Source organism: Poecile atricapillus, chromosome W (assembly GCF_030490865.1).
Source record: "Poecile atricapillus isolate bPoeAtr1 chromosome W, bPoeAtr1.hap1, whole genome shotgun sequence".
Classification (NCBI taxonomy): domain Eukaryota; kingdom Metazoa; phylum Chordata; class Aves; order Passeriformes; family Paridae; genus Poecile; species Poecile atricapillus.
In genome coordinates this window covers 41,863,959-42,005,941 of record NC_081288.1, presented here as the reverse complement: position 1 = coordinate 42,005,941, position 141,983 = coordinate 41,863,959, and the positions used below count along the sequence as shown (strand labels likewise).

Sequence of the window (141,983 nt, the reverse complement as noted above, 5' to 3'; positions counted from 1 at the left end):
GGTGTTCATTTGGGAAAAAATTATAGTTTCAAAAATAAGTCTGAAATTTAATCTGATTGGCTTGGTAAAACAAAACATGACTGTATTTAAACCCAATGGGTAACTGTACAGGTCTCTGTAGAGAAAAAAAAATGTTCTTGAGAAAATTACCCTGAATTTCTTTGGGTAGTGCTCCAAACCTGCAGTAATGGAAAGAACATTCACTTCCTCTGAAGGGCTCAGACATTATTTGTCCAAATTGCAAGCAATAGGATAGCAAAACCAACTTGGCCACTGAGTTTGCTGTACTGTGTCAGAATTTACCATAACAGTGAGTTTTTAACAAGATTTGTGTGTTGTAGCCTGGTTTCATTTACCACATGAAAATTCAGACAGAGTTAGAAATGGTGTCGGGCTGTGGCTGGTGGGGTTCAGGGGACTCCAGGCTTCTTTCTGGGTTAAGAGCAGAGGGGGAAATCATTGCAAACTCTTGATTTTGAAAGTATCTTCCTGCAATTTTCCTCCAGGTTAGGGTGTTCAGCAGTTCCAATTGCTGAAATGTGTGAGACAAGTGTGTAAAGCATCCTGTCCCCCAAAACACGGGATGTATACTCTAAGATAAACACAGTGAAGATTCAGTAGTACATGGATGATTCGTTGTGGAGGTGTTCAAGCATAGGTCAACTAACCAGGACACAAGACCATCAAGGTATGCTTTGAAATGGTATTGGAGAATGGGGAAGGTAATATAACAAGTATGGGGTTTGTTTTCTTCCATGAGAGTTCCCTAGGGAAAATATTATCCTTTGAGTTGCAGACATGGAAATAATTTTATATTGCTTACTAGGAAAATGTTCTTGCTCAATTCTGCTTGTAAGAACCTTGCCTCCAACCTCTTTCAGGGTCGTCTTCATAACTGCTGCAGATTGAAAGACCCAGAGGCCTAGGTGAGCTGGAGGGAGAGATCCTAGTGGAATCCAGGCTTCAGATTTCTGTCCTTGCTTGTTTCTCACTGACTGGAGAGTCTCCAGTGCTTAGCAATATGGAAGCTGGTGCAGAAGCTTCCTGTCTGCCACCTCAGCAAAGAGACCTAACTCTTCCCATCTATCATGTCCTCTGATGTTTGGAAACAAGATTAAAATGCCAAAATCACACCAGGATAAACCTGTTCCTGAACATGGCTGTACTTGGCTGAGTAGCCTGACTGTGTGTGGCCCTTATTATTGACTTAGTTTTTTGGGAGGAGAGGGAGATGGAAGACATTTGTGAGGCTTGGCAGGGGAGCCAAAACTAGTCAGTTCTGTGAGCCTTCTGTTCTTACACTAACTACAATTGAAGGGAGATTACTGGACTGTAGGAAGTTTTTCTGTGAGGAAGCTCGAGTTCCTGTGCATATCTGCTGTGGGTTTTGCATGCCAGGCAATGGGATAGCTGAGTTCTCCAGATGTTTTTACAGGAGAAGAAGTCTTCCCTTTTGCTGCTGCACCTTTTCTCTACCAGCCTCACTGAATGCACTACTGCAGTTTCTTCTCTCACAAAGCTGGCATTTTGCTTTATTTGCTGTCAATACAGGAGGTACTGGTCAGAGAGAGGCTTTAGTTTTAAAAATTTGTCTCTGTGAAAGTGAGACATCTTGAGCACCTTGAAGGAAGCAGGCACTGAGTAAGGAGTTGGAAGTGTCTTTTTTAACCCTTGTTTGGGCTGGAAAGAGATGCTCAGGTTTGGATTGTTAGTTTTGTTCTCTGCCTTTTAATTTTCCCATGGTTCATTGTTCAGACAGTTTCATAGTACTTCAAGTTGTCCAGGAAAAATGGTAAGCTGCAAAAAAGAGGAGCAGAAGAAAGCAAATCAAACATCCAAATAAGAAGAGCAAAGTCTATGAAGCTACAAAAGTAAGTTTGTCCAATGCAGACAGTAAAGGAAGACAGAGGTATGTGTGTAGTTCATGATCACAAAGATGCATTTTTTACAAACATTATTACATGAAATTCAGGTGCAGGCACCTGAGTGTCTGCACCCTTAGATTTTGGACTATAACAAATCGTGACACACAGGGTGAGGAAAAACTGGTTTAATAATTTTGGGATCAGGACCTCTGTTTTGCATTGGGATTTAGCTGAGTCCTCTGGTAGGCCTGCAAGTATCATGCTTCTGGATATAAAGTAGTCAATTGAGAAAGGAATTTTGCCAAGTTAGCATTTTTCTAAAAATAACCTCCTGGTCAGCATAGCATATTTGTTAAAGGAATATAGTCTGCACACTCAGCACCTCTGACAATGGGTTTAGCATATCCTAAAGTACTTAAAGCATGGCACTACTTTCTGCATGTATCTTCACTAACAACAGGGTTTACTCCAGACATAGAATTTATGACTTGATGCTCATTCATGTTCTGAGTATAGGTAAGGCTGCAGCTACTCAGGAGATTTTGTTACACAATAGATGGACAGATGAACTGGAACTGTATAAGGAGGAAAACTTATCAATCATGTTGAATTTTTAGCTGTTTTATCTCTTGGAAGATAGAAAAGCAAGTGATGGCTTCTGTAAAATGTAAGTAAATGGCTGGGAATAGGGAGATGATAAGCCTACTCTGTGTCCAGGAAAAGTAACTTGCTGACAGGTGTATAAAATAGAGACCACATAGAGACCAAAGTGAGCGTGAAGTGGAAATATATTTCCTTTCTTAGCCTGGAGAAGAAAGGAGGACTTCGTGAAAGGTGCAGAAGCAGTGCTGTGGAGTGACAGCTGGGGAAAGCAGCACATTTGTCAAAGATGTTGCAAGCTTGAGAGATGCAGTGCTGTCCTTGGGATGAGGGAGAGAGAAGGGCTGGTGCTGTTAAGCTCTTCTGCTTGACAGATTTTTGAGGGTGAAGTGAATCAGAGAAGTGACATAGTGTGACATAATGTAATATTATAGAAAACAGATGTGGTTCAGCTCACACTTCTTATGCTGAAACATAAAGAATATGGTGTTCAAGGAACTGATCAAAAATTTGCTAGTTTTTTTCTCCTTTCTTTCTGTTCTTGGAGAGACGGTGAAAAACAAATGCAGCCCAGTAGAAAGAGCTTTTTGCTGTAGATAGAAGGTTGCTATTCCTTTCAATTAATTCTATCTGAATTTGCAGAAAATTTTTAGCACTTTGCTTCCCATCGGTCTGCTGGAAGTCTTGTAAATCCTGTACCCATGGTGTAAATTAAATTAAAAAGTAAAATTAATTTCTTCTCAAACAAGGCTTCTCAGCTTTACATAAAGGACCCAATGTAAACAGATGGTTTTAAAAATTATATATTGCTGAACATTTTTTCCAAAACTACATGAATCTAATTAGCACTGGCAGTCATTAAGTGGATTTTTTTCTTTTAACCTGCATCTTAGTGGTGAAGATAGGTCCCTAGCTGTCCTGTAAGGGTACATTCAAAATGGTGTAGATAGGATCAAGGAGTGTAAAAGGGCTCTTTCTGCCATCTAGTGTCATCAAAAAACTTTCTCTGCTCCTCTTCACTTAATCTCATTAATTGTGTCTGCATTGTCAGTAGAACTAGGTGTAATAATACTCAACTGTCCTAATTTTAAGAAGATAGCAGTCACTTCTTAATCCCCTTTTCCACAGAATAAACAAGCTTTATTTTCCTTGCCTAGCCACCTCATGAAAAAGTCTGTTTATTGTCTGAATGCCTTTTGAGTGCACTGCTCTTAAACTCCTGTGTCTGTTTCGGTATATGAGACAAGGGTACTGAAATACTTCAAGGCTTAGAAACCTTTCTTTCATGCTAAAGACATTGTAAAGAGATATGTCCACACAAGTAGATAAAATGTTGCCTGTATTGGAATGTATCTCTAAACCCCTCTGAAGATGGGTGGGTCCCCTTTAGAATAGGCAGCATTTGCCTCTGAAGGAGCAGTGACTATGGAGTTACTGCATTTCAGAATGCCGACTCTTTTACTTAAAATTGATTTCTGAGGCTTGCTGGTATCCCATTTCACTGTTAGGTGTTTACTTCTTTTGACAGGCAGCTACCCTTGCCGCCTTTTACAATCTGCAGACTGTGCTTCTTTTAAAAGATATATGGCTCTGCTTGGATGTGTTACAGCTCCACACTCGTGGGAGGGGATAGAAAGAGACCATTCATGCCAAACAGAATCCTTATTCATGGGTCAAGTTGTAAGGGACTTGGGCTCCCACCTCAAAAAGTTAATTGGAGCCTCTATGTAATTAAAACTGCAGTTCTCACTTTCCTGAAAGTGATTTAGCCTGGAATATTTGCAAGATGAAGGTTCACAGCCCCTGCTTTCTCAAAGACCTGTAGTGTAAGGGTATTGAAAATGGTGAATAGTGTAGAATGGCTAACAGAACCCTGCAGAAGAAATTGTTGAAAATAATGTCTAAATTGTTTTGTGGGTTCTTTTTTTAGAGTACTTTGAATAGAAAGAGAGAAGGACAATGTTTTATTAGCTGCTCTAAAAAGCTGTATTTTGAGCTTCTCTATGTAAGTATAAATTCTCCATAAGATTAAAGTTATCTGCTGGATGGCTTCCATCTCAGCTGGGAGTCCAGGAAGATTTTCCTGGTGTTGTTAATTTCACTGTGGTAACAGTATGATACTTCAGAAAAATAACTTATTTTGTCATGTAGGATTCCTACTGTGCCCTCTTAATTCCAAGTTATCCCCTACCTGTTCCATTTAGTTAAGTAATTTATCACATTTTAAAATTAGTTTTATGCCTTTTACTCAAAAAGAATTTAGAAATAAAACATAAACTTCTGTCATCTCCTATTTTTGAGTTATAATTACAGCAGTATCTAGTTCAGATTTTTAACTGTGACGTACTTGGGTACGTTACTGAAGAAGGAAGGTTTCTAAAAATGCAACTCTTTATTTAGGGGGAAAAGTAGCAACCTGCCAAAACCACATGAATCAAATTAAAATAGTAGTCTGTTAAAACAGTTAGGGTTAGTGAGCGAGATGGTGGTATACCAATCCTTGCTGGAGCCAGGTTTGTGCTGCTTCCAGCTGCACTTGATCCTTGGAGCAGGTGGCCTCCTCCCTCACTCAGTTTGTCCTTTCCAGGATTGGAAGAATTTGAGGAAAGTCTTACATGACACTTTTGCAAGGTCAGCTCCTGTGAGATTGTATGTTATCCCCTTACAAAGAATAAAAATGTAACCATCTCTTTTGAACTTGAAAAAAAAAAAAAAAAATAAGAAAACCCCCACAATTTTGGAATTAAATCTTGGGATGACCTAACCTGGGTGAAGATGCCGAGGAACCTGGTAATTTTGGCAAGAATCTGAAGTAGGAAGTTGTTCTTTATTTGTTGTGTAGGCCAGTATCCAGTGTTGTGTGTGCCGTCTGAGGACAGCTGGCAGGTGAAGGGCTCAGCTCTGAGGGGCAGCCAGCTCCCTGTAGGTGGCTCTTTCCTTTCACAACACTGGCATATGAAAAAACTTGACCTAAACTGCACACTTGGACAGAGGCTGGGCTCAACAGTTACAGCATGGTTGCAGATGATGTGCAGCAGCTCCCAAAAATAGGTTGGTAGAAGCAGATTTCAGCACTTAGGTTCAGGGTGCTCCCAGCCCTTTGCTACAGACAGGAACCTGCCTAACGTGGTCAAGTTCAGACAATTCCATCCATTTCCAGTCTCTCCTGTGTCATCTTGTTATGCAGATTGTTCTCTTTCCACGTGTTCCAAGAAAGATTTTCCCTCCATAGCCACAATCTGCCTCTGAAATTCAGTGACTGCCTTGAAGCATTCTCCATTTGAGATTATTTCCTTTATTTCTGTTGGCACAGAGCACATGTCCGGTGCCAGTTTCTCCAGTTCTGCCACTTCTTTTCTTAAATGTGTTTCTGTCTTGATAATAACATTCAAGCCTGTGAGTATTCAGATAATAAATCCATTAACTATTCTTTTGGTGAGCAAATCTTTGTATCAGGTTTAAAAAAGGAGTTAATTTCTTTTTCAATCAACCTGTATCTCTATGATTGGCCATACTTACACATAAAACAGGTTGGGAATGGTGTGGGCGTGTTTTAGCCTTCCATACTTCATTGCAAGGTCGCTCTAGAAAGCAAAATAGCAAGAAAGACTGGAAAATGCTGCACGGGATAGGAAACTCAGCCTTGTCCTGGGGCAGGCAAGTGCATCATTTAACTTCTATGATTTATCTTAAAACCTATGTCTGTCTGGGGTGTTGGCTCCTGCACTTCTTACAGGACATCTATCCTGTTCCTCCCATGCTCCAGGGGTTACAAAAGGAAATTGCTGCCCGAGTTTCTTCTTAGCTAGATTATATTCATCTCATTTTTGTGCTGATACTGCTCGCCATTTTGTTATTTCCCTTCCCATCTTACTTAGCCCCCTAAGGCATTTAGTTAATACTTTCTCTACCTTTATTTTGGCAAATTTGTTTAAGGAGGCACATGATGTTTACACCGATTTGCCCTGTTCATGCTATTTGCCTTTCAGTTATTATTTTTTCTTTCTATAACAGGAGATAATACACTAGATATTAAGAAAAATTTTTTTGCTATGAAAGTGGTGAGGTACTGGAATGGGTTGCCCAGAGAAATTCTGGATGCCCTGGCCCTGGAAGTGTTCAAGGCCAAGTTGCATGGGACTCTGAGCAGTCTGGTCCGGTGGAAGGTGACCCTGGTGACCCTGCCCACAGTGGGGGCGAGGGTGAGAACTAGATGGTCTTTAAGGTTCCTCTCAACCCATTTTATTATATACTCTTTTAACAGGAATGTGCACTTTTTTCCAGATGGGGTCTTAACAGGGTTTTGTATTATAGTTTCTGATGAAGTTTTTGTTATTTTTAAACCCTGTTCTCTTTCTGACAGATTAGCAAAGATTGGTTACACCTCTGTCTTTAAAAACCAAAATAGAAATGTTTGAGCCCACCCTTTCCAAAGGGGGATCTGTGGAATGGTCATGAACACATGAAAGGAAAAGGTTTCTTTAGATCAGGAACTGCACCATTCCCCTTCTTGTTCATCTTGTTACTGGAATAAGGAGTCTTTCACAGAAACCAATTATTAATTAGAGGTTAGATTAACCACATAAAATTTTTCTTTGAAGACAGAGCTTGACCACTTGTAAAAAACTGGCCCAGCTTCCAGTATTGCCAGCTTGCTTTGATAAAAATAGCTGTAACATTTCAGAGCTGAGCAGTGCTGTTCACACAATCTAGTTCATACAAGGAACAGGGTAGGAAATTTTTGGTTTCTGGGAGTGGGTTAGGCATGATGTTTGCTGACTTCTTCTCTGCCAGCAGTCAGCACAGGCATTGGAGGGCCACGGGAGGGGGACGCTGTGCGAAATGGTTTGCAGGCAGGATCTGGCTGCAGCTCCCCTGAGGAGTCCACCAAGTTCTCCCGTCCATCGCAGGGACAGACCGAGCTGGGCTGACCAGAGGGTGCACTGGGGCACGGAGCAACTCCACAAATCAACAACCCCCTCGGACTCGTCTCCGGCTGAGAGAGCTGGGGTCAGCCTGGAGAAGAGAAGGCTCCGGGGAGGCCTCAGAGCACACTTCCACTACCTAAGGGGGCCTCTAAGAGAGCTGGAGAGGAACTTTTTGCAAAGGCATGTAGCGACAGGCCGAGGGGGGATAGCTTTAAACTGAAAGAGGATAGTTTTAAAATTGATATTGGGAAGAAATTCTTCCCTGTGAGGGTGCTGAGGCACTGGAACAGGTTGCCAGAGCAGCTGCGGATGCCCCATCACTGGGAGGCCGGGCTGGCTGAGGCTTTGAGCAGCCTCCCGTAGTGGAAGGCGTCCCTGTGCTGGGGTCGGAACCGGGCGCCCTTTCCGCTCCGTTCCGCGGAGCCTTTCCCGGGGGCCGGCCCGTTCCGCCCGGCCCGGCGCGGCCCCGCCCCGGAAGCCGCGGGGGATGGCGGGCGCGGGGCGGCGGCGGCGGCGGGAGCGGCGGCGGGGCCGGGCGGGGCGGGCGCGGGCGGCGGCGGCGGCGGGCGGCGCCCCCGGGCAATATGTTCAAGAGAATGGCAGAGTTCGGGCCTGACTCCGGCGGCAGGGTGAAGGTGCGGCCTCGGCGGCCGCCGGCGGGGCTCGGGCCGCGGGGGGCGGCGCGGCGGCGCCTCTCTGAACGCGGCGCGTCCGCTTGTGTTCCTTTTCTCTAAGGGCGTTACCATCGTGAAGCCGATCGTGTACGGGAACGTCGCGCGGTATTTTGGGAAGAAGAGAGAGGAGGACGGTCACACTCACCAGTGGACGGTGTACGTGAAGCCGTACAGGAACGAGGTACGGCAGAGCCGCTTCCCTTGGTCCGGGTCTGGAACGGCCGTCTGGGAAAGCGGGGAATTGCCGTCGCTGGAAGTGTGCAAAATGCCTGTGGATGTGGCACTTGGCGTCCTGGCTCAGTGGTGGCCTTGGGTTAAGGGTTGGACTCCGTGGTGGTAGAGGTCTTTTCCAGCCGAGCAGCCCCGGGACTTGGGGGTTTGAAAAGCCGGGATTCGAGGAAAGGGCTGTAAGCAGAGAAAACAGGCTGGTGGGTTCCCAAAAAGGAAAACCATGGGAAAGGCATGCTTCCATTTATGTTTTTTGGAGTCCTCTTTCCAGCTTAGGGGAAGACTGGAGAACGTTCATGGGGACGAAATATGAACAGACCCATGTGCCAGAACTAATTTTTGGATTTACCATTTTGCTTTCCTTTTGTGCTTAAAGTCAGAAGAAATACTGTTTAAAATCAGAAGGAATGTAGACATGTAGGATAGATGATTGAATAGTAGCTTGATGTGCTGAATAATCAGAAATAACAATGTTTCTGTTTTAGGACATGTCTGCATATGTGAAAAAAATTCAGTTCAAGTTGCATGAAAGCTACGGTAATCCTTTAAGAGGTGGGTTTTGCGTTTGGGCAGTTGTTCCTAGAACTGGGCTTTTGTTCCAGCTTTATCATGGGATTAATGCTTCTGTGTTGCCTATTGCAGTTGTTACCAAACCACCGTATGAAATCACCGAAACAGGCTGGGGTGAATTTGAAATAATCATTAAGATATTTTTCATTGATCCAAATGAAAGACCTGTAAGTACATTGAACTTTTAACAAAGCTTAAATAATTAATTATGGTGGTGCACAGCTCTAGGAAGTTGCTGGTCAAAATAAGTCTCATTGGCCATGAAAGTAATGAAAGTGCATTCTTGTAGAAAAGTATTTTAAGGCTTGGTCACATATTATACCTTACCTGGGTTGGGCACATGCTGAGGATTTTTCTTCCACATAGCTTCTAAGTTCTAGGATATTTTGGTATTTTATTTTTTTTCTGTCAGATCAAAATCAGTCAAAAAGCAGCAGGGTTACTATGCTAGCATGAGTCTCTGTCTAAGAAGACCAGGTTAAAATAACTCTGTAGTTGAATAAAGTATTGGAATTAATTTCTTTGTTCCATTCCTGTGTTCCCCTGTGTACCTTGTATGTCTAAACCTTTATGCAGATTTAGGTAGGAAACTTGATTACTCTATTTTAGGGAAAAAGTATTTTTATTTCAGGAAGGACTGAATTCTTTCTGTTGTATTAACAATCTTTTTTTTTAATCCATTTTTTTGCTAAATGAGAGTGAAAATGAATTTTAATTTTTCTTGAATACATGGTAATTGGTAACAATGGCTCTTCTGGGCACAGTTGCATCTTGACTTATATTAATTCCATTCACAGCTTGACTAAGCTGTCCTAAGGTTGGTTGGGTGTTTTTTGTTGTTTGTTTGTTTTTTTTTTGCTGCTGTTCATGAAAGGCTGTTTGGGAGCCTGTACTTTCTTCCTTTCCAGGAATTAGCAAGGGGAGTCAGGTACTGCTCTGTTCCACCACTGCTCCTGGGCCTGTTTGTGGAAGGGAAGTAGTGTGGGCTGTGTGTGCCCTTCCCAGGATGGGCCAGGTGCTCAGTAGCTCCTCAGGGCTGCACAGAGGGCTTCCAGTCCTCTCCCCACCCTGCCATTTGCAGTGCAGGGATGGAAGAGTATAAAGAGACATTTCAGTGAAAGTGATTCACAGCCTCCCTGGTGCTTTGTTTTCAAGAGTAGAGGATAAGGTCACAGAAATAATTTTCTAATTGATTGAGAAAATCGGTTTGAATTAAATCACCCATTTGGAAATGTTTCATAGAAGGTGGTATTAGTATATTTTATATATCAGTCCTAAACCACTTTCCTAGACATTTTTCAAGTCTCAAGAGGTCTTTGGATAGTTGGCATGTTTTAACAGTCAGTTAAATTTAAAGTAATTCTAGTGAAGTTATATGACACTTATATTTGCATTCCTAAAACATTTTTAAATCCTGTACAGTTATTTTGTAGGAATGAATACTACTTGTTGATATCTAGAACAAAGTTCCTATTTCCCTACAAATTTCAAGCTAATAAAATTCTGTCTTTGCATAGGTAACTTTATATCACTTGCTGAAGCTTTTTCAGTCGGATACCAATGCCATCCTGGGGAAGAAAACCGTAGTTTCTGAATTCTATGATGAAATGGTATGAACATTCTTAATGTAATCCTCACTTTATTTTTAACAGTATTAGTGATACCATGTATTTTTCTCCTTCATTAGATATTTCAAGATCCTACTGCAATGATGCAGCAGCTGTTAACAACATCCCGTCAACTAACACTAGGTGCTTATAAACATGAAACAGAGTGTAAGTTGGACACTAAAATATTTTAATGTTAGAAATAACAATAGTTGGCTTTGCTTTTAGTGTGGTTTTTTATGAATTTGAAGCTCTTCAAAGTTAGGATTCCTATTTGCTGTATGTTTGCTTGGCTGTGTGGTTGTATGAGCTACTTGTATTTCTTGCCTTAGTTCGGCCAGTCTTGAGGTGGATTTTTGTTATTTTGTTGCATGTTACAGTTTTTGTTTAGAAAACATTTAATAATATGATTCATAAAAACATCCAAGTTCAAACTTTTTTCATTTAAAATTTTTGTCTATTTTTCCAGAGAGCAGGTAGAAACTTTCAGTGTGGTTTCTTTGTATAAATATTTTCTTAAAAAGTGCTAATGAAGTAGATATTATTTGGTACTGCTCACAGTTATGTAATATATGGGATATGTGTGATCTCTGCAGCCTTCATAGACTTGCTGGCTTTACCTTCTTTGTCCTAAAAGTTGTGCATAAAAAACCAGTAAAAAACAGGATACTTGATGTCAGATATTCATAAAAGCATAACTGGAGCTTTCAGATCCCTAGAATTTACCTCCATTGAGACATAGAAAATGCTTACAGTACATGGAGGAGGAGCCACAGAATGATGGAGGCCTGAAAGGACCTCTGGATGCATCTTGTCCTTGCCCTAGCAGGGTCACCTACAGCTGATTCTCCAGGACTGTGTCCAGATGGCTTCTCAATGTGTCCAAGGATAGGGATTCCATGACCTCCCTGGGCAGCCTGCGCCACCACTTGGTCACTTTATAGTCTCAGGGAACCTCCCGTGTTTCAGTTTGTGCCTGTGGCCTCATGTGCTGTCACTGGACATCACATATTCATAGTTCCCTGTAATTTCCCATGTATGTGCTGTCATCATGTCAGGTTTTATTTTCCTCACCAATCTTAAAAACAACCGGTAGAAAATTATTTTATTAATTGTATAACTATCTGCAAAACTGATGGGCTGAATGAGGCTGCAAAACAGGATGTTTTTGGGTTTTTTTAATCCAGATTCTTATGTGGATACCTTTTTGATTACAACCATTGAATCTCTAAGGTTAACAGTAACAGACTTTTTTTTTTTTTTTTTTTAGGACACAAGCTATCCAAATTACTGTTTAAATTTAAAAAAAAAAATCAAATTTCATGGTACTTAAAATGTATATTTTTCTTTATCACCACCACAGTTGCAGATCTTGAAGTGAAAACCAGGGAGAAGCTTGAAGCTGCCAAAAAGAAGACTAGTTTTGAAATTGCTGAGCTTAAAGAAAGACTAAAAGCAAGTCGTGAAACCATCAACTGTTTAAAGAATGAAATCAGAAAACTTGAGGAAGATGATCAGTCTAAAGATATGTGACAAGTGCTGGTTTGAGTGTGTACTGAAAATGGAAAGACTTCAGTCACGGAATTGTATGAGTTCTCTTCAGTTCTGTAACTGAGACTATGAGAATTTCACTGGCAAGTGATTGAAGTTTGTGGCAATCAACTCCATAAATGGAAGAAAAAAGAAAGAATGTATCCTTGTTTTATAGTTAAAATCTGTGGGTACTTAATGATTTATTTCAAGTGGAAGTGGTCTTGAAGACCAGACTACTATTTCTTTGAAAACTGCATTTGAGTCATGTATGAAAACTTTGTATTAAGTCTTGTATTAGTTCAATGTAATTTTACAAAATGCTGGTGTTTACTTTTTTTACTTTTTTTTTCTACTGATTGTTTAGAAATGCATCTTTAAAGCTAAAAATAAAATACGCAGTTTTTTATTTTAATGTTTTTTGTCTCTGTCCAGCTGTGGGCTTCAAGAACAACTGTAAGTAGCATACAGCAATTTAAGGCAGAGGTTGAAATATAAAGGGATGCAAGTTGTTTAAGCCTGGTGACAGTGATTTTTGGCGTGTTTCTCTTTTATCAGCACAGTGAAAACACTTTCTGAAAACAGAATTTTAAATAACTTGTATATCTACAGGTAAGACTTTCTAGCCCCAAAGCTGCTTTAACACATATAAATGCATCAATGCTACAAACTATGCTCAGAAGCAGCAAATTATTCCAGTACTGTTTTGTAGGATTTTGTTTCATATTTGTACTGTATTACAGTCACTTCATCAAAGGTTATCTCTGCCACTTGCTCCTCTCAGTCTTCACCTGCTCCAGCCTGGTGTCCCTCCCACAAGAAACAGTCTTCCATTAATTCCTCCAATGGGAGAGCATTTCATGGGCTACATTTCTTCACCAAGCGTGAAATCCCCCATGGGGTCACAAGTCCTGCCAGCAAACCTGTGCCGGTGTGGGCTCCTTTCCATGGGGACACAGGAGCCTGTCCAGTGCAGGCTTCCCACGGGATCACAGTCTCCTTTTGGCATCCCTTTGCTCTGGTGTGTGGTCCTCCACAGGCTGCAGGTGGATGTCTGCTCCAGCACCTGTAACATCTTCTCCTTCCTCACTGACCACGGTGTCTGCAGGGCTGTTCCTCACATATTCTCACTCCTATCTCCATTCCTGTTCCCCCTGCTCAAGCAGTTTTTTCTTTTTCCCCTTTTTAAACCAGCAACTTGGTGGGCTCAGCCTTGGCCAGTGGCAGGTCCATCCTGGTGCTATCTGGCATTGGCTCTGTTGGACACAAGGGGAGCTCCTGGCAGCTTCTCACAGAAGCCACCCCTTTAACCCCTCACTACCAAAACCTTGCCACATAATTCCTAAGTCACTAGCAAGTATTCTCCTGAAAAATCAGTACATGATTTTTGTAGAGAGAATGAAGCACTCCTTTCTTCATATTTGAAACAACTGATGATTGCTGGGCTTTTATATGGTTTGGGAAACTGAAGTGAAAGTTCCATCACTCAATTTGTAGACTTAGGGTTTTCATTAAGAACAGCAACTTGGCATACTTGGTTTATGGTATTATGAATACACATAGGTTGAGGGACAGCTTGTACCACAGTGTCCACACAGATCCTAGCAATGCAGAATATCCAAATTTGTCAATTTTTGGCTGCCTAAGTGCTTTGGTTTCTTTATTCAGTAGCCAATTTCCTTTTAAGCAGCAGCTGAGGAAGAACGCAGTTTTCAGAGCTGTGCGCTGAGAATAAGATTTGCGTGAGCCACAGTATACTGTGCATGCTGAAAGAAAAATGGGAATGGAAACCACAATTTTTGGTGTGTACAACATTATTATTTTCATGTTTGTCAGTTAAAATAGTAGTAATGATGACCAGCCTAAATGGAATATTAAAGAGGTTCTGCAGGAGCTTTGACTAACATGAACAGGTCTGCTGAAACAGACTTGGACAGACCAAAAATAATGGAGATGTTCCTTTTGAATCCAACTTTTTTTGTGGGAGCCTGAAATATTTTTTTTTGTTTACATCCAATAAACTGCCTAGTGTCCTAGGATATAGGAGCAATGATCTTGGCTCCACTGCTAGTAGCCACCAGCATGCTAGACCACTTTGGAGTCTGTAGTCTTTTTATCCTCAGTTTTTCTTTCAACTTTTTGTATTTTTTTTTCTTCTCCTTTGCACTCTCTGCAAAGATCCTAGAAGAGTCATTAAGCTCCTTTCTTGATAAGAAAATAGTCCAAATCTGCTAGTAACACAGCTGTCTGTGCTGAGTAGTCACTGTCAATAGACAACAGGAAGAGCACCTTCTGCTTTACAAAGTTGCATGTTAGGATCTGTGTTTTCATTAGAAAACACTCTTTTTGTGATGCTGGGAAAGCAACTGAGCCAGTGACTAAACTATTAGACAGTGACTAAATTCTGGGAGGAGTTAATGACAATTAATCATAGACTCTGTCACAGAGTATCCTGAGTTGGATGGGACCCACAAGGATGGAGTCCAGCTCCTGGCCCTGCACAGGCTGTTCCCAAGAGCTGCATGCATCTCAGCTGATAGAAAGGTGATGATTGTTCCCATGTGCTCTGCAGTTAGAAATTACTGATGCAAACACCTGAGAGCGTGTGTGTACACAGCAAATTTACAGTGAGTACCGATCTACTAGGGCGTATCATTTTTAAAGTTATTACAACTGAAATGGTGTGGGGCACCTAAGAGCACAGTTGCATTTGACCTCCATTGTCTTGAAGAAAAAGACAAACCCAAATGCTACCTTCTGCTTTATTTTTAGCAGCCCTACGAAGATGCAGTTCCAGAAAAAATGTTCCAAATGTTTGTGCTTGCCAGGGTGCAAACTTAAATGCTGTTTATATGGCTGAGACTGACCTTAGACTGGATTCATCCTGAGTTATCACTGGGAAACACAGTTGTATTTAAATCTTGCTTTGCAAATGAGGAGTAAAAAAATCTCACTCTGCTATAGGTACAGTTTGATACCACTGAATTGCACAGTGATTTGTTCAGTTGCCTACACTAAAGCTTTAGCCACTGCTTGAAGTAACCTCTTTCTAGGTAAAGGTAAACATGGTGTATCTCAGTTTACATGCTTACTGTTACAAGTTTTACCAGTGAGCAATCAATATCAAGTAACTAGCAGTTAATGTCATTTCCACTTCCACTATAAAGACTTCAGCATTTTAAATGTTTTAGCTAAGACAAATTAATATTCACCACAGTAATTTCAGATGAAGGCTCATTACTCAGTACTCAGTATTACACATTACTAGTCCTTTTCTTACCTAGCTCCATCTCATGTAACTCAGTTCTTTCCTTTGGGTTCGGCACACTGTCAGACTGTGAAGTACCATAATGCTGTTGCCCAGGATGTGCCATTATCTCACAGGACATGTGTAGATACAATTAAAGAATTTTTGTAGTCCATAGAGATGGAACTGGAAGCAACATTAAAGCTCCGTGTTCATTGTCTTTCTAGACAGAGGCTGGTAATAACACCAACCTTTTGCTGGTTATGCATTTCATCCATATAAAATACATCAACGTGTGTTTGTGTCTTAACGAGAATACACATTTAAGAGCATCTCAGGTTGTTTTCAGACATGATGCTTTCCAAACACCAGGTGGCAGGTATGTTCAAAATATTCTCCAGTGTGTACAGCACCTTAATTACTGAGATTTTGGCAGACCTGTGATATCTTTGGTTGATCTCATTTGCTTTGAGACTTGGTCATCTGATGACATGATGATATGAGAACACCTGTATTTGTTGCTGTAGAGGTGACCAAATTATCTCTTGCATGTTACAGAACTGTTCAGCGGCCTTGTCAACAAATCAAGTGTGCCATGGCAGGAAGCACAAAATAAAGCATGAATGTTTACAATTTTTCTTCATTTGGGAAGCGAAGGAGCTTTCAAAATACAAATCTAGGGGGTTGTTTTTTTCCCTTTTTCAGGCCAAGATTATGTGACAATACGAGTGCACAAAACAACTTAGGCACTCTACTGGACTGCGTACTTTGCTTGCACTCAGTTGCAAGTCCAAAATGCAGGATTTTACACCAGTAAAAGTAATTACTTTTTATAACCTAATGTTGATAAAATTAGTAAACTTCTTTGACTACTTACTGCTTAGTGAATACTACAAATGAACCTTTGGCTTCCAAGTGTGTTGGAACTTTTAATTTTCCTGCATACCACAGGGAAGAACAGTTTCACTTAAGAGGGGGAAGATCAGAGAATTAGGATGGTAGAAAAGAGTAGCAACAATGAGAAATTCATTACATATATATATATATATATATATATATATATATATATAGTTGGGATTTATTCACTTATGATACATTCATACTATTTCCATTTAAAAATGTTTTAAGGTAGCACATGAAGTTATGTAAGATTGTAGTGGAACAGCCTTGCCTATGCAAATAGCTAATGCTCATCCAAAATTAAAATATATGTTTGATTTTCATAGGAAAATTCTCTTGAACGTCAGTGATTAGGCCACAAAAAAACTTCATTAACATTGCAATATACAGTATTTGTCCTACTCTGCCCCTAATAATGACTGTATTTTTAAGGTCTTCATTCATTAAATGAGAAGCTGGCACTTCTTATTTGCACACTTGTGGGGAATTCTGTACTTTAGGACAGAAAACATGTTTCATCTGATCTACTGCTGGTTTCTGCTTTGCAAATACTTTCACCTGAAGTGACCAATAGCTTTTTTACATCTTAATTCTGCAATGTTGGGCAAATCTCACTTTTTTTTTTCAGTCTGCAAACCAGCTTTCTTCAAATTGCACATTCTATTTAACCTCTGATCTAGAATGTTAATAAAAAGCAGCTTTCTGTTTTTTAAAGTAAGAATTAATCCAGGTTTTGGTTTTTTTTTTAATGGCTGTCCTGAGTAGACTGACAACTGTGTCCCACCTAAAGATCCATTCAGGTCCCAAGTCACCTGAACCCTGGGTAGGTAAAAAGAAGAATGTTGAGAAGTTATGTTTGAGGAGCTTGCAGTTAACTTTGGTGTTATTTCCTGGTTTCTTTATGGAAGTTTATGTAGTAGGTAAAGCATTTATTTGGTAAGCTAAATATTCCTCAGTAAAACTGAATCCGCATCACACAGTTTTAGTTCTTCACCATGAGATCATGACCTGTGCTGCTGCCCACAGTGAGCTGTAGACAGTCAGCTCTGCAGCACTTCTCTAGGACTGGACAGGGAACAGGCAGGAAAAACTGTAATCTCATGTAGTGATTAGGGCATTAGAGAAAACAAATTGAGCACTTTTTTTCAAGCTGAAAAAAAGAACCATTGCAGGGAAGAGTTGCAGCCTTAGTAAATAAATATGTCTAAATTAGATGGAATTATTTTCCCATTACCTTTGGAAGTTATAAAACTTTTTTATGATTGTAGAATAAATATGTATATATATATATATATATGTAGGACAACTGGAACTGGTTTTTTTCCTTCTTGCTGCAGGTTAAGTATGTTTACATGGTGAAGAAAGACACAGGACTAAACTAGACAGACTGAACTCCAGCACCTACTACATAGTGTTTAAAATTACCAAAGCATCTGCTGCTTTGCAAAGCTTTGTGGTTCCTCTGAATCTTCTTTGTATAGTCCTTATCAGCAACAGCCATCAGGTGCAGTGTTGGATGCAGATGGGCATTGCCTTGGATCACGACAGAAAATCATGCGCCATGCCTGGCTGATTTGGTGTGGCTCAGCTGCCAGGCCTGCAAGTCACCAACCACAAGGCTGCTCCTCTTGGGCCTAATAGAGTACTGTGTACTCTTGGAGCATCTCATCACTGGTTGGTCTGCTAGTCCTGCATCCTGACAGACTCACTTGATGTTATTTAATAGTCAGGAGTCTACAGTTTCAAAAAGCCAGCACAGTCTAGCTGAATTTAAACTAAACTGTGTTGTGAGTTTTGCTCATTTTTTATTAGTAAATAAGAAATGAGTCCTAGTCCTTGTGCATTTGCTGAGAATAAAGAAATACATTTCTAGGTCTGTGAATTCTTTCTAGTACTCTTTTTCCCCTCAAGGATAAAAGACAGAAACAAAACCATTACTTTTTGGAACAGGCTGACACAGTATCTTTATTTTAAAATGGAAAAGCAGTAAAACTCTTCATGGATTCATTGTCTGAAAATACTTTATTCATAGTTTAATCTGACCCCATATGGTACTAAACATTTGCAATTGCTCTGCCTCTGTGTTTGGAGATGGAAATGCTCGGTACTTTACTAAATAAACCTGACCTCCCATCCTTGTGAAGTGAGTGAATTTCAATCAGGCCTCTGGTGAATGAAGGTAATAAATCAATAAATGAAGAAGCCACATTTTAATAGTAGAAGGGACACTTTAGTAATGTTTTATACTTCATGATGGTTAAGACTTTACAGCATTTCTTTACAAGTACTAAGCTAAGGCTTTTGGAAATCTGAAGATACCCTATGCATAAATTTAAACAAACCACTTGTCAGTTTGTCACCTAGCCATTGCTACTGCATGCCTTCTTGTTGACTTTGCAGTAAAATTATTTTTTGCACTGTATTTTGCATGTTTGCCAAAAGATTTACCCTTTAAAAGTTTCATCATTCTCCTCAGTTCTATGGTACAGCTACTTCACTACTCAATAAATACTAGATAAATGATCTGTAAGACAAAAAGCAGTGTAACTTGGTTTTGCTGCTGCTGTCACTTCCTGAGCTTTATCTGTAGAGTACTAGCTTAAATCTTACTTAAATCTAGAGACAGTTTGTGTGACAACTCTGGATACACAGTGATCATCAAATAGCTGTGCACACTCAAGCATGTTGAACTTGGTTAGCAGCCACTATATACTTGCATCACTTCTCTGTGGCCTTGTGCAAAAATACCCCTAAGAAACCAAAACACTGTGGCTGAACCTCTGTCCTAGTATCCCTGATACAAAAAATAAAGTTTGCTCCTCTGCTGTATTTTAATAGTAATAGTGTTTTGTAAATGCCATGTAATGCTAAATCATTGATGTTTCACTTGTTATCATTGCTGCTTTGGTTGGAATTTCTGTCTAAAAAACTCCCACCACCACATAAATTAACTCAGTTATTTGGGTTCATCCTGATCTCTTTACTGCTCCATAGTCATAGGAGCAGTAGTCCAGGTTTTTTGAGGACTGACTGTGGTTTACTCTACTGGGGTTAGAATTGCATCCAAACTAACTTCAGTGAAGACACTTGGTAATTGTGAAGCAGAACTGGATTTGAAATAACATTCTCATGATCAAAGATTCCAAGAAGCTTTTGTAGTAATTGGAGAATAACAACTGTATAAAATGTGTTTGCTTCTCATATTTAAATGAAGCATAAAGATAAAATGCATGAGAGGCATATTAAATGAACACACAGATACTTTATCAGATAAGACCAAAGCAATTGAGTGGGATTTTAATTTAGGCATTTGACTGACTTTGTGAAAAAAGAAATGTTTTTGAAGTAATGCTGGCCCTGTTCCACAATATCTGAAAGGTTCACTCAGTTGTGGATTGCTCCACTGGGCTATTCCCTTCACTGATGATATATTATTATTTATATTGTATCCTGAGAATACTGCGTATGTAAAATGCACAGGCAGAGTTCCAGGCCTGAAGGCCTTCAATCTGAATGGGCAATATAGGATGGGTGGTGTAATAAATTGCAACTCCAACTGTAAGCAATGTCTTTCAGCTCTAAAATCATACCCTTCATCCACTTTGATCTGAAGAAGCATTCAGTACAGTTCTCATCCTGTGGCAACACAACTCGGTCTGACTATAGTGGGTAAGAGAAGCAACTGCTGTCTAGGAATTCACCATCTTTAACAAATCAGACTTATTTTTAAAAAAGTAGTGTTCCAGGAAGTTACTTGCATGAAAAACGTTGTTATGGTTTTAAAAAAGGAGAGATGGAAAAGAGATGAGCAAAAATATCTGAAAATCTGCCATTTGTAGCAAACAGGCTGTTTGATGGTTGAAGTGGCTATGTTTGATACAGAATTAAGTAGCCTTGAGGTAAAAAACAAACTTAAGAACAAAAATTCTAAGCATTTTGCTTCATACTTTGGCAAAATAATCCTGTACCCATGAATTCTGAAAGGAGAACAAAAATCCCAAATACTTCAGGCTACTTCACAGAGGTCTACACTGACAAGTGCATCATTTAAAACCAGCATATGCAGTCTACCCTGAGCTCTGACACAAACAGCAACTAATTGAACATCTCAGGAAAGGCCAAGAGTTTGAGAGAGAGAAGAGAGAGAAGAAAAAGCCCATCAAAGATCATCTATGATCCACAGTTACCAATTTGGCTATCCTGATATAAAGAAGCTTTCTGCTTTCATGAGGGGCACAAGTTTTCTTGGCAGTGCAATGAACTTCTTCATGAGACAGGCTCATAAACTTCACCTTTTCTCACTTCACCTTGAAGGTCTGTTTCTTCGGGGTTCTTTAATGTAAACAAGCCTTTTTTCTTAAAAAATGCTTAATTAGAACAAAAACTATTCTTCCATCTTTCCCTCCTCCTGCAAACAATGAAGCAGTGGGGAATAACAAAGACAATTGGGCAAATCTCTATTAATAGTTAGTCCCACCTGAACCAAACTGCTTCAGGAAAAACCTTATGAGCAAAACTTCCTTGGTCTCCATCCGTTAGACTCTTCTCCATACTTGTTTCTGCATGAGGGAATAATGTTGGTATATATTTTGATTTTGTCCCTAAATTGCCTTAAAATGTAAGCTATTATATGCTACTGAAAGGGAAATCTAATTATTTCTGCTTCAAATAATTATTGCTTAAAATATCATTACGTTAACAACTCTGCTTTTATTTCCCTTGTTTCAGGCAATTATGTAGTTTGCTTCTACTGGCTTATGTGTGAACCTAGGCAGTCCCAAAAGTGAGAAATAATATGCTGGCTGCAAAATGAGGCAGTGTATAAACAGCTTTACATTCCATTACCAATAAGTCTGCTTTGCCACAAGTCACCTTTTCTTCTTCTATGCCTCTTCTGAGGGAACATGCCCGAAGTTGTTTCCACAGACTTTTACATTGGCTGTCTCAGCTCTAACTATAAAACTTATTTTTTTCAAGGGCTTTGAGTGGTTCATCACTTTGGATGGCCCATGACCTTCACTTGGTGGTTTCTGCCCACATGTTAATAAGGTTCTTTTTTCCCTAAAGGAGCCCAGTCCTTATATGATGGGGAGAAAGGAAAAAAACCCTGGCACTTATGCTTTTCTTCTCTTAAAACATCAGGGTATGATCAGTACTTCAGCAACAGCTTCATAAACCAAGCCTTTCCCTAAGCAGGGGTGAGAACCTTCCAGGGGAGGGGAGGTGATATCTTCCAGAGTATCCAATTTTCACCTGTCTGTATAAATCACAACACTTAGTTATCTACTTATGTCCAGATGTGATTTTGGAATCTGGGACAACGACACATGAATGAAGGAGAGTGAAGCCTGCTCTACCAGTGTTCAGAACAGCTGACCTTGCACTTCCTCTGACCACTGCTTTCACTAACAAATTATGATCAAGAGGCAGAAGCGTAATTCTGCCAGTGTGAGCTTGGGTTCCCTCTGCAGATTTGCTGCTGAGTAGGCAGAATTGTTTTGGAAGACAGAGAGTGTGTTTTATTGTTTCTCAACATGGTAATTTGACTTCTTCAGAGAAGCTGTTATGTTTTTCCTGAAGTACTATCCGTCCCAGAGAAACTGCTTATCACCGTGAGTCCAATTTATGTCTCTATTTATCTAAAAGTTAATTTCAAGTAATGTATTTTATTTTTTTTCCTGCTCCAGATAGGGAAAACACGGGATTAAACCAACCACCATTATATTGGATTTTGCTAAATCAGTTCTATCACTGCTAGGAGAAAAAAATTCAGGTTGCAACTTTGAATGTTCCTTTAAACTTCTTCCTGAGCATACCAAAGGGCAATTTTCTACGAAAAGCCATGGTATCACTCTCATTGCACAGGACACCTAATTGCTGTCTTGCAAATTGCTGGACTGCCTTGCTAATTTGTGTGTAAGGAAAAGGAGTTTCAGAAAGGCAGACACACAACTCTGGTATGTAATGTAGATTAGAAGTTAACATTGAAGACTTTTCCAAAGACACTTAAATTATTCTGCCAACCTTAATGTCCCTTAGCTACGCAAATGACCAAGTAGATCAGCGATTATCTGCCTGTGACAATGCAGGTCTTTCCACTACAGCTAAAGATATCTTTCTGAGAAGGTACTTGCTGCCCCTAAAGGCACCAGGTTGCCTGAGGTCCATTTCAACAACCTTTGAACATGAAAAAAGTTTATTTAAATGTAGTCCTGGAACCAGAAATGCTTCATTCACCCACCCATGAAAAGCTGTTTGTAAGCTGATGCAAAATACATACAGTAAAAGTTATCCTAGTAAAAGTTTCATCAGTTTGCCAGTTTTCTTCCCTCACTGTCTCAGATACCACATGTTGCCATGTTATCACCAGACTTTCTGCTACTGCCCTGCATTTACTGATTGGAAACCATAGCAGGACATATTCTTGTAACAAATCAGACCCAAGGAGAAAGTTCTGTTTTCTCTCTAGTAGTCACCATTCATAACTTAAACACTGTGAAAAGACTGAAAAAAACATTGATTGATTCAAATAATTAAAAATTAATGCCTTAATTTTTGACCAAAGGCAAAAACTTCACACACTGGTGCTTAATCATACTTTGCATCAAGTACAAGCATGCAGTTTTCCATACAAATTCCATAAGGTGTTTAATCTGCTATTGCAAAAATACTTATTTGCATACAATCACACCCTGCTGTGGTTTTAAATGTTTTCTGAGAATACATTTGGAGACTATTATCTTAACCTCACTGCCTTTCTACCCACATACAGACTAACAGACATGCAAACCCTTTAATTTCTATTCAGGCCTGACTAATTAAGTTGAAGCACATTTGTTCTTTAAAACTATAGGACTCAGCTTATTCTATAAGTGTTGCTGATGAATACACAGTTGTTAAGCTGCTGAGCTGTGGCAGGATCTTCAGCTTACAAATAAAAGTTCTTATTACAGGAGAAAAGAGTGATGGGCAGTTTTGGGTGTTGCTGTAGTCTGAATTGTTTGTTCATGCCATGCTTGCCAGCTGTTGAACAGAAGCAGTCAGCCACAAACAGCATTATCTTACCTTTCAAAGATCTTAACCCAAGTACTAAGAAGCACTGTCCCTAGTTAGACATATCAGGGTGAAGAACATCTTTTTACTGACTTTCGTGTTGGAGATAGGTTTGATCCAGATGCAGAGAATACATACCTATACAAACACATCATGTGACATGGCAGCACATGCTATGCCAGGTTAACTCTTGCCCATCATTCAGCATCTGACAAATGAATTGTGTCATTTGTTTAAAGAAGACATTGGAAGTAAAAAACCAAAATCCTTGAGAATAGACAACCGTACCCCTTACTGACTCCTGCTGTAGCTGCACTCTTGACAATCAACTCCTCTTCTTGACATTTTACAAAGTATTTTAATACTTTGTCAAGCCTCTAGATAGAAGTTCTAGTCAGCCACTAGCTGACTCTTGCTTTGTTTATGCCAAATCCAAAGGGTCTTAGCCCCACAATGTTCTTGAATTGAGTTTTAATATGTAGTTGTTAACCTGCAGAAAATATATTACACTTCCATCATGAATATGCCATCTAAAATAATGTATAATCAGGACACAAGCACGTGGTAAGAACTCACCCTAAGAAGCCAGAAGCCATAGGTTGCAATGGGCCTCTGGAGGCCACTTAGGACAGGCCACTGCTCAAAGTGGGGCCAGTCAGCCCAGATTGTTCAGGGACATGTCTAGTCAGGCTCTGGGTATCTCCCTGGAAGGAGGTCATGTGCCTCTCTTGGCAACTTCATATGTTATTTGACCACCTTCATGACAGAAAGAAAGACAGAAAGAGTGAGAGAGAGACTGAAAGACACAAAGAGAGCAATAAAGAAAAATAAATAGATCTGTGAATCTAAGCACAACTTAGCAGGACATATCCATTCCCTCCCAGCTTATCACTGTGCACCTCTAAGAAGAATCTGGCACATTTTTCCGTGTGGGCAGCAGCAGTAAGTTCTTCCTGTAGCTGCCTCCTTAAGGCAATACACCATTTTTCCAGCCCCCTGACCATCTCAGTGTCTCTGTCCTGTATTAGCTGCCAAATGGCCATACTGCATCAGACAGTATCCCTAACCTGCTTCTGGACTTAATGACCAGGACTAAACAGCCAAGAGTAGAAAGAACAGGTCATGTGAAGCACAATCTTTTTTAATATATATTCAGCTTTTTGTAAATCATTGGCCAGGGAAAACCAGAACCAAAGGCCACTGTATTCCATTCCATTTACTAGGCGCTAATGCAATGCTTTGCTTTTATTTCCTTTATTGGTTTTGCCTGCATTACTTTACAGTTAGAAACCAAATTTCCACTTCTTGTCTAACACCCATGCTGTTCAGCAGTAGGAGATCCTTTTGAAACTCCTCACTGTCAGCTTCATAGTGCACTAGTGCACTAGTGCACAGGATTTTGCATCAGCAGCAAACTGTGCTGCTGCTTTTACTCAAGTCTCTTTCAAAGACCATTTCTGAGTATGCTAACTAATGCAGGTCCCAGCATGAACCCCTGTGGGAGTCCAATCTACTCTCCCACATTGTAAAAAATGACTATTTATTGCTACCTTGTTAACTCTTCCCTTTCAGTAGTTACTAATTCACGAAGAGACTTCTTTCCTAGAATGTGTCAGCTAGTACTCTTCAGCAGCGCTGCTGAGAGACTGTGCCAGAGGCTCTTTTGAAATCACTACAATGAATGGATCACCCCGGTTTATCAGTTTGTTGATTTCGTCAAAGAACTTCATAATTATGACAAAGCTCCTCTATCTACAAAAACCCATGTTGATTTTTCCACAGTGTGACGTATTTGTCTGTATGCTAAAGCCTCACCCCACCTCTCTGTCACTGGTTAGCTTCTGTGACCTGACACAAGTCTTGCCAACTAATCCAACAAGAGGGCTCAGATGCTGAATACGTATGTTCCTTAAATCTGAAATTACTGTCTCAAAAACTCTCACTCAGCTGTTTTCCAGCTATTTCCTGTGCTTACATTCCATAAATTCTTTCTTCAGTGATGTTCCCAGAGCATGTCTGACCACTTTCACATGTACCTCCCAGCAAGCTAATTCTACTCCTGAAAGTCCAGCCCAGATGATCAATGAACAGTTTCAGTGGATTGATTTCAGAGCCTAAGGAAGCTGTAATAACTCTATGACGGCTGTAGCACACTCTCAGTATGTGCAAAATACTAATTTGTAAGTTCACAGATTGAGGATGAAATGAAACCCATGTCCCCTACAAGCAAATTTCAGCCTTTCTAATCACTGAACTACAGAAAAATGACAGGATGGCTTCTCCTAGCCTTGAATATGCAAATTCTTCATAAAAGGTGTCTAGCAAAAAAAAGTTCACTGACATGAACTCCAAGTGGAGCAAGCAGCTCCTCACAACTCTGTTATTTTGAGGATTTTGAGGGATGTACTTTTAAGTTTTGCATCTCTACTTGCCTGCCTGTTCTGCCTCTGCACTGAAACACTGAAACACTTGCTGTGTTGGCAAAACAGAGTATTTGTCAGTGTCCTGGTTATGAACTCGCAGTGTGGGCTTAATTGAACATTCCTAAATTAGCACTGTCATGGCTGAGTCAAAGGTGCACAGTCCACCCACAAGTTTTCCAGTAGCAGTTACAATATTGGCTCATGGGACACCACTGGCACAACTGACACAAGCCCAGCATCTGTTAAGATTATTTAGCACTATTCTCCAGTCACTGTGACTTCAGTCACATAAATGTCATTTCACAGTGAAAAGTTTAGCCAGCATCTTTTTCAGAGTGGATCCCAAGTGATCCTGTTTGTCTACTTGCTTCCATCACATACCACATAGGAAACCTGGACAGAGTTTGCTTCCCTGTAAGCAAAATTAAATTCTATTGCTTCCCTTGCAAAAGAAGCACAGACATAATTCCACTAACACTAATGAAGTATCAACTAACACAATGACAAATGCCCTAAAAATATCTAAGTATTTACTCACTAAATGAATAAGGCAAAGGGCACTTGCTGCATGCAGAGATTTAAAATAACCATTTCCCCCTGTGAGAGGTCTCCATTCTGTCCTCCAAAAGGCACAAAATTGAAAAATGCTGTATGATAGGCATACATTATTCTATCATACTTGATGCCCACAAGGAAGTAAAAACCACAGCTGTACAAGTTGCCTAATTTTTAAGTGTGCTTTTGTGATGGTGTTCTTTGGAAACAGTTTTGTACTTAGCACACAGTCAAGTGTACACAGTTCTGAGCCCTTAATTAGATTTATATCCTGCTTGTTTATTACAAGCACAATAACCTGGAAACAGAAGTGTGTACATTCAACAAACTGATGGTTCTCCAGGGAAACAATCACCAAGAAGTTACAGGAACTGAATATGACAGACAGCCTTTTCTAGGAAAATGAAACCAGTTCAGTTTGGTTACACAGAACACTAACTTGTGAGGAGAACTGAGTTAGTGTGTATACTTGTGAGGCCCAAAAAGCAGCTTCACTTGCAATGATGTTTTTCAGGCTTTCAATATTCAAATGATAAAGGACCAAACATCTAGCATCTCTAAGAACAAACTACATAATAGCTCAGACAGCAAGCTCAGACTAAAATGAGGTCAGAGGAGATATGTAAGTTTAAAATTACATTTTTGCGACTTGTAGTATCTTTAAAAGTCTACTGACCAGCTGTCACAACAACTACCCTGTCCTTCATAGAACTCATGGATCCTTTAACCTTGTCAGCAGTTTATTTGTACAAGGACAAGACAGTTTATAAAACTGAGGAAAACCAAATTATAATACAAATAACCACTAGAAGAATTCCTGAATGACCAGGTCTGCTCTACTTTTTCCTGTAAGAACAGAAAGTTTGTCATATTCTAGCAATCATTTCAGGAAAAAATTCACTATGTAAACTAAAATGTCCAGCTGCAAGACACCTTTATTTACTATTGGATTTATTCTTCCTTTTTCACTTTTATGTGAAATCACAACTGCCTTAGGTTGCAATGCAAGATGTAACCAAAAGTATGTGTTCTATTACCATCTGTCTAAACCAGATGTGGCAGTGTTCTTTATCTCTTCCATGACCCATCCCTCATAACTCCAGGGGGATATCTTCTGTTAATGGGCTAGCTGTTAAAACCAGGTGTGGCAGTGCTCTTTATCTCTTCCAGGACCCATCCTCTCTCCATGGGGGTATCTTCTGTTAATGGGCCATTCTCACAGCATGGCTGATAAAATTACATCATCCCATTGTGAGATGCTCCACCCAAGGGGAGGAGCCAAGCATTCCTACCTGGATATAATCTGAGACTTGGAACAGCACAGGCAGCCTTTTTCCACTGTATTCCCAGAGGAAAGTCAGACTGCTTTACATCACCACTGGACCTTCAGAGGAAAACTACACCCTTCTACAGGATCATTGCTTCAGCAGAACCACATCTGTCACTGCAGGAGGACTGCAGCCACCATTTAATTGGACTATTATCAACACCCTGACCAACAGGGTGTCAGGTGGTATTCTGACTCTGTCAGTGTTTTGGTACTACTGCATTTTATTTTAATTTTCCTATGAAGTTGTAGTTTGGGGTTTTTTTTATTTATTTTTATATTTATTTATATATACTAATAAAGAACTGTTATTCCCACTCACGTTTTTACCTGAGAGACCTTTTATTTCAAAATTATAATAATTCAGAAAGAGGTTTATATTTTCCATTTCAAATAAAACTCTTGCCTTCCTTAGCAGACATCTACCTTTTCAAACCAAAACAACAACTAAAGACAATACTCAATGAAGCAGTAAACTACTGGTTAAAACCAGCTCAACCTTGCACTTCCTTCTGAAAAAAACCCCCAACTATTAGCTGTGGAGGTGTGCATTCATAAGAAGGGCAGGATCTGGCCATAAGTAGGTGCTGTATGGCCCTTACTGTATGCAGGGGGTTTGTTTGGTTGTGAAAACAAAAACTTCTTGATGTGATGTACAAAGGGTTATTCTACTTAACATGCCACACATGAGGGGATGCAGAATATGATGTGACTGGAGTTATTCTGTTCAGCTAGCACACTAAGCCCAACTCTCTCTCTCTAAATTTGTTTTCCAGCTTCTGAAATGTTGTCATAGTCTGAATGGGTTTTTCTTTTCGGAAAAAAGAAAATTTTTGGAAAATATGAGTCAGAATACAATTACTGTAGGTAGCCTCCTATAGCAGAGAAAGCACACAAGCTTCTGCACTGCATTTCAACCAGAAAAATGCTTTCACTGCAGTCATAAACCAGGAAAGAGTGTTTATAGTACAGCCCTCACCTATAGCTGTGTTAGGTGGTGCCTACAGGAATATCAAAGGCCTTCTGTATTACAAAACAAAGTGACTGCAAAGTTCTGTGATTTGCCATGAGGTTGTTGCTATGATTTTAGGAGAAACTGTATACTCTCCTACGTTTACCACAAGAATAGAAGTTACAGTTGAAACATCAAGGATCTGAGTCCACATTCATCTCCAAAAATGCATCCAGGCTTTGTGCGGGTGTAGACATATCTCATCTCATATTTCATCAGAAAAGGCCTCCCTCATGAGAAGACAAACTTCACATGAAATGCGAAAGGTTCCAAAGTTCTTGAAAAGAAGAGATATAAGTCTCCACTTCATGGCCTTGAGAAGTTTGTTGCCATGCATCTCTGACCAGCATATGAAAGGAAGCTGCAGAAACACAATGCAGAATTTGGCATTTGATTCCCCACGAGTCCTCTCTTTGTCAGGTCCAGATATTAAGAAAGAATACAAAATAAATTAAAAAACCCACTGTTTTAATCAGATAAATCACAGACTCAATTAGGTTGGAAATGACCTCTAAGATCACTGTAAGCAATCACCACCTTGTCAATTAGACCATAGCAGAAAGTGCAGTTGCTTTTTGAACACCTTTAGCAATGGTGACTCCACCCTGGCCAGCTCATTCCAATGGTTAGCTACCCTTTCCATGAAGAAATTCTTCCTGATGTCCAACCTGAACCTCCCCTGGTGGAACTTGAGGCCTTTTCCTCTTGTCCTGTTGCCATTTGCATGGGAAAAGAGGATGACCCCCACCTTACTACAGCCTCTTTTCAGGTGGTTGTGGAGAACAATAAGGTCTCCCCTGAGCCTCCTTTTTCCAGGCTAAACAGCTCCCTCAGCTGCCCCTCACATGACTCACCCTCGAGACCATTCCCCAGCTCTGTTGCCCTCCTCTGGACACACTCCAGCACCTCAATGCCTTTCTTGAAGTGAGGGGCCCCGAACTGAGGACTCAAGGTGAGGCCTCACCAGTGCTCAGTACAGGGGAAAAAATCTGCTGTTAAAATGTATGTGACAGAACTGCGCTCCTGCTTACAGAACTGAATAATGCCTAAATCAACATAGGCCAAGGGCAAAAGCACTTGACTTGCAGAGTCCGAATTTTGTTATAAAAGCCACCAAAAGATGTCGGTATCATCTTGTAAGAATCCAGGGACTGGTACAAGAGTGGTCTGTGAATCAACACTGAAATACATTAGGACAGTGCAATAAGAACTTCTGGAAATATGATCTACTGTATATCTGATGCAGTTCAAATTTATTTCCTCTTAAAATACTAAGAAACTTTCCAAAATACTTATATGACCTAATTTTTAAATTCTGTTGCCTCAGAAAGACATGCATTTAGCACACCCTGTAGTGGTTGTATAATACCATATAAAAAATACTGAAGCAAACAATTTGGAAAGTCTAGGCACTAAAATGGAAAAGATTTAAAGAAAGTAGCAGCATCTAATTTTTTAAAAGAGAGAATGTGAGTTATAGTGAAACAACACAGAAGGCTTTGGACTTCAAAGTTGAGATAAAGAAAGTTTAGCGAGATCTAATAGAAATTGTAATAAATTATAGTTGTATTAAAAATTCGGAGTGTATAAGAAAGATATGTTTTGTAGAAACAAAACAAAATATAAAGCATGGAAAAGCCTCTCCCCCCCCAAGTGGGATGAGGCTTTCTGCCGAGGAGTTGCTGATTACCAGCAACGCCCAAGATAACTAACCAAAACCGGCCCATCAACCCAAACAAACACACAGGACACGGATCATCAGGAAAACAATGACACTAGCTCGGGAAATTATCTACCTCCGGATCCAAGCAACGCCCTGCGGATTCCAGTGAGTAGAGAAACTGATCAATCGAAAAAGACAAGTTCCAAAAGAAAAGCTTCGCCAGACTCAAACATCTCTGTGTCGAAAAAGCAATCAGGAGAAACAAAGGAGGAAACCCGGCCAAGATACTCATCGGCACCAACCCGGATTCCACCACCCTGTCATGAAAAACTTAACTTTGCAACACACAGAGTCTCCTTTGCATGAGAGGAGATTCTGGCCGGACACGAAAATAATGTCATCATTCTAGGTCAGGAAATCCATTCACTGGACAATCAAGGACACTTGGTGAATGGAACTTGCCTGGAATTTTGGCCTGAGGACTTAAAAAATCCTATAAAACCCCAATCCTGAAGATGCTCAGACGTGGATTTGGGAAACCTATACCTCCGGTGTAGACCCCTGTCCACCCAGCGCTGCGCTGTTCTTTTTATTGTGGGTTTTTATCGCTGTTTCTGTTTATTATTGTTTATTAATAAATTTCTCTTTGATTTTATCCCAAAATTGCCTTTGCATTTATAACAAAATGAAGATGCCATCAAAGGACTTAAAGCAATAAAAGTTAATAATTTACAGAAGTCTGTAAGCAGCTATGTAATCTTTGAAAGACCTGTAATTGATGCGGCATCTGGACAGAGCTGCAATAACTTCAGTTTGGGATGACAGAAATGATTGCAGATATGAGCAGCAACAAATATGTCATGGATCCAAAACATATATGTAGTAAGAACAAGAAGCAACAACAACAGAACAGAAATTCCCACCAGGAATGCAGCACAGCAAAGCCTCAAGAAGCAAGAAAATCCCTTGGAGAAAAACCTATAAAAGCTACAAAGTGCAGCTCCAGTATCTAAATACTGAATTGGTCTGTCAGTAAATTTGGGTGAGTTGGGTAAGGTAACACTCAGGTAAACAGTAAGAGTGACCAATTTCACACATGAACAAATACACCACTTCACCTTCGATGAAGATGTTCAACTTGACTGTCAAAGAGGCACTGTGATATCCTAATTTAATACAAATCCTGCCATAATTTAAGTGCACCCATTCAAATGAACTGGTAAAGGCAGAGTGAGAGTTAGAGGGAAGAGAAAATAAATAAATGACCCAGAAGAGACACACTGAAACTTTGTTCCTTGCTCATCCAGACACTGCTGAAAACACTAGGGAAAAATTTCAAGGCACAATACTTAGTTGAATGTGCACTCACAGATCAAGATTGACAGCTGCACCTCAATAGACTTTAAGGCCACTCCTGTGACCTGAAGGCCACAAGGAATCCTGCAGATGTTTAAGAATAGCCTATTGCTTTGAAGCCCATTGGTATATTATGATTATGGCATACGAGCACATACTGTATGTCAGATGACAGCGTTTGCTACATGACTTCACCTATTACATGACTCAGATATAGGAAAATCCCATTTACTCTGCTTAATCCATCTCATCCTCTGGGTCCTGACTCACATGCACAGCAGCCAACAGCTGTGGTGGTACAAACGCTAAACCACAGCAGTGCTCTCTCCACTCTTTTCCTTCTAGGTATTATCACCTTTCTAGCATGTCCATCTGAAGAAAACTGCTGCATAGACTTCAGCTTTTTCAACTCTCACACAACCTACAGATTAAATGAATATTAGGATTGTGGAGTACTATGATTGATTTATTTTCAACATTTCTGCTACAAAGCAGTAACTGTCCAGGGAAGGGAAGAAGGTGAGTAACTGTGAGAGCAAGATTTTCTATTCTCCTTATCATGAGGTAACTGAAAGAGTCAAAAGAGTAGTTGCACAAATCCTGAGAAAGTCAAGAGACATGGACAGACCTGTACTATGGAGCAACTTGGTGCAAGGCATTGTTTGGTGAGGAAGTGAGATTATGGCTAAAGCAGGTGGATAACAATAAGAGACAAAGCTGAATTTGATGCAGGCTGCTAGCTGCTCTGTGAACAGTGTGTTTCTGTGTACGCTGGGACAAAATCTACACGTTCAAGAGAAATCGTAGATCACAGTGTCTTCTGGTCCAAGACCTGTCACAAATATTGCTCTGTAAAGAGGGAACAGACACGGTGACACAGAGGTAGCGAGAGCAAGAACAAACCTGTGGGGTTTTTTGCACGGGCTAACAGGAGTGTTAAGCGTTTCCATAAACCTGCGCAGGTGTGGCACCACCTCTGGTTCTTGTTTCCCACATCAATTGTGCTGTATCTTTGTTTTCAATGCGCACAGCGCCTGCCTTTGCGTTCAGTCGCATACAGTGCAACCTTACTAACACAGCCCAACTCCGACGGCCGCAGGCGAGCAGCCACCGCGGCAGCGCCTCGAGTAACACCGCGACACCGAGTGCTACAAAAGTGACAGCAAAGCGAGCCAATCCTTCCTAGCCGTGCGCGCAATTACAGATTGATTTCAACTCCCCCTCCTCCCCCAAACCTGAGCAAGACCCGCTTCGCGGCGGCCTCCCTCCCCTCCGGCCCCCGGCGCAGCCCCGCGCCCGCCGCTCCGCCCGGGCGCTGCCGGTGCCGTGAGGCGCCGCCCCGCCCGCCCCGCGGGCTCTGCCCCGGAAGGCGATCGCGCCGCGCTCCGGAAGCGGAGCCGGGCAGGGTCCGGCCCAGAGCGCGGCCCTGTCGCTGCCGCGGTCGGAGGCGCAGCCGTGCCCCGGCCCGACGCGGGGCCGCCGTCTCGCCCGTCACAGGCGGCCCGGCCCGGCGGCCAGCGCGGGGCTCATTGCCCAGGTAGGTGCTGGTCCTCGCCCCCTCCCCGGGCTCCTTCCTGCGGGGTGCCCGGCTGGCTCCGCTGCCGCCCCCTCCCAGTGGAAGCCCCGGGCCCCGGAGCAGCCCCTTGGTTGGCCTCCTCCCGCGGGAGCCGGGCTGGGACGTGCCCCGCGGTAGGACCTGCTGCTCCTTCCCCGTGGGTCCGGGCGCGGGAGCTCGGGGGCGGCCGGGCCCCCACAGGCGCGGGGGGCTCCGGCCCGGGGCTGTTTCTGGGCGGGGAAGGCCGGGCACGGAGGGGGATCGCTGCCTTGCTCTGGGGCTGGGGCGGGAGCGGCGGTGGACGAGCAGAGTGCGAGTTTAGAAACAAAAGACGAGGCGATAAATTTGTCCCTGCTGTGGCTGTGTTGGAGGCAGGTCTGGCGCGGGGAGCGGTCCCGGCTGCCTGACCGGCCCCTCGTTGCGCGGCGTGTCCGATGGTCGTGTCTCATCTCGTGTCACCTGTCAAGCCCTCGCACCTTCCTCTGGCTCAGCTGCGTCCGTCACATGCCTGCCAAGACAAGTGCGTTTGCTATTCCACGTCGCTGAGCAAACCCGGGGGGCTTTCGAGGTGCGAGACTGATTGAGAGCTGTGTGGGGTCAGTGGGTTGGGACCCGCAGACAGAGCCTGCGAGGGGAAGGGGCTCCTCCAGGCTCTTGGAAGGGGTGCCGTGTGTATGAATGAAAGCGATACCGGGCTCACTTCCTCGTCATTTTAAACCGCCCATCCTGTGACATATCAATACAAGTAAATGTAGCAAGGACGGATCTGAAGACACACCGACGTCAAAAGGTGTCTCAGTGCTGATTTGGCTTGAGTGATCATCTAAACTTGAAATATTTGAAGAAGAATGCATGTTTTTGCATCTTCATGGTCACTGCATCTTGTTCAAAGTCATTGCATAAGATGTGATAATCATGATTAAAAATCACTAGGAATGTTGTTGGACTGTGAGTTGAAAGTAATGCTTTTATTGCATATAATGCTAACATTGCATACTATATTATTATAATGAAGAAATAGTGTAGAAATCAAGAAATTTTAGTAAGTGTTGAGAAAGTTGCTAGCTGTTGTTTGATCTTAATATTTTTAACAAGCATTTTATTTGTGACTATATATATATAAAGATACAGGAATATTTAATTTTTTTTTTTTATCTTTAAGGCCTAGTGACAAAGTGATGTTTAGTGTAATGAGCAAAAAGAGTTCTCTGAATAAATCTTTACTGGTGTTAACATTAACAGTAATTCCATATAATGAACCTGACATTTAATCTGTTCTACTAATTCTACAGTATATTTGTATTTGGTGAAACAGAAACCGAATTTTTAAAGATTTGTGTAAAGGAATTTTTAAAGCTGTGTTAAAAGTGGCTCGGTATTCTGATACATGGGTTCAGATCTAATAATTTATTTTTTTTTGTTGAAATCAGCAGAACTGCCAGGGAGATTCATTGTCTGTTTTCCTTGGTTAGCACACCTGTCTGTGCCTGCTTGAAAGGAAACCTGTATCAGTATAAATCACCAGTTCAGGTCCAAGTACTGTTAACTCCATACTTGATTGAGAGTCCCTGAGTTTATTTACTTCCATGTCGAGGATGCTTTGAAAATGCTTGTTGAAACTGTGTGCCAGCAGTTGTAGGAATATATGGTTAAATAGCTTTTCAGGGTTTTGCTCACTTTCCAGGTCAGTGTTTTGTGTCAAGTGTTGGTGGTCAAGTTAAAAAGATTGTTGCTAACAGACTATCCTCCTATTTATGATACTTTGTTGTTTAAAAGTTAGCTTGAAAGTAGCTGCATCCATGTTTATTAGGTGTCTTGATTATGACCTCATTGAAATGAATTTTGTTCATTTCTGTGATCACTGGGACTTCTAGTTTAAGCAAAACAACCTTTTGAATAATGGATGAAATTCACTCCTGAGGTTTGTTAGACAGCTTTAATCACCAGAATAATTTAAATTTCTTTTGACTACTAATCTATGGTTAAGATAATACTTAACATGGCTGTAATAATTTTATTCCATGTATGTTCTTCTTATGCAAATATCTGAGTTCATTTAATCAGTGATGTTTAAAACAATTATCTGGTAAATCTATCATTAAGTTAGAGAAACTAATGCTCTCTCTTTGTTTAATTGACTATGAAGGGTGAAAGTGGCAAATGTAGTGAACTGGCCTCACTTCTTGCTTCTTGTGCCTAAATAAACTATGGCGGCTTAGCCATAGTCCTGCATCTTCCTGCAAAGACTGGAATAAGGTTTAATTTTAGGAAAAAAATTGATTAAAATAGTCACATTCAGCTCTGCAGGCAAGTTGAAATTTAAAATGTGTTGATGTCTGAGTGTTTCCACAGCATCCCAAGCTGATAAAAATTGGACCTCCCACCTTTCCAGCATCCTTCCTTCTCTTCCTTCCTTGTGCTGGTAAGGATTGCACTGGGAACTGGTTCAGGAACCTGTACTGGCTGAAAATTAGCAACTTTGGTTTTTTTTTTTCCCTTGGTAGAATTAGTTTTCAGTTGACTCGACACCCTGAACCGACTCACTCTGCAGTTGCATAGCTGTCAGTGGCTGTGTGAGTGGAGGGCTGGGATCCCAGAGAGGAGGGGCAAGAGCAGCACACCGTAGGCCTGGATCTGTGAGCTTGGTGCTGCAGGACTCGACCTACTACTCCTTCTTTGGCCTACAGCTGGCACAGACCAGCTCCACCATGGAAAACATGGTCCTGTTTGCTTCCACCCTGCTCTGCTGCTTCCTCCTTTGTGCAGGCAAATACTTGTATGGTTATTTGGTGAGCTGGGCTGAGGATTGAGCTAACCCGGGGGAGGGGCAGGCAGGGAAGGGTTCGCTTTGAGCTGGATCAGTTTGCTGCACAAACATTTGTGCTGGCGCAGAGATGGGGGTGGAAGCAAGCGGTAAGGGGAGCAGGGTGTGTCTGTTTCTTTTGGTGACAGTGACACATTATGCCAGTTTAAAGGATATTTGATATTGGCCTTAATTCTGTGAAGTTAAGATGGTACAGCATTAAGGGTTTGAAGACATCATTTGGATATGGCTCATGGGAATATTTACATCTGAGACCCCTTAAACCAGGGTGGTGTGTGTACGATTTACTTCTGTGCTTTGAAGGGATTTCTGGAGGAAGAATCTGGCCTTTTTTATAGTATCTAATTTAAAAAAAAAATATTTGATAGCTATTGTTTCATACAACTGATATTCATCAAATTACTCCACAAATGAATTTATTTGGCATTTATATTGAGTTTTTAAATATAAAAGACATAAATAAGGAAAGTTAGTGATCAGTGTCCACTAAGAAAATGTCAGTGTATTTTGCAGCAACAAGTAGATAGAGACATAACAAATCTATGAAAATTATGTGGCTAGATCATCTGTCTGAGATAAGATACACATTCTAACTTCACATGGTTTCTGGGGAGGCAGTCTGTGACTTCTCTTCCTAAGTAACTATAATGGTTAGTGGTTTTCAAAATCTATCTTATTCAGCCTATCGTAGGTGTTGCAGTTAATGTTTCAGGATATGGATAGGCATTGATTTTTGTCTTATTTTTTTATCCCCTAATATCTGTAAAAATTGTAGATAGTGTCCTCCATCCATTTGTCTCTCCTTCTCTGCCATAGATTACCATGCATAATAATCCTTTCCACCAGAGAAGCCATATGCAGTGTTACATAATCAGCCATTAAATGGACAGTATTAGCTCAGCCTACCTTCACTGGTCAGTTACCTTGATTAATTTTTCCCAAAGTGGATTAGTGTCCTCTTACATGATTCACTGTTGCAAGTCTTTATGGGTGGTAGTCTCTCTTTGCTCAGTGGTGGTGAGTAACTGGGCAGTAGCTACTGCTGGAAGCTCTTAGGTAACGTTTTCTGTAAAAACATAATGGCTTTTATTTTATTTTTGTCTGCTACTGTTTTTTTGTCAAAATGATTTGAGGAACTTTTTGCTGAAAACTGCTTTCCAGAGATGTTTAATATCGTGTAGGGCATGCAGGTGGTATTTTGGTGGTGTATGAGTTGTAGAACAGCAGTTGTAATAGACGTTCAGTTTTCTGCTCTTGAACATCATCTTTTGGTGTTGGCCCTTCTGCATAATCGGTGCTAGATGTGACGATTCTTTTTAAATTTGAACTGGTGATAAACAGATATGTGGTGCTTTCTCATGGAAGTATGTGCGCATGCAAATGTCTGAGTATGTATGTCATGTATTCTCCAACTATAGTGTATTTTTCAAAGCTTCATCTTCACTGTATCTGGCAGGGTGGCAACAATCATGATGGAGAATTTAGTTCACTCTTTATTGAGTTTCCTCTTCCTACAACCATGGGATTCTCCACAATTTCAGTTTTCCCCTCAAGCTTTAAATGACAACAGAAATAATTACCTCTTGGCTTAAATAAAAAGAACTAATAACTTATTTCTGATGTTTATACAATAAAAATTCATGATTATTGCATGCTTGGGACTGACTATATGCATTCTTTTCTAATTAGTGGAAATGGCATTGTGATTACTGACTGTTTCCTTCTCATGTCTTAGAGTACTTTAATTTCATGTTTTATTTTGTTTTTCTAAAATGCTTTACATCCATATGTGGGGTAGTGAGATGAGAAGCTCTTTGTTACAGGAGTGATATGTAATCTGTCACTGACTTCTCAGGTGGTCCAGGGTAATCCCTGATCTTTTTGCTTGAATCTTAGTCAACAAAGTAATACTAGTATCAGTGTTAGGCAATAACACTAGTTACTAGTAACATTAGTATCTGTGCTCCTCTCAGATGCTGCAGGGGTAAAATCACTGTGTTGCATGTCATTGCAATCATACCCCTGACCATGCTGGATGGCCTTTATTTACTTCAGCTTCTAGAATCAGCCAGTTACTAGACCTGCTGTTCCTTCTCACAGAACTGGTTTGGTTTTGTTTGTTTAGTTTTTATTTTGTTGTTTGTTTTTGGTTTTGTTTTTCTTTTTAATAGATGTTTAGGTTCTATTTTGGCTGTAGATAGAAACACCTCTGTGTTGGTACATTTTTGGACCAGGATTTGAAAAATACCCCAAATGTATGTTTTGAGCTTATCCTTTTTTTCTTTCCTAAATTTATGATAAACGTGTATCTTATGGAAAAGATGTTCAGGTATATCTTGCTATTCAGATTTTTCTTGTATGTATGTTTGTTACTTTTCTATTGAGAAAAATCTAATTCACAAATAACATATTAATCATCTGTGCTCGTAGCAAATGTAAAATAATATTCTATTTAATTTCCTGCCTTTCCAAGGGTAAAATAAACTCTCCATCCCATATACCCAGACTCTTGCGTTTCTAATGCAAGATACAGATCTTTGATCTCTCATGAGAGGTGCAGTTTAAAATAGTGTGTTGATATTTTCACTGTTCTCCTGTCACTGCTGCCAAAGAAGTTAAACTGCACAGTAGTTCTTATCTGCCGGGATTGCACACCTTGACACAGATGAAGCATTTGTCTTTCAAGAAGATTTTCTTAAATGCTTTACACAGGGATATTACCTTCTTGTGTGATAGTATGACACCTGGCACAATATGCAGGTGGGGACATTTCATTATTACCATTTTTTATTGGGCAAATGTGATTGTAGTAATACTGCTTGCTGAGAATCATAAAATACCGTGATTTGGAAGAGACCCAATTATGTGGACATTGGAAAGATATTCATCAGCACAATACTAGATGAATTTCTGAGAGTAAATGTCTTTATTTCATTACTTGCAAGATGTTTGACAGTGGAGAGTTGACTGGTTTTGCCATGCTTTAAGACAGTGAGACATTTTTCCCTAATGGAGATGATGAAACACTTCCTTTAAAGAGGGAACTCTCACTATTTCCTCTTTTTCTCCTGCAGAAATGCAAACTTTAGTTTATATTTAAACTTGAAGTGAGAGATGAATGATCTAGTGTTGTGTTCAATCTTGGTAGCAATGTATCAATCTTATGCTGAGCTTATCTGAACTGACAGCAGTAGCTTTTTGCTCAGCAGCATGGCAGAGCAAAACTGAGTTGACTACGCAGCAGTTATCCTTCAGACATGGGTACATCTTTCAGTCTATTTATGAATATCAACAAACACTTTGTGCATACTTTTGCCATGCATTGAATGCTTCTATTTTCCTTTAATTTAGCTTAAAACTAGTAATGGAATTCCTGAGGTTTTGAAAGGAGTAGCTCTTGGCAAGCCTAGGGTTTTGAAACCAAAGGCAAATTAAGATACCAAGCAAACACAGGGGGGACTACTTCTTCAGGGAAGTATGTTAAGATTCTTCTGACATCTTAGCATTTGTCGTAGGGCTTGGCTTTTTTTGTTTTGTTTTTTTTTTTTTTTTTAAATCTCTTTGAATTACTCCTTTAAAGCTCAGTTGTTATTTTCTTTTAAGAAAATCTTACTGAAACACAAGGGGACTTTTTTCCCCTTGATGCCACTCAACATGTTTAGCCTTTTCAGGCAACCATTGCAAATAGAGGGTATTAGAGTACTTTTTTTCTAGCTGTCTGTATTTTTCAGTAACTCCACACTGATTGAAGCATGTAGTTAGAACACAAATTTTAGTTCAAATAAAATATGGTCTTGCTTTTAAATCACCACAAAAATTATAATTGAAAGTAGTTGCTGTTGTGCATCTGTCAGGTGGTGCTATAATACAATTTAAAAAATATTTACATTTTCAAAGTGTAGTTGGGCTTTTTATAAAATGTGTAACTAAGCTGCTTTAGGTCTGTGGGAATGAGAGGATGTATGATGTAGGGAAACCTGCCTGGCTGTCACAGCCTTGACTCTCTTCTGCCTTTGCAGTGCTGCTTGCTGCAAGCATCTTCCCAGTTCTGTACCTAAAGTATGCAACGTTCATAGAAATCTCTTCATCTCCTATATTTAGGTTGCTTTGTAAACTTTGTAGAGATTCATGGCTCTTTGTGTGTCTTCGTACTTTGTGTGTCCTGTATTTCCTTTAGGTGTTTTTTATCATCATAAACATTTTGAATGTTTCAGAGCTCTTTATCTTCTCTCTCAAACTTTACTCATTTGCCTGCCATTTGCAATGCTGCTGACAGTGTAATAATCCTCCCTCACCCAGGGAGGGCACTTGTTTTGGAATAACCCTTTCTTTTTCTTCTCCTTGAGAAAGTCATGTTTTATTCATGTACTCCTTCCTTGTCCAAATAACATTTTCAAGACCACATTTTCTTTTTCTGTCTTTGCAAATGAAGTTTCTGTATCTGCCATCTGGAGTACTTCAAGTACCTTCTCCCTCTGCTGATATTCCTATCTCTGCAATCTGTTCAAAATACAGCTGCTACGATTTTTTAGTAGTCTGACTGCTACTTTCCTCATCAAGCTGAATCTCGCTTATTGTCTTTGAATTCAAGGACCCATGTCTCCTATTTCTGCATGGTAGTCTTTTTCCTTCTGCCTTTTTTTCTTCTCCCACCATGTCTTTACTTATGTTTCATGTCATATACTTTGATTTACAAAACCTCTGGGATGTTCTATATGTTCATACTATTTCAAGAGAAAATGACTGCTCCTCTGACCTTTCTTCTTGGGTATTAGAGTATCCTGTTGTCTCTTTGCTTATACAGATAAACAATATTTTAATAGATAAGTAATATTTAATAGATAAATAATATTTTAAACTATGTAAGCAGGCAGGGATACATGTTAGCTTTGGATCTTTTCTTATAGGTGCTTGGGAAACGTATATTGTTGAATATATTTTAAATCTGATTTATTCGTCCAGTGATTTTGCTTTGAGTAAAGTGCACCGGTGGCATGCTTTAAAATGCGTTGTGTGAATACAGTGTCATATTTTGTGGATATTTAGTATCATATATGATTTCAGTTAGTAAATGTTGTTTTCTGCACTTCGAAGGTTCCTTTGGTGAAACAGATGTAATCTGCAGGTTTTATTGAAATAATATAAGAATTGAATTAAACTGGCAATCAAATTAGTATGAAGTGCTATGTCATATAATTGACTCATTGCAGAACTAATGCTAACATTAACAGAGGTAATACTTTTTTTATTCTTAAGGAAAGCCAAGTCACTCTTAAATATTTTTTCATGTTTCATGAAGCTTTGGTCCCAAGGTTTCTGTGGCTTATGTTTTTCATTTTGTTTGTGATTTTTTGGGGGGGTTTATTTTGGAGAAAGGTAACTGCTGTGGCTACTTGTACTTTGAGTTTTTTGAGCTGGTAATATAATGAAAAAGTAAACTAGTCATAATAGATAAAATAATAAATTTTAATGTATAGCTTGCTGTGTCTTAGAAATATTTTAGGATAGTGAAGTTAAATCACTGTGAATCTCTTCTGTGTCATGGCAGCTGCATTATGTTTTCTTCTCTTAAAATCTGCTGAGTAGACTTTCATGGCTTGAAATTGAGAATGCAGTGTATGTGGTACCAATTTGTAATGTAAAAGGACTAGGGCAATGATAGAATGTTAATTCTCTCAGGTGTACCGATGGTAATACTAAAGTAAGCTGGATTTTTCCTGTCAGACTATACAGTATTTGTGCAGCTAGACTGGACATAATCTTAAGTTCTTAAATAATAGCTCACTACTTTAGGACTGCAAAAAGCATTTAATTGGCAAATATTCAGATCTCAGTATGAATGTGAATTATTGCCTTCTTATCTCTCTTGATAGCTATCTCTTTCTCCATTTGCTGCACTAGTTTTAGGTGATGGTATTCAGTTCCTGAAAGAATTTCCTCTGCACTTGCAATTTTGCTAGGAAGGATGCCATTATGTTAATCTTCATAATTAAAAGGCATTTAGTTAAGACTTTTCAGACCTTAAAAAGTAATGAACAAGCTAATCTTAAATCCAGTCCAATAAGTTGTTCTCTAAGCATGAACTCTGTGGTATTTATTTAGTATTATATTAGCAATATTGTTGTCCCTATAGTTAGAGAAATTCTGAGTAATACGTGCCAATTGGTTAGTCCTGCTACTCCATTCCTAAAAATTGCTGGACAGGAAAAGAATGTATAGAGGAAATGAAAAAGGGAAGGTGCTTCATAGATCTCAGGCAAACTATTTTATTTTTTTATATTTTCTTCCCTCTTTTTTTCTTTCTTTCTTTTTTTTTTTTTTTTTTGTAGAGAGGTGACCCTTTCTTGTGCAGTACTTATATTCTCTCCCTCCCTAGGTTCCAGAACTTTTTCTGATAACAGAGATTGGGAGAGCATTTCCAGCTTGTCCTGTGGCTCTTTAGTTCTAGAGCAATGTGTGTTTTGTCTCAGAGGTACAACATATACCAGAAACTTAGATAAGCTTCTAGTTTCTGTAGGACTCTTTGGGTTTAAGTGTACATTATGACTCTTATATAAGTGTACATTATGACTCTTGACTTTTGGCCACTTAGGGTCTTGAAATATTTCTATTAGTAAATTGCAACAAAGTGCTCTTCAAAATCTAAAGTTCAGGTTATTTGTCTTGGATTTTCTTTGCCTACAGTGTTACGTTGATCATCTGACCTTCACAAATGTGTTTTCTTTCATGATTTTAGTCCCTAAGTGTCAGTACATTTGCTTAATAAATATTTCTTTCTGCTTTAGAGTTTGTTGTTCTGTTAAGTCACTATTCACTGGTCTCATAGAGCACAACTTCATGTATGTCTGCTAAATTTAAATTTACTTCTCTTGAAGAGTTTGTTTCTCATGTCAGCTGTAATATAGAATTCTATTTGTTAAATGGATGTAATGTACTAATTGTCAATGGTACGGTTTTAAAATAGTTTCATATCAAACTGAAAAGCAGTTTATCATTGTCAGTAGTATCAAATCAAAACTACTTCTCTGAAGGTTTGATTGTGCCATATCAGTTTAGTATTACTGGTTATAAGCTCTCCATAGGGAGGATGTTTTTTTCTAGTTGTAGTTGTTCAGTTGTCTGGAGAGAATGTGTTCAGCTGAGGCCTTGAGGAAAAGCTAAAGTACGTAATAAGTGGTGTACTCTGGGGAAAGCTCTAAATAAATGATTAAATGTTGACTACCAGGAGATACTTTATGCTGATAAGTAGAGCTAGAATCAGTTGATATGTGACATATCAGACTGCTCTTGCATTGATGACTGGCTGCAGTGGTACTGTTTCATTGGTGCTGACTTCTAAAATGAGCAGTGCACTTTAGGAGTGCACTGGATTCTTAGCAGTAGTGTCCTATCATACTGTATTAGTGAGTTTTTTAAAGTAGTTACACTTTAGGTTTATTCTTGGGTGTGCTGTACTAGGGAAATGTACCTTATATAATCTTGATTTCAAACAAGGAAGTTTCACATAAGAATACTTCTGATAATGGAATAATAAAGTCTAGCAGTGGTGAACAGTAGAAGTGGGTTTTTTACATAGTACTTTGAACAGTAAATATTGTGATCTGACAGTGATTTGTGAGAAATCTTGGTTTACATTCATTGCAAAGGCTTTCTATGAATTAATTCCAATAGCAGACTATTTCAATGAAATCACATGTTGATTACCTTTTAGTAATCAACTAAAAACTTTTAACTTTTTATCTTTTTTAACTTTTATACTTTTAGTGTGAATGAACTGTTTTGAAGCTGGTAGCTGTAGGAAATTTTGTAACTACATAGCTACATGTAAAAAGAATGTAAAACTAGAAAGAATAAGGGAGTGTTGACTTTGAAATACAAGTCTAGAGTTGTGAATAAAATGCAACTAAAATTGTTACCAAAAATTGCAACCAAAAACGTTTGATATTAAATTTCGTATGTTTGAAGCTATTTGCTGAGCTACTAATAGGCTAATCCTAATAACAGACTTTATTTATTTGGGCTTCAAATCTGTATTTGTGATTATATTGTTCTTATGTTAGTGGTGAAAGTAAAACCATTGTTAAATGTAAATTCGGCAAAAATCTCGGAAATGTAGAAGCTGGATTTCCTTTATTCCTTGTTAAATGTTGTATAATTTGGGACCAGGAAGGGACTTTTGCTTTTTTTTTTTAAAAAATATTTTAATAGCAACAATTTCCGAGGCTTGAAAGTTTTGTGCTGGTGCAGATGCACAGTGAGTAGATCATTCTTCCTTTCTCTACTTTTATTTTTTAAAGTTTGTTTGAATAGCACAGTTCTGCCTAGCAGCTGTACACTTGGGTGAAGTGTTAACAGTTAAACTGGGTATCAGTAGTTTTTTAAGTCAGAAATGGTGATGGCATATCTTGGGGCAGGTAGTGCACTTTTTTCTGTAGTTTGTTTTGCAATCCTCTTGCACATGCATGATTAAACTATTTGTAAATGAGTTTACAGTATGGCCTTATGGTATTTTTTTTGTTTGTTTGCTTTAAGATGCCATGGTGTAAACTGTGGCAATTTAGCAGCTGGTTTGTGAGTGGCTCAGTGTTTGTCTCCTGAATAAGGCGGGGATTTTGGTGGGGCCTGGCACTTAGTGAGTACTGTGAATTTCTCGGCTGGTTTCTTGGTGATGGTGGTTGCTACTTCCCAGAACTTCATTTTATTTCCAAGAAAACTGTAAATGCTTCTCTGTGAAGTGTGTGCATTCACAGGCGCACATTAGACCTGTGCCTAATGTAATGAATTGTACTAGTGGGTTTTGTGGTGCATTGCTTTTTATATGGATTTTAAGAATTATTTATAAAATCTGATTTAGTTTTTTTTTAACTAACAAAGTAGATGTGCTTCAACTAAGGTCATATTTCACAACTGATGGCATAAGTCTATAGTAGTGACTTGGCAGAGATTTTAAACACTTAAAAATATAATGAGACTTCTGAAAAGTGTCCACTTTAGAAGATTCCCTAGGGAAACTCTCAAATGAGTCATGTACATGTACCACACAACTAGCAGACTGAGTTCTTAGAATCCTATGATTGCTTCTTGTTCCCTAGGCTATCTGATGGCCATCAAGGAAGCCTAGATGTGCTACAGGTTAAAGAACTCAGCTCTTGCTTCAATACACAATAAGGTACAAAAATGGCTAAAATTAACATACCCATACAAATTTGTTCTATCCAGTTTGATCATCATTCAGTTAATATAACAGACAAAATGTATTGCCTCAGCAGTCAAGAATTAATGCAATTCAGGTTGAATAATAGAAAAATTACACCACTGGGGTTAATTGATTCATGCTGCTGCTGTGTGGGGCTGTTAGAAAGGGCAAAGTTAACATGCTCATCGTCCTGTTTGGAGGTGTAATAGGGCTGCTTGCAAAAGTCACTGCTGCAGTAAGAGAATTTATATCAGCCTGCAGCACTAGGCAGGTTTCAGAATTTGACAGCAGCTCTCCGTGCATCATACTACAGGCTTTCACTAGCTGGCACAGCAGAAGCAAGGTATGAATATAATCTTGTTGTAGTTCTATCATGTATTATTTAAAAGTTTTCTAACTGCTTCTTTTCCCTTCTGCACTACATTTGGCTTCCCTCTCACTTGAGATGTTACAGGTGTATATAGGATGACTGAAATAATGTAAACTAAAAGTCTTCCTTGTTAAACAGTGTGACTTCCAACTAAATCAAACAGTTTTCTCTTGCTGTGGTTTAGGGGGTAATGTGAAGAAATTGAGCTGCATATTCAGATAGTCAACATAAAATGGCTTTGAATTTATGCAGGAGTATAGGGATGTTAGTGTACTAATATGGAAAATGTTCAGAGTCAAGTAATTTACTTGGAGTTGTACAGAAGTATCAAAGCACATATGTTTACAAACACAGTAATAATTCGCTTCTTTTAATGATCAGCTATTAGAGAGAATACATCCAATTCAGATGTAGAACTGGACTTGTGAAAACTTGCAGAGTTTCACATAGGTGAGCAGCCTAAAGGTTGGTACAACAGAAGTTGCAGGAGCCAGGCAATATAAGGCAGTGAATCAGCCAAGGGAATTGTGTGGGAACTGATAAAGAAAGGGGACTTGAAATCAGTTAGGAAGAAGCTTGATTTTTGGGAATTTGAAGTGCTTGCTTTAATTTATCTTAATCTTGCCTATTACATACAGAATTTGAATTACCGTGTTTTAATGTATTAACATTAGCTGATTACCATGTTTCTGAGTTCTAAATTGCTTTCAAAATACCTGCAATATTTTTAGGCAGGGATAAGTGGCTTCTGTGCTTTTGGGTGTCTTCCAGTATATACAAAGGGGTTGCAGTAAGTGGATAGTATATCTGGGAGTAAAGTACAATGTAAGTAGCATAATGATTATTTCACACTGCTTCTGTAACTGCATCTAAACTTCCATCAGTTCCTTTCTATTTCTGTTCTAGTAAATAATTTAACTTTTGCAGATTTTATTGTTGGGTTGCAGGTTCTGTAACATACGCTTGTTGACTGATTTCATTATTTATTGATGATATGTTGCTCTGACAGAAACTTGTGTTTTGTTTGCTTGTACAGTGTTAGACACACCATTTTCATTTGCTTTTGGATTTTTATATTAACTGAAGAGTACAGAGAGAAGTAATAGGAGTCATGGTTTATCTTGGGTATCCAAACTTGCTTTGTGACATTACTGCCAAAGGCAATTACTCTCAGTGATTATTATGTTTACGAAGCTGTTGTATTTTCTGAAACCACAGTTCTTGTAAAAGGATAATTAAGTTAAAGCTTGGGCTGTTCTTTGCAGATTCTGTGCCAGTGCCAAAATATTTTCAGACAATATGTAGTTATCATTTGAAAGATACCCTTTTAACCTGAAAGTTAAAACCTAAGTAGTTTAGTAAGTTTTTAAACTTGTTTTCAGTAAACTAGGACAGTAGTAAGTGTAAGGTGAAAGCAAATAACTTATCTTGCAGTGTCATTAGAAATCAGATGTGAAATGTGAAAGCTTAAAGTTTATGTTATTAGTTTGAATTATTTTTTCTCCTATTTGTCTTTTGCAGTTGGGAGGACAAAAATCTTTCATTGTAGCTATGCTTGCTGAATACTTTAGTGACCAGGTTTAGCAAATGACAAACTTCCAAAGGTTTCATTCTGAGTGTTTATGTAAAGTATAATTTAAAACTTGATATCTGTAGTTGACTTACTGAGAAATGATGGGAATGACTTCCATCAGTCAGCTGAAACAGCTTAACTGTCAGGAGCTTAATCTTAACTTGTACTCTTAAATGAGGTTTTTTTGTTCTTATTTTAAACAAAAGAAAGCAAAATTAAATGCACTTATGTAAGAAAACAAAACCTGTACTGGAAAAATTGTCACTAATTCTGTTCTTAAATATTTAGGAATTTTTGAAGCTGTATTTGACACTGCAATGTGAATGGAAGTTAGAAATATTAAAGCTATGTGTGTAGGTTGAGATTTAATAAGTCTTATCAATACAATTTTTGATGTTGCAACTGAAATACTGTTCTTTGTATGTATAAATCACTTCCAACTTTTAAACAGATTTACACTTTGCACATAACTTTGCCTTTCTATGAACTTAGCTTTGTATAACGTATTTTAAAAGAAAGCAGTTTCAGAGCCTACAGATTGGTTTCTTTTCCCTTAGATTTTCTCTAGGGCTCTGAAGAAGTGATACACAGGTTAATTTATTTTAGCAAATTCATCTTAGAGTATAATGAAGCTTTATTTTCATGACGAGTTTAAGATGGTTGAAGTGAGACCTACTGAGAAAAAAGGAAGGGTCTGATTTCTCCTTAGGCATCATGGTCCAGCCTTCCTTTTGTTGGTGCTGGTCACAGTGTGGTCATTTGATCTGCAAGACCAGTGCAGTAGTTGGGATTGAAGCTTGTCTGGCTAATTGGAGTATGGCCAGAGTAGGAAAGACCATGTCTTTCAGCTGTTGTCACCTTTAGATCAGCTGAGGGGAACACAAAATAGCATTCTGAGAAAGAAAAGCAGTTAATTTAAAGTATCTCACCTCAGAATGACTCTTAAATTTACAAAAGGAAAGCTTCACACTACTTGATAAACATAGAGCTAATTTTTATACATGTGAGTACCCTTGTTATAAACTGACTTTTTATTACCTCAGAAATAGGCTTGGTTTTGAAGGAGATGGTTTTTTTATTACCTCTTACTTCTTATTATGTCAGTTCTAGTAGACATAATTGCAGTAGAGAAAATTAAAAATTTTAAAAATGATTACTTTTGGCATTTTTGGGCTTTATTGTCAACATATAAAGAAGAACAAGTGGAGCAGGACATAGGTATGTAAATATTAGTGTTGACTCATTTGGACTTCCCTGTGATTTCACAACAGTGGTAAGAAATTAGGTGGTTTGTTTTTTTCAGGCAAGCAAGTGGAGATTGGCAGTGTAAAAATTATGGTGCAGCCCAACTTAATCTTTAGTGAGTGTTACACAACTGTTTGATTATGAATATTCACTGTTTTGTTGGTTTTTTTTTAAACTTGTACAGTTAAGTTACTCCCTTTATGTAACTAAAATCAAACACTGTGGTTAAAGTACTTCTAATAATGAAAATTATATTGAGTAGAATGCAACTGAATTTCTTCTCTTTATGGATTTTTTTTACATCCTTCTTCCTACCTCCATTCATTCCTGCACATGTACTTAAATATGGCTTCTGGGACATATTTAATGTAATGTCGGTTTTTGGTTTGGTTTGGTTTTTTTTTTTTTTTTTTTTTTTTTAGGGTTTTTTTTGTAGGTTTGGGGTTTTTTTTATTATGAAAGAGAATATTTAAAAGAAATTCAAAACTTTTAAAAATTTAGCTTTAATCATGAGTATAAGGTCAAAAGAACTTTCACAGTTTTAACTGTTTGAAAGCTGTCTGGCTGTAATGTTCAAATCTTTGACATAAAACATGGCCCTTATGAGCTTGTAAGAGTAGAAAAGGCACACATTTTCTTTTAACCTTTGTATTTCCTTTTCAGGTTAAATATTTGTGCTATCTTCAATATAATTGAACTTTTGGGTACATTCTGTCTAGATTAGTGTTGACCTTGGATGTGCAGAATATATTAAAATGCAAAATTAATTGGGATTCCTCTTCACTTTTAAATTCAGAATGATTGAAAGATTACAAGAAACTTCAATTTTTAATGTTAACTTGTAGGTTTACTGACTGTGAGGGGTGTTATTAGACACAGCTGTTCACTTATTTTCTCTGTTCTTCCCAGAAAAATCCTATCTATCCTGGTTGCATGAAAACACCAGAAACCCAAGGTTTCTGGGGTTGCAGTGAATCAGTAGAAACCTTGTGGTGTTAATTAGATGTTATTAACAACATCTGTCTTTGCTATTAGTACTCCTGTCTTTTTCTGGGTAGACTAAATAAGCAAGACCAATTCAATATTTTGAATTTGGAAGCATCAGATTCTGGTAATTGAAGATGTGGCTTTTAAGGAATGACTTGGAAAATACTTTAAGGAATAACTTTAAGGGGTGACTTAGAAAATACATTTAAATTTTAATGGCATCCTTTAATGATTTACATTGTGTATATATGTAAATTTTTATGGGAAAATGCAGAGTGTGATATACATAGCTGCACTATTGTTAATTTGTCTGCTTTTAAGTGGTAGTTTGAGGGGACTATCAGTGTGAAATTATAATCTTTCTCTTAGTTCTCACAGATCTGGTACAACTTTTTGGGATCCATGTTGATTTTTACAGGTAGGAGGATTTATCTAGCTGGCACAGGCAGCAATGGCAGTTGTGAGATGGAGACACAGGCAGGTAGTTGGTGCCTTGAAGTTTATAGAAAGCTCAAAGAGGCTATTCCTTTTTACAAAGTGAAGACCAACAAGCTATTTCAGAGTTAGGAGAGCAAATACTGGATTTATGTAGAGTGAGACAACATGTAAAATCTTAAACCTTGCTTAAAATCAGACACTGAGTAACTGGAGGTTCTGGTGTGTAGTAAAGATTTGGAAAAGAGAAGCTACATGCTCAGGGACTCTGCATCTGTATCACCATGCTGATGTACAAATGATCATGTCCTTCTGCTAGTTTATTGTGTAGTTTGGGTAAAGATTGAACTTTTTGCTTTAGAGGCTGTTAACTGGAATAATTCTATGTATTTTGGGAGTAGGTAGTTAATGGGTATTTCAATACAAGTAATGACCAGAGTTTTTTCAACCAGTGAAGTATACTTGCCAGTGTGTTTCCAAAACATGCCTATATCCAAAGTTTGTTGGACCACTTGGGCAGATTTATGAGATAATTTTTGTGCATTTGGTAGAAATAAGTCATCTTAAAGACTCTATATTCATTAGAGGTCTCACTGGTTATTTACAGTGTAATCCACACTGTGCTCAGCTTCATTTGCCATGCAGTAAGTTTTTTGAAATGCTTGATAGGTACAAGTTCTCTTTATTCACCTTTTCTCTTTGCCATATAGGGTTTCTTTTATACAGCCTTCAGATTGCAAGGGAAAGGTGAGACTTTGTGTCGGGGTGCCTCTTTTATGTTAGTATGTATGAGCAAAACTCTAAAAACAGAAAATATTTTAAATACTTTATTAATATGTAATATTTAAAATATGTACTATTTAGAACATGATTGAATCTCCTAAATATGGATCTTTGGACTTGCTAGTCCATTATTTCTAAGAACACAGTTTCTGTAAGAAAAGTAAACTAATTGGCACAGCATGTCTAGAGAGTCTCTTTATTTCAAGGTCTTCCACCGTTATATTTTCTTCTCTTCTCTCTTGAACTATTGCAAGGAAAATTTTCAAACATAAAAATAAAGAAGGGGATTTTTCAGCACTGTGCTGACTGTAAATAAGGTGTAGCTGTAGTTTCTAAGGAAGCTTTGTTTAAGCCAAGTTTACTGACAAACTGTACACTTTCCCTTTTAAAAGCCAGTACCGATCAAACTGATGTGTTTGGTGTCTTTACAGTTTAGGGTTAGAAGGGTTATAACAGTACAATGTCAGGTAATACCTCTGTAAGTGTAGAATTGCACATGAAACCCCCTCATAACTTGTACACAAATTAAGGATGAGCTGCAAGGCACTTAAATTGTATTATAAGCATAACAGTGTTTTAACGTAATTGAAATTAATCTGCTCATTGCCAGTTCTTGGATGGAGAATGTTTTCATTGCACCGGAACAGACAAAAGCAAGATAGCTGTGCCATAAAATGGGGTTGCCAGTTTAGACTGGTAGAGGTGTTCCTGCCAAGGAACTGTGGCTGGACGTGAGAGTTTTTGTGTCTGTTACACTGTGTGTAATGGTCAGCTGAAATCACATCTCCTGTGAATAGCTGCAATATAGATATTAGGGCAGGTATTACCAAATGTAAGTAGTCTAAATGGGTGAGATAGGCATGCAAAACAAGAAAACTACATTATATAAGTGATTGTAGATTGACAGCAAGGGTGGTAGCAAATTCCTGGATGTGAGCTAGGAATGTGCTGAACAAAGAAAATGGAGAAAGAGACAGATAACTGAGATGAGGTATTGTGAGAGGAGAGGGTGCAAGGAATTGAGATGAGGACTGTAACAGAAAGAAAACCTCTCAACAGCATAGGAAAGACCATCAGTGAGCTGAACAGAGGTTCTTTCCAGTGTCCTGGAAACAAAAGGTCCTGGCCTTCGTTGCCTCTGGTCCTGCCACCTGGCCCCATCTGTTGCTGTCTCCACTGGACAGAATAACTGGCAGTGTGGTGATTATTACTGATCATCCTACTGATTTACTAAACCCTCCTAAGCTGGTACAGAAGGGTCAGTCGTTATTTTCAGGGTGTTTGCCAGAAGAGGTATATGTGGAGATGAAATGCTATAGAAAAGACAGGAAAATATAACTGAGTTAGACAGACAAGGAGCAAACACTATGTTGAGTGATCATGCTTTATGAATCAGTTGCCATATAAAATTGTTACCTGAACTATTTGCTGCTGGAAAATCTCCTCTTAGAGAGTCCAGTGACATTTTCTCCTTTAGTGAATAGGTGAAAGTCATTATAAAATATACCAAAGAAAGTAATTATGAAAGATCAAAAGTACCAGTTATATTAATGAAACCTTAAAGTTTACACTTGACTTTGTAGCTTTGGTACATAGCAAACATTACCATTTTTCTATCCAAACATCCACATACTGTTAAAGTATTGGTGTTTATTGGTTTTATTTCCGTGGTTTTGTTTTTTAAGATCCTCAGTAACTTCTGTAATTTATCTCAGTCTAGTATGTCACATGGTGTTATGCTAGAATTTAGTTCTTGCCAGGAATATATTTCAGCACAAAGTTCAAGTGTAGTTTTTATTCTGAAACTGCTTTTGAAAATTGCTAAATAATGCAAAAAAATATTTTTTTCTTGTTTGGTTGAATTTTTTAATGCCAGTGTTTATTCCTTATTTTAAGTTGCTTAAGAGTAGCATGCATGTACCTATCTTGAATCCTTTGTGTTCTGATAAGACACTACATCTCACCCATTTATTGCTACCTAATTATGTATTCCAGAAAGTTTTTTAACCTTGATCTTGGAGCTGTTCAAGACATCAAAGCTCCACCAGTTTTCTTGTCATCTTATTGCAGACATTAATTACCAGGTATTTATTCTGTGTTTAATTATTTGGTAGTTTTTATAATTAACGGGTTTAAAAGGTTTTTTCATTTTCAAACATTCTATCAAGTTATCTCATCTTGAAGTGTAGACTTTTTTTTTTTCCATGTAGCCAATAATTTCTGTGTGTATTTATTAACTGTAACTTCTAATCCTAGAACTTGTTTCTTGTTGTAGATAAAACAGCTCAGGAATCTGGTAATATCCCATGTCTCTTATACACAAGAGAGCACCTCAAAAATAACTGCATTTCTTCACACAATAAAAAATATGGGTCTCAGGTGACAGGGTGCTCAGCAGAAATTACTTTTAAATTACTATATTTTGTTATGGTAACTAGTTAAAGCCAGTCTTCTCTGTGGACAGTGGTAGTTCAGTTTAGCTGGTTTATACTTTTTGTGTATCATTCCTTGGACTTCCTTGAGCAGTTGAAATGTGCTATAGGAAGTGGGAAGATCCTGTAACTACTGTACAGGAGTTTGAATATTAACAGTGGTAAGAAGCAATTTCCCTTATCTCAAAAAAAGCTGGTAAAATATATAGTTCACTGCAGAAATGCTAATAAGCTGGAGTAGAGAAGTATAACAAGGGAAATCAGCACTTTGAATTTTTACCTCAAGAGTAAATCTAAGGGGCTTAGTAAATCTGTTGGATTTGATTTTTAACTTGCATTCCTCTGTACTTGAAGTCTAGTTTAAGATGTTGAGTCATGTATAAATATTACATTTAAAATACAAATCTAGTTCTTAGAATTGAGAGAATCAGAATAGATTTTGTTTTCTTTCCACTCTTTTCTAAGTAAGTGCCAGCAAGCTTTATGGGCTTGTTATTTAGATGGGATTTGTGCCAAGTCATATTACTTTTCATGTTTTTAAGCAAGTGGTGCTGGTTTGCTAGAGACTGTAGAGTTTTTACCCACAAAGGGCTGTACTTTCGGCATCTGTGAATGACTGGTTTTTGTGTCCTTTTTGGGTAGACTTCTAATACTCTGAAGCAGCAGATTGGCTGATTGAACTATGTAACTAAACTTACCTGGCCTCTTCTAGAAAATTTTTGTATGGGAGTGATATCCATTTTGCTTGTTGCAACTGCTTTAAAATTAAGCTCCAAGTCCTGTGGATTGGTCAGAACCAGAACTTTTAATTATTTTGTTAAAAAAAAACCTGCCTAAATCTGAATTTTTCTTTATTCTGTCCTTTCGTTCAGGTTTTCTGTGACTTTTCATTGACAGTAAGATGTGACTGATTACTTAACTGGAGCATGGCATAAGTAACTACCGTTAATACTGAGTTAATACAGATACATAAGATGTATCTGTAGGCTTGGTTTCAAAGAGCATTTCTCTTTGTGGTGCTGTCAGTGTAAACAGTGCCAGCCCCTGACTTGCGTTTCAGTGTTCATGTGGTGAACCTGATCAGGAAGCTGGTCCAGGTTAAAAAATAGCTAAGCAAGGAAAACAATGATTATTTTTAACCCAGAGCAATTATGAGTTATGAGTGACTTGCTGATGTTTGGATGGTGGGTAACTGAAAAGATATTTATAGAAAGAAAAACCTGAGATAGCTGGAATTCATGTGGGTATGGGGTTTTATTATTATTTTGTATTTTATTTCTTAGTAGCAATAAATGGTTTTTTACATACATTTAGATAGAGATGTATTCGCTGGAGGAGGAACATAAGTCAGTTTATCCCTTTGCAGTTCTCCATTGCCTCCTGCAAAGAGCTGCTTGAACTGCAGGGGGGAATAGGAGGAATGGGAAGATGGAATGAACCTTGAGATTGCGAGCTTCAGTTTGAGGATTGCTGGTTCAGGAGATGGTGGCTAACTTATGAGTAGGGACTCTTCATCAAGGAGACAACTTGTCTGCTTTAGCCAACACTCCCTCAGAAATGTCAGCTCACATGGAGGTCTGCAGGGTTTTTAGAGCATCAGTATTGCATTTGTTTTGGTTTCTTGTTTGCAAGGCCTTTTTGAAGTTTAATAATAAAAAAATTAACAGCAGAGCTACTGTTTGGACCGTATAAGCTAATGTGCTCTGCCAGGAGGTACTATTCACTATCCATTAAATAGCAGGCATACAGTAATGAGAGTGTGCTATTACTGTACAGTTTGAGTAGTGATTTGTGAAAAAGAGTATCATATAAATATGAAGAATTAATGTAGTGTACTCTACACATAGTGGCCCCCCTGACTTCAGATGTATATGTTTCCCACTGTGAAAGTTCATCAGAAAAAAGCACAAACTGTGTAGCTGTGAAGGATAAATTTTGGAGACTTCAGTCCCAAGTAATGACAAGACCCTGTTGTGTAATTGATAGCATTTTCAGAGTGCTGTGAGTGCTGCTTTGATGTAGTCATGGTTAGTAATAGCAGTAAAGTTTTGGCATCTTAAGCAGTTTCTAGAATCAATTCTTTTTGAGAGAGAATGGGCATTCAATAGAGCCATCAGATGCTAACAAAATGGATGGGCAAGGGAAAGCTTGTTCATGCTAGCTATAAATCAAACCAGTTTATTTTCTGTATGCAAAAGTGTTTGGAATTTTAGTGCGGTATTTTAAACTACGTCAGCCTCTTATTATCTTGAAGTTAAAGAAATTTACAGCACAAAAGATTGAGTCACAAAATAATACAGTAACATAATAGCCAGTGTGAGCTCCTATGTAGAGCACACCGCTAAATGCAGTCATAGAGAAACAAAACATCTGTTTGGAGGCTGTGAGGGCTACAGTGTTTCAGGTGATATTTGACACTCTGCAGTGCTTGGAATTCCCTGTGGCCAAGCAGAAGAGAAGGTGTTTGAGGTTTGTCTGAGGCTGAAACTTAAGGCTACTGTGCCTTCGCCGGGAAAGTTCAGGGCACTTCTTTAAGCCTTCTACTTGGGAGGGTTTTTTTTTTTTTTAAACTGAGTTGTGTCACTCTTGTTTATTCAGTCTTCATAGGTACTTAGGAATTCAAATCTTGGATATGACTGCTTTGTGAGAGCATGTAGTGCATACATTCAGGCATCATAGTTGTTGATTAGAAAACATGCATGTGTTATGAAAATGAAAATCCAAAAAGGTTGCTTTTTGTCCTTAAATATCTGCCACTTATGACAGTAGGAGATAATTTCTATACAAGACAGTGAATATAATTTTTCTGTGTAATTGAATGTACCAGTGCTTCTGAATGTCATGTGACACTCAAAGTTGACAGTTTAATCCTAAAATCCTCCCACAGAAATTTTCTAAATGATACTTATTCAGACTTGTTAATAGAAGGAATCTTATGGAAAGACTTGTTTAAATAGAAATGTATACATATATATACAAAACATATATAGATACAATTCTAATGTGTATATATTTATTATTTCTCTCAGGTGAGGAAAGCTGTGTTTTGTTTGAAATGTTATGTCTTCAAAATTGGCACCTTCACTGTACAAACAGTCTTTCAATCTAAATATATGGGACAGTAAAGTGCCTGAAGATGAAGCTGCAGCAATGTCTTGGGAAGAGTTAAATTTTAGAAAAAGAAGAAGAAAATCAGATTTATTTTTTTTTTTCTTCCTTTTTCCTCCATCTCAAAACCTGTCATCCCAGGCCATACTCTTCCAGGAAATAGAGTTGGTAATAGAAACTCAAATAGGTGACATAGGGGAAAAAAATTAATTATGTAAATAGTAGCAAATAATGAGGTTCACATCTGATGGAATTGAGGAATTCCAAATAGTGACTGGGTTTGCAAGCCATACGTGTGTTCTTATATTACAATTCATTACGTTGAAAAGTAAAAGAGAGCAAATGGTTACTCAGGCTAACTTTGTAATAAAACCAGTGGTTCTATGATGGTAATTTTACCATAGGAATCAGAGATTTAGTTTTGTTTTTATCTTTTTAGGAAGAGTGGCATAACAAAATTTAGTGCAAGATCCTGTGGTAGGGCAAGGTGATATTTGTTTCTCTGATCTTCAAATTATCTGAGATGCATTCTCTGTCACATTTAATTTGCTTGCACTCTTGTGTCCATTTGCTCACCATGCAGCCAGACTTGTGCCCAGGTGGTTTAGCCAAGGTCCCTTGTGAGTAACACAGGACAGGAAAAAAAGCTGTAAAATCTTAATGACATCTCTGGCATCTTTATTGACTGTTAATGTCAAAATGATTTTTGCATGGTCTTTTATGTGTTTTACTCATCATGAGATGTTGTGATACACTTTTCTTAACCTTCAACTTCCATGAGTTATAGGAGGGGCATCTGTTAGTTTTCTGTTTCATTTAGTTCATATGTCTTAAATGTGTATCAGTACTCTGTTTTGGGGATGTGGTAACAGGAAAAGGAACAATATACACTATGAGATGCAAACTTGTGTTAGGCTGCAGGCTCTTCCACTGGTGAGTGTTCTGATCAGGCCATGCTTCTGGGAGCACTCCTGTGGGAATGGTGTTTTTCCTTATCAGGGTGGACTAAGCTTTAATCTTTGTCCTGCTCCTTGTTCAGGTGTGTAGATATTGACATGCACATGCACACACTGACATCTACATTTCTGTTGATACATATTCCCCAAATATATTACTTTTATAGCTTTTTAAAATAGTAAAAGGACAGCTATACAAAGCAGACAATATGGATTCTATAAAAAGGTACGTTTATTCTTTGTTAGAACAAAATGGTGCCTGATCTGAACATTGAACAGCAGTTGTCAAATGTGATGCAAATCATCCACAACAGAATAAAGCTTTGTAGGGCTCTGTATTGAGAGAACTAGGCTAATAAAGTAGTTATTCCTAAAGATATTCCTGTAGTGTTTCAGCAGTGATCAAGAAGGACACATTTCATAAGAAATTACATGGAGCTTTTTAATGTAAGGAAGTGGACCTTTTAGGTGTGTTTATTTTAGAGGACTATGAATAAAGGTTTTGCTTAATGAAACTTTGCTCTCCATTGTACAGGTAGATCAAACTAGTTTTTAGTAGCTTCCATCTCAAATAGGAAAATAATTTTTAGGGCATGGATCAACTAGACTAATGGGGAAGGGTGTTAAATCACTACCAAAGGAGTACTCAAAGACATAGTTATTTAATTACATAAAATTGACTGTGAGAGATTCAACAATGAAAAGAAGAAAATAATTGCTTAGATGCAGAAATGCGATTATAACTGGGTTTTACTTAAATCTGCTGTGCGCATCCTAATAATCAGAATTTTAATGAGTTGGTGTAGCCCAAAGCACAGACATCTATGCAATCAAGTTACCATGATTTAGCAGATCAGTCACATTAACTAAATGTTTTTATGTGCTTCTTCACTTAGAATACAAAGAAAATAAGTTTAATTTAAACCTAATTTTGGCAGATGCAGTTCAGTAGTGACAAAAGATACCCTAAGACTGGATTTTACTTCAGTGACCAATCTGCATAATTTTAATTTAGAGGTGTAACTAGCTGTTGTTAAACTTTCCCTTTTATGTAACGATTTGGGGCCATGGGGTAGCTAAGTTTAAATGATTATTAGAGTGTCTCCTTAAAGTGGGAAGAAAAAAATGTACAAGAAGCACCTGAGGAAATATGTAAACAGAACTAAGAAAATTGTGAGCCTTTCAAAAGAGATGGGAAGAGTTCTGTGTGGAAAATGGAAAAACTGTAAATAAAGAAGGCAAGCTATTTTTTAATAGCTTTAATGAGATCTTGGGAGGATTCGGTTGTCAGTTTTCTGAGAAATAAAAACCATATATAAAAGCTTGATGTTCAGGTAAGGCCAGATTCCTTGTATCCGAGTCCTAAGAACTTGCTGATAGTGCAACAATGGACAGATGAAGAAGGGTACATATTGAGAATACATACTGAAATTATATACATATTCTATTTATTTATTTATTGTAATAAATACACAGTGGTATGGTCTCAGTTTTGATAACTGCTTACTGAATCTGCTTAACATTTCAGTAAGAAAGACCTTGTAGGCTTTCCAGAGTTGTTTCTATTAATGTATGAGAAAATTGTTTGTAAAACATGTCAAAAACATAAAAGCAGAACTTAACCCTCCCTGAAATGTTTGAACAAACAATATTTCAAAGATTAAAATATTACAAAATATAAACTCAATGCCATTTACCTAATTACAAGATTTGGCACTTTACTGACTTTGAAAACTTGGCAAGAGCTGCAGGCCTCAAGTTGTAGGAGGCATTTGTGGTTCAGTATTGGAGAACTGACTCACTATTTAAACAATTTCAAGTCAGGCTTTCTTTTCAAGAATTAAACTAGATTCTCTCTTCTTCCTCAGCCCCATTACTTAATTATTGTAGCCTTCCACTATATTTTCCCATCTCTTTGCCTTACTCCTTGATCCTGTATCCAAAAAGCATTTCCATAGCACAGCTTTTAAAACTTCAGTCCCATTTCTCTTGGTATATTGTTGTGTAAAAATGATGCTTTCAGTATATGCTATTCCCTAGAGAATGTTTTAAAAGAGAGTCACATTTTCCAAGAGTAAAATAATTTATAATGCTTGCTTTTTTAACCTAATGTCATGGTTTGGAGTTTGATGTTCTGCTATTTCTTTTAAAAGGATTCAGTTAATCTGGCAGACATTCACAGAAAACAATATGGTGGTGTGGATCTGGAGAAATTGTTTTTACTAAGAAATTGAAAAATATTTGTATGTGTGTAAGTTGTTTTAAAAATGATACCAAGTAAAACACAAGTCTTGTTTCTCTGGAAGTTTAGAGTAAGAGGCTCATTTTTTGGAGAGCGATTAAAGAGTAGAACAAGCAACAATGTCCCACATCCTCAGAGGGATTAATGGGGATGGTGAAGCAAACAGATTTGTGCTCCTGTTCAAGATTCGTGTTCATTAAAGACCTAGAGTTTTCAAAATGTTCTGAGATGAAAATTTGAAACTCCATTTATGGCTCTATGTGTATGTGTGTCTGTGTGCATTGTTGAATAGAACAGTTGTACCAACCTAGTACCTGATGGGTGATTACCCCTTATATTGCTTTGGGACGGGCCAAAGTATGGGGGTACCACACCTCAGGATAAGGGAATGCTGTTCTTAGAATGTCATTGCTAGAGCAAAGTGGAGAGGTGTAGGATTGGTGTTACATAAATTGTTCTTAAACGCCACAAAGTATTTAGTGTTGGCACAACATTGCTCTGACTGCTGCAGTTCTCTCTCTGCTCATCTTAGCTCAGCTATTTGACCTGGTCTTTAATCTTCACTTCTGTGGTAATTGTGGTGAATATAAGAGCTTTTCTGTCAGAACCAGCATGTTTTTTTAAGGAATTACTGTTGAACAGTGTTCTTTTGAATGTTTAACTATCTCACCTAAATTTGGGCATTTTGCTGAAATGATAACTTTTAATGAGAACTGTAGAGAATCAATTTCATAATAGCATACCATTTCAAATTTTTGCATAATGACTTTTTAAGCTTAGTTGCTAGTTCTGAATTTAAACAAACAACAAGGATCCAAGTTTGCTTTTCCTGATGTTTCATTTTATTTCATTTTAGTTTTATTAAATTATATTGGGTGTTTTTATATAGCACTAATAGATATGAAAAAAAGTTGCTGTTCATTTTGAATCTAAATATGTGGAAACATATATAGCAAAACAAGTCAAGCTGTGAAGTGATCTGAGTGTTAAGGCAAGAGTAAGGAAAAAAAGAAAGTCTCCTGTGAGTTTGAGGAGCAGGCAGTTGGCAGCAGCAGAAGGTGCCGGCAAAGGAATGCTGCTGAGAGGGCGAGTTCTGGTGTGATCTGCATCAGCCTCCTCAAGGCGTGTTCAAAGAGGGCTCTGAGGGCACTGCACTGAAATGGCAAGCTGGTCTGCTCGAGCTGGTGTGTGGTTGCAATAATTTTGTTTTCATTGGAGACAGAAAGCTTTTACAGTTTAGCTTGGGTTCTGTCAGTTTTGTTGTTTTGTTTTTGTTTTTTTCCTTTGTAAAGGGCTAAAGAGAGAAAAGGAGTGTACATTTATTGCTGTGTTTTAATCATAAGTCTGACAACATGCTCATTTAATAAAAATATTGAGGGAAAACTTCACCTGTTAGCATAAGCAAAGTTATAAACTAGATTCTGCAACTTCACCTCAACCCTTCATACTTTGTTTTCCCTAATTGCAGCCAGCGGCACCAAACTCTTTCTCAGCATGTTTAGTTTCTTCTTGGATCTCCTTCGTTGTAGTTTTTAACTCTGTTATGGTTTGTTAGTACTCTTTTTTCATCCTTCTAAGGTACGGAGGCATCTTCAAAATTAATTTTCTTAGTAATTGTTGCCAAGTGGATGAAGGGCAAGGACTATGTCTGACCTTAGTTCAGTTTGCTTTGCTATTAAAACGCCTTCTTCCCAAAACGCATTTGCTTCTTGGGTGTGAATTGTTGTTACATTGTTGTTTGTCAGACTGTGCAAGGCAAGAGCCTTCCAGAACACCTGAAAGAAGATGAGTAGGTTTGAATGATGGTGGCAGGCGTAGGCAGGCAAGGAGAACATTTTGTGCTTCTTTTGCTGTATTATTTCTCATGGGTTCTCCCTGTACTTCTGAACACTCATATGCCATTAAACCCTGTGTTTCCATGGGAGAACATTCCAGCTTTGGCACATCTTTTGTCTGTTGTGTCTCCAAACATTCAAGTCAGTTTTTGCTGATGTACAGATTTTTTTTTTTTTTTTTTTTTTCCTTTTGGGAATTATAAAGCGAATATATCACCTGAAGTTAATGTTTGATTCTGCAACCAGAGCACACAGAACTAAGTTAAAACCAGCTTTTAGATCAGCTTTGCAACCATGAGCTGACTTTAATGGGGTCACTATGAGCAAATGAGGAGTATGATAGCAGCATGTCCACATGTCCTTTTTGCGCAAAGGGAGCACACGCCTTGTTCGGATCAGTCCCAGCCTGGGGAGGCTGCAGAATTGCAAATGTTAGAGTACCTACAAACTTTTGACTGTGTTGTTCTTTTTAAAGTATCTGCTCTTGTTTACACTGATGCCTTGTGTTCCTCGACTTCTGAGAGATTAGCATAACTTGTTGGCCCTGCTTAGTCTGTTTTTAATTCACAAAGCCAAGTATACATCTTAGTGAAGTTACAGCAGGTTTAGATGAGTGCTGGTCCTGGTTTGTCTTGCCTGGGATTTTTCCCTTGCAATGCAGTAATGAATGTGCTGGGGAGAAACAGAAAATACTCTCCATCCCTTTCCTCCTCCTTGCATGACTGCACCCAACCACCACTGATAGTTTGTGAATGGGAAATTATAGCTACTAAATTTGACATTGTAGACATAACTTAGGGTTGTGACTGTGGAAATGTCTACTTCTTCTTGTGTGTTTAAGTTTGGGTAAATGTTTTGCAATCTGGGAAAATTTAAGAAAGTCCCGGACTGTAAATAGGCAATTTGTAATTGCAAGCAACTGTTTGGAGAATTTTGTTAATGCTTTACATTTAAAAGAAGTTAGGTGCTGCAAGTTTGTGTGCTTTCTTTAATTATAAAACTCTGTTTAGATTGTTTAATAATCATTCTTAGGCAACTGAAATAGGCTAGTCTACTTTAGGTAGCCTAACCATGTAAAAGGTTTAAAACTGTGCTAGAAAAAGACCAAGGTAAAGACCAGTGCAAGCATAACTGCATTAGGATAGCTTGCCTATGAACATTTTAATTTTAATTATTTTTCTCATGATTATCTCCTAAGATTTCACCAGGGTGGGTGGATCAGGTTTTCTGCTCCCTCTTTCCATTCTCCTGTTCTGAAAATTTTAGCAGGCAATATGGTAAACTTCAATCCCAGTTGTGAAGTGGCTAATTTTTCTGAAAACTGGGTAGATGTGACTAAGGCTGTGATTCTGTCCCCAGCGGGCTCTGGCACTTCCCAGACTCTCTGCTAGCTGGTTTGGTATGCCAAGCCATCAGAAATCTAACCTGACCAAAATCGCAGTTTAATCATACCAGCTAGATTGGATAGGGCCATCCTATAACCAAAGCTTGAGCTTGCAGAGGGATAGGTACACAACTGTATGCAAAAGTGCATCTCTGTCAAGCAGTTCAATAAGTTTACTTTTTGAAAAGTACCTTTGTAAAATCTAGGGTTTAGTTTCAAGTTAAGTTGTTATTTATTTCTTTTTTTTAATGTCTTATGGCAGAGCGTTCACAAATTTATGCTGAGTTGATGTAATCCATGTATGCTAATTGGAATGGCTATATTGGGTCCCACTTCAAGTATCAGTTTGTCCAGTATCTTGTTCTGACAGTAAGTAGTAAATTGATAGCCAGCAGTAAATATGTAGGGAAGGGAGCAATAAGAAGGAACATTTTATGATCATTCCTTAAGACCCTTCTAAGTATGCACCTTAGAGACTTTTAGAGCCAGATACAACAGCTTTGGGTTTTAAAAGTTCTTCATGGAGCTTGCATTTGTCCAATTACTTTCTGAATCTTTAAAATTTTGGAACTCATTCCCACAAGACATTGCAGGTCACAAAGTTTAGCTACAGACTATGTGCAAAAATGAATTTTTGTGTGTTTGAACCCTCCTTTAATAATGTCAACTGCTGTTTCCTAATGGTTGCATTTTGAAAATAATTGTGCTTTATTTATCTTCTCCTTGTCTCCTGTAATTTTGTACCCATATTTTCTGCTATGTGTGCTCTCTTTTTTCAGGCTGAGCCATCTAAGAAGCATATTTCTGCTTTTACTCTGTCGTTTTTTTGACAGAGTAAAAGCAGAGGCCTGATGGCATACATTACTACATCTGTGGATGTACTGCACTATGGATTCATACAATAGAATTGTATTTTTGGTTTGGCGCTTTAAAGTCTTTCCAAACAGTTATGTTTCGTTTGCTTTATGATAGCTGTCCAGCTAGAGTTTCCATTGGACTGCATGACTGTGTGACTGATCTTTCCTAACAGATACAGCTCCTTTGCTAGGAGTGTTATTTTTGCATTTGCTGGTGTTGAATTTCTGGTAATCTCTTGCTCAATCCCCTCACAATTAAGAGGGTTCTGCAACTGGTATAGTCATGCCTAGGACCTAGGATGAAATTGGATGTGATATTATGCAAAAAATGCAGAGTGCTTTGGTTTGCCAAGATGATTTTAATGCAGGGGCAACACAGGGGGCAGCTGATGAATACAAAGAATTGCAGCAAAAAATTTATAAGCAAAGCTGCAGTGGTCTCAAAGAAGTTTGCATAGACATTCTGAAAGACTGTTAAGGAAGACTAATAATGAAGTATTATTCTGAGAAATTAGCACTTTTATTGAGTTTAATAAACAGCATCAAAGGAAACATCAAGTGCTTGTTCGGCAATTTTGCAAACAGTGAACAGAGACTGCCAGCTGTTACTGTGATGGGAACAGCAATTAGCTTTTAGTGTTAAATGTGAGTGGATAGCTAGTGTGAGAATAATCCAGGAGGTGGGGGAGTAAAAGCAAGCAATTTATGGTTGATGTCATGGAGCAAGAATCATGAGGGAAGCAGAGAAAGGGTGATATGTTAGCCATACAGGTCAGCATTTGTGTATGTTCAGTAGGATAAGCAAGAGGGAGTTAAATAGAGTGATTTGTACATGTTCTTCTGTTTGTCCACTGTGGTTTGAGTTGGGTTGGGTTGGTATGCACTGAGGATAATGGGAGCTTCACATCTGTCATTTCCACACTGAATTGGGTATGCAGTGAGTGGAGAATGAATGGAGTCCCCAGTGTGACAGGCTATGCTGCAGAAACGAATGCTGGGTTTTCTTTCAAGGCTTTGGAATGCCAGGGCAACTCAGACATCAGTCATCTAAAACATCATGAAGACCTTGCTTGACATAATAGTCACAAAATAATTATAAACAAAAGCATGTATTTTTGTTAATTTACTAACTGGCATCTTAAAAGCAAGAAAAAAGTTTGACATTTTTATGTACCCTTCTAGTTCTAGGTCCAATGATTAGTTCTGTGACAAGACAGCATGACACTTTGAGTATGACAGAAGCCCTGATGCTGCAGCAGAGGCTGGGAGTATTAATGGCCAAATCTAGGTGAGTGGTTTTTAATTCTGACAGCTCCCTACCTGTTCAATTTCTTCCTCATAGCCTAGGTTCACATCTCCTTTTGAAGCAGCATTTCAGTTCTTGGTTTTCCAAAATATCAATCTTAGAACATACTTGAGACAAAATAAAAAGCCTGTATGATTCTTGATTACATACCGTTTCTTTGTTGTTCCTGTTGTACAGAGGCTGTCCTTCAAATATCTTCATATACTACAGCTTTCTTCTTGCAACTCCAGTGATTTTTTTTTTTTTTTCTCCAAAGTGCTTTGCATTTTAAGTTCTGGGTTTTTTAATAAGTTTTTTTTTAAAGAAGCAGGCTGTGTCTTCAACAGACTTGATCAGTATTTCATGCTGAATGCATAGAAAGTCTGATACTAACAGCATGCAACTAAGTAGTTCTGTTTGCACTGCAAAACATCAGAGGAGGTCTAAGTCTGGGCCTTAAATGCATGCATTTGTGCCTGAAGGCTGCTAGAGGCATATGCAACTATGTTGTATGGACCAGAGTGTTCACTGTTAATCTGCATTGAGGCTGTTGTCACCTGTTGCTCTTCATAGCAGGGGATTCTCAGGCTAAATAGCACAGTGGCAGTAGCCTGACAAGAACAACATCTGAACATTACTGTAGTGGTGCACTGAGGGGTGCCAGAGCAGGAAACCAGGAACAGGTGTTATTACCTGTATCTCCCTTTCTAAATAGAAGAGGAACAACTACTACTACTATGACTTCTGCTACTATAAAAATTTCAAAACTTCACAATGAAAAAAAAAAAAAAAATTGTTGTGTGTAGCATAGCTTCTCTCTGCAGCAGTAGAAGCAAACAAGTAACCCCCAGTTTCATTTTGAGTTGGGGAAAAAACCTTTGTCAATATAATGCATGTTTTTATGTTATGGCCAGAAATGACATTAAAGAATCTATGATTTTGGTTAGGTGACTGGTATTTTGGTTCTTTATGACTGGATTAATTGGAGCAGTGTTGTTACCTCTGCAGGGGGTTCTTGGTGGCTGATTGATACAATCTCTAGAGTAGGAGTATCTCTTTTGAGTGGCTTTTCTTATCAAGAAAAGTGGAAGAGTTAGCTGCTTTTCATTGTATTCTTTGCACCTTATCCCTTAGCAGACTGAAGTGCTACATGGATACTACTGCTGCATGCTGATACAAATGCCTATCTAGAAACCAAGTAATGGTTTTCTTGAGATGACACTGGATTTTTTTCCCTCTAGTCAGGAAAACTTATCAAGCCATTCAGTCTCCTTTCTTCTTGATTTCTAATGTTGTATCATTTGTTGACTTAATAGCTCTCTTCCAGGATTTTGCCCCATTTTTCATTTGTGTACTGGAAATTTTACTTCTTATCTAGTATAAATATGATGTAAATAGGTTAAGTTTTCTTTTGTCAGACTTTCTTGTATTTAAGAAATATGAGACTTAACCCCTTTTTCATGGTGATAGAGGGTCAAACAGCAAGTTGCTTGACTTCATTCTGTTAATATTTTATCATACTGGTTTGTGAAAGTTCTGTCATACACACAGAAATCTTTAAATGAAAATACCAAAAATATCAAGGTGTTTAGTTTTTGTTTCTTTACTTTAGCCATGCTGTTCAGTGTTACTTGAATATTTTACGATTTTTAAACAAATGTGTAACACAATTTAATCCAAATGGAACTTAATAGAAATAAAAAAAATACCCAAGTTTTAAAATATTTGTGTTGAATGTGGGTTTTTTCCCTTCCCTTATCTTTGATTACATAGTTTGATATACACTGCAATATGGGAAGTATTCAAAATTGGAAGCACAGAGCCTCACTGCGTGGCTGCCAGCACAGGGCTGCCTGCAGGCCTGAACGCCTCCACCCTGGAGCTGCCAAAGCCAGGGCAACCTTTCAGGATTGCCATATGGGCTCTTTGTGTTGCCTGTGCCTGGTAACCTGCTACAGCCCAGAGCTTCTAGGGGCATCTCTAGTGCGGTGCTCCTGAATCGGGGAGTGCTCATTTAGATGGAACTGGAATCCAGATAGCAGCCTTGTGTAAAAGCCTGAGGTGAAAATCTCACACTGTAAGTGGCTGGGTTTTGTTTTCCCCCAAGCTGCTACCATGGGAATTAAGGTGAGAAATCAAATGAGTCTGTTTGGTAGTAACCTCAAGTTGAGTTATTGGTAGGACTTCACCAGCTCAGTGTTGCCACTTCATACTATCAAATCTAAATTAACTATCATATTTGTAGTATCTATGTTGATTTTTTTATTACATGTGACTGGAAGATTCATCATGAAGAATTGTATGTCAGAGTAATTTGCATTGAGTTGTTTGTTGATGTTACTTCATTTTTACTTCAACTAAATGATCATTTTGTTGGTTGGGTTTTTTTTCTCCTTTAGAGATCAGATGGTCTTCTAAAGAAGTCATGGGTAGCTGTTGTAGCTGTCCAGATAAAGAAACTGTCCCAGATAACCAACGAAACAAGTTTAAGGTATGCAGCTGGTGTGATGTGCTGTGAACTATTTTGTTTTTTTTTTCTTACAGACTAGGTCTGTGATTAAAAAAAAAAAGTAATGAAAATTGAGTGTAAATTTCTACACAGCTGAAACATTGCAGAGTTGCAGGTGCCTGTAGCTACAGGTTTCTCTTGCACCTTTGAGAAACCCTCTCTTATCAGCGGTGACAGGAATTCTGTAGACAGGGTAGGCTTTTTAGGAGAGTTTTGATCTTTAGGAAAGGGAAGAAGTCTTGTGATTCTCATCCACCTCCATTTCAGTTGGTAGAGCCCAAGTAAATATTGTTGCCTTTGGAAGGTTAAGTTAGGAAAGGAGTCCTTAGCATAAGGGAATATAAATAGCTTTTGGGGAAGTGTGATTATGAACCTGAATGTGGGGTCATGAATAGAAAATTTCAAGACTGCTGATTTTACTTGAAGATCACTATTGATTATGCATTTTGAAAACTTTTGTCCTTTATGTGGAGAAATTTTATTTCTAAGTGCCCTTATGTCTCGTATATCTCTGGAATTTATAAGCTTGCAAACACTCGTTCGTGTGCTTGACGTGCTAAGCATGAAGCAGCTGAATTCAGTGACTGTAAGTCAACATACCTTTGCATAGGTCACATAAGTCAGATTTGCTTCTGTGCTCCAAACTGTCTCTGTGAGTTGACAAAGGAATGTAATGCTTCCATAATGAAAATTGATTCACATACTGCCTGAGGGCAGCAATGAAGTGAGCTTTACAGCCATGGGAATTTATTGAAATGTTTAATATTATCAGTTAAGAAAGCAGAAAAATAAAATATTTTTCTGTTTTCCTGCTCTTTATGCATCACTTTGTGTAACTAGTTCCTATTTTTCTCCTTGTAGATTTCTCTATTGTTTGTTTAGCAGCGGGGCTGGGGAGGTGGGGGAGGGAGAGACGAATGAATGTAATCTACAAAATGAGGAAAATGGGCATAAGCCTCACAGGCGGATGAAACAATTCTTAATTTTTTTCAATTGACTAGATTTCAAGTTGAAAATGTATTTCTAGGGAATAATTTTAGGGAGTAGCATTAATTCTGTGGGGAAATTTTTTTGGTAGCTTTTTTATTGATGAAGAAAGAATCGCACTAAAAGCAGCATTGTAAGGTAAAATAGAAGGGAAATATATACCGTCCAAATTCTATAAAGGATGCCTCAAAACTGGCTTAAAAGCAGAAAGAACAAGAGTTTAACTTTATATACATCTTTTCACACAAGATAACTATAAGGTATTTGAATTATTTGTTGACTTTTAAAAGGCAGCAAAATATCTAAAACTGTTGGGTGATTCAGCACAGTGTAAGGCTATACATGTATGCGAAGGAGCCAATCTTCACATCTTGGAGCCACTTACCCTTTTTCATTCCTTTTCCCAACTGTAAGTGGGGTTATATGACAAAGCAAATATTTTTTTTTTTTTTTTTAGAAATGGGGCTCTGAAAGATTCCATTATCTGAGGTATGCCATATCCATGTGGGAATACTAGAATATGTACATAAAGCCAGTTTAAAAAAAAAAATATTTAACTTCCAGATCTCTTCTGCTTTAAATTTTTCATCAGATTTTACAGTAATGTTAGGCAGCCTCATTTGTATTGTTTCTAAATAAGTATTTTATGAATTTTTAAAATTCTGGGTTAGGGTAGCACAGAAACTAGTTTGCTGAGTTATTTTTTTGTTTTTTTTAAATGTTCACTTCAAGGATTGTAACTAATACAGAAGGAGTTTACCAGTCAGGCATTAAGATTATTAAAAGTGGTGTTGTTTCTCAAAAGAGTAATTACCTAATGCTTTTAATTTCTTTTTTATAGGTTATTAATGTGGATGATGATGGTAATGAACTGGGTTCTGGCATAATGGAACTTACAGATACAGAACTAATTTTGTACACCCGTAAAAGGGACTCTGTAAAATGGCACTACCTCTGTCTCCGTCGCTATGGCTATGACTCAAATCTTTTCTCTTTTGAAAGCGGTCGAAGGTGTCAAACTGGACAAGGTATGTGGAAATGTTGCATATAAACATTTTTGGAAGTTTATTTGATGTTGGAAGATATTTGCCAGTGCTTTGGCAAGAGTTGTGAAGGCTATAGTGCTGTATGTGAATGTGGTTTCTGGAAAAAAATTACTTTATGAAGAATGGTCTTCTGGTAGAATGAGGATTTGGGTTGCATGTAGGTTTTGGCATTTATAGGTCTGGAGGACTTCAAGCTTCTATGTGAGTATTCTTTTGGTCATCTAAGGAGGTGGTTTTGACAAGGAAATTGTCCTACCTCAGAAGCTGACTTGACTTCCAGGGGGAGGCAGTAGAATCTGAAACTGTGGAGGAATCTCCTTAGAATTCAGACAATTCTCTGTTTTTAAGATTTTAAAAGCCTGGAGCACTGATATGAACAGGACGTCCCCACCTTATTATTGTCTTGAGAAACACACCTGTGTTTCATTCTCTTCCTAAAGCAAATATCACTTTCAATAATATCAATGACATAATTCTCAAATTTTGACGTTTTTGTATGAGGTGTATATACTTCAGCTATGCTCAGTTATTTTTTGAGTGGCTTTCATGGTTACCTTTCCAGTACCCAGACCATGCCTGCCTGGGCCAAGGTTGGCTTCCTCTGAGAACATCCAGGTGTTTCTCTCTTCCCTGCAGCAGTCCCCAAGGAAACAGCTGTTTCTGTTGAGCTCTCAGCCTCATTTTGCATCCTCCTACTGTGAAATAGCTGTGTGCAGTTGGAATTCATATGCATTCATATTTTGAAATTAAGTTCCAGCATTCTTTAGGATTTTTGTCATTTACCAGTGTTATTATCAATAATTTTAGTCATTGAGAAATTGCAGGTTTTGTTTTTTAATTTCACTGTTAAAAAGTCAGAACTGGATCATAAATAAACCTAGTCAATATTCATTGTCTAAGCAGAGGTAAAGGAAGACAGGTTTTTTTAATGGTAGTCTAAAAGGCACACTCAGCTCATCTCCTAATGAGAAGTGGAGATATTTTCAAACATTGAAGTATACTCCATACTAAACTAAATTTTCATAATTCTTAAAGTAATAAACTTTTTTTTAAAGTTTTGAAGATCATCACTTTAATGGGTTTTGCAGATTTAATTTACTGCTTCTGAATGTACTAATAATACTTAATTCAAAATACTAATTTGAAGGTAGTTCTCTACAGTCTATTAGCAAGTCTGCAAAATCTTACACCAAGTCTAATTAGCATCTCTGCTTTCCTTCTAATTTTTCTTTTTTGTTTTTTACAAACAAGATTAAGCAGGCTGTGTAAGCAGCAACCCTTTCCTCCCTCTTTTGCTTCTTGCCTTCCTTATGTAATATTAAAATACTGTAAATATTGAGGACAAAGAAATCTGTCAGAAAATGTTCTCTGCTGCCCTTTTGCAATGGAACATTGTTCCTGTGACCCACAGTGGGTTTTGTGGGCACAGTTGCAAAACTTCATCTTTACTTCATGGGATGACCAAGAAGTTTTTCATTTGAGAATTCTCTGAGTACTGCCTAGAAACTTCTTACATTAGTCAGTATTTTTCTTTCTGTTTTTCCTTTAATATCAAGTTATTTCTATTGATAAGTTGTGAGAAGCAATGATGGTGAATCATTGAGTTTGTACTAGGAATTAAAAACCTTGCAGACATGTCTTAGGGGCCCATCTAACAGATATTTCTGAATATAAATTGGAAAAGCTGGTATGTCACCATGTTGTGTGACAGATCACATTGTATTTAATACGAATATATTTAAAGGCAGCTGAATTTCTCAGAAACGTGCTGGGAGCTTTTTTAAAAATTTTTTTGTCCATTAAGATTTTAATATCCAGTGTAAGTATTCAGAAATATACAAAATATTAAACGTGGCTGGATTAAGGGTCAGGGACATGTAATAGTAGAATCTCTATAGCTGCAGTGTTGCAAACATGAAGCTTATTCTGAGCAGCAGCTGCTTATTAGTAGCTCATATTATTATTGTTCCTCATAGCCCATTTGGGGTATTCCCAGCTGGGGTTGTGTGCACTTCTGCCATGTGAAGCATTTCTGGTGGTTCTGATCTGTCACAGCTCTGCATCCCTAAATGAATATATGATGATAGTAATTGCCAGTGCATTCACATAACTGCACTTACAGAAGTGGTTCTATAGGTAGGTAGTTTTCAGTAAAGAGTGTTTTAAGATTGTAGTACTCAGTTTAAAAAATGAGCACCTTCACCCACGTTTAACAAGCGTGTCAACTTTAACTTCATGCTTTCAATGGAAGAATAATCCAAAGCTGCGACTTTGCTGGTGAGGGTAAGTTGGGAAACTCCCTGCTGTTCAAAGGCAAAGTGGCACAATACACACACAAAATACATGGTATTGCTGCTAACTTTGTGTTCTGTGTCTATCCTTTAGCCTAAATCAATTAGTTTGTTACTGTCTGTTCCACACAGTTTGTCTTACTAGCTTTTCATTTTAGTTTTCTTAAAAGAAACTAAATTTTTACCCAGTGTTTAAATCCTTTTCTGTTGTGCAGGTATCTTATTTTTATAGTAATTTAATAGAAATATGATTTAGGAAATACAACTCAGTCACACTGCTGTAATTTCATTTAATGTTTTTTAAGTATATATTTATTTAACAGGTATCCTTTTCATCAGCTTTAAAAAAAAAAAAGAAAAAGAAAATTCTTGGGTTTTTCCCCCTCATTTAGCACTCAAAACCTAGTTTTGCTCCTAGCTGAATCAGTTTTCTGTTCTAATTTAACTTTTGGTGCATGGGAACCTTATTCTTCTATTAGATAACCACTTCAAAGGTTGTCACAGTAATTTTGTGTGTTTTGGTGCAATAAAACTTTTGCTTCTTTAACAGGTATTCATTATGTGGATTCCAGTTCTATTTCTTTAAAGTTATATATATTTTAAGGCATGTTTCTGAGTAACAGGATTTTTTTTTTTTGGTGTGTTTATAGGAATCTTTGCCTTTAAGTGTGCCCGGGCAGAAGAGCTGTTTAACATGTTACAAGAGATAATGCAGAATAATAGCATAAATGTGGTAGAAGAACCAGTAGTAGAAAGGAATAATCATCAAACTGATTTGGAAGTACCAAGAACCCCTCGAACACCTACCAGTAAGGATGGTTCTACTGTCAGATGACATACCTGAATTTAATGTGGTTCTTAGCTGAAAACAGCATTTGATTTGAATTTAATCTTTAAGTAATTAAAAGGAAAGCTAATTTAAAGCTAAGAGGCTAATTACAAGTAGTGCATTCTCTTGAGGTAATTGCTGAGGATTATCTTCAAGAAAAAAGTTTTGGGAACTTAGTTGTTGCATAAGAACACTTACAAATATGCTTATTGAATTGCTTTATGATGTATTACCATGCTTTACCTGTAGCATTTCAGAGAAATGTTAATTTAGGGCAATGTTTCAAACTTTTTATTAGGGGAAAATAATACTGTTTAAATCACATGTGCAGTTAGTTTGGAATATGTTTCTTTTACTCTGAGTAGATGAATGGGTGAGTGAAGTATTTACCTAAGATTTTCTGGTATTTTTGAAATCTCAGGCAGATGACTTGGTATTTGAAACTAGGAATTCCAGTTTATTGATGATTTCAGAGAAATGGAAGCTTAGGTAGGGGGTCTCTGCTTGTCAGGGAGAGAGAGATGTTAATGGGGGAAAGAGAAGTTGGAGGGCGTTTACTGGGTGTGTAATACACCTAACTTTCAGTGGTTGTTTCAGAAATGTGTTCTAGTATATACTGGGATGCTGTTCTGTTTTCCATTTCCTTCCTGCAAGCAAATTTGAGCTTTGTGAATATTTAATATGGTTTTACATATTTTACTTTCTCTTTTGAAAATTAGGCTTTATATCTAAAGTATCTTATTCATATACAGTAAAATGTTCTATTTTAATATGGTTTTGGTTATTTTCTAATTGAATCAGCTCCTGGGTTCAATGCACAAAGTTTACCCAATGGCTATCCCAGATACCCGTCTTTTGGAGATGCTTCATCACACCCTTCCAGCAGACATCCTTCTGTCGGCAGCGCACGCCTCCCCTCTGTCGGTGAAGAATCAACACATCCTTTACTTGTAGCAGAGGAGCAAGTGGGTGTTTTTTTCCCTTTGTTCAACTTAGCTTCTACATCACTTAAGATTTTTCTAATGATTATTCTGTAGGCTTTCACTTGCATTTCTCAGTATCAGGTGTAATGTATTCCTACAGTATTTTAACTACCTCAGAAAAGTGTTTGACTAGCCTCTTTAAAATGATACTTCATAGAATGGCTTGCTGAGGAATTAATATTTAATAAAAAAGTAAAGATACAGACAGTATGTGTTTGCGTTACACTCTTTTCAAAAATTTCAGTAATTATTTTTAAACATGAGTAATTGTACATTATAATGAGAGATCCTGGTCAAAAAGCTTCTTTATATGTAAGTCTTCTATTTGTCAAATAGAATTCATGGAATAATTTAGGTTAGAAGGGATCTCCATTTGTCTAGGTCAGAGTTTTAAGTTGGAGACAGCTGCACAGAGCCTTGTCCTGGTCATGTTTTGAATACTACAAAGGAATTCCACAGAATCTCAGCCATGTGTTCCAGTGTTTAATCACTTTTGCTGTGAAATCATTTCTCTTTAATATGTTATGAGATTTTTACCTGTTACATCTGGTGTTGGCTGTCCCTTGGCCTTTTGCTGAACATCCCCAAAAAGGGTCTGGCTCTGTCTTTGCTTTATCTGTTAGGTAGTTGAAAACAGCTATTAGGTGGTTCCCTGCCTTGTCTTAAAATGGGACTAAGATGATGTCCTCATTTTCTCCTTGCGTGTCATGTGCTCCAGCTCCTCTCTAGTCATGGCCCCCCACTGGACTTACCTCAGTATGGTTCTGTCTGTCTTGTATTCTGGAGCTCAGGTTTAGTCTCGTGAGAGCTGAACTGATGGTAATAGTAACTTTGCTTTACTTACTGGCTGTTCTATTGCTAACACAAACCAGTGCATGTTTGGTTTTCATTGCTGCAAGAGCAGACTGCTGACTCAAATTCAACTTACCATCCACTTGGACCTCTGAAGTTTTGCTGCAAGGCTGTTTTCAAGCAGTTGGTATCTAGCCTGTATTGTTGGTGTTATTTCATACTAAGCACTGGATTTTGTATTTGCTGTTGCTGAACTTCATAAGGTTTCTATGAAGTCAGTTCTCCGGACTGCTGAGATCCCTTTCTCTGGAAACCCTACCAGTCCGGATAGACTGGAAACTGTCAGGGTATGTTCTTGCTCATCATTCAGGTTGCTGATGAAAATGACAGTCAAGTTTAAGAATGTCATGTGGTTTAGGAAGACTTTCATGTGTGACAAGAAACAGTGCTGGAAACCAGAGAAGGTAGCCAGAGCAGAGTGCTGTGAGCTATCTTGTGGGAAAGGATTTTTTAGGAGCCCTCACAGAAGAGCTCAGGTGTTACCGTTGGAGTTACTGACTAGTAAGTGAGTTTGAAAAATCAGTGGAGGAGTCAAGTGAGCTGGTAAATGACACTTCAGCTTGCAGAGCTTGACAGAGAGGTTGGCAAACTACATGACTGTGCTGTAAAATCCTACTTTTGCTGTTTGGGTATCCAGACATAGAATTAAAATTTAGAGAAGGAATCCAGTCTTTCCCATTCAGCCTTGTATTGATCCATTGTGGAAATTGAAGGAATATAACCTAGAAGTGTATTTCTGCCTTTCTTAGTAACATATGGTGCCAATTCCTGCTTCTTTTTAATTCTGAGCGCCACACTTCATATGGAATTGTGTACTTTTTTACTTGAGTTCGTGTTCTTAGGAAGCTGTTGGTTCTCGAAAAAAGAATGGATAGCTCTTCCTGTAGGCACAACCTCTCTTTTTGTTCCTGGAGTAGTGCACAAGGCAAGAGAACAAGGGTCTTCTTAGGCCTCTCTGTGGTTTACTTTTTGGTTGGGGTTTTCTTTATTCCTTGTATGGACAGTAGATTTCCTTGCAGTGTGGAAGTTATGAACATAAACTTAGCCAAAGTAATTGCTGGTCACTGGTAAGGGACAACAAAGTAGAGCTCTCAGTGATCTGCCCAGGTAAAGTAACAAGCTAAGTTAGAGCAGCCCAAGGTAGCCTTGATTGCAGTCAATCTCTAGAACTAGAGCACAACTCAGATAAAACATCAGATAAAAATAATTATCGGCATAAGATATGAATTCTGTTTTTCCGCTAGAGGAACATTAACATAACTAATAACAAAAATTCAGGGAAAAAACCTAAAGCTGACTACAGTTCAGCAAAATGCAAGAGAGGTGACTTTTGCTCTTAAACACCTGCCATCACAAGTTTTTCTTTATATTTTGATTAGAAAAGTGGGGAGCTAAGAAGCTAATAAATTTGGATGGGGGGAGAAGGAATAGTGTTTGAATTTCTTCTTTTTTCTTTCCCTTTTAGGTGCACACTTACGTAAACACTACTGGAGTACAAGAGGAAAGAAAAAGTCGATCAAGTGTGCATGTGCCACTGGAATCAAAGCTTTCAAACACTGAAACAACTAAAGTGAAAGAAGATCAGATGTGTACTGATGACAGAGATGCTCAGGTTCTCCTGGAGCCTGAAGGAGTGAAGTTTGTTTTAGGACCAACACCTGTTCAAAGGCAGTTAATGGAAAGAGAGAAACTGGAACAACTTGGGAGAGATCAAGTTAGTGGCAGCAGCACAAACAACACTGAATGGGACACTGGGTACGACAGTGATGAACGTAGAGAGACACCATCTGGTAACAAATTGGTGTATGAAAATATAAATAGGTTATCAATCCCTAGTGCCTCAGGGGTCAGGAGAGGTCGCTTGACATCAACCAGTACCTCAGACACCCAGAACATTAACAACTCTGCTCAGAGAAGAACTGCGCTGCTGAACTACGAGAACTTGCCATCCTTGCCTCCTGTTTGGGAAGCCCGCAAGCTGAGCAGAGATGAAGATGACAGTTTAGGACCAAAGACTCCGTCTCTGAATGGCTACCACAATAACCTAGATCTGATGCATAACTATGTCAATACAGAGAATGTAACAGTACCAGCAAGTGCTCATAAAGTAGAATTTACACGACGTCGGGACTGTACCCCAACAGTCTTTAACTTTGACATTAGGCGTCCAAGTTTAGAACACAGGCAGCTCAACTATATACAGGTTGACTTGGAAGGTGGTAGTGACTCTGACAACCCTCAGACTCCAAAAACCCCCACCACTCCACTTCCGCAAACTCCAACCAGGCGCACAGAGCTGTATGCTGTGATAGACATTGAAAGAACTGCTGCTATGTCAAGCTTGCAAAAAGCACTGCCCCGAGATGATGGTACTTCTAGGAAAACTAGACATAACAGTACTGATCTGCCTATGTGAGCCTGGGGAGCATTGAATCATTTGCACCTTTTGTGAAGTTTATAAAATTGAAGATGCGAGTACTTTGCATTTCTTAACACTAACGCCTTTTATAGACTAACAGAACTTTTTCTGCATACTTCATGTACTTGTCTTACTAAAGGGAATTAATGTAGAGCAAGTATTCATTTTAGGTAACACTATTTCATTCTACAGTCGAAGTAATTACTGCACAGCAGCATCACCACCTTTCACAGTGCCTCTTTAATTGATTAGAGTCTGAGTGACATGTCAGTTATGAATTTATAAATATTCTGGTCTGGTGCCTATACTCGTTAATGGCATTTATAACACTTTTTAAAGCCTCTTGATATGTGCATTATTAGCAGGTAAACCTAATCTTTCAATATACATACCTGACATTCATTCCTCGTTGAAGTGGTTCCTCCAGAATTAAATGTGTGTAATGCATTAATTCACTCAGTTTGACATACACAAGATATATTGGTTCATCTCAAGGAATATAAACACCACACCTTTTTTGTCTACGGGCAAGAAGGCCTCTAATTCCTGACAGTTTTCTTGACACATTGATGGTTGTTGATCAGAGCTATAAACACATCAAAAAACAGCTTTAAGCTCCTTCCGTTAAAATAGAATTCCAAGTGACATATCAAATTCCCTCTGAAATCTGACAAAATTTTAATCTCATCAAAGTTTTGGGGTTTTTTGTGAAGGAATTCACAGGTGGGCTGTTTGAATTAAGGCTCTCTTGTTATTTCTTAGTTCAGTGTGCCTTCTTTTCTTTGCATTTGTGTGTTCCCTTTTTATTTGTTCCATAATGTCTTGTTTTAAAAGTCAAAGTAATGTACATAGCTTTAATTGTTCAGGGTCATCTATGTATTTGTCTTACTCTCTGCATTTGACAAAGCAAGACTCTTGAAGGTCAAATGGTTGTCTTCGTCCAGTGTTCTACTTTTTTATGCCTGACAGAAATATTCCAGCTCTCCAGCAGCATGCATTATTGCACAACTGGAAAGGTTTATTATGCAGTTATTGTCTTCCTCTAAAGCATCAAACACAGGTTACACGGGAGGCAGGGTACTGGACTTGATAGTTCTTTATAGAAAGTTGTATGTTCTAGCAATGTGCATCCATAGGTGATAGTGTACTTTAATTTAAAAAGATACATAGTAAATTATCTGAAGGTAGTATTATCTATGAGCATACTTGTTTTCCTTTTGCAGTTGGTGAATTTGGTTACAGTGATGGCTGCTCAGTGTTACAGGTACATCCAGGTAGAATGTTTGTTGAATATGCCGGAGGCACCCTTAGAAGTTTTTTTTTGTTTTATTTTGTTTATTAATACTCTGAATAATGTTAGAATTCTGGAAGTATTGCAGGTGCACCTTGGTACTAGCAGCAGAAAAGATTGCTCTTGAGCCTGTGATTGCAAAGGAACTGACACTTGTGTGAACTGGTGTGATGTAAAATAACCCTTGAACTGTGAGGAAAAACATGCAAGAAAAGCCATTTGGAGATCTGAAAAAGCATTAAGGGTCTCCATGCAATATTTGAATTGAAGTTTTATAGATACCAAACTGCAACTATTTTCTGTCTCTTTAATTGGTGTGTATTTCTGTTCCTACAACTTTTTTCTTTGGTCTTCTCTCATTTAGTAGTGGCAGCAGTAGTAGCACCTGAAATATATGTCTCTTGCTGTACTGTTAGGTGGTAGCAGACCACCTTTTCACTCTGGCTTTCATTATTCTTTACAGACCGTATGGTACTGAAATACCAGATGGACAAAGAACATAATTTGCTGAAGTAAAAAATGGGAGTCATTGAGACCATTGTGAGGAACTTAAAAGAGATATTTAAAAGAAACAAACCTTATTAATTATTTCATGGTCAGCCTCTGCATACTCTTGGATAGACTCACTGACTTTTGAGGAGACCTTGGTACTCAAGAAGGTAAAGACTACCTAGAGCTAGGCATTTTAAAGGTTACAGACAGGTGGGAATTGTTCTCTTCTCCCAGTCAGCCAGCGACAGGACAAGAGGACATATGCTTAAGCTGTGCCAGGTAGATGTTAGCAAGAAATTCTTCATAGAAAGGCTGATTAGACATTGGAATGGGCTGCTCAGGGAGGTGGTAGAGTCCCTGTCCCTGGAGATGTTCAAGGAAAGACTGGACATGGCAGTTGGTGCTGTGGTCTGGTTGACAAGGTGGTGTTTGGTCATAGGTTGGCTTCAGTGATCTCAGAGGTCTTACACAAGTCTCCTGACTCTGTGATTCTGTAACTACTCCGTCACATCTTTGCCGTTGCCTCACCTTATGGACCTCCTGGTCCATACTGAAGAGAAATTGCCATGTATTGCAAAATACTTACTGGATTAATAATATTGGTGTGATTCTTGTTCTTAGCATATAGCTCACTTAAATTTGTGAGCTGAACTAATGCTTCAGCATGTGTTTTGAGGCAAACCTGTTTTGATCTAGCTAGCTGCTTGGAAATATATGGTCCTCATCTGTATAGTTTGGACTAATTAACTGGACCCATAAAACACACCTGTGAGGCAGGGAAGTAATAATATTGTTAACTACTAAATAGGGAAGCAGAGGCTTTGGCTAGATCATGAGTGACCTGCTGAAATTTCAACAACCAGCCATATCCCTCCTTAGTTCTGGTACTCTCTTATGCATTTATTCTGAATAGTCTCAGATAGAAAGAATGGTCTGAGAAAATTTTTTTACATTGTTGCAAGTTTCACAATGTTTTCTTAGCTCTGGTCCCCAGAATTGAGAACATACTGAAATTTCAACTGTCTGTAGCCTTAATTATATTAACAAGTCTGTTGACATATTTTCCAGGACTACTTTTTTAACCTGTTACATTTTACAAGTGGGATAATGCTTTCTCGTTTTGTGTACGCTACAAACATGCTGGGTAGTCCCTGTCACCCAGACTACTAATTTTTAGCATTCCTTATTTTCTACCCCTTGAAGTAGATACAGTTGCAATGCACTTTACCCTTTGAGACTTGGTAAATATTTTTTCAATTCAGTCTCTTTTAAAGGCTGTGATGTTAGATTTAGTGTCTGTAATCTAGGATTCAGTTTTCAGCTGAAATCTCTCCATGGTATTTAGATCATATTTATTTTGGGCCCACAGGTGTATAGACTGAGAAATTAGAAATATGTAACCATTTTCTTTAGTAAATGTGGCATGTTAAGTTTACATAAACTAGGTCCTGTAAAAATGGTAGCAGCTCCATCAGTTCTACTTTTCATCCATAAGTGCAGTCGGTTGCTGCCCTTCAAACACATTTGACAAGGGGAAACCTCTAACTTTAGGTATTCCTTTAGTGCAATGATTTGGGAAAGACATACATTGCTGTATTTTTTGAACAAGGAAACTGAGTCGTTCAAGAACACAAAAAAGTGACCAAAAGTACATAATAAAGATTGTGCTAGAAAGTGAGAATTTATTCCATTGTTATATCAGGAAAATAATCTTTTCCTCAGAAGGAGGACCAATTGTTTTAACTTTTGTGGTGTTTTTTTTGCTGACTTCCTAAAACAATATTGAGAAAGACCATTCTGAAAACCCTGACACTCATTAGAACATACTTTGTTTCCCCCAGTGTTTTGCATTTGACAGGGGTTGAATCTGATGATATGCATTGAAGCCCTATTCCTATAAAAGTCTTCAGAGCTCTTATAGAAAATAAAAGTAGAAATTTCCTATAATAAATTGATAAAATGTCCTTCCCCCCCACCCCCTGATGTTTGATTATTTGTCTGTGTTTGCACCTCTGATTATGGCTTGGGTGTAAAAAGGATCATGGAAACGTTTAAACTGTATGAAGTCCAAACCACTGTCAAAACAGGGCTGCTTTTTATAGGTGACAAACCAGCAGTTGATTTTGCTGGTTTTATAACACTGTATTGGCTCAAAATCTGGCTGTTCTTGTTTTTGTTTTATATTTAACCACTTCTCAATGAAAGAGATTCAGGAGAGAGCAGATTGTTCTTATTCATTGTCAGTGAAGTAGAAACAAAATTCTGATTAATGTCAGTAACTATTTTAAGCATATAATGATATATCTGATTTGGACATCTATTTCTAAGCAGTATTCCTTGCTTCATGTAAAGTGAGATCAATGGTGAAATTCCATTTCTGCACTGTACTAATTTATTTAATGGCTGCAAATAAGATGAAACTAATGGAGTAGGAACTAGTAGTGGACTTAAATCTGAAATTCTCCTATTTCCCCTAAAGGTGTCTGGTCCTTCATTGTGATAGATAGAGTTAGGTATTTTTGGAATTTAATTCTATGATCTTTCCCATCTCTTCCTTGAGGTAGCAATTCAGGCATTTATATTTGACAGTATTTACTTAATATAAACCTAAGTTCATTTATTATGTCTTTATTTTTACTTCATATACACTCCAAGAAAAAAAAAAATCCAGAAGAAATTCCACCACAAAAAACTGCGTTAAGATGGAGTCAGGTTTGCTGATGTCCTTCTTACAGCAGATTATGAAAAAGGAAGTCATGTTGAGGTTCTTTCACTATCTTTAGGAATTACTTCCTCTTTCGGACAAGATAAGTGAATCAGAAGAAAAAAAAAGAGCAACTTAGCATCTGCAACTCTGACCATGTATACATTATTACTTGTGCTGTGCTGTAAGGTATGTGACTAAGTCTGTCAGATGTCTTATGAGGATGTTTTCCTAACACGGTGTTTACTCCAGATTAACGCAGTATTTTGTTTGGAAGAATATGTAGGTGTACAGTTAGAAATAGAATATGAGAAATAAGGTTGATGAAACAAGTGTTGGACATTTCTGTATTTTTATACATTATGAAGGGCATTTTTAAAATTTTTCTTGCCATTTTAGTAATTATTTAGTGTGGTAATATACATATATTGTGACAATGTTTTCTGCTATATCCATTACTTTGGTGTAATTCTATTTTATGTAGCAAATATGTGTATATAGAAAGGAGATTATGTAAAATGATTAAAAAATAGGCTCAAGCCCTTCAGAACAGAGACCATCTTCGTCTGTGTCTGCAAAGTACTAAATGCCTTGGGGTTCCAGCCAGAGCTCCTGTCTGAGACCTGTAGTGACTGAATTGCCAAGTGAGGAGTGTGGGGGAAACAGCTTCCCTGCTTCCCATGGGAAGTCTTAGTATAAAAGGTGCTGTGAAGCTCACCCTGCCAATCCCTGGTGCTGGGGCGGTGCTGTGTACGGCTGCTCCCAGCGCCACCTGCCAAGCGACCCAGAGAGCCCAGAGTCCACGGATCCCTGGCTTGGGTCCTTCCCCTTGGCAGTAGGAAAGAAGTCTGACAAGGAGCTTTGATGTCATCAGGAAATCTTCCTTGTTAGCAGGGTGACCCTTCCAGAGCTTGTTCGGTGTGCATGCAGTGTCCTTTGAAGCCGAACAAATGATTTCTGTTGACTTCAAGGGCCACTGGATGTGCTCCTCCAAGATCAAGTTCTGCTGATGTAACAGTTCTATTACACCTGAGGACCTGGTTGGTCAAGTTCTTCAGGAATGGCCTAAAAATATGTAAAAATATAAATATATTTAATTAAACGTACTGAAAACCAAATCCTATTTGTTGTGGTCAGAGTTCAGATAACTATGAGAATTTTGATTTCTTATTCATTACTTGCATATATGTTGCTTTAACTTTTGTGTATGAAAGAGGAAGTGATTCTAAAATGTGTGAAAGGTCAGGATTACACCTGTATTTTAATGGTCATGTTATATAGGAATGGATGTCAGCGAATTTAACTCCATAATAATGCAGTTTTTTTGCATTGGAATATGTGTGTATATCATACACCCACATTTTATATATAATATATTATATATTTGGTACTAACTTTGTATTTTGAAATTTTGCCAAATCGTGAACACAGATGTTCTCACTTGTAAGACTTTGGTACTTAATGACTGAATGTATAAGAAATGCTCTGGTATGAGAGGAAAGAGTGTTGTATGGTGTCCCACAGTCCACATGGCTCGACCAGCAGGCACATTGCCTTTTTCACGTCTCGCTTCATTGCAGCATCACCTTTGGTCTCCTGGAAAGCAGTCTGTGTCCCAGCCAAACTGCAGGCCAGCTGCGCACCGCGCTAGCGTCAAAGCTGACTGGTAGTAGTGATACAGTAGTCACCAGTGTGCCACAAATGCATTTATTGAATGCAGAAATAGACATTTCTACAAAGGCCAAAATCTTGTGTTGTATGTTCCTTTCTTGTCATTACATTGTATCATATTGTAAGATTATTGTATGTCCTAATTTGCATTATAAAATGTTTTTTCCTACTTAAAGGCATAAATATAGCAACTTTGTATAAAGGTAGCTTTCTAGATTTTTATTTCTTTTATATAAAAAGTCTAAACAGTGGGAGTACCGTTGCCAAATTGTTTATGAAATTTCAAGTAATTTTCCCTGTTCAATTAATTTGTTTTTACAAACATTCCGTATTTCTTATACTATGCAGAAAGAGTGTATTTTTATGCCATTCCATGTTAATCTTAAAATAATTTCACTTCTTTTAAGCTGTCATTATTGAGAAAGCTTACCAAATGTGCATTTTTTAAAAAAATGTGTTATGTACATTTTTCCCCTTACCAGTGCCAACTTCATTTGGAAAAAAAAAAAAATTGTAGCATGGCAATAAACTATTGATTTTACATTAAAAATTGTCTGTGGGTTACTTCAATAGTTTGCAGTGTTAGTGTCACTGTATTGTGTTTTGTTTGTATAAACTTTTTTGCTTTTCTTTAAATCATTGCTTCATGTACCTCTCTCTGCTCTCCCTGCCTCCATATTCCAGTCATTACTCAGTAGTAAAAAAAACAAACCCAAAACTGGTCATGGTGATCTGAAGTCTGTAAAATCATCTCCAATATTTTGTTTCATTTCTTCTGGTTTTCTGTCACATCTTTGTCATGAACGTAGGTTGGGATTTTTGTTTTTAATGAGATTTTTAAAATGAGGCATTTTTTTTATTCGCATACAGCGAGTGCAACTTGAAAAATTGCCCTTGGCACAACAGAGGTGAGGGCACTGCAGAGCTGAGAGAAGCAGACCCCACAACCAGCACTGCTGCAGTGTTCTTCCTATTCTGGTGTCACTACTTTTTACACATTGTAAATCATCGCTTAAAAATGGTCAAAAGCCCCTTAAACCAAATTTACTAATTTGCTATCGTTTTTCTGTGAGCATTGGATATTTAAAAAGCTGTAACTTGGATAAGTCTGAGGCACTTTAAAATCTTTTTTCTCCCAACTCACCACAGTAGCAGCAAATGTAAATTAAAATGAATTACTACTTCAGTGCAAATCTTTATGAATGCTGTGATTCTGAGAGAAGTTGTTTACCTTGTTTTAGTTGTATTATTTCCCCTACCCAAAACTTAAATAGTTTTCTCCATAACTATGAGGAAAACTAAAGATATTTAAATTAAATTAGTAGTCTAGTTTTCAGAAGAGGGTTGTGAAGGGAAGTGTATCTAACTGTGAAGAAAACAATACAAAAAGCCTAACATACTCAAGAGCTAACACTAACCAGGTATCAACAAAAGTAGCAATACAGGTCAGAGTTGGCAGAGTTTTTGTCACATTCTTTTTTGCTGTCTCCATTGGGATGGATTTCTGTCTGTGGCTGGTTTGAATCTAGAACAAGCAACTTCCCACATATCCCACGAGTTTATTATCTAGCAGCAAGAAGAGGGATACCAGCTGAAATTAATAATTGAGAATGAGTCATACAAAACAATAGAGGTTGGCTTTGGATATGTCATTTTATATGACCTGTTGGCTTTTTGTGTAGAGGAAAAGCAGTGACAAAGCAAGGTTGAAGTGTTGTCTCGCACTGGCAAAGCTGCCAGGGCAATAGTTACCCGTTTTTCCTTACTGAATTGCGGAGGGTATCGTGTGGGGTTGCGCTGGGCATCTCCTGTTCGCTGCTTGTAACTGGAGGCGTGGTCTAAGAACAGCCATCTCGGATGGTCTGTCAAGCGCACTGGAAGGCCACAGGCAGAAACTAAAAAATGCTTTTGACCTCCAGGAATATCACCGAACCGGAGAATCATAAAAGTTGGAGCTGGAAGGGACCTTAACAATCATCTAGCTCCAAACCCCCTGCCATGGGCAGGGACACCTTCCACTCGACCAGGATGCTCAGAGCCCCATCCAACCTGGCCTTGGACCCTGCCAGGGATGGGGCACGCAGGCTTTCTTTCTCCAATGCCTCTCCACCCAGTGTAAGGAATTTCTTCCGAACGGGTCTCCAACCCACAGATCCCATCCCCCGGCCGCGCAGCCGCTGAGGGCGCGGGGCCGGACTGCGGCTCCCAGAAGGCCGCGCGCCGCCGGAAGCGGCGGCCGCTGTGACGCCAGTTCCGGAGGAGCTCGTGGGGGCTGCGGCGCGGCGCTGGTTCTCTGCTGAGGGAGGGGCGGACGGCGGGTCCCGGCGGCACCGGCACCATGGTGAGCGGCGGGGCGATGGCGACGGCCTGGCCCAGGGCAGGGCCGGGGGTGCGGCGAGGCCGGTTGGTGCTGCGTTCCGCGCGGGCGGGCGCGCGGGGCCTGGAGGCCGCGCCCTTCCTTTCCCGGCGCCGTGCCGGGGGTGGGGGCGGCGCTCGCGACCCCGCGCGCGGGTGGCCCCGAAGGTTCTGGAGCCGGGGCGGGGCCCGGCCCACGCGGGGGGACCCCACCGAGCCCGCCCTGGAACACGTGTTGGGGTGTTTGAGCCTTGTTCATTTAAGGCATTGTCTGCTGCGCGAATGGTAGTCCTTAAAGGCCGGTGTTGGTTACTACTGTAATTAATTAGCATCGGTATGCAAAAGAAAAAAATTAATAAAAGACGAGTTCAGCTCAGGTATCAAAATGCTAAAGCCTCAGTATGGTCAGTAAATAGACTTCTTTTGGTTCCTGCTGGTTGTGGCTGCCCTCGGGCTGTAAGGAAGGGTCAGCGAGTTGGGGAGAGCAGCAGCCACGAAGGGATGTGTGCACTGCAGTCGGTGAGCAGCTGCACTCGGTCTTGTAAGCTTCACAAGACTATGAGATTGCAAGAGGGATTTATAAGAACCTTAACTATTTCTTAAATATACCTATTATCACAACAAAATGGGGGATTAAAGAAATTTTATTAATAAAAACATTCAGTTGTTAGTGTCAGGGATTTGCTTTTCAAGCACGTAGTTTTATTGAAGCTAGAACAGTAGTCTTGCATTAACTGTGTTTCAGGCATCCATTTCCCTTGCTCCTGTGAACATTTTCAAGGCAGGTGCAGATGAAGAGAAAGCAGAAACAGCTCGGTTGGTGAGTTTAATTCTCTTAAGAAACTGGTATTACTTAGAGGTAGTTAAACTTTCTATTTTCTACTACTAAAAATACTTACACTATATCATGATACGGAGCTTCTGTCTCTAACTGGATTTACTTGTTCCAGATCTGTAAACAGAAGGGAGAGAAAAATTAGAGAAATCTTCAGTGCCAAAACCGAAGTAGCTCTATTGGAGCTCAGAAGATTGGTGTTTATTGGGTGGCATTTCTTCTGGCTTTGAGACAGACTTACTGTTTCTGGGAGATTTAAGTATATTTGATCTGGTTATGAAAATTTAACAGTTAAGAAATTTGCCTTAAGCCTCTGTTGAAGGAGGTGGAAGGTTTGGTTAAAATGTCGAAAGCTATGTGATAGTGTAGAATTCCTGTATTACAGTAGAAATAAATTGTTCCCTGAGGCATATTTATTTTCATTTCAGTCATCCTTTGTTGGTGCCATTGCCATTGGTGACCTAATCAAGAGCACCCTGGGGCCTAAAGGCATGGTAAGACAGCTGCAGGCTCTCAGTAGTCATACCTGTTAATTTAGCTTTAATAGTTCCGGTGCGCTTTCAAGCAGTATTCTAAATCTCACATCTTGTAGGACAAGATTCTTTTAAGTACCGGGAGAGACAGCTCTGTGACAGTTACTAATGATGGTGCAACCATCCTGAAAGCTATTGGAGTTGACAATCCAGCTGCCAAGGTCTTGGTTGGTGAGTTCTTACGGGCTTGATATTTCCTAATTTGTAACTCTATCACAGTTTTTATTTGTTCTTAGAAAATTGTTCTTGAAATTCTGTGAAAAATTGAAGGAAGGGGATCAGAAATCCTAAAGTAAGAAGGGCAGGGTATTGCAAGAGTTGTGGCATTCTGCAAAAGTCAAATTGTAGTGTATGCTGCTCTTCAGAACTGTTTTTTCATCTTCTTTTACCTCAACCCTGCTTTGTCCCATGACTCAGAAGGATCTAAAGACAGCTATATGCCCACTTTTTGCAGTATGAAAATTCGGAGCAGAAATCTGTGCAGCAACCAAAGTTCTCTCTGTGTCTCCCAGATTTAAATCTCTGTTACTCAGTGAGTGCTGTACTTCTGTAGAGTTTACTGTTGTGAGCAACTGTTTTATTGTGCCAGTGGTCCACTGCTGGTGACAAGCAGGAGCCTGAACTATTGGTTTCAGGTTTCCTACTGATTTTGTCTTTGCTGCGTCCCAGTTTATCAGCAGTTCATGTAGCAGACCTGGTTATTACAGTTTCTGATCCTGTATCTATGACTTAGAGCTTCTATCCATCTATACTTCCTTTTGATAACCACTATTAGAATGGGGAACACAGGGGAGCATCTTGACCATCACCAGGCTGAAACTGGTGTCTAGGTTGCAAATAAAGAGCAAGAATTTGAAGGATGCTGAATTTCATTTTGATCTCTTGTTTTTCTGGGGATTATTTTAGAGTTCCCTCTTTACACAAAGAGTAAGACCTGTTTTCCTCGTCCAAATTAATGCATGAGAAAAATAGCATTAATACTGTGTTTTCCTTCTTCAGATATGTCAAAGGTTCAAGATGATGAAGTTGGTGATGGAACTACATCTGTCACGGTGTTGGCAGCTGAATTACTGAGGGTGATGTATTATGTTTTTTCAGATGTTTGTCAATGTAGTTCTGTGATACCACCAGTAGGAGGTGTGTTATCCTATGTTTGTGAAAGGGCTCCCAAAGTATAGAAAGGAATAGCTTGCCCTGTTGCTGTTGAACTTAATAGGGGGGAAAAAACAACCCTTAGGTATTGCATCATCATTTTTTGAGTATTATTGTAGACTATCATTCCTTATATAAGTTTTATAAACTCTCAAGTGTTTTAAGTTGACTCTTTACAGGTCACTTCCTGGCTATTGCACTGAGCAGCATGCAGCACTGCTTAGTTGTGAGGCTCAGTTCTCTGAACTCCATTTCTATAGAAAAAAAAGTCCTGCTAAATTCTGCTCCCTGCTCAAGGCCAGAATCCGTACTTTAAACTCTGTTCCTTTAAACTCTGTTTGGATTTTATGTTTATGGAAAAATTTACACTGCCAAACTGTAAAACTGAAATTACTAGGGATTTGAAAAGGATTTGAGAAATGAGTAATTCTTCCTTGCAGAGCTGTGGCAGATGTGCTGATCATCTCAGGTCCAGGAGCTGGGATCAAGAGCATCTTAAGGAGTCATCTATTAGCTTGACAAGTTCCTCAGAAAAATGAAGATAGCTTTTTCAACTACACTTTAAAGTTGCATCCATAAAGCGAACATGTCATCTCTAGTTAGTGTAACTGTACTTTTTTGGGAGGGAAGTAATTATTGATTTCATTTAAATAGGAGGCAGAATTACTGATTGCAAGGAAGATTCATCCTCAGACCATCATTGCAGGCTGGAGAGCAGCCACAAAGGCTTCAAGAGAGGCACTTTTGAAAGCAGCCGTGGATCATGGGTTAGTAATGTCCATTTGCTGTAACTCTTCATAAAAAGCTACTCAAGATCAAAACATCAATGCAAATTGCAGTCCATTGGTAATTTTTTCATTCTTACTAAAGCAGTGTGGAGGCTGAGTTCATGAATTTTAACAGTTGAGAAGAAAATGCTGGGGTTTTTTTTCAAACGAGCTAATGAAGCTTTATGATATTCAAAATACTTATGATGTGCAGAAATTAAATACAAGCTGTAATTTGTTCCCCGGAACAAAGATCTGAGCTGTTATTTCATATTTCGAACTCACATTCTAAATACAACTATTTCCCATGCCCTGCACTTTGAAAGCACAAACTTTCTAAAACTGAATGTGAAAATTCTCCTAACAAAATTTGGATTTCACATAGAAGGTTGTGTTCAGGGGCAGTGGAGAGATTCTGTGCAGTGTTCCTCAAAAGAGAATTTGGTACATATAGATACAGGCTAGATGAAGTGGTGGCTAGACTCATGGTGGTAGCTAGTGGTAGTTAAGGCTTTCAGACTTTCCACCTTAACTGAACTGTCTTTATTTTAGTAATGATGAATTGAAGTTCCGTGAAGACTTGATGAACATTGCAGGAACAACTCTTTCATCAAAATTACTTACTCACCATAAGGATCACTTTGTCAAGCTGGCTGTAGAAGCTGTTCTTAGGTTGAAAGGTTCTGGTAATTTGGAGGCTATCCATGTCATTAAGAAACTTGGTGGAAGTTTGGCTGATTCCTACTTAGATGAAGGTAAGTCTTTGAGTGTTGACTGTGTATGCACTTGAGAAATAAAGCTGCTAAAGGCTACACATCTATGTAAATTGGTTATGGGGAACACTTATTATTATAATATATTATAATTTATAATAATAATTTATTATTAAATTGAATACTAAAGGTGGGGGATTTTGTAGTAACTAGTAATTGTTCTCCTTTTTAAATTTGAAGTTTTACAAGACCTTTCTGTTACTACAGGCTTTTTACTTGACAAGAAGATTGGTGTAAATCAGCCAAAAAGAATTGAAAATGCAAAGATTCTTATTGCAAATACTGGTATGGATACAGACAAGATTAAGGTATGTGACAGAACTACTGTTGAGAAACTGTGTTTTTGTAAATGGAATTTTGAGGCTGAAGACTGAACTCTCTTTTCTTTGATTTAGATTTTTGGCTCTCGTGTTAGAGTGGACTCCACAGCAAAAGTGGCAGAAATAGAACAGGCAGAAAAAGAAAAAATGAAGGAGAAAGTGGATCGCATTCTTAAACATGGAATAAATTGCTTTATTAACAGGTACGTATTTCTGGGGAAAAGGGGAGAGTTATGTTGCTCCCCATGTTATTTTAATTCACTCTGCTGGAATAGGCAGTTAAGTGCTGAGCAGGTATGTAGGATCAAAGGACTTGGACCTTAAAGCATATGGCGGCCTGTGCTTAGTGTGATAGTGTTTCTTCAGAGAAAGGGTAGTTCAAAAAGCATCATAGTTTGATTTGGGTTTTTTTTCTTAGCTTTGCACGTTTTCCTGTTACTGCTTTTGCCTCTGTGTTGTGTAACATTCCATGTGTGGCAGGTGTCTCATACACTAACTTCTTTAGTAGCTTTCAGAAATCTGTCCTGTGTCCATGCTACTGAGAATCTGGTGTCTTTTGTTCCTGTGTTGTTTTGAAAGGTTTGTTCTGGTGTGATGGTGAGATGTGTTTTAATTTTAGGCAGCTGATCTACAACTACCCTGAACATCTCTTTGGAGCTGCTGGTGTCATGGCTATTGAACATGCAGACTTTGCTGGTGTAGAACGTCTGGCTCTTGTCACAGGTGTGTAGAGTATCTTGTTGTATGAAACTTGGAGTAGTACTTCATTTGTTTGATCATTAGTAAACATTTAACTCACTTAAACATACTACTTTTTCTCCAGTATCTGTGAATAAAGGATCATAATGCAAAACATGGAGTATAATTTAGCAAGTTAGTGCCAGTTAGTAATTTTCTTTCATATTTTAAAAATATTTTCAGGTAAGTTCCTGCTTGATAAGATTTTGAAAGATTTGTTTTCTAGGGAAAAGATGAAACTTAGCAACAGAAAGAATAACTCCACAAGTTAATAATAACAGTTTTTGATTCAGTGATAGCACTTGGTTCTAAATGGCTGTTGTTTGACTGTAATGATAGAGAAGACTAAAGAGTCATGCTTTGTTAAAAATGTGGGCCTGGGTTGTTGACTTGAGGTGGACCTCAAATGATATGAACAACCTTGGATATTTTGAGTAGTGGTCAGCATAACTGTGATTCTAGTAACTAATGAAAATGAAACCTGTGGAATGCTACAGATAATTCTCACTGCTGATGTTAGAGATTGTTAACTGGGACATCATAGCTGATTTTGAAAGTGATCAGGAAGGATGATGAATTTGCTTTGCAGGAGAAAGGAAAAGACACTGACTTGTTTAGTGTCTTAGCATAACTGAAGTAGCAATTGTGTGTAACTGTCAGTAGGCACACTGACACAGGAAAATGCTAGACTGGGAGGAACATTGCTTTCTGGAAGAAATTCAAAGTAAACTTTCTGTGCAGAGCATATGGGCCTTTTCAGAGCACATTGGCTTGAATAGTATAGCTGAAAAAAGGACAAGTTTTTAATACACACAAACTCTCTGATACAAGTCTTGGTTTTCCTTGTAGTGCTACAACTATGCAGTGCTGCAAGCTACTGTGAGATATTTGAGCATGCACTGGGAATGCATACATGTAAAGAGTTTTCTAATAGGAGGAGGAAAGAACTAGAATTAAAATGATGTTGTGTTCAAAGACATTTTTGTCTTTGTAGTGCTTGTTTCATTTATGATACAGCAGTTTGCACGTCATGCACAGCATTGCTGCTACAACATGGAATGAGACTTGGAGGAGTATGGTGGCCACTGGTTCTCAGCCATCATCAGGCAGGCAAAATAAATACTGTCACAAGCTCAAGTTTTAAAGCATAAGAAGCTTCATTTAGTATTTTATAAATACTTAATCACTAAACACTGAAAACTTGAAACATAATGACGTTTTAGTGCTAACAAAGATGATTATTCTGTTACCAGGCACAACTCACAAGCATTGTAGTCCTTGTGATATGAAACAAAACATTGGTGTTTTAAGTATTTATCAGCATTGGTTAAAGGTTTCTGGTGCTTACATACTGACATGAGAAAGTTTTGGCTTGCAGCAGTTACAAAGATGTTTTTTTTTCACACACAACCCTCCCTTGATTAGACCTTGCCTGAAGGGATGCTTTCATTGTGAGCTCTGATTTCTTTATGATCTTTTATTTCTTTTCACCACACTTGTAGGTGGTGAAATTGCATCAACTTTTGATCACCCTGAGCTGGTAAAACTAGGAAGCTGCAAGCTTATTGAAGAGGTCATGATTGGAGAAGATAAACTCATTCATTTCTCTGGAGTGGCAATGGGTAAGTGTTTGATCACTAACATTTGTGTTAACCCTCTGCTAATGCTATATAGTTTCCAGCGAGGCATAGGAATTCTGTAATGATTCATGTAACTCCTTTTACTAGAGCCTTGCTTTTCAGTAAGTATCTACAGTTTCATGGTTGAAACTGTGGATGTTTTGTATTATATGAACATATATAATAATTTCTAAGGATTGGAACCAAGGTTTCTGCTTTGGGAAATTCAGTTGACAAGAAAAGTAGCAATATGTCATACTTAAAGAGCTTGAGAGCTTGTTCTAGTAAATGCTGATGCTCATAATTTTTCAGAGAGTTTTGAGGTGATATTAATTTTCTGTCTTTGAAATGTTATCATGCTTTCTTTTGCTCCCAAAATTAAGTGATAAAAATCTTGACTACAGTGATAGCAAAACCATTGTAAATACTCTGTTACAGCCCATTTTTTTATCCTGGTTTCTCTTTTTAATCCTTTTACATTTGTGCTTTCTAGGTGAAGCTTGCACCATAGTTTTGCGTGGAGCCACACAGCAGATTCTTGATGAAGCAGAGAGGTCTTTGCATGATGCTCTCTGTGTTCTGGCCCAGACTGTGAAGGACACAAGAACTGTGTATGGTGGAGGTAAATATCAGATTCTTTGTAAATGTCACACGTTTTGTATTACTGAACATCAGATGTGTAACATCTCTGTATCTTCAATGAACAGGTTGTTCAGAGATGCTGATGGCTAATGCTGTTGCAGAACTTGCTGTCAGAACACCTGGCAAAGAGTCTGTTGCAATGGAGTCCTTTGCTAAGGCTTTACGAATGGTAGGTTTATTTAATCAGATTGCTGGATAAAGAGGCAAAGTTTCATGAAATTTACAAACTTGTGACATTGGATATTTGCTTCACTTTAAGAGTTTTGGTTGTCCAAAGTAAAAAAGTGGCGTTTAGCAATACATCTTGGATAAACAAAGGGGGAAATTGTTTTTTTCTCTTAGGAAAAAAAAAGTACTGGTGTTTTAATAATTCTGCATGTTACAGAATTGTGAATGTTCATATGCTAGCCCTCTAATTGGTTCTTGCTGTCCTTACCTGATAGTTAAAAGTGCTGCAGAAATAGTACGTAAAAATCTAATCTTATGTAGCTGACACCTGATTTAGAAAAGAGCAACCCTTCTGTTCCATTGATGCTGTAGTGCTGTTTAGGTGTATCCATACTCCAGTACTATCTACAAGTTTCTAGACTTGAACTGGAGATTGCATCTTAGTAGGAAATAAGAGTGTCACAAGAAATACTAATACAGTTGTGCTAACAGGCTGTCAATTTGAGAAAAAATTTACTTTCTGCAATTTAAATTTGGGAAAACCTTTCTCCCAAGAAAATTCAAGAGCATAGTAACACTTGGCATCACCTTTCCAGTCAACACATGCAAGTTTGCACTGCTGTCACAGAAACAGTGAACAGAATGGTCAGGTAGTTAATGCTTCCCAGCAGACTTGTGCTTTTTAAATGAAAAAAATTCTCCAGTTGTTGTCTGAAATGATAAAAGACAAGATTATTTTTTTTTATTCTGTCCATGTTAAACGAACTGACAAATTTGCTAACATGCTTTTGTCCTCTTAGGTACTTTCTTAAAACAGGGTCTTGAAATTCTTAGAAAGTTAGTTTGGGTTTTTTACTTTCTCCTTATCACAGTAATAGATCATCTGCCATGTTTCTGAAACATCTTCTTGAAGTTCATTTGTAAACTAATAACATCAAAGTATGTTTCATATTTACTAACAGTTGGTCCCTGTGTTAATTAAAAACAACCTGTGTTTATCCCCTTAGATCCCAACAATAATAGCTGATAATGCTGGCTATGACAGTGCTGATTTGGTTGCTCAGCTCAGAGCTGCTCATAGTGAAGGGAAGACCACTTATGGACTGGGTAAGTGGGTCAGTTTTGCTTCTATTTGAATTGCTGTTTGGCAGGTCCATTAAGCTCATTAAAATTGTTCATGTATGTCTGTCACATAGATTCAGCAGGGAGAACTGAGTATGTTGATTTGTTTGCTTTGCCTAGAGCTTGGGTGTACAGCACTACATTCCTTTTCTGTTCTACCAGCCTTTTGACAGTAGAGTGAAAACCTTTGTTTCTTAAGTGGATGGTTTCCACCTCTAAATCCACTTTCCTTACGCTGAGTCTAGTTATAGGAAGCTTAAAAACAAAAGCATTGCTGTAAAACCAGCAACCAGCTAAAAACCCATAAGAACCGGTAAGAACCGAACAACCTTCCCTTTCCCCCCCCGCCCTTCCAAAAAAAACCAAAACAAACCCAAAACCCAGCAACCCAACTAAACAACAACCACAGAGTTGTGGAGAAGAATCCTGAAGTTAATATACCTAAGGACATAGTGCTGAGAGTCCTATTGGGATCTTGTGTCCTCATCACAGTGTATAAAATTTTTGTCATTGTTTTTAAGTAATTTTAACATTAGGCTTAAATCAGGAGCCTTGATGTAGATTTTATTTAATACTTCCCTATCAGTGTAGTTCATTTGAGCAGGTGAGTTACTATGCTCTCAGCCTCTTGTAATTTCCTTAAAATAATGCTGAGTTAAATAAAACAAAACAAAAACCAAAAAAACACCTCTTAATGCATTTCTTCTTACAGATATGAAAGAGGGTGTCATTGGGGACATGTCAGTTTTGGGAGTAACAGAAAGTTTCCATGTCAAGAGACAAGTTTTGCTGAGTGCAGCTGAAGCAGCAGAAATGATTCTTCGTGTAGATGACATCATTAAAGCAGCACCAAGGTATGATCGGAGTATCTGCATGGTCAGTCACAGTGGTGTAAACCTTCTGTGGAAGCATAAGGGTGCAGAGAAGTCTTGATCTAAAAAAGCTTTACTTGAAAGGGAACCTGACATGTGACATACAGATGTTCATATTAGATAATTTTATTACATTACCAGTATCATCAGGCCTTTAGTGCCATCAGCAAACTTAAATTGCACTGTCTGAGTAATGCCTAGTTTATCTCAGGTCACCACTAAACACCTGTACAAGTGGCCGACCAAAATGTAAGGGGTCATGCTTTCTTTTTCCTTTTGGCAAGAATAGTAGTGAAATGTCCAGCTATTTCCGAGATAGAATCTGCAGCTAAAACAGAGACATATTTGTTAAAAGGTTTGAGGAGAATTGCCGCTGATAGGCAAGTGCCTGGGTGCCTGCTACCAGGTAGTTTTCCCTGCTTTTTGAATCACGAGATTTGTTTTTAGCATAGTCATGGGTGGCGTGTTAGCTCTGAGGTGGTTCTGGTTTTTGTGTGTTGAGATAAAGCTGTCACTGAACACAGAATACTAGCTAAAGATTAAAAATAAGGGTGGGTGAGGAGGGGCTGGTGGGCATCAGTGTGGTGTGATTTTTCTGATTCTTTTTCTCCCCAGAAAACGTGTACCAGACCATCGCCCCTGTTAATTTTCTTCAGTACCCGAGGATGTGTGGACCAGATCTCACCTAGTAATTTTTTTTAATGGTCTAGTTTTTGTGAGGTTATGGAACAGAAGCTTGAGACAAACAGCTCTCCATCAATGGCACTGTCTTCAGTTGGTTTTTACTTACTGGAGCTATTCTGTGTTGTGGGGAAGAATTCACATTCAGGGATGTATAAACCGGGGGTTTTATACAATCCTATTCATTCTGTTCCTTCCAGGTTCCACTTAAAATGCACAGAAATAAAAAAATTAAAAAAATTCAGATCCCCCAAAGTTGTATTTCTTTCTATAGAACCAGGATGAGCCAGATCCATTAGGACAGCTATGGTGCACATCCTCAGGCCTTGGCTGCTTCAGGGAGTCACTAAGCTCTCGTGGCTCTCTGGTTTGTGTTGACCTGCTGTGTTAGTGTGAGTGGTGTATTCCAGTCCTGGCTGCATAGGTTTTGATTTGGGGTCCTAGAAATAGGCTCTGAAGTTACATGGTATCTTTTACTAGTGATACTGGAGGGGATTTTTTACTTGTTTGGTTTTGATTTTGATTTTTTTTTTTTATGATGGAAGAGAGAGTGGAAGAGGAACCTCAGTCAATGCCCAGAACTACAACTAAGTGATATTACAGCTTTTTACACCACAAATGTTGCGTTCTGCTGAGGGGAGAGAGGAACATGCAGTTTGGGAGAGAGCAGCATTCAGTACCTATATAGTGTTGATCTATAAAGTACTGGGCTGACTTTACAAACATTTATAGTCGAGGACACTTAGCAGAAAATGTGCCAGGCTCCATAACTTTCACTTCCTCCCCTCTCCTTTTCATGTCTGTTGTGTCCAATCTTTATATTCATGCTGCAAAGGCAATATGTTTCTTGACTGGACTGGTTTCTTTGTGCCTAGGTTGGAAGGAAACCTGTGATGCGTGCAGCAGTCTGCAGATCTGCAGATCTGTGATGACTGTAAGCACAGACAAGCAGGGGCCCGGCCTGTGTGGGGGCCCAGAATTGTGCGTTGTGAGGCCTCGTGACCTCTCTGGATCTTGCAAGTGTAAGGTGTTGTCAGCACCTGGCAAACACCAGGGCAAGTCTGCCAAAGCAGAAAGATTAAGCTGAAATAAGCAAGTATGTGCAAAGATTTTTCTCCCTTAGATTTCTCAAAATGAAGGGAATCTGCTTACAGAATCCTCCCCTTAACTCTTGACTCTTCAGTTCTTCAGAAGTGACAGTACTGTGTGGATAGGGCTGAGTGAAACACAAACCACTGATAAGCCAGCAAAAGCACACTCATCCCCATCCCTTCAGATAAATACAGTACCAGCTCAGTTCTGTGGGATATAAAACACTGACCTTGGATATTAAAAAAAATGCCCCTAATTCATGTCCTGCTTTCCCTTCTGTAGGAAGAAACTGTTGGAACAAGACTAGATAAAGAATTTGCAGTTAATTCCAAAGGATTTTTTAAGTTGGCAAGATGGTAGTATACTTTTATTTAATTTGACTAGTAGCACACTACATGGGTGCTAGCCAGATGCAAATTTGGACTTCATTTAACAAGACAACAAGTGCTAGCAGAGTCTATATATTTCCAGATAATTTTTCAAACATGTAGATGACATTAAGCAGTCACAAACTGGCATGGAATCAAACCTTTTCTGGGAAGACAACTGCCGCTTCTGCAGGCTCTGCTGGTGAGACAGTTCTGCTCGAAGAGTGTGCCACCAAAAGCTCTGCACCCTTGTAAAAAAGCTGTCACCTAATTCAATCATGCTACAGAGTCTAAAGTTTAAAATGTCACTTTGAGCCAGATTTCTGTTACTCGAATAAAGCAAAGCTTAAAAAAAGCGTGCATTTTTAAGGAGATCTGAAGTGGTCTAAGTTGCAAGCTTAAGAAATACCCAGCTGAAATCAGCTGAGTAAAATTTGCCTCATCAGATTATGTGCAAGCCTATAGTGACAGCTAACAGCCCTGGATTTTATTCATGCAAGTTTACCTTTGCAGCTCTTAGTGACTTTTCCTTTTTAGTCAGGCTTTGATTTTCTTCTTTGCTCCTGCATGAGAACTTGTCCTGTACAGCTGCCCTTAGAGGCAGTGTTGCCAGTAACAAAACGCAGCAGCAAAGCCTATAGCTTTCCTCACCATCATTTAAATTCTGCTTGGCAGTAACGAAGCAGTTGTCACAAATTTTGCAGGAAGAAAGAGGAGAGCCCCCTGTGCGTATGTGCTGTTTCCTTGATAGTGCAGCCAGGACTTTGCTACTGCTTCCCACTCAGCAGACGGAAACCTGCAAGGTGTTGCTGTGTTTCAGGTAAGTAATTTGAGACCAATGCTGTGAGTTGCTTTAGAGCTGTGGGTCTCAGCAGTGATCACCTTGAATGGTAGCTTCCAGCTGAGCTGGGACACCTCAGCAAGGTGGAAGGGAGAAGAGTAAGCCCACAGGTGAGGAGCGGCGAGTCCATATGTGCTCCATGCAATCCACCCATGGCAAACACCTGAACTGAGTCTTCATCTCTTGTGAGTTGTCCGTGGTCCCAGTGTGGGAGGAGTGGGAGAGGGAAGAAGTGTGTTCTAGGGAGAGTGCCGAGTGCTGCACAAAGATGGTTGTCTGTACAAGAGTTTTGCTGTCACACTGTCTTCAAGCTGGTGCACGTACTCCTGATGACTGCCAGGTGGTATGGTGCTCCTCGGACACCAGCAAGCAAGGGAGAGGTAGAAGCTGGCAGTGGTGGGAGTGCGCTGCCACCTTGGCCAAAAGGGGCAGTTCAGCGTCAGCAGGGCTCGGCTTCTGGCTCGGTCTTGGCAGCAGGAGGTAGCAATGGTTTCTCATCGAGCGTGATTTCTATCACCGCTCCGGATCGCTTGCGGGGCTCAGGGGTCTCTTCTGACCATCTGCCCACCCTGCGCACCCCTTTGGCCACTTTGGGTGCATTCCTGCAGGGGTTGTGGTCATAGATCACCAGCTTCAGTCCAGGGAGGTGAGCAAGGCTGGGGAAGAACTGGATGGAGTTGCGATCCACGTCGATCACCTCCAGGAAAGGCATGTCCAGGAGCACGGGAGGGAACTCGGACAGCAGGTTTCCTGACAGCCAGATGGTGCGAAGCTCCTGCAGGCACTGCAGCTGGGGAGGGAGGGTGCGCAGGGCGTTGGAGCCGGCATGCAGGGTCTTGAGCAGGCTGAGCTCACACACCACTTCTGGCAGGTACTGCAGGCAGTTGGACTCGATCCAGAGAGTCTTGAGATTCTGCAGGAGTCGGAGCTCGAGGGGCAGGCTGCAGAGCTTGTTGTTGCCCAGGTAGAGGATGCACAGCTGCTTCAGTGTGCACACAACTAGGGGCAATGCTTTGAAGTTGTTGAAGTCCAGTGCCAAGATCTGCAGGTTTTGCAGCTGTTCCAGCTCAGGGGGAAGATGGTTCAAGTTGTTGTCACTCAGGTACAGCTTAACCAGTTCCCTAAAAGAGCAAATGTGCACAGGCAGCCGCCTCATCTGCCTGCCGCTCAGATCAACCATTTTATCCGCAGGCATCTCTTCTAGGTCTTCTATAAGGTACTTCTGGCACTTGTTAGAGGGCACAAAAGCAAGTATGGCTTTCAGACTGTTGCCCATCTCAGGATTTTGTTTTGGGATGGCTGGGACTGCGAGGGACAGGAGCCTGCCTCGGTCTCCTGCTGCACACTGGCCTGTTGGTAACTTGTTCTTCCCAATATAAGGCTCTCTTTACATGGCACCAGCCATTAATCTCAAGGGCTCTGAAATGTTTCTGATAACTGAATGAGTGTTTGGTGACGAGGATTATAGACAGGCTGACTCAGGGCCCAGGTCTCCCTCTCTCACCCACACTCCCACTCGCTTGCCCCCCCAAAAACATTCATTCTTTCTTTCCTCTTCTTGCACACTGTAAATGTTCTCTGATTTTGCCCCAAACAAAATTAGGGTCACACCAACACCCAGTCCCACAACTTTTGCTGCAGCTGTGCTGTCTTTGTAGCCAGTGCAGGCAGCAAGGATGGGCTTGAGAAAGTAAACACCACAGCAGACCAAAATTTTAACCTCAGATGTTTAACTTTCATTAAATTTTCAGCAGAAATGTCAGATATAATCAAATTGTTGTTTAAAATACCTGTCAAGACTTGACTGACTTTCAAGATGAGTGGCACTTTCAGGGATGTATTTTGAAAGGTGCCAAACACTTGGATTTCAGAGTGTAACTTGCCACCCCGTATTTATCTTAAAGCTTTAACACAAATACTTGGCAAACTGCTATCTTGAGCGGTTCTACTGTTTATGTTCCTAATTTAATGGTATTTATTATAGCCTCTGGCACTCTTGACTGTATAGGAGGACCTTTTTCATTATGTTTTACTTCTTGTCTGCAGGAGCTTTTTCATTACATTATGTTTTACTCCTTGTCTGAATCCCAATGTAATGTGCTATCACAAATCGCCAAGGTTGTTCTCCATCTGCTTTCCAGCTGTGCTACTGCAGTTCCCGTGTCTATACCAAAACCTGTCACGAAACTCCCGTGGATTTAATTCCATCAAGATTCTCACTTGTTATGAATGAAGTAAGTCCCATTTTGAAAAGTTATGGCTATTTAGATGTGACAATATAAACTGTTCTGTCATCAGGACCCATTTTGCTATTCAGTTCTAATTTCTAGGAGCATTCCTGTGTATAGGAACCTCTGCGTAGTTTGACATGTTGAGCTGCTGCTATTTCAAGCTTTCCTGGGTACTCATACATGTCCCTACCCAGGGCAGTGGGCAGGTTGGAACTACATGATCTTTAAAATTTCTTCCAACCCAACCCATTCTATGATTGCCCTGCTTGGGTGTTGGCCATGGCTCTACTCATGGCTCTCATGAACTTTGGATGTGAAAGCTGGCAGAGCGTTTTAAGGTAAAATAGCCTTTTCAGCACCTGCCTCTTCGTGTTGATATCTACAGCTCGTTGCTGTCATTCTCCACACTTAGTAATTTAGGGAGAATACTTTCTTTGAACAATCTGCAGGTGGTTTCGGGGTATTAGGTGCTGTGCTACCAAAATCTGTGACTGCTGAAAACTACCCACTCTTGAAAACTAGAAGGCAGAGCAAACAGAAAATTGAGGAAAAGGGACCACTTAAGGTGGCCTCTGGATTTCTGTTCAAATCTAGTTATATAGAGCTCTTTCTATCACTTGCTTTCAAATGTAAAGCAGCACTTAGCTATCAATTTGGTATAGGTTATAGGATGTTTATGACCCTTTTCCCCACAAGATGGGTGGCTGTGCCATGCAGCAGTGATGCTATGAAATGTATGGAGGAGTACAATAAAGAGGGCACCTGGGAAACAGTATTGTAGCAGGACAGAAAACTGAGTGGGTGCTGAGACCTGCGTGCCATAGAGTAAGTTTTGGATGGAGAAGCTGGGCAAAGCATCAAGCCTGGAGAACAAAGACAGCGTCACAGTCATCCGTGGTGGTGCTGTGGAGTAGAGGGCCTGAAAGTTCCCTCTGATGGTGGGATGTGCTGAGCATGGTGTCCCAGAAGCAAGAAGCCAGTTTGCACTGCATGAGCGTATCCCTTTGGACACTTCTTCACTGCTTTGATACTCTGTGCCCTGTCAGAGGGCCACTGTGGGGAATGTGTCAGCAGGTTGTTGTATTTGTTTTTCATTTCTAAACAGCTGTGGCACCTTCTGAAGGCAAGGGTTCCCTCCCCTTAAGGCACTGTAGGCTATGGGTGGAAAACCAAGTGCATTTGGTATAATTAATAATGAATATACATCCACAGCAAAGCCTTGTCTTTTAGACAATTTTTTTCAGATAACCTACTAATCATTACAACATAAGAGCATAGCTAAGAATATATTAATGATATAGTTTAGGCATATTTTTCTCAACAGTCCATATGTAGACAAATAACTTTGTGAAGTACCTTAAGTCTGCAGATACAGATATGGTTTTGTTTTTTTTTTTTCTACTTTAATTATTTCTCCTTAATGGAACTTTTAAGCTGCAGATAACTATTTCTTAGGGATCCTCTCCACTGTAGTTTAATCATTATTCCAGCTTATCAAAAAAGGTCACAATGACCTTTTGTTGCTGCATTTTGTACCTCTGTTAGCGAAATTAATGTCTGCTTGGAACATAGTGTGAGATCAGAGAATTTGGGAAAGAATAACCTTTGTGTGTGGATTAATAAAGGACTACACTTGCAATAAAATGAACAATCATGTTCTTTCTGAGAATCAGCCACTCAGTGAAGGCACTAAGGCAAAGGCGGTCCTTACAGTAGACCCAGGTGGTGTTTTGAAAACCACTTCTTGTCTTCAAAGTTACTGTGGTGCCCTCCGAAAGGAACATTAACGACTTCCCAGAAACATTTGTAGCATTTGAGGAAAAGTTCAAGTGATAAAAGCACTCAGCACAGACATTGTCTTGCTCTTGTCAAAGTGGCGCTGCCCTACCCAAGGGCATGACATCTGCTCTGCTGTCCATCAGGTGACAGGAGGGGGCTCCTTGAGGAATGCCCTTGCTTTCTAGAATTTCACAAATGGCTACATCTTTGCTCACCATTCCAATTTGCAGTGCCCAGCTCTTGCAACTCAGTGGCCAGGTGACTCTGGGACAGAGTGGGATCGTTTGCTGTAACTTGTGTAAAACCTCTTAGTACAGGAGAAATGGGGAATATTACTCAGAGATACATAATTGAAAAATATTATAATAAAATAGAAATAAATATAAAAGATACATTTTTGAGAGTCTACTATTTTTGAAACAAGATATTATAATAGAGATGCTGGTGGATTTTCAGATCCAAAGCTCTGCCTGCAGCTGTGTGATGACACCAGGTTCAGCCTTTGCTGAGTTTTTTAGCTATTACAGTTTTGGAGGTACATGGGAGAAAGAAAACTGTGTATTTCAAAATCCAGGGTAACTAATAAATAGAGCTCTAAACTTACCGATTTTAAGGCTCTCATACCCCCCTCCTCAATCAGTCTGACATAGCAAGGGAAGTGACTTAAAGGAGGAATTTTTGTTTGCTTTGTACTTAATTAGAGTCTGTGACAGGCATTTAAACCCCTTCTCGGCTCACAAATGCTGTGTGTTTGGGTTTTTCTGCTGCTTTTTCTTGACATTGCTGCTGGAGCAGAAGATGACAACTCCCGCCTCCTCCATGTTCTTTGACATTCACTCCTTGCTGTGCTGTTGCACATCTTCTCTCTTTTGTGAGATTTATTTAGTTCCAGTTCACCTTTGCGTAGTGAGAAGTTTATTTTAAATACATGGTGTGTTGCAAAGAACAAAATGTGGTTGCTTCTTTCCCAGCATCCTACCATAGCCTTTTGAACAAAAATGGCTGATTATTCAAAGCTGGCTTTAATATATGCTAGGCTGCAGTAAGTGGTTGCTTACTGTTCTTTCTTGTGCAGAGGAAAGATTCAAAAAGTCTTGTAAATAAATTGCAGACTCAGTGCTCAGCTTCCTCCTGGGCAGCCGGTGGGTTGAGTGCTGTGCTCTGCCAAATCAGCCTTTCTTTGACACCACTGTTTCTCTGCAGGCTTGACTTGAACCCAAGTGTCAGGCAGGGGTGGGAGCCACTAACCTCAGGAAACCTGGAGGAAAATAAATCCAAGAGAGCTCTTCCAAATGTCTTGCTGAAATGTGTGAAAAAAATATTTCTGGTATTTACTGTATGTTGCAGTATTGTACTGTTGTGGTTTTTTTTACTATGAAGATCCATTTTATGGGGTGGCAGTCACATTTATGTTTAGACTGGAGCTCTCCCATAAATAGGGAATTAAATTTCAGCTCTTAGGGGGTGACTTGTCACGAGCCCACCAAATGTCTGCTCAGCCTTGCTGAAATGTCTCCATGCAAAAGGGAAATGGTTTGTCCTCTTTCTCTGCATTGAACACTTCTGATCAACATCTCACTAAAGCAGGCTTGAAAAGCAGCAAGTCCTTGGACTGCTTCCTCTTTCTCATGCTAACAGGAGCCAAACTCACCCCATGTATTGTATCTATGTAAAAGGCATTAAGGATTGTTAGTTAAATGTCTGTTTGGTCTAGACTGTGCCCTGGTTATCTGTGCCTGAGTAGCTGCACTGGACACCACTATTTGCACAAACCAGCGGTTAGTCTGAGAGTAAATGAATTAGTTTTCTGCCAAAGCACTGACCTCCTACGATTGATTGACCTGGCGAGCTGCCCTCAGCTGACAATAGGCCATAAAAAAGGGACTTCTGAGCAAAGGAGTGTCATTAGACTCTGAACTGCTTGGAGCCATGAGGGCGACACTGTTGGCTGTGGTTTACATCCCATTCATCGTGGCTCTGGAACGGTAAGAAAACACATCTGACTTCGCTGGCACACATCTCAGCTGGCTTCATGGGGTGACCTGTACTTGTTGCTACTTGAGGTCTCAAAAAAGATACCTTTAAAAAAAACCAAACTGAGTATATGACAGTTCTAGAAAGGACAATCAGGTTTTGTTGTGTGTTTATTTTATTTGCATAGAATCCCCTTGATTCGATTCAAATCTATCAAGAAACAGCTGAAGGAAAAGGGAGAATTAGAGGAATTTTGGAGGAATCACCACCCTGATGTTTTTGCCCGGAGGTATCTGCATTGTTTCCCTGCAGATATTGCTTTATCAGTAGGAACTACTTCAGAAAGGCTGTATGATTACATGAATGTAAGTACAGTTTTGGTAATGCAATCATTAGGACTCATTGTTCTACTGAAGGCAGGTTTTTTTCCCCAGCACATTTCACATCTGGTCTGTCAATGAAATTATAGGGCTTGTGGTGTCTTGTTGCTTTAACCTATAAATATTAGATCATAAAAATCAGGTTGCAATCTGTAAAATAAAACATATCTAGATCTAGGATAGCATGGGACCTGAGTAGAAAGCTGGTGTAGAGTAGCAGTGGTTGTCCTGTGACAAGTTTTATTTTTGTATATACCTGTATTGGACTCGGTTGGGTCCCCAAAGAAATATGGAAGGTTTGCCTGTATCAGTCTTGGTGAACTATAGGGTTTTTCATAGCATAAATGATTATTTCATTTAGTCATTTTCTGTTTACCAGACACTTGGATGCTTCTGTGTTATAAAACAATCCTCCAAATCTCATTTATTTCTTCAGGTGGAGTCATAAATCAGTGATGACAAAGACTTAAGTAGAGTTTTTTATTTTTCTGCTTTTACATCTGAAGTTTAATATGTATTAAATATTGGAGACTGACCTGGGAGGGTTTACCATCTAAGCTGAAAAAGGAAAAAATATTAATTTCACTGGATCTCAGACAGGCAAGTCAGCAGATCTATGATTTTGTAAGCTGTCTTTCCTAGTTTTTGAATTTTGTCCATTTGGATGGTCTGTGTTTTCTGTTTTATTTGGTTTTTCTGCCATGCATATCTCAAGGGAAACTAAGCTGCAGAAACGTTGTGAAGTCTTCATCTGAACAGGGAATGGAATCGAAGGGAAAGCCAAATTCATTCAGCAAGAACTTACTGACACTTGAGGGCCATAAAGAAATAAGTATGTGAAGAACAAAGGACACTGAAACATTTCAACCTGCTTTAAAGCTTATTTCAAAGAAGGATAAATGAAAATCTCAAAACAACAAAGCAAAACCCACTTCCCCAGCATATTCAGGTAGCACCAGGAACAGTTTCATTGCAGTGTATATGTGGGTTTTCTGGTTGTATGTTTTTTGGTGTTTATTTATCTTTTTTTTTTTTTTTATGAGCATCCCTTTGTTTAATGCAGGAAGAAATAGAATCCTACTGTATAGTTGGATATTCTCTTAAATGGCATGCTTGCTTGCCTTTTCAAGATTATCTCATTCAGACTGTATATTCTGGGGTCAGAAACATCAGTGTTTTAACTAACAAGTAGGCACTTGAAGGTACATATTCAAATACTTGTATTGCTGAAGACAGTTTGGCACTAGCTATTGCTTTTCTATCTGTGGTTGAATTCCAGAAATGCCTTTTCCTAAAAATAGGTCTCTTAATGCTGAAGTACTCTTCCAGGGCCAGATAGGAGCACTTAGACACTTGTGTACGGGATGTGGATAAGCGCTTGGCTCCAGCATTCATGTGTTCACAGATTATCTCAGTCTCAACTGGTATCCAGGGATGGCCAGCAGTTTCTTCATCTGCTGGATGAACTTTGTCCAGTACAACAGGAACAGTTTGTGCAACACAATACTTTTTGACTTGCTTTAATAGCTGCTAATTACAAAGGAAAAAGGGAAGCCACACTGAGTATTTGTGCCACTGGTCAGAGCCCTCTGAAGCTGGCAGAGGCACGTCGTGCTGACTTTGCAACACTGATTTCTTATTGACATCAGTAAGGAACAGCCTGAAAGTCTGTGTGGTCATGTGAGAGTTTCATCTTGAGGATGACCTTGCCACCTCTGAAGCCAGTGCAAGTGGGTTTGTTGACTCCATAGAGAAACCAACTGAATGTTTGCTTAAAAGGCTTTAAAAATGCCACACCGTTGTTCATTCAGCTGGAGTAAAACCTGCTGCTTGAAGCCACTTGTGGAACCAGACCCTCTTCTTGTGGTGTGCATTTATGTTTAAATGTTTATGCAGAAGCCCCTGAGGGAGTGTTGTGTGATGCTCCCGGTCAGGCCTCTTCCTCAGGAATATCTTGCTGGAGGCTGCCCAGGGTTGAGCGGGTTGTTCCTCCCGCAGGCGCAGTACTACGGGGTTGTGAGCGTCGGGACACCGCCCCAGAGGTTCACCGTCGTGATTGACACCGGCTCCTCCAACTTCTGGGTCCCTTCCGCTTATTGCATCAGCGAGGCCTGCAGTAAGAAATGTTATTCTCCCTGATGCTTCTCTTGTCTTGGGTCCAGAGGCCTTGCCCACTTCTCCTTCCCCAAGAAGCTTGCCTGCAGATGGGATCTGCAAAGGGAGGATTTGGAGCATCCCTTTGGAGCTCTGCTCTCCCCACTTTGCTTCTCTGTCCCTCATGTCACTCTGCAGCCAGGGCAAGCGCCAGCTGCAGCTGCCCAGAGTCCCTCTGCACTATGAGGTAAAAGGCATGAAAATAGACCTGGGAGACTTACCAACAGAGGTGGAAATGCCCATTTTTGTTTTAATTTTTCTCCAAAATGCAAAATTACCTCTCAAGTACTGACAAACAGGGGTGTCTGCAGGGGAACTGAGGTGCCTACAGTACTTTTTCAACACTTTCTCTTTTGAGAGAAACAAAAATCTGGCTCTCTGACATCTCATCTTGTTCTGCACTGGGAGTGAATGGGTTGCCAGGACCTCCCCTCAGTGTAGAGATGTCATTTTCTTTGTGTAGGGGTGCACCAGAAATTTAAGTCCTTCAAGTCAGATTCATATGAGCACGGAGGGGAAGCCTTCTCCCTGCAGTATGGCTCAGGACAGCTTCTGGGCATTGCTGGCAAAGACACACTGCAGGTGAGTGTCCACCTAAAATGGGTGTTAGCCTCCACATCAGCTGTTTTCAGGGCAGTTCAGATACTGGCCTTGCCCTGGAAATCCTTGCCTGGTTTAAGCAAGGGCAGGGTGAAGTCCCACCAAGCTGAGTGCTTAGAGGTGTGGTAGCTTTGGGCTACCAACACAAATGCCTCAGATTTTATTTTTCATTTCTGATTGTCTTCTTGGATCATCTTCTGGGCTTATGAAGAAGCAGCCACATAATTAAGGCATTCTATGGAATTGGTGCTGCCTACCTGCTGAATGGGCATGTGCTATGTTGATGCAAGTCACACAAAGATAGCCAGGCTTTATAAATTGAATAAATCCACTGATATGGATCAGAAATATTGTTATTAGTGATCTCTTTATTTTCAGTTGTGGTTGTTCTTTGCTTGGTTGTTTGTTGCCTTTTTTTTTTTTTACCAAACAGATAAGTAACATCTCCATCAAGGGACAGGACTTTGGTGAGTCGGTGTTTGAGCCAGGAACAACTTTTGTCCTTGCCCACTTCGATGGTGTACTGGGCTTAGGCTACCCCTCCTTAGCAGTGGGCAATGCTCTGCCTGTGTTTGACAGCATCATGAACCAACGCCTGGTAGAGGAGCCAATCTTCTCTTTCTATCTGAAAAGGTCTGCCTTTAAAATTACACTGCTAAAAAAGAAGTAAATCTATTTCAATTGTTGATAGAAACAACTGTGCATCTGTATAAAGCTTCAACCCTAGAAAGAAATTTCCCCCATTTTTTGATTCTTTGTGTTGTTTTTTTTTTTGTTTTCAATTTGACATTGAGGATTATGGCATGAAAATAAAATATGTCCTGGGGAGGACCATGACTTTTTTCACAGAGATCTATTCTTGTTGGAGCTGGTCGTAAATAAAAGTTCCCAGCTCAGACTAGCCATGTCTGTTGTTTCCCTCTGGCCCGTGCAGATGAACAGAAGTGCTATGCTACACCCAAATAGCCACATTTCAGAAAAGTACTGTTCCCTAATCTGGACCTAGCTGCAACTCCACCTATTTAGTGTTTCTTCGGAGCTGAGCATAGCAACTGGCTCAGCCTGCTCTTGATGCCTACTTTGGTGTCTACAGTAAGTCTTCTCAGAGGTTGTTTGAAGGGTCTGAGTTAGACCATTTACAGTGATACTTTAGTAATAATCCCTTTTAGCCACTCATATCTGAATTTAGAAAGGGCTGTAATTTGACTTTTGCTTTTTAAGTGTAATCTCATTGGTGCATGCTGGCACACTCCCATTCTGTGTTAAACTGTTTTCTGCTTTCAGAGGAGATGACACTGAGAATGGCGGTGAGTTGATTCTAGGGGGAATAGACCATTCTCGCTACAAAGGTTCAATCCACTGGGTCCCAGTCACTGAGAAAAGCTACTGGCAAATACACATGAACAAGTATGTATGTATGTATGTATGTATGTACATGTGTTTAAAAAACCTGGTGGAATTCACCCCCCTAGGTGAACCCCAGAGACAAAAACACCTGGTGACACAGGTGCAGGAGGACTCAGCTGCAGTGTTTTACCACAGTGCCCTTCAAAGAGGGGTTCACCAGGATGAGATCGGGGTTTGTTGGTTCTCTAAATCTGCTGTGACATGGGCAGCTGGTTTCTTGGAGAGCATGTTAGTTTGTTTTAATATGATGCACCAGTGATCAAGATGAGTCTTGGTGGACTGTTCTGTTAAGAGGTTAAGGCACCCAGGAATAGAATCCAGCTCTGGGTCCTGTTTTCATCTGTCCTTCTAATTTTGGTCAAAGTAGCCAGTGTTCCCTTGTCGCACCTCTAGCACACTGCCTAAATTGATGAGAACACATACCTGGGAGTGAGGACAAATTCATCATCAGGAAGCACATGATTAGAGTTGTAGAAAAGTGGGTCCACAGACATTCTTGTCTTTAGCAGAGCTTGGCAGATAGTTTTAATCATAGAAATACAGAATCATTGGGATGGAAAAGATCTTTAAGATCATTGAGTACAACTGTCAACCCAGCACCGCTACCAAGTGCATCACTAAGCCATGTCCCCAAGTGCCACATTCACACATCTTTTGAAGACTTTCAAGGATGGTCACCCTACCACTTCCCTGGGCAGCCTGTTCCAATGCTTTACAATGCTTTCTGTGAGGAAAGTGTTCCTAATACCCAATCTAAATCTACCCTGGTGCAACTTTGGGCCATTTCCTCTTGTCCTGCCCCTTGTTGTCTGGGATTAACTTCAGTCAGTAGTCTGGTACTTTAGCCAGCAGTAATATGGTGTTTTAGTCACAGTGTGTATGCCATTTGCTTAAAGATGCTTTTTTTTTTTTTTTTTTTTAATTTGCAGTATAAAGATCCAGGGCCGGGTGGCATTTTGCTCCCATGGCTGCGAAGCCATCGTTGACTCAGGCACTTCTCTTATCACCGGCCCCTCTTCACAAATCAGGCGATTGCAGGAATATATTGGGGCAAGTCCATCAAATATTGGAGAGGTAAAAACTGTACAGCCAGGGAACAGCTAGAGAGGAAGAGAAACTGGTATATGATGCAGAGTTGGAAAATAACAGAAATTATTTCTTAGGTGCCAGCAAAAGCCTTGTTTCCAGGACAGCGCTGAGCTCTGAGCCAAGCTGCTCTTGACCTATATGCCTTGCCTCAGCCCTCTTCCCAAACGTTCACTTCATCTTCTGTTGTGGTGTGTAAGGAAATAATGGGGACATCTGTTTGAAGAATTGATCTGTACTCTGCACGAGAGATACTTTTCTTTTGGAAGCTCAGAGGATTTTTGGAGGTCTCCAGCTCTAGCTGTTGGCTCTCTCAAGCTGGGAGGGATTTGGTGCTGGTGGCCAGCTGTGTCAGCATCAGATGGAAAGGGAATGGTATTTTAATGACAGCCCCACAGTGGTTTCACTGACAGGACCTCTCACTGTCGGCTTGCAGTGGAGCAGTTGGTATTGTGCCAGAGCTCCTGGGAGGGATGCACATCAGCGTCACTCACAATGCTGGCTCCTCACAGACGAGTCACAGGGTACAGGACAAGGCTTCCTGGCTCTTGCTCTTCCTCCTGAACCTTACTCCTCTGACTCTTTGCTAGTTTTCCTTTCTCCCCTGCTGCTGTCTCCTGCATCTCCCTTGCTGACACTCCTCACCAGTCCTTCCTGTCCCTGCCCCCAGGGAAAGAGCAGTTTATTTCTACCGTGCCTATTGCTGGCCCTTGGCTGACTCCCACAGGTCACCAGCACATTGCCACAGCTCCAGTGTTCAAGGAAAGCTGCTGTGTGTGGCTTTTGTTAATTTTGCGTTTCACAGAATATTCTGAATTGGAAGGGACCCACAAGGATCACCAAGTCCAACTCAGGCAAATGGCATGTACAGGGATCAAACTCACAACCTTGGTGTTATTAGCACCACCATGTTCTAACCAACGGAGCTAATCTCAATTTGTCTTGATCCTGACCCAAAACTACTTTTGGAATAAAATTAGGAGTATTGCAAGTACCCAGTGCACTGAACAAAGCGCTAAGACAAAAGTGGATCCTTAATCCACTTTCATTTGTAAGAGGAGGAATGAACATAGATAAAATATGCATTTCCAATGTACTTATACTAGCCTAATACAAACAAGGAATGGGTCATTGCTGTGTGGGTTCATATACACCAGTGCTGACCTAAGAACGTTCATTGGGCATCTCAGATTTCACAAAAAAAGCATCCTGAAAACAAGACTTTCTATGACTGATTTTTAGCAATCACAGACAGACTGCACATATTGGCTCAAATTTATCCCAGTAAAAGTGAGTGTATCCATCCCAGATTTTACCAGAACTTTTATCTCTTTTCAGCAAGGATTGATTTGTTCAGGATATACTAATTCTGTAATAGCTATGTAAAATAATTATGTCTCCCTTCTAGTATTCTAGAAAAAAGTATTTTACTGGCTTTTTGTACCCTTTTCCTCTGTATCCCATAATTTGTTTTGTTTTAATGGTATGACAGTTGGTAAGTGTACAGAAGATGTAGGATTATGCTTTCATAAAATAGATTGAAAAACAACAAAAAGCAGATTCTTCCTTCTAGGAAGCCTCTAAAACAATGACTTAAAACACTACAGTTTACATCAAAGATTCCTCTGGGACTTGGAGCATTCTGCAGTGCCATTTCACTCACCAGTTGTTTCATGAAATAACTAGAAAGGCCAGGAAATTATCTTCTCAGTTAATGTAACTGAATATATTATTTATGGACATTAATGACCATTAATGACCATGCCAGAGTTTAGCCCTTCTACTCTTTAAATCCCACTCCAGGGCAAAGTATAAGCATAAAGTGATGTATTCCTCACTATCTTTTTTTTTTCCCTAGAGTGATGACATTATGAGAGGACCTGGGGTGAATTGCACCCATCGGGTGCTCCCTCTGTGGCTGGAGCACTCCCTCTGCCTGTCAAGGCCAGAGCATTGGAGAACTTCTGCTCAGCAGCCCTTGCTGACGTAGGCTTGATGGGGCTCACACACTTCGTTTTCCCTTTGAGTTGCACAGGGAGGATATCAGAGCCCCTTCACCTCATTTTTTTTGGACTTGAAAGGATTTTCATCAGCCCTGGCTCCCTAGGGTGCAGTGGTCTGGGCTGCTGGGCTGGTTTGACTGAGTACAGGAAAGCTGGAGGGTAGTGTTAGGCTGTAAGTCAGCCTGATGCTGTTTCTCTGTAGTAAATTCACTATTACCTACTCCGAAAGCCTTGAATTCAAAGAACAATACTTAAAGAAAAGCAAAGTGATCCCATCTCAGTCAGTGCATTGTGTCCAGTTTCTCGTAGACTGCAGAAGACTGTCGAGCTTGCCTCACATAAGCTTCACGATCGGACACCGCGAATACAAGCTGACAGCAGAGCAGTACATCATAAAGGTGTGTATCCACAGCTTCCCTGCTCCCTGCTCCTCACCCCCTGAGCTGGGGATGGAGCAGGCTGCTGCAGGGACATCTGCTTTCCCTTCCAGGAGTCTATTGATGACCAAACCTTCTGCATGAGCGGCTTTCAGTCTCTCGACATCCCCACTCGCACTGGCTCGCTCTGGATTTTAGGAGATGTCTTCATGTCTGCATTTTACTGTATTTTTGACCGTGGGAATGACAGAGTGGGATTTGCAAAAGCTGTTCACAGGAAGGATTACTACTGAGCTGTAATAGCATTTATTCTATCTTAGCTCAGGTTAATGTAATGATCTTCAACAATGTGAAGAAGAGCTTTTGCTGAAACTTTGGACCTAAATGGGCATTGTGTTGTCCCCATCCAAGTTTTAAGGAATTTGCAGTGATCCTCGTCCCAGATGATATAGTTTATTATAGTTGATTAAATATCTATATGTTTACAACGGAGAAACAGTTTTTCCTGAGTAACTCATGGACACTGCAGCTCTCAGATAAAGCAGCAGAACAGCTCAGCACTCAGATTTGCAAAAGATCAGGAAGAATGAAAATGCTGACATGTGCCAGGCTGAAAAGATAGCAGCTATGTGTGGGGAAAACTAATCCTAGTCCTGCTTGGTCTGACTATCCTTTTTTTTTCTTGTGTACTAGTTTCCACCTCATTTCTACAGCTTTCCTTTCCATCATAATTTTCCCATGGTTTGGGTTTTGTTCAACTTAGTTTCCTGAGTGCCATGGAAATTCTCTTTAAATTAGCTTGCTTCAACCAGCTTATATAAAAGGGAATTTGACAGATGCCTGTGTGGCCACTAACTTCAGCTACTGTTCCTTGCATGACTTCCTGCTCCTTACACCACCTCTCAAACCTCCTTTTTCCCTGGGATTCATTATCCCTTGATAATTTTCCTTTTTTTGGGTCTGGGCATTTGATGTCCATGCTTTAGGTCAGAGGCTGCTTTTATTGCCTGTCTCCTCTGCCTCTCAGCAGAGTGAGCAGCTGGAGCAGCATCTATTCACTCTAGAAAACCTAGACCACAGCCTGTGCAAAGGGATACCAGTGTTCCTCCAACTCAGATGAGTTATGGGACCCATGCACCAGCACTACACACCTACTGCCCCTTGCTCAGCCACTTCTTGTCAGCAGTGGCAGGAGTTTCAGATGAAACAGCCACAGGTAGCTGCAGTGATTTGGCAGAAGATTCACCTAAATTCTACCCATTGGAGTATTTGTTTGGATTGCTAAAGCTGATACTGCCCCCATACACATGAATAAAACATGACCAAACAAAATCTGCTTTAATCTTAGCACTGGTGTTTCAGTTACATTTTATGCTTCTTTACAGTGGTTCCAGTTCTGGGAGGAAGGGGAGTTGAGGGTGGAACAACAATTGAAAATTCAGGCTGCTCTCTGTCCTGGAGGAAAAAATTGTCATGTGTTGGGGTGTTGGGGCTGCTTGTATTTTCCTAAAGCAAAAAAATGTCTGCAGTCCCAGTCATGTGTACTGGGCACTTCCCCAGCAGGGCAGAGCCATGGGGAGATGGACACTGGCCCCATGGTGGCATGGGGACAGAGGTTGGTGGCCCCCAGGCACTTGCTGCTGCTGTCTGTCTGGATGTGCCTGGCACAGACCAAAGGCAGTGTCCAGTGCTGCCTTGGCTGTTTCACAATCAAAGCCCCTTAGATTGTAAGTTTTCAGTGGTAAGACTCAGTAAGTATTACAAAAACAGAATGGTTTTCCTGTTGGTATCTCTGAAATACTGATCTTGACTTTCAGTATGAAATAATCCCTCTCTCTGGTGCCTGTTTTCATGACTCTCTATTTGCAGCCACATTGTGTTACACATTTGGCATCCAGGCTCTCAACCTCTAGCAGAGGAGGCTCTGCTGCCAGCTGTCTCTTTCTGCAGACAAGTCTGAGCTGTGTGAAGTTACTGTGTATTTCAGGCCAGCCTTGCCTTGATCATGCCACTCTTGAAGGACGGATTGACCATGAGCTAACTGATTTGTCTAGAAAATGTCATCTGTTTGGTCATGAACCAAGACAAACAAACATCTATAAAGCCCCATCCCTCATTTAACAGCAGCACGGTATTTTTGTTTTCTATGCATCATACCTAACACTCTGGTACATTTTCATTATATATAAAATATGTATCTGTTTCTCAAATATGAGTTTGCAAGCAGAGTTAGAGATCTGTTATTTACAGCAGAAGATTTTAAGGGTGTTGGGACATGTCCCCCCAACCAGTCAGTCCCAGCACTGACATCTTGCCTCTATGAATTCCAGCGCAGAGTGTGAACACATCTTAGAAACAGGTGGAAAGTCAGGCAGCATGCCCTCTCTTTGTTCTGATATCTCTGATCTTGTGCAAGATTAACACCATCTGATGGGAGCAAACTGCTGCTCTGACCTACTTGTCTATCTTGGACCTGTTCTATCCTTGTCCAACTTGGCCAGCTTCTGCAAGTGCCTTGCTGTTCCTGGTAGACATCAAGTTGATTTGCATGATAGGTCAAGGCCTTGCCAGAAGAGCTTCTTGAGAGTTCAGTATAACCAGGATGATGGTGTTTCTCAAAGTGCCTTTATTCATGCAGTAATTCAACATTGCTTATACCTGTGAACATGAATTGTAGATTGTTTGGTTTGCTAAAATACTCCATTTACCATGCCAAAGCAAATAGTTTACTGAGAGAAGTGCCTAAGAGAGCACATAATCCCAAATGATAGTTTAATACAAATCAGAGTACACTGATGTTTGCCAAAGTGAGATAAGACTAAATGAGGAGAGGAAATTTTTCTGGTAGTTTATCCCAGCACTAGCTTCTTCAGAAGCAATGAACAGAATACTATAGCTAACCTGGAGCTGGCCCACTGTATGAAATGCTGGTTGTGTATCACAGGTGGCACTGTGTGACTTCACACTTCACTGTGACTTCAGAGCTGTAATTCCTAATTTAGCATGTATCTACATGTGTAATAGACACCTCTGTGCAGCTTAACTGAAGCTCTTGCCTACTTAATGGCTGCTGCGTGGCCACCCTTAGCCTCCATCAAGTAATGAACACAGTTGCAGGGCGAGGGAGTGCTGGCAGAGTGAGTGGGAGAGGTAGCAAAATCATTGCTGATTAGATGTATAATGTCCTGATGGAAAGCAGCAGTGTGCTTCCTAGGCAGCGGCCAACCTGAGAAGAAGATGAGCAGAGCTGGATGATGAGAAGCTGGGAAAGCTTTTCCCACTTAACAGTGCTGGGATGAAACAAGCTGATGTCTGGGTTAGGGACAAAGAACACTTTGGTCCAATACCTTAAGCCCTGGTGGAAGCTGTGTGAAGGGTTAGAGGGAGGAGGTGTGGTGGAACTGTACTCTCAGTGCAGATTTGTGGTGGACACTTGAGGTATCTTTAATTTGTGTCTTGATTTCCCTTACAGTGGAAAGCACACTCCTCAAGCTTGTCTACTGTGAAGAGAGGGCTAGAAAAAGGGCCAGGCTTCCTTCACAGCTGCTGAAAACCCTTCCTATACATGCACAGCTGGGAGGAGTACGGACAAACTCCCCAGAAACTTGTGTTGCTCTCCTGACTTTAACTAAAGTCCTATAGAGGAGAGCAGCTGTTACTTTTACTTTGCTCCCAGCTGTGTGACTGGAGCTATCTGGCTGTCCTTAAAATATATTGTTTATACTTAAAATTAGCCCTTTATGTAAGTTAAGCTCATTGGTAAGTTAAGTTCCTTGACAATTGCAGACGCAATTAGATTGAGAAACATTGAATTGCAAAATGTGGCTTCAGCTACAAGAAGAAAGAGGGAATCAGGAGGAAAAAGGGAACGCTTCCAGAAGTTGCATAAGGCCATTCAGAAAATTGGACTGCTAGGCCAAGGCATTGTTCATTTCTGTATGATTTCACTCCAGAGTTTCTCATTTTGTTGGTCAAACCTGAATATAGCAACCTGAATTGCCTGAAGACTTGTGGAGTGGCAAGGGTGAGGTTGCACCAGAACACCTGACTCCGAACTGTGATCAAATTTCAATAAGCTGTTGTCAGACACCAGTGTCACCTCTTCTCATGGTGTGAAGAAGTCCTTCCATAGGTGTCTGACAAATCTGTGCTTGGCTTCCCTGCATATCAGGAATTCCCATAATATGAGTTTAAACAGTGCTTCCTTGGGCCATGTGTCCTCTGCTTCCTAAACTGATGGGATACATGTGCTGTTGTCTAGTGTCTTTGGAGGATTTGAGAGCATGGCTCTGCTCAGACTGTGCCTAATATACAGCAGCAGGAGCTATTTTCCAGACTGAAATAAAGCTGGAAGAAGTACAAGTGGGGAGGGCAACTGATTTTTGTTCAAAGCCTACCCTGATGAGATAGAGTCCTGATGTATGTGGTACCAGCTAGAAGGGCTCCTCACTTAAGTTGTTGGCCAAAGGAGCAGAAACAGGGAGGTCTGTTCATTCCCTTCCCAGGATCAGGGAGTGCTAAAGACTCCCAGGAGCCACTGGTGTTTCCAATGACCATGGCAGAGAGGCTGATTTGTTTTTTGAAGCGCAACCTTCTGAGCAAGAGAGCTGGGTGGACTTGCTGTCCATGCAGTCCATGCTGCTTTTGCTGGTTATTGCAGACTCTTAACTTTCAGTCCCCCCCTTTCTCTGTTTTTTCAGTCCCTGAGCTACCTTGTCTCTCCCTTGTCTGTCTTCTACTTGGATACTCACAGAGTGGAGAATGCTGGCAACATGCTCCAGACTGCACGTTTAATTAATTTAACATGGGTCAGAGCTAAACCCAAGGAGCTGTGGCTGCTTTCCTGGCCTACTTTGAGACTTCTTGCAGGAGTGATAGCTGAAAGGTCAGGTCACTATCAGCAGGTTTAGGGAGGTGGCTTGGTCATCCCTGGAGTAGCAGGAGCCACCTAATGCTGTCTCAGGTTTGGGTTAATCAAGAATGTGTGTGGTACATCTGGGAAGCATGGGAATGGGGGAGAGGTTTAGGAACTGGAGAACAGTTTTGGTAGGAGTCATGGGCCCCTTTGGTGTCTGCCTGGGATGACTATAGCCTGTGCACTTCCAGCTGAAGATCTCCACAAGAGTGGAGCACTAAGCTTAGTTGCACTTGCAACTCCATCACCTCTTGAGAGAGTGCTGCAGCCCTGTCATTGCTAGGGAGGCCACCTGGGAGCCTCATTTTACAATAAAGTGTCACTGGGTATGTCACATATGTGCTCCAAGGCTCAGTCATCCCATGCACAGCTCGTCAGGTGTTTTGCACCTTCCATTTTTAAAAATGAAATGAAACATTTAATTCTTTTATTTTTTTCTACTCTTTAGTGGCATAGCTTCATCAGGAGTGGGGCAGAATACTGTCCTACACAAATGAGGGGCCTGATTTTTCAAATGTTCCTTCAGGCAGTGAGAGATGGTGGGCTGGTTTTCTCCAGGGTGAGAAAGGAATTAAGCCCACGTCTTGCCTTTGAGCTAGTTGAGTAGAACCCTAAACTTGTTAGATCTTACAGGGATGACACAGACCTCAAGCTGGTGGAGCAGACAAAGGCAGCAGAGTTCAGTGTATATTCAAAGTGGACAGAACCATACCCATTCTTTTGATAACCTTAGTGTTTCCTCTAGTTATGTCTACACAGCTCACCGCCATATACATCCTGAGGCTCCCAGCTCTCCCTGTAAATATATTTCCCACAGGGTCACAGATCTCAAGCCAGTGACCAAGTGGCTTAAAGTATGGCATCACAATGCCTCCTATATAGGTGCCCAAATCCTCTCTTGGATCTTGCTCATGACTTGTCTGAGTATCGAGTCTGCCCTTCTGGACTTTCAGCGAATTTGTGTGAGAACCACGTTCAAGATAAGACAAGAAGTTCAGTCAAACCCAGAGGAAGAATGGTCAAAGTTTTCTTTCACTCTCCTCATTAGAAAATTCTACTATGGCTGTTTCTTTACTGTCCAGGTTTTCCCATAAGTCCTGCATCTCAAATGTTTGTGGAGCAGAAGCAGAAGTAGCATTTTTTCCATCACTCAATGTCCTTTGCTGTGAAGTTGTGCTAGAATCTGTTGAAGGTGGTGCAGCATCAGCATTTGATGCTGTACTAGGACTATGGAAGCTTGGTAAACTCCATCGCTGAAGGTTTCTCTCATGGTCTGTTATGAGACCAGCTATGTTACTAACCTGAGGCTCGTGTTTATGCTCTCCTATCACACTAGGAAGTGACTGATGCACCTCTGAACTTGAGAGGTATGGAGTCATTTCTGGGGAGAAAAAGTGTTTGTTCAGAAGAGCCACATTTGCCTCAGCTAGGATCCTTTGGAGCTTCTCTTCTGGCATGCTTGCAGAGCGCTCTGTTGGCAGGTCTGGCTTGTCCAGCAAATCAGGTTCAATCTCCTGGGCTTCAGAAACGATGACCTCGGGCACTGGCCTGGTTGTCTCAGATGAAGTGTCACTGTCACCAAACTGTGCCTCATTCCTTGAGGTTTCTGTTATGGGTCCTAGCTCCCGGCTACCATGAAGTTTGTTACTTCTTGTAACTCCTTCATATTTCTTCTTGAAGCTTGCGGTAGAGTGCCTCCCTCTTGTGTGCATTTCCTGCAGACGTCTGATGTGCCCCTTTTCATCTGCTGGGAAAAACACCGAATTCTCACTCGTCTGCCGACTGTAGCGGTGGTGAGTTGGGTATGAAGGACCCTCATGGACGCTGAGAAACCTCTTGACTCTTCTCAAAACTGAATACTGTCTCTGGTGTTTCTCCTCTTCCCAAGGCCACTCTTCCCCATAGAGGAATTCAGTATCAGCCAGCCTGCCAAATAAAGCCAGGTAGTAGATGTCACTTAAATATAGGAAGCATTGGGTCTCTATGCACATTTATCCCTCTGTCTCTGACACAGAAGCCAAGACACAGGAACCAAGGCCCTAGTGTGTCCCTAAAGAGAAGGAAGAAAAGGATGAGGGTGCCAGGAAAGGCATCCAGACAGGAATCTGGCACCCTCATTTCATACTTGAGCTGCAGCCTTCTGAGGCAACTCCACATGGTTAGGCTTGTGCTAGGTTTGTGCTAGGTTTGTGCTATGCTTGTGAGGGAAAGGAGAGAAAGGAACCCTACTCAGTGCTGTAGTTACTTTTTCAGGAGAATCCTTCAGGCAAAAATAGCAACAGTGAAAAAGCTACAGCTGGAAACAGAGTACAACAGTTTCAAAAAATGTTGAAATTACTCAGATGGCCAAATCTCAATTACTTCTTGGGCATGACAGTGTGTCTGAAGGTCTCACCTGTACCTGGTACTCTTCTTCTGCACAGCCTTGGTGCTTCATGAGAGCAACTATTGCTGCACGTGCCAGTGAATTCAGTACACATCACTGGCTCAGTGCAGTCTGGACAAGCCAAACCAGCCCAGTTACCTGTCCTAAGGACAAGAACGGCAAAGGGGCTTTGGCCAAATCTGAGGCAAGGAGCAGAGGCAGGCAACAGTACTGGAGGGACAAAGGAACTTCATCCAGCATTTGCAAAGATGATAGAATAGTTTATGTTGACCTTTAGAGGCATCTAATGCAACCTCCCTGCCATGAACAGGGACATCTTCAACTAGATCAGGCTGCTCATTGCCCCATCCAACCTGACCTTAATGTTTACAGGAATGGGACATACACCACCTCTTTGGGCAGCCTGTTCCAGATGTTAGCTTGAGGTGACTGGAGAAGACTTTGCATTTGGGCTGAAGTTTTATATATTTGCTTTGGACTTGGAAGAATTTTTAGAGCTTGTTTTTAAGTTTGCGTAAGAACTATCCATTATTTTTGGAGATATAACCAGAGAAATGGTTCAGATGAGAAGATAATTAATAAAAAGTAAACACATCAGAGCTGTTTGCATTCCACAGGAGCTATCCAAGGCAACTTTTCATTCACTCCTTTCTCCATTTTTTGTGTGAAGTACTTCTTATTAAAAAATTGTTTGCAGACTTAATGATGTTTCTTCTTTGCCACCTTTCCCCCCTAGAAATTATCTTAAAATAAATTATATTCTATTAATTTTTCTTCTTTACTTTTTTTACTCTCTTCTTTACTTTTCTTTTTGCCATTTTATAGTTATTTCCAGAAGGAAATAACTTCTGAAAAGGATGTGTGCGATAAAAAGAGCTCATATAAACCATTGTCCTTTGTAGTAGAATGCATGCAAGAATGAAAAAAATAAGAGGAACAAAAATGAAAAAACACAATTTTGAGGCCAAATGAAACAAAAAATTGAAGACATTTTATTTTGATAAAGGTGGGAAATGATGGGAAAATTATAAATATCCTGAGATAATTTTTAAAGTTAGAAAAATGGCTTCTGTAAAGATTTGAAAAAGGTTTTCAGATGTGAACACCTGCTTGTCTGGTATTTTTTCAAGCTTGATGGTATTTACACTTGTTGACCTGTCTATATTACAGCATGTCACAAGTATTTAAACTAACAGCTTCTAAGCTAACTGGCCTGTCACTGGTTTCTCATACAGATCCTGACAACAGGGGGACTATCCCACACCCTCTATTCTTTGTAACCATTGTTCTTTGTTGATCTCTGCAAATAAATCCTCTTCATACCTTCACAAAATCTGACCATTTCTACTTCCATGCCAAGATTATTTGTCAATGAAAAGTCATACAACATTTAAGATGATTTCTTGTTGTTCTTCACAGACATCTGGACTGATTTCAACTTTTGTCTGCTAACTAAATGAACAAAGGAATAGCTGTTTTGCTAATTGGGAATGCATGAAGAAAATGTAGCAAAGCAAATATTATTGAGAAAAGTCAGTCTGTTCTCAGGTATCACCCTGTGCTCAGAGACTATCAGCACACCCTCCCTACAAACATGCTCTGTTTAATGATTATACAATTTAAGATATTCGTGCACAGCTTGGATGAGCACATGGACCACTGCAGACATCCTCCCACCAACACCAGCCTGTCCACTCCCTCCTATTTTCCCATTTCCATTTTCTCTGCTTGCAGTACCATCAGAGCCCGTATCCCTGCACTGACTGTCTGCCAGTCACTGCAGACTCTCGGGGTGCTGATCTTTCTGATGGCATTAAGGACCCTTAGTGCCACTCACCCCATCTCAATAGTCGATCCAAGAAATGAAGGAATGCAGTAATCAGCAGCTGCTTTTGTGTAGGGTGGCCGGGCAGAGGTATCATTCCAGTAAATATCTTTTTCCATCCTTGGCAAATTCATGTGCATCTCATCCACCGCCAGAAGTGAAACCTTAAATTTTTTTTGCATAAATCATGTCACTTTCAACATAGTGGAGTATATGAAATAGTCTACTTTATACTCTCTGGATCAACATTTCTTTCAGAAACCCTTTAACATTAGTGTATGATGGCCTGGGCATTAGGAGGAGACTCAGTATCATAAAATAAAACCCCTATATCTGCCTAGACTCATGAAAGCACAGATTTTATCATAACTTGAATCTTCTGTACTGCAAAGATATTTGCCCCAGGTTGAAGTCCTTCCCACATGTATAATGAGTTAAATGTGATCCTTCATGTGCTACAGAAAGTCTGTGTAAAGTACTACACACGTGCTCCTTAAAATGTCCAGAGGTCAAGAATCTTTCTGATAGGCTTTACTGACATTTTAAGACATTCCAAATCAAGTATGTGAACATCCCTCTAATAAATTTTACACAACAGGTTCTAAGGCACAGTAGCATGAGTATCCCACTAAGCCAGAGAGCATCTTTGTCAGTGTGAAGTGTTTTCCCATTCTTGCACATACCTGTGTCTGGTTACTTTGCTTAATTTGGTGGTTTATTTGGCCCTTGCTCTCCCTAACTCCTGGGCTCTGCTTTGCTGGAGCGGAGTCTGACAGCACCTCAGCCAGCTCTGTGCCTGGTTCTATGCAAGGGGAGCTGTGGGTGCTGTGGGACTTCCTCACGTCTCTGCTCTCCTTGACAGCACAACAGCCAGGGCTCTTTGGGGTAACTGGAATAAAACTGTACCCTTTGTCCTCTCATAGCCCCTGTGGCTGGGGACACTGGCTCCTGTGCTGACCACAGATACTGCCCTGGCTGACAGCATCTGAATGTGAATCATGGTACTGGCCTGCTTATTAGTTCAGGGTCCTGCTTGGTCTTTTTACTATTTTTGCTACCTTTCTTTTTAAAGGGTGGTTCATATGCAGTATTTTAATCTTGAGACATTCAGATTAACAAAATATGTTCTTATCTATGTGGGAACGACTTTTGGATTTTGCAGGATTGACCTACATTACATGTTTTTCCAGGAACAGAGGGGTCTTATAATTTAAGGTCAGCTGTTTGCATGGTTAGTCAGGCATTGTAAATGCCAAATAACAAAATCAAAACGAATTAGCTTGTGAAAACAAATTCTGTGGATCACAGCCACAGGTAATCCTTCAGGGAAAGGATATGTTTTGCTGGCACTTGTTGCCCTGATTTATTCCTCAGTATAAGACATAGTATTAGATGTAATGATAACCTATGGTAGAGAAAAGCTGGAAGTAGAAGTAGCAACAGCAACCTGTAAATTTCTATCGATGCACCAGTTAGTTTCAAAATCATCATCATCTTCTCCAAATGGATTAATGAGTTGTTCAGCGACCTGGAAAGAAAACAAGACAGTGAAGAAAGGCTGGCATGCCATGTCAGGATTGCTGCTGCAGAGGAATTAGGATTGGATTTTTCTGTCTCTCCCTGCCTGTCACTTGCAATCATAGCTTGAGCTCCTGTGTGATGGTTCTGCCAGCCTAGCGAAGGAACAGCTTGCTTTCACTATAGATTCATATCTCTGTGCCTCATGGTGCTGTCAATCATCATTGCCAGCCCTGGCCTACTGGGAGCTGAGACATGTCAGGGCCAAGGTAATTGTCACATCCAATAGTCATTACCTTTCCTTACTGCTGTCTTTGGCTCATTGAAATGAATGGCTTAGCAGCTAGAGGCTCTATATTATTGCACTGTTGTCTGCATGGGGTCAGTATTCCCAAGCCTTGCAGCTGGAGTCTACTGGAGGGAGTAGAGCTCATCTCTCCACCTTAGCCTCTGCTTCTTTATCAGCATTAACCCCAATGGCAACCTTCCAAGGCTTTTGAGGAAGAGCATGCTACAAAAAAAACTTGACTCAAGTCAACTCTGTGCATCATGCTAGCCAAATCCCAGAGACAGAATCTGAGTCTGTTCTTTCATTCAATCTGCTGGCTTGGGTTTCTGTACTTGAAATGGTTAAAACAGGGCAGGGCAGAAGCTCATCCTGTGGAGGACACAATCAGACAGGGAGCTCAGGCACATTTGTAGTGAGGTACCTTAGTCTGGAACTACTCTGGAAAGGGAACCCTCTCTGGCTCCCTATAGCCAGTGAAAAAATCCCCAGAGACTGCCCCCACCACCCCCATAATCACTAAAGCACATTGTGGGGAAGAGTAAGCTATTGACATAGCTGCTGATGGAGGTAAAAAAAGATTAAATAGAAAAATGTTTAAAAAATTTTAGGAAATTCAGACTGCTTCTCTATTTCCTAGTTTCTTGGTACACACATTAAATACCCTCTCCCCACCATTCTTTTCTCCTTCTGTTTATCTTTTCAAGCCCTGGTTTCGAAGCTAAACACATTCTTGATAACACCCTTCCAAGCATTCTTTGTGGTCACTATAGCCATGCACAGGAGCAGCAGTAAGGTACTTGGTTTAATATGTGTATGGGTAAAGCAACTGTATGATTAAACAGTCCTGCTCATTAAACTCACTATGGACAGATATGATCTAAATAACTTATAGCTGTAAGGCAGTTGCTCCCTGGATATTTTTCCTACGTGCCTCTAGGCTGTACCTGTGGATAAGCACTTGCTGACTCTCCAAGGCCACCACTTCCCAGGGCAGCGTTGGCACACGACAAAAGAACTGCTGAGTAGATTAGCACTACAAAAACACCTCTAAGGTGGGAGCAATGAAAGGAGACAGGGGTCACCTCTGCTCACACTCCTTGACATGGTATTAAATTTTGGGTACAACTATGAAAGTGCTGCAATAGGGAGGAACCAGAACACAGTCTATGTTGTGGCTCTCCAGGGAAGACATGGATCAACTTTGATCACCACCCAAAAATCCACGATAAAACCTATCACATGAGCTTAAAAAAGTGAGGTCTGGGACAGAGCAGACAGTGGTGGTGGCTTTTCTTTGGCTGACCTGGTACTGGCATGTGAGACATGACTTTATTCTCCAGAAAGGAATGTAGTGCTGGAAAACTAAACTCTGTATTTGGACAGTTCATCTGTCCCTGTAATGAAAAAGGGGGTTTAGAAGAGTCTCATGTAATGGGAAACTTTGGCCCTGTATTATAGGTATAACAGATTAGGCTTGAGGCCAAAGAATGAGCTCAGTTTACCCATTATTTCTGAGGAATTGCCAAGTTACTGGAAGTCAATACTTCAGGGCCCTTTTTACTGCCTGGCAGCCAAAGTCCAACACACTCGGCAGGAAACCGGCTGTAACCTTCAAGACAAAAATATCCTGACGTGGGGCACTGGAGGTTTGGATGAACCTCTAGTCTGAGGAAACACTGCTGATATTAAATTAACTTTTAAAAGCTTCTTCTCCTCCCTTTCATTTCCTTATGCAGAAGATTTTTCACTTACAATGGCATCTCATACCTGCCACAGCCAGGAGCTAGCTAGAAGCTCTGAGCCTAACTGGAAGAGAAGCTATAAACAACCTTGGGTGCTGAAGAAGGAAAACCCATTTCCCCTCACAAGCACCAGTAGCATGGTCAAGAGGAACAGCTTGCAGTTTTTAACCCTTTAGCATAACTGGAAGATACTGACTAGAAATAAAACCTCACTTTTCTCCAGGAGAAGTTGCTACCTTCACCATACCAGCCTCCCTTTCCCTCTCTCCTGCTCCCATCCAGGCTGGTCCCTATGCAGCAAAATCCTTTTCCCCCTCATTTCCTAGGTCACAGCACTAGAGGAGCTTGTCCTGCATGCACTTTTCCTCACAATCTGCCAGCTCACTGTGCTGCCTTCTCTACCCTGTCCTTTGGAGCTGGCTGTGGGAAGGTGTCTCTAACCCTGGCCAACTTTGTTCAATTTATATTCTAGCACAAAAGTTAGCTCTATGTTTCCACCATGATTAATATGCACAAAAGGAAATCTAATGTACATGGACCCCAAAGAAACTTTTTTCCAATTAGTCTATTGCAGAGGAGAGAACCACCTTGAGATATGTGGCTTAATTACTCAGCTATCAGATTGATTGTGATACGTTAGACCAGGAGTCATCAACAGGCTGCTTGGCAGCATCCAGTTCCTCTATTACTCTTCTTTTTAATGAATATTTTTATGCAGTGGAGTTCTAGCCAATATTGTCTGTCACTCTTTCACAGCCCTCTGGAACTGGGACCTTTAATTGCCTGCATCTGATGAAGTTAACAGCAGATACTACCAGCTTTGATCATAAGAAAGTATCATTCAGTCCCTTTCAGCTGATGCCAGGTCTTCAGCCATAGCTCCCCATTGGAGAATGGAGTGGGAGGAAGGATTTTTTTAATCTCTTTTCTGTCACTTTATAGTTCAAGTCCTGAGGCCTTGCGAAAGTAATATGCCCTTGGGGACTTGTGGCTGCTAAAATGGGTTCTTTCAGATTCACAACCACTTCTTACCATATGGTCTGTCAGGTGGAATTAAAAATGTACTGCATGATATTTCTATATGACCACAGAACACTTCAGGCTGAATTCACTCTGGTCTAACTTCAGTATTCACTGGTGATTTTACATGTGTGTCTCAGATCTGACACCTTGACCAGCCCCCCAGGGAGGGTTCCCCCATCACCTGGCCAGAAAGCCAATTTACCTTGAGCCATCCTGCGTAGAAAAAGAACTGCAGCAGTGTGAAGATTGGAATGTAAATATCTAAGTCATGTCCCTGATATCCTTGGTCAGTATCCAAAAATTGACGCCCTATCAGGCAGGCAAAGAAAAAGGTATAGACTGCGAGAGTAACAACCTGCAAAGAACAGAACTTCATTGAAATAATAAACTAATACAATCTTTTGCACAAGGCAACCCACACCCAATGGCCTTTGTCTGCCTTTTGCCATATAATTTTTAAATCTGTAGGAGGTATTGCAAATACAGAGGCCACAGGAAAATTTATGGCCAGGAAGAACACTTAGGAAAGAGAAAAAAATTTCACTGCTTCCCTCCCCTCTTCCAAATTATGCAAGATCTTCAAAACATCTTTGCATTAAATATGCCTTAAGTAGTTAGCCAGGCCTCCATGATCATGTGCGAGTGAACCAGTGCTCAATATCTCAAGAGCCTCTGGTTGGGACTATGAATGTTTTATACCATGAATATTTGGTACCAACCCCCCTTTTACGGAAATTGTGTTTTGAATTTTCTACCAGATAATAGCTCAGTACCTGGGTATAGACCAGTGGAATTCCAACCCAGTCATAACCAAACAAAAGGCTACACCATGACCGGTACTTATTCATCTCCTAAAAGAGGAAAAAAAACAACCAAAACCAACCAGCAAGAAGCCATAACAAAATAAAATTGCATGGGGTACAGTTCTGAATGATAAATATTTTGTTGCAGTTCATTTTTACACATATAAAAGGACAGGGAGAAAAGAAAGTATAGTATATATAAATTGAGAGTATAATGGTACCCAGTACCCCGTTTGAATGTTGACTTGGTTTATGGAGTTGAAGTGCTTAGTGTACTTTGTATATCTTCACAATTCATCTTCTGTTTCTATCTTATTAACAGTCTAGTGATACATGAAAGAGAATATATTGTATCATAAAAAGGATATTTTACCACTTAATGAAATATTCAGAGAGATTATCTTCTCTAAAGCTGATAATAAAAATCTTCAAAATGCCAAATTATTCTCTTTTCTCATATTTTTAGCAATGGAACAAGTATGAATTTAGATTGATGTTACAATAATGTTTTACTCATCAATTTTTTGCTTCTTTCAATTCCTTCTTAGTCATATTACAAAGAATCCCAGTGAATGCTGCTGTGTGTGTTTAAGTGTACATTGTTACACAAAAAAAAGTGGGATAAATCCTGAGTAGGGTCATTTAGATGACACAGGAGATCTGTGCATACTAAATCAAACCAATTTTGTAAGTCAAAAGCAACATAGCAATTTCAGATTAGTTTTTTGTAGATTTTCTTTTTCTACTTACATTCATCAGTGTCTGCAGATCCACACTGTCTCGAATTCTTCCCTCTTTTCGTGCCTTTGATGCCAAATTTCCAAACCAGACAAATGGGACCCAGTATTTCAGGTGGGGAGACTTAAGGTCATCAAAAAGTTTTCTTTCATGTCTTGTCATAAAACCTGTTTACCAAAACACCAAAACAACCTTCATTTATTCTGTGCTTTCAGTACTACTGATACTATAAATTTGGAATATGTTTCTATCTGTTTATGTAATATTTGCATAGAACTCTGCTAAACACAACTTATAATTCTAACTAGTAATCTCCTCTTTGAAACAAACAAACAAACAAAAATTAAAAAAAAAATAAAAATCCAGGACGAATCTTGCTTGCAAGAACTTCTTTTTGCATTAATTACCTGCGCTAAATTCCTCTTTACCGATATAGGCAATAATTTCCTATTACTGTGTTCTCATATCTAACTGCTGATCTATGGTAGGTACATAAAATACTATGAATTGTACAAATTACTCTCTAGTTTCATATTCTACTTTCAGAAAAATAAGGAACTGGCTATATCAGTCAAAACTGAAACAGTTTTCACCGATGATGGCTTTCAGAAGCATTTTGACATATAAGGGCAGTTATATGACCTGATTCTGATTATTTTTTGTTATATCTGCAAAGCAGTGAGCAAGCAACAGAGGATACAAGTGCATGCACGAAACAGAGCCCAATAGAGTGTGTGCCTTCTGCCAGTGAAATACTTCCCTGACAGATTGTTTGATGCTTTATTTGGGGTTATGAAGGCATGCAAAGAGATGAAGAGGGAATTGTGCACAGAAATCCCGCTGCTAAGGGGACACTGGGCCAGGTGACATGCTGTGGGGCTGCAAGCTGCTCTCTGCCTGGCAATTTGCCTTGCTGGGGTGCTGGGAAGCTATTAGGTTTCCTGAAGAGTTCCCCTGCCTCGTGAAGCCCTGCTTCCCCCTGCTGCAAGCAAGTCCAAGGTCACATAACCGGGGAGCCAGGGCTGAGTGTGACAAATCCTGCACCAGAGCCAGTCTCTGCCTGGGACTGGCAAGGGAGCAGCTGGCTTTTGGAGCAACACCTCTACCCCCTTGGGGAAGAAAGCTCTGCTCTGCTGTCTTCCTTCCACCCAGGCTTTGACAAAAACAATCTCAGAAAATTCACATTTTCCTTTGTCCAAATCTTGAATTTTCTGATATTGGAGCAATTGTCAAGTTTGGAGGATCTCAGTTTTTGCTCAGGTGTGTGACATCTATCAGGGTGGCTATAAAGTTTATTTTGTTGACATTAACTCTGAAATAAGACAAACTTAGTAACATGACAGCCCCAAAATAGGGGGCTCAGCCAACCAGTTACAAGTTTGAATGCTGAAAATTCAGTAAGAGAATTGACTGTAGACTCCAACTAGTAACTAAGAATATGGCTAACATTGCTAAAGATACATGACACAGCAAACAAATAAATACATAGAAACTCAGTTGTGTTGCATGGAAATGTGAATTAAATTAAAGGAGATTTGCTAACCACAGGGATTTTAAATATTCTGTTGTTGAGAAAAATGTCACTATTGTACAGTTGAAACAAGCCTACACAGGAGGTATGAAATACTGCAACTACTGAGAAGGAAGGCAAGGACAGGACAGAAAACACTGTGGAAGAGGAAATGTTCAGCAGCAAGACACAGTACTCGTGCAGTATCATAGAATTTCAGAACAGAATAAGATAAAGTTTTTAAAAGTTCCCTGGGCATTTTGCAGCCACCTCTCATAATCAACTTCACAGAAATACTAGGCAACCAGACAAATTGACCTGCTTGTCATGACTCCTGCCTCCTAAAAGTCTTTCAGGCTGCCTTTAGTTTCTGTCCAGCCAGCCTGCTTATTACAGGACAGGAAAAGACGCTTCTGTCAGGCTGAAACAGACAGAAAAACAAAAAATTGACTCTGGAGTAAACACTGGATGCAAGTCACTGGAGGCTCTGGAAAGATGCAGCCTGAAGGGGTCACAAAGAACAGCAAGGATCAATTCTGCTTTCCACTGAAACAGGGCACCTTCTGTTCAGAAAGCTCAACAAAGTCTGTTTTTTTTAAATTATAAAGTTCAAAGTGGCATTGAAATATTTGTGTTAACATTGATTAAATATTTGATGAATATTAATAATGCCTAGTACTCTTATTGCAGAAAATACTAATTCTGGATTGCTCTTACTGCTGGCATACAGTTCAGAACAGCTCACTGTTATTGCAGTGGTAAAGAAACACTTTATATTCCATCCAATATAGGGGAGAATATCCAAATTCAGTTCTTAAAATTACATAGTTTCTAAATATGGTCACGATGTTTTTATTTAGGAGTATTCAAAGAATTAACCAAGAAACCATATAAACAGCAATGCTGGTTTTGACAAGCACTGGAAGACTGGAGCAGCTCCAGAAAATGGGGAATATTTGTTAAATATTGTGCCAAAATCTTGAAAAGGATGGTCTAAGGAATGACGGAGCATTGAATCCTCATGAAAATATCAGAAGAGTGACATGGAGTACGATCAATAAATAATCAAAGGACACTAATGTGAACAGTGTCAGCCAAAGAGATCTTACAGGAAAGTTATTGATGAGAACACAAGCCTGGCTCAGAAAAAAATCACACATGCCCTTCCTTAAGTGATTCAAAGAGTATTCAGTTCTTCTGTCAAAACTCAATAGATTGAGACAAGACTGATTCAGGTTATTCACACTAAATATTTTTAATACTAGTGGTTAGAGAAGAAGGAACAGGATCAAGTAGATAAAAACCTCATTTTCTGCTTCTGTGTTATGTGGGAAAGGGTTAATTCAGGTGCTTCATTCCAGTGGAGGATTTGTGACTGCAGTTTACATCCATCCATAGGTATTCATGTTGCTGAGCTCACACCTCATGTTTCTCTTCAGTGTTTCCCATCAGCTCTTTTGGGGGGCTCTCTGCTCAGCTGCTCACCCATTACTCTGCTTTTTAACAGTTGTGTTCTTGAGCATCCAGCTTCCCTCTTGCACCTTGCAGCCAACAGAGTTGCTGTGCTCAGGACAGCTGCTAGGCATTTGACACTTAAAAGCATGTGTGCCCCAGCAGTCAGCATCATAAAGGAGTGAATCTCCATGGATCTGCTGTCTCCAGTTCCATAAAGCGTGTTAAAAGATGAAAAATAGTCAGGAGGAAGGTCCAGCCACTCTAGACTGTATCCTATATGGAGAGACTACAGTTGGTGAAGCTCCTGAGTTTCATTCAAGCCTTTATGCAGTCTGCTAACAGGTAACTATTGAGGGAAAAAGTACATTTCCTTCTAATTAAAAAAAGAAACCCCCAAACCTATTACAGAATCCAGTGAACAGAAAATAACAAGATGTGCAAGTTCAGACTGAGAATAAGATGTCACTCTTCAACAGCAAGTTTACTGTTGTGAATGTCTGTTCTCCTAGGATGCAGTGTAGTCTCCAGTATATCCATCTGAATTTTAAATCTGGGCTGATTATATTCCTAGAAGGTATTACAGCTCAGTCAGAAATTGCAGCATGATAAAGGATGCTGCTAGCGAGCTTTTGTGCCTTGTGTTATGGATGAGCCAGACTAGATTATTGTGGCCCTGTTCTCAAATTTAAAATCTATGAATTTAAGCAGTTAATTTGCTGAAAAAAGAGGTGCATTAGCAATAGTTACGTCATGGCTGTTCTCAGTGTGACAGCAAAATGCAAAATTGTCATAAGTTGTTTCAGTGATGACTGTGCTGTTCACATTCATATTAAATGCCTCCCTGGCATGCAGTCTGATATGCAATGCCACAGGGAGCTAGGGAGGGGATTATTGCAGAGTATTGTTTAAGTCACTGGATGTTAATAGGAGCAAAATATACCCTGAAATGCTCGGTACTGCATCAATAAAAATTCTGCAGCACAATATGCATTAAAACCCACAAAATAAGTACTGAAGTCCAGAGCTGACTATATTATCTATACTTACATACACAGTTTATAGTAGATTTTTCACTGTTAAAAAACCCAACAATCAAAACTTGCTTTCTGGTCTACAATTTTGGTACAATGCTGTGACATTCTGTCTCTTTGGAACAGATTGTCTCTAGCAATAGGGAGGCAGAGCTGGATTAGCTGCCTGGAAATGTTGTAATTTTCCAGTGCGTAGTGGAAGCAGATTGCTGGGGAGAGTGACAGAAGCTTCCTTGACCTCTCACAGGCTCAGGTAAACAGTTTTGTTGCACAGCACAAGGAAAAGAGCTTTAAAATTCAATGTATCCAACATAATGGTTTGGGGTTTTATTTCAGTAAGCCTGGCTTTTTTTTTTTTTTTAATATCCAAAGCTTCTCACACATATTTGAAATCTGTATATGTATATACACACTGCATATTTTAACTAGCTACAACTTTGCTTACTAATCTCTGCCAAAGGAATAATTTTAAGAAATTCAAGACATTCAGTAGAAAACATGACTTCTATTTGGAACACATCCCCATATCTTTGCTTTGCTGTTCTACCTCTGACACTGACCATGCCAGTCAGAAGGCACAGTGCCACACTTTGCCTTTAAATTCTGAGCAGTCAGTCCTTGAAAGGCAGTCAAAGAGTGACATGATTGAATGCTCCTCATCATCATTACACTCACTATGTTATTGAAAGAAACAGAAAATAAAGACATGTTTAATACTTAGTATATTTATCCTTGAAAAACTAAGTTTAAGGTAAGTTTTTCATTAGAAAGAAAAAACCCTTGGGGCTGAGGGATTTTTTTAGTAAATCACAACACTTAAAATGTGCAATGTATTTAAAATGCAGTCTGCTTAAATAAAAATCAAGATAAAGCTGTGTCGAGTGTTTGGGGAAGGCCTATTGCCTCCATGGGGTCTGAAAGCAGATTCACATAAGTGTGTCAAACTTGTTTGACTTCTATAGTGTTGCTAAAGACTTTAAGAACATTAAAGATGCACTCTTAAGGTTATGCCATTTAAGTCACTAATAAAAAGGTGATTGCTTTGACGTGGGTTGGTATGAGGCTCACATGGGGCCACAGGAAAGGAAAAATGAGGCTGGCTCTTTTCCTCCCTGAGCCTTGCCTCTGAGGGAAAGGAAAGCAATTTTGAGGAAGCAAAGCACAGTACCTGCTCCTACCACATGGTCCATGGTGGGGAACCTTTTGTACACAGCTGTGCTGACAGAGCGAAAGATCAGCAGAGATGTTAAATTCACATAACGCATGAGAGTCCTCCTTAACAAGCGCCCATACTCATCTCTGCCCTGGACACAGCTGGAGATGAGCAACATCAGACGATCTGGCCATGGCAAGTTCACAAACTGATTCCACCAGCGATTCACCACCAAAGTAACATAGAAACCTGAGGGTTAGAAAGAAAAAAAGTCCATTGACTATCAGGGTTTCAGTTATTTTAATTTCAGTTTGCAGAGCGTTGTTCATATCACTAAGCTGCTACCTTTCCCAGAATAAATGCAATAAACCATGTCAAAACCCAGGATACAATAAATACTAATTATTTAATGGACATTGCAATGTAACAGTACATTCCAGCTGAGTATCTCATACCCACAAATTTCCAAATTTCCTCTTCTGTAGTAAAACCTAGGGTAGATCTAGTTCATTGGAAGATCAGTTACAAGATATCAGTGTTAGTGGGCATGATCTAGATCTAGATATATGGAAACCTTTTCTGTTAGTGTATTAAGAACATGAGCATAAATGTTGCTATGACAAAAGCAACTTGAACTTGAAGAGACCTGGAAGTGGATGATTATTGTGAACCTCTAGCCTCTCATATGCCTGTCAGCTTTGAAATGCTTCCATGCACCAACATTCACAAAATGCCTGAACAGAGTTGGAGAATAATTTCACTTTTAACTGGTACTTACCAAGCACAAAGGTTACTGGGATTTGTTCAGCATATTTGTCACAGTAAATTGATAATTTTTCAAAGAACCGTTTTTGGCTACCTGTAAGAAAAAATCTGCAGCAAAAATAAAATGTATCTGTCCTTCCATAATATTCTGGCACTATCTACTAAGGGCAAACACATATAAATAATCAGATATGTGCATTGGGGAGCAACTTTGGCTAATGCCTTAAAGAAAATTCTTAAAGGTAAAGGTCTAAACACTTTTGGCAGGTATTAAAGAAGCTGGAGGAAACAACAGTATTATTCCCTGGTCTTTGTAGTTTTCTCAGGACTAATTTGACTGGCACTACTAATTGGATCAATACATCTGGAGAATCAGTTTGCTGTCCCATACATACCAAAGATGGCAGCAAGCTCTAAGTCTGCAAATAGAACTTACTCTCCATTTTTACAGGGGTACATAATGGAAATGCTTAGGTCTACTTGGATTGCAAAAAGTTACCAGTCAAATTCCTCTGATTTGAAAATGTTACTTTGTTGCAACAGGTTTTTTATTCTTATTCCCATGAAATTTTCCTTTTCTACAAGATTAAAATACAACTGTATTTATTTTGCAATCAGGAAAATATTCACCCAATGATAGCAAGTGGACCATGGCAGTAGCTTCTGCCCTTGGGAAAAGACATCTGATTAAATACAACAAGCTTCAGTATAATTCTGTTTGTATATGTGAGTATTACAGTTATTCTTTGATTTCTTATAACAGGAACATACAACAAATATTTAGTGGGTTTTACAATTGTGCAATAAAAACTGGAGAACATATAGAAAGCTTTCTGCAGTGTATTTACCATGGTCTTCAATTGCCTGACATTTCAATAAAAGAAAGATTAATTTAAATAATAGTGAGACTTTGGTGTTCCTTTACATCTTAATGCTATAATTTTCCTTCTTTGTTTACAGGTATAGATTACTGAATAAAAAAATAGTGATTAATCAGAGAAAAACTGAAGCTCATTTTCTCCTTGCTTCCAGTAAAAAGCAGAGATCTAATTAGAGGTCATGGTAAGAACGGAACCATAATTTTGATACTTCTGTGTAATGTACTTCATCAATTAAAAGTTTCACTGTACCAACTGATGCATTGCATCTGTCATATGTTGTTTAATTCACACCTTGGTGGAAAATAGCAATTCTTCTTCTAACATGTTCCTCCCAGGTGCTGGGTGACACACAGATAATAACCACATCTGGCTTCCACGCAATTTTCCTTGGTTCTTTGCAAGCTCAAAAATCAAGGCTGCACGCCTTCCTAGCTTGAAGCAAAACTTTGTTTTTCCTGGCTATATAAGTTCACTTTAAAATTATTACCTCTCAATGTTGTTAAATTCCCACCAGGCAACCAAAGACAGGGTTCTGCAGGGAGAGCAAAAGGTCTATACCTATGATCTAAAGCAGGGAGGCACACTCACGACTGACAGCTCAATGTCAGAATGACAAAAGCTGTATAGCCTAGGCTAGCGCTGAGTTTTTATTCAGTCTAACTTCAGTAGGGCGTTTGCTCAGTGCTAGGCTAAAAGTACAATCAACTGATTATGATAAACAGTATTGACACTATATACTTTCTCTGGCACCTTACAGGAAACATGGAAAGGTAAGCACATTAGAAAATGTCCAAGGAAAAGACAATAACTAAATAGTAACCTCCCCCCATCATTCATCAGCCTAACACTAGGAAGTCTGAAACTTCAGCATAACATTTAATGAGATGTGAATTGGAAAGAGTGTACCTGTATAATACACTTATCGCTGTGTAAAGAGTAGCAAAAACAATAAATTCTCTGTACAGCAATTTGTAGATGCTGCCTTTCCACCTTAGGAGTAATCTGTGAAATCCAAAGAAAGTGGCATTTGCTACTTTGCTGGAATAAGTGACTGTCATCGTCGTGGTAAGCTGGGCCTAGAAACAGTAGAAGAGAAGCAGGACACCAACAACAGTTTAGACAGTGTATCCTAACCTGAATGTACCCTTGTATAGATAGATACATGGATATACTTGTAAATTTAAATATATAATAGTATGTGTACATAAATACATGGTGTTTGTATTCACATATATATATATATAGAAAGAGAGGGAAAAATAAAATCGTGCAGTTACAAGCCCTGTTGAGACCTGCAGATTGACTGATGCAAGGCTGTATTTGGGCTTTACGTCAGTAACCACCCAAACTCAGCAGTTAGCAATGAATGTGGCCTCCTTTCTGGGTGGCAGTAGCAGGGACATGTTACACCTCTGAAGTCTCTGCTTACTCTCAGTTTGCTCCACTGTAGTGTGGGAAAAGAATAGGAAACAAATTTGTTTGACATTTTCTTCAAAACTTTTCAGCTTCTTGGTAAGAGAAGTATAGCTAAATTCCACAAATGCATGTACATCCCCAGCCAGTATTTTTAGCTGGCTGTGGAAATTATAATCATTGAAAAACCAAATGAGATTTGGAGACTGCTTCTTTCATTAACAGTTACGACAGCAGCTGAGATCAGCTGGGAAATGCTTTTATTTCTTTCCTTGAGACCAGACTTACTCATCAATACTTCAGCATTGCATGGCCATGCAAAACAAGCCATAGGGTTGCTCAGGTAGGTAGTGTGAGACACGGTGTAATTAAAGTACAACTGAAAATACACAGGTAAATACTTCTTGCTGGGTTTGGTACCTGCTTACCCAGTGCAGGGAGATGCTACAGGAACTTTCATACACTTATAAAACAAATCCTAGCTCCAAATGTGAATGAAAGCAGTTTTATACAGCATACAAGAAAGAGAGTAATTAAGACAAGCACAAAATCTCAAGAAAGTCACTATGTATCACAAATATGATTCTTGCCTATATTTTTGTGATGCCACTGTAGCAAATTTATTGGGGGGGGGGAAGAAAAATCTGAATTCCTAGTAAATAGATGCAAGTATTTTGTGCTTCTTGGCTGTGTATCTGATACAGAGCATAGAGTAAGCCTTTAAAAGACACCTGTAAAACTTCCAGTTTTTATTTTAGGCACAAAGGGAATCAACAGGGAAAAGACACCAGAAGCCTTGTATTGCTGACAGGCTGTCTCTTTTCCTCTGCAGAATGTCTGCTCAATATTTGCCAGCATGTGCCTGAAGATTACTTTTTCTGGTGTTTTTGTTTTTGTTTTAAGAAGCATTGGTTTTGGTCTTTAGAATCCAAATGATAGTTTTTCTTCTCCTGAGCCTTGGCACAGACCTTGAAATTTTTTGCTGTCATTGTTGTAGTCCAAGAAGTTCAATGCAAGCGCCAGCTTGTCTGACTGGCATGCATGGAAATGCAGTCCTGTCTGCTAAAAATCTTGTGGTCAGGATGCAATGCTTAAGAAAATGGAGTCACAGATGTCCATTCTCTAGCAAAAGTGGGGCTTTATAAACAATGAAAGAAATCTGGCTGGACTGTAGCAGAGGAATGGGGTAAAAAATACATTTAAAAATATACTGTTTCCTGGAATTGCTGTAGGAGCCTTTAGATCTTGCCCACTGATGCTGTGGAGTGCATGTTTAAGCCATATCACCAACAAGTGTGTCTCTATCTCCCCATTAATATCCACTTTTTAATGGAAATATCCAGTGGGAATGACTGAATGTAGGGACTTAGATATAGAAAAGATGTCTGATAACAGGAGGGCTCATAGCCAGGCAAGAACACAGACCCTCAGCACAACACAATGAGAGGGTGAAGTTGGATAAATGCAGGATGAAACAGAACATGAATTGCTAACTGTGGAGGCAGCCAAATATCAGAACAGAGGATTGGATAGTCACCCTCTTGTTTAGGATTTTTAAGCTGAGGGCAAATTGTAGGACAGAAGATGACCTTCAGGAAGAATTCACATAAATGAGACAGACAGGGGCTGAGGGGTTCTGCTGGTCTCCCCTGGTATCTTGGCATCTGTTAAACTTTCTGTGAGGTCTCTTCTGTTGTGGGTCACAGAGGAAAAAAGATTGCTTGCAGCACCTTTGCAGCATCTGCAGCTCTGCAGGAAGGCAGCCATTAGTGTCAAAAACATGACTCTCCATTTCTGCATTGGAGGTTCAGGAAGGATTTGTTCCTCCCAGCTATCAGAAAGTGAAAAGTGCCAGAAACTGGTCAGTAGCTAAGCTGGACAAAGTGGGTCTACCTTCTCTACAGACCTGAAGCAAATCCTGTCTTGCAAGGCCTTGTGGATGGGCTTTGGCCACAGATTACAGACCTGTAGTGATAATACGAATCAGGATTAAGAATATTTCCCCATGCAATAGACCGAGAGAAGAATTTTATCCACTAAATGCAATTTGTCTGCTTGATTCTAGTAACTATACTTCACTTAATCACACTCCAGACATCTCTTAGCGCCTTACTCAATGCTCTTGACTCTGAATAGAGACTCTTGGAAGATACTGGATGTCTCTGCTTTTCTTTCTGCCTCTGAAATGGGGCAAAGAAAAGTAGGACTGTTACAGCAATTTTAGGCTTAGGTGCCTTGGTTTCCTTGCCTTTCCTTGCCTGTGGTACACTCTGTTTTATCTTCCTGCTAAGCAAATGCTTTCCTTAACATTTATCATTAGGTTCATATGGGGACTTTGAATAATCAATGTCTTAAAATAAACATTGGGTCAGATTAGGTGATTACAGAACAGTTTAGACTATACAAAGCTATGAAAGACAGCTATGTGTTTGTCTGGTAAGATTTCTCAGTGCAGCAAAAACAAATTTAAATCTGCATTTGTGTTTTTTTTTTCTCTGAGAGCAGCTACAACCACTTAGGTACAGGCCTTGCAACTGGAAGTTTTGGCTCTTGCACGGTGGTCCCAAGCCCTTGGTTCACATGCAGAATGTTGGCAGTGAGTCCTTCCTACATTACTTATAGCCACAGGAAATTAAAAAGCTAAAACTGAGGTAGACAGGAAGAGCAAAGCATAATGATGCCTCCCAGCACATTCCTCTCTGAGCACTCTTTTGGCCAGGGCTGAAGAAGGAGAGTACATTAGATCAGATACCACAGGCACCAATGTAATGAAAAACATTCCTAATTATCATGTTGCCCTTAAATTCATCAGCAGATATAGGGCTAGACTTTTTGCTGGTATGGGTTTGTGAGTTTTGAGGACATAATGCAAGTTTATGACCATTTGATGCCTGTAGAGACCTTGACTCGTATCTGTGATGTTTTTTTCTTTTACTTGGTGTTTATTTACTTTCTGAAGCTTTCTCAAGCACAGACTGAAATGTGAGTTATATATTGCTCCACTTTTGCTAAGATCTTCAGAAGACTTTAGGCATAAAAAGATAAAAATATAAGTGCATCCTCTCCATTAATATTGAACTCAATTGTAAATGGGAGTTTTGCCTGGCAAATTTCAGGATGCATTACGATTCAGAGGGAAACCACAGCACAAAATAAGAGCCATCATTATTTCCTAACTGAAAGTCTTGTTACAGAATGTATAAATAAATAGTACCTCTATGCAGACCTACCCCTTGTCATTGTTCACCTTATTTTTTAGTTTACGGCATAGAAGAGAAAGTGAGTGAGAGAGATTTGAGTTAAGCCAACTATAAAAACATATTAAGCTTATGCTGTATCCACTGACCTGCTATTTTGATTCAGCAATCCAAGCCTGAAGGCAAATCCTGGACCCTTCCTCTTTCTCAGACGTCCTAAACCAAGTCCCCTTCAGATCTGCAATAATCACCTTGCTCTTCCCTTAACCTGAAGCAAGGGGTTGCTGGTGCCGAGCACTAAGAGGAGTGGACTGACAAGAACAGGGGTTAAAATGTCTTTCCACTTCTGGAAGTCTGTTTTTGCCAAGTACTCTGTCCTGTCAGTTACACAGGGAACAAACGCAAGCAGCAGCAGCAGCAGCAGCTGCTGATCTTGCTCTTTTCTAGTCTATAATTATAACGCCACTTGCCATCGGAAGGACCTCTTTCATTTGAATGAAGAATCTTGCAATGCTTTTGGCTGGTGCATACAGTTGTCTTTCTTCATTTTATTTTCTCCAAAATGGGATGGACAAGAAGGGAGCATTTTGTTCTGAGACCTGTCGTGAAAAGTGATATGTCTCTAACAGGGTCCTGTGAAAACACATCAATGAATAGCAATGATTAACTACATCTAAATAGGAAGATCAGAGACAGCCCCACCAAACCTGAAAATGTGCTCCAGCTGCACCTTGGTCCCACCCTGGAGCACAGCATTTGCTGTATTTCTGCTTTGCTGATTTGATTTGGGAAATCAGGTCTTTGGGGTATGCTGTAGAAATCACTCACCCCTCAAAACAGGCAGAGTTGCTGCTACCAAGTCTCAGTAGACCTATTCACAATTGTATATTTCAGCACGTGAACACCCTTCTGCAACTGGAGGTTTTACATAGGACTTCTTTCCCTCTTCCCCTTTGTAAAATGAGATGAACTCTGTCTTTTATGACCCATGGCATTAAGAATGAGCTGTAAAAGGTGATAGACTGTGAAAGCCCAGGAGATATCATATAATGTTGCCATAAACTTCAGCAGAGAATGAAATAATGTGACTGTGAAGTAAATAAAAAAAAAATGCAGGGGGAGAGAATAAGCAAGATTTATAGATTTAATTCATTTTATGATGAAAGGTTTTCCCCCCTGCCTTAGTCCCATTAAGCTACTTGAGGCCATTTATTTAATTAAAGCTCTCCCAGAAAGAATAGAAGTTTCTGCTATTGTTTGCCTTTCTTCTTGTTGTTAATGGCCGACCGAAGAAAGACACTTTGATGTCAAAGCAGGCGAGATACTAGACTGTGGCATGTGTGTGTCAGGCAGTGGCCTGTGGCGAAAGATGACAAATCATTTTAGCATTCAGTGACTTGGCATGAAGAAACATACTGCCTGATCCTATTACAGAAACTGCCCTGTGCAAGGAAAATTCTCAGCAACAGGGATATTTTAAGGTCACTGGTAAAATAATTACTTAGACCTAAAACATTTTTCTTTGCTGAGCATAATCGTTTGCTGGTCTCACTGAGCAGTAAATAATAGCACCTCTGTGTGTCAGTGGGTATCAGGTGGTTTTCCTGGCGGCTCTTCAGTATTCCTGCAGATCGGAGTGGCTGAGATTGCTCTACTGGCTCTGAGCTGTTTTGCAGAAGACATGAGATTTAGAGCTCCTATGTTTTCAGGGGCAGAAATAAATACGGGTTTCCATCTTTTTAGCTCCACTGGGACTGGTTCTGTAGGAAGTGCTCATTTTTTTATCTCTAAGGTGTCTCTATTTCCTTGTCGGATATTTCCAAAGATAGGCAATGTTTTTACCTGTCTTCCTCTGCTTCCCTCTAGGGAAATGTGGTTTCATCTACAAAAATAGTTTTCAGAAGTTCCTTTCTATATGCAGTTGTACTAATGATCACAAATAATGGTGTATTTTGCATTCATTTTATCTTGCTGTATTTTGAACACTTACAAGAGACAAAAACTTTTTGGCAATGTGTAACTAGACAGGTTTCTGCTAGTATCATCCATGGGTGTTTAACAAGACAGTTGAGTGCAACAGATAGAAACCCATCAAAGTTATTTAATATATTTATGCTTTTGACTTCTCTTTCCTCTTGATTTTTGAACCCATTTATATTGGAAGATTTCTGGAAGAGACATGAATACATATCATGTGCTAGTGAAGCTTCAAGCAAGCACTTCAGTATCTGTAACAACAACACGTAATGCCAATATCCAAAGAAATGCCATAAAAAATAGGCTAAAATGTGGTCTGAACAACATGAAAGAATTTTCTTATTGAAAGGAAGTGAATAATTTAAGTGTTGGGAAGAGAGCAGTATTAAAGAACCTGCTGTCAGATTTTCTCAAATGAGAATATATTGAGTTTTGCTATACTTTTCTACTTACTGTCGCTTGCTGCTGGAATTCCTGTCTTAAATAAATCAGTAAATTAACATAAAATGTCCTCTGCCCATAGAATGACTGTGTGGAGACTTGCTGTGCTATCTTACAGTCTCTTTCATGAGAGAAATTGCAATAATTAAAAGTTAATCTAGTGGGAGAGATACCACTGTACTTAGCATCACTCAATGCGGGTTATGGAAATATACTTTAAAGGAGGCTCTTTTATCTCCTGAAGTCACATGGTAGAATACTTGAGAGGATTACAAATGAATTTGTCTGCAGGATAAAGCCTGCTGTCCTGACAGATTAATTCTCTGAGTACTGCAAAACTGCAATCAAAAAAATACTATGCTTTGTAACTTCCTTGTAATGAAATAAACATCATTTGTTATGCAGTAGTGCTGAATTTGCTATTAGAAATATTATTACTGTGACTCTTATCAGCCTCGACAATCCTTTTATTGGCAAAAGGCACAGCTGCACAATGTCACCATGGGATTTATTAGACAGATGAGATCAACAATGCATCCAGGAATAAGGTGTCCAGGAACTGGATTCAAAAGCCAGTGCTTGGATTGACTGGGAGAACTTTCTCGTGACGTAGGACACTTAAGTCCCCAAAGTGCTCCGTATCATGTTCATCTGAAACAATCTGGGTAGGTTATTTAATATATGCTAGCATAGTTTAAGTGAAAGCTAAATGGTTAAAAGGCAATCACAGAAGGAGATGTGATTGATTTTGCTCTATGGATTGGCTTTTCTGAAGTCAGTGTCATTTTACTTTGCAATATGACCAAGGTTTCAAAACTTCTTACACATTATCAAATGTTAGATATTAGACAATTTCTGTACTTACTTAAAAATGCAGCTGATTGCACATCCATTTGCATAATCATTCTTTTTTTTTTTTTTCACATGCAGATGCTGCGAAACTGTAATTTCTTTTCTTTTTGATGAAGAAGTTATGTTAACAAAATTTTGTATTGTTCTGGACATTGAAGAATACTGATAGTTGGTAGTCTGTGCTTCATAATATATACTAATATCTCCTGCATTTCTTAGGGACTTAAATTAGAGAAAGACAAATATTTTCTCCCATTTAAATGTTTATTTTGCACCAGAAATATTCATATAATATATTCATATTAGAGTTAATAATGCCGCTTTGTTTGCACAACAGGCATTTTTGTGCTCTCAGTCAAGATTTTTGGGGTATCACTGGGAGCCTCATAAATTCATGCTCTTCATGGCTTAATGGCATAGGTTTTCAGTGAGGGATGTTACATCTCAGAATAGCAAATGATGACCCATGTGAGCTGCATGGAAATATAATAATAAATAACAACTATAAAAATGGTATGTAA

At 39.6% G+C, this 141,983-nt stretch overlaps 6 protein-coding genes across 13 annotated transcripts; 4 read left to right on the top strand and 2 right to left on the bottom strand.

Moving 5' to 3' along the window:
- Positions 1-7,912: 7,912 nt before the first annotated feature.
- LOC131592340 (YEATS domain-containing protein 4) lies at positions 7,913-12,505 on the top strand. The gene is made up of 7 exons (XM_058863775.1): positions 7,913-8,028; positions 8,129-8,248; positions 8,781-8,847; positions 8,938-9,032; positions 10,383-10,475; positions 10,553-10,640; positions 11,836-12,505. The coding sequence occupies exons 1-7, from the start codon at positions 7,978-7,980 to the stop codon at positions 12,003-12,005; spliced, it is 684 nt and encodes a 227-aa protein (XP_058719758.1). The 5' UTR covers positions 7,913-7,977; the 3' UTR covers positions 12,006-12,505.
- Positions 12,506-32,990: 20,485 nt separating this feature from the next.
- LOC131592369 (fibroblast growth factor receptor substrate 2) lies at positions 32,991-83,223 on the top strand. 3 transcript variants are annotated; one of them, XM_058863837.1, is made up of 8 exons: positions 32,991-33,075; positions 33,469-33,613; positions 64,503-64,608; positions 67,005-67,096; positions 68,943-69,129; positions 72,089-72,247; positions 73,069-73,232; positions 75,568-83,223. In XM_058863837.1, the coding sequence occupies exons 4-8, from the start codon at positions 67,031-67,033 to the stop codon at positions 76,516-76,518; spliced, it is 1,527 nt and encodes a 508-aa protein (XP_058719820.1). In that variant the 5' UTR covers positions 32,991-33,075; positions 33,469-33,613; positions 64,503-64,608; positions 67,005-67,030; the 3' UTR covers positions 76,519-83,223. The 3 variants fall into 3 exon arrangements, with proteins under 3 accessions (XP_058719820.1, XP_058719819.1, XP_058719822.1); XM_058863836.1 differs by lacking the exon at positions 32,991-33,075 and having other exon boundaries at positions 33,417-33,613; XM_058863839.1 differs by lacking the exons at positions 32,991-33,075; positions 33,469-33,613 and adding an exon at positions 48,650-48,669.
- A 1,659-nt stretch (positions 83,224-84,882) lies between these two features.
- On the top strand, positions 84,883-95,500 carry LOC131592368 (T-complex protein 1 subunit beta). The gene is made up of 16 exons (XM_058863835.1): positions 84,883-85,020; positions 85,780-85,854; positions 86,298-86,363; positions 86,462-86,573; positions 87,402-87,478; positions 88,209-88,321; positions 88,874-89,076; positions 89,302-89,402; positions 89,490-89,617; positions 90,034-90,137; positions 91,655-91,774; positions 92,265-92,393; positions 92,479-92,582; positions 93,589-93,688; positions 94,416-94,557; positions 95,191-95,500. The coding sequence occupies exons 1-16, from the start codon at positions 85,018-85,020 to the stop codon at positions 95,219-95,221; spliced, it is 1,608 nt and encodes a 535-aa protein (XP_058719818.1). The 5' UTR covers positions 84,883-85,017; the 3' UTR covers positions 95,222-95,500.
- On the bottom strand, positions 85,915-98,902 carry LOC131592371 (leucine-rich repeat-containing protein 10-like). Of its 2 annotated transcripts, none has more exons than XM_058863841.1 (2): positions 97,222-98,902; positions 85,915-85,986 (listed from the first exon to the last, which is right to left on the bottom strand). In XM_058863841.1, the coding sequence occupies exon 1, from the start codon at positions 98,831-98,833 to the stop codon at positions 97,997-97,999; it is 837 nt and encodes a 278-aa protein (XP_058719824.1). In that variant the 5' UTR covers positions 98,834-98,902; the 3' UTR covers positions 85,915-85,986; positions 97,222-97,996. The 2 variants fall into 2 exon arrangements, with proteins under 2 accessions (XP_058719824.1, XP_058719825.1); XM_058863842.1 differs by lacking the exon at positions 85,915-85,986 and adding an exon at positions 92,960-93,292.
- Positions 98,903-103,460: 4,558 nt separating this feature from the next.
- Positions 103,461-112,778, top strand: LOC131592370 (cathepsin E-A-like). The gene is made up of 9 exons (XM_058863840.1): positions 103,461-103,552; positions 103,729-103,906; positions 105,920-106,037; positions 106,539-106,657; positions 107,109-107,308; positions 107,960-108,082; positions 109,012-109,156; positions 111,471-111,569; positions 111,662-112,778. Exons 1-9 carry the CDS (start codon positions 103,497-103,499, stop codon positions 111,839-111,841), a joined length of 1,218 nt encoding a protein of 405 aa, XP_058719823.1. The 5' UTR covers positions 103,461-103,496; the 3' UTR covers positions 111,842-112,778.
- Positions 112,779-114,154: 1,376 nt separating this feature from the next.
- On the bottom strand, positions 114,155-138,495 carry LOC131592367 (bestrophin-3-like). Of its 5 annotated transcripts, XM_058863831.1 has the most exons (11): positions 138,342-138,495; positions 136,902-136,960; positions 134,489-134,658; positions 132,715-132,809; positions 131,952-132,185; positions 126,800-126,954; positions 126,020-126,097; positions 125,449-125,601; positions 122,122-122,202; positions 120,687-120,838; positions 114,155-118,389 (listed from the first exon to the last, which is right to left on the bottom strand). In XM_058863831.1, the coding sequence occupies exons 3-11, from the start codon at positions 134,638-134,640 to the stop codon at positions 117,483-117,485; spliced, it is 2,007 nt and encodes a 668-aa protein (XP_058719814.1). In that variant the 5' UTR covers positions 134,641-134,658; positions 136,902-136,960; positions 138,342-138,495; the 3' UTR covers positions 114,155-117,482. The 5 variants fall into 5 exon arrangements, with proteins under 5 accessions (XP_058719814.1, XP_058719813.1, XP_058719815.1 ...); XM_058863830.1 differs by lacking the exon at positions 136,902-136,960; XM_058863832.1 differs by lacking the exons at positions 134,489-134,658; positions 136,902-136,960.
- Between the last annotated feature and the right edge of the window lie 3,488 nt (positions 138,496-141,983).

What these genes read in the sequence shown, in the direction of transcription:
- LOC131592340 (XM_058863775.1), top strand. Translation starts at nt 7,978, where the DNA reads ATGTTCAAGAGAATGGCAGAGTTCGGGCCTGACTCCGGCGGCAGGGTG. An exon ending in ACTCCGGCGGCAGGGTGAAG is followed by an intron (nt 8,029 to 8,128) that starts GTGCGGCCTCGG and finishes CTTTTCTCTAAG; the next exon opens with GGCGTTACCATCGTGAAGCC. An exon ending in TTATAAACATGAAACAGAGT is followed by an intron (nt 10,641 to 11,835) that starts GTAAGTTGGACA and finishes TCACCACCACAG; the next exon opens with TTGCAGATCTTGAAGTGAAA.
- LOC131592369 (XM_058863837.1), top strand. Translation starts at nt 67,031, where the DNA reads ATGGGTAGCTGTTGTAGCTGTCCAGATAAAGAAACTGTCCCAGATAAC. An exon ending in ACCAACGAAACAAGTTTAAG is followed by an intron (nt 67,097 to 68,942) that starts GTATGCAGCTGG and finishes TCTTTTTTATAG; the next exon opens with GTTATTAATGTGGATGATGA. An exon ending in AAGGTGTCAAACTGGACAAG is followed by an intron (nt 69,130 to 72,088) that starts GTATGTGGAAAT and finishes GTGTGTTTATAG; the next exon opens with GAATCTTTGCCTTTAAGTGT.
- LOC131592368 (XM_058863835.1), top strand. An exon ending in ATAAATTGCTTTATTAACAG is followed by an intron (nt 89,618 to 90,033) that starts GTACGTATTTCT and finishes TTTTAATTTTAG; the next exon opens with GCAGCTGATCTACAACTACC. An exon ending in GAAGACCACTTATGGACTGG is followed by an intron (nt 93,689 to 94,415) that starts GTAAGTGGGTCA and finishes TTCTTCTTACAG; the next exon opens with ATATGAAAGAGGGTGTCATT.
- LOC131592371 (XM_058863841.1), bottom strand. Translation starts at nt 98,833, where the DNA reads ATGGGCAACAGTCTGAAAGCCATACTTGCTTTTGTGCCCTCTAACAAG.
- LOC131592370 (XM_058863840.1), top strand. Translation starts at nt 103,497, where the DNA reads ATGAGGGCGACACTGTTGGCTGTGGTTTACATCCCATTCATCGTGGCT. An exon ending in GGCTGTATGATTACATGAAT is followed by an intron (nt 103,907 to 105,919) that starts GTAAGTACAGTT and finishes TTCCTCCCGCAG; the next exon opens with GCGCAGTACTACGGGGTTGT. An exon ending in GTCCATCAAATATTGGAGAG is followed by an intron (nt 109,157 to 111,470) that starts GTAAAAACTGTA and finishes CATTGTGTCCAG; the next exon opens with TTTCTCGTAGACTGCAGAAG.
- LOC131592367 (XM_058863831.1), bottom strand. Translation starts at nt 134,640, where the DNA reads ATGACAGTCACTTATTCCAGCAAAGTAGCAAATGCCACTTTCTTTGGA. An exon ending in GCATCGATAGAAATTTACAG is followed by an intron (nt 120,839 to 122,121) that starts GTTGCTGTTGCT and finishes AAAAAATTTAAG; the next exon opens with GTTTCACTTCTGGCGGTGGA. An exon ending in GGATCGACTATTGAGATGGG is followed by an intron (nt 118,390 to 120,686) that starts GTGAGTGGCACT and finishes TTTATTTGGCAG; the next exon opens with GCTGGCTGATACTGAATTCC.